Source organism: Hylaeus volcanicus, chromosome 3 (assembly GCF_026283585.1).
Source record: "Hylaeus volcanicus isolate JK05 chromosome 3, UHH_iyHylVolc1.0_haploid, whole genome shotgun sequence".
In the NCBI taxonomy this organism is placed as follows: domain Eukaryota; kingdom Metazoa; phylum Arthropoda; class Insecta; order Hymenoptera; family Colletidae; genus Hylaeus; species Hylaeus volcanicus.
Window position 1 is genome coordinate 16,425,988 of NC_071978.1, and position 144,179 is coordinate 16,570,166.

At 32.4% G+C, this 144,179-nt stretch overlaps 3 protein-coding genes across 4 annotated transcripts in view; 1 reads left to right on the plus strand and 2 right to left on the minus strand.

Moving 5' to 3' along the window:
• Positions 1 to 1,877, plus strand: part of LOC128873596 (uncharacterized) — a 9,037-nt gene extending 7,160 nt beyond the window's left edge. The window contains exon 7 of the mRNA XM_054117287.1: positions 1 to 1,877. This exon is cut by the window's left edge and continues 4 nt beyond it. Coding sequence (XP_053973262.1) covers positions 1 to 142 — 142 coding nt within the window. The 3' untranslated portion in view covers positions 143 to 1,877.
• The window catches only part of LOC128874456 (leucine-rich repeat protein soc-2 homolog), an 11,193-nt gene extending 3,245 nt beyond the window's left edge, over positions 1 to 7,948 (minus strand). The window contains exons 1-5 of the mRNA XM_054119258.1: positions 7,811 to 7,948; positions 6,042 to 7,396; positions 3,183 to 3,355; positions 2,350 to 2,423; positions 1,885 to 2,067 (exon numbers count right to left, since the gene is read on the minus strand). Of these exons, the coding sequence (XP_053975233.1) occupies positions 1,886 to 2,067; positions 2,350 to 2,423; positions 3,183 to 3,355; positions 6,042 to 7,394 (1,782 nt within the window). The 5' untranslated portion in view covers positions 7,395 to 7,396; positions 7,811 to 7,948 and the 3' untranslated portion in view covers position 1,885. The remainder of the gene's footprint in view (positions 1 to 1,884; positions 2,068 to 2,349; positions 2,424 to 3,182; positions 3,356 to 6,041; positions 7,397 to 7,810) is intronic.
• Positions 7,949 to 16,689: 8,741 nt separating this feature from the next.
• LOC128873266 (class A basic helix-loop-helix protein 15-like) lies at positions 16,690 to 77,503 on the minus strand. 2 transcript variants are annotated; one of them, XM_054116719.1, is made up of 6 exons: positions 77,184 to 77,503; positions 71,721 to 72,202; positions 41,091 to 41,249; positions 36,463 to 36,651; positions 32,339 to 32,475; positions 16,690 to 25,456 (listed from the first exon to the last, which is right to left on the minus strand). In XM_054116719.1, the coding sequence occupies exons 3-6, from the start codon at positions 41,217 to 41,219 to the stop codon at positions 25,300 to 25,302; spliced, it is 612 nt and encodes a 203-aa protein (XP_053972694.1). In that variant the 5' UTR covers positions 41,220 to 41,249; positions 71,721 to 72,202; positions 77,184 to 77,503; the 3' UTR covers positions 16,690 to 25,299. The 2 variants fall into 2 exon arrangements, with proteins under 2 accessions (XP_053972694.1, XP_053972695.1); XM_054116720.1 differs by lacking the exons at positions 71,721 to 72,202; positions 77,184 to 77,503 and adding an exon at positions 76,959 to 77,174.
• Between the last annotated feature and the right edge of the window lie 66,676 nt (positions 77,504 to 144,179).

Here is a 144,179-nt window from a genome sequence, read left to right on the forward strand (position 1 = left end):
GATGATTCGCGAAAGAAAAGAGAATGAAAAGAGAGGACTGTATAAATTGAAACCGAAAAGAAAGAAAGAAAAAAGACGAAAAGAAGATTTGCGGAGAGTAGAGAAATATGGAAACGTATGTTACAGGGATACATGTAAATGAATTACTACTTGGAAAGGAAGAGGCATGGAAATATAATAATATCCAATAAGAAATAAAAAATGCAATGTTTTTGTATTAATACAAGGCGTTTAATATAATCTTAGGTAATAAAGTATGCTAAAGATCTTCAAATAATATGTCAATTACACATTGAAATGAACGAATTGTATACGAAATAAATTCATAACTTCGATAAAATCATTGCCTAATATTATATTTTATTAAGATCACTATAGTTTCTCGAAATTTTTGTCCTCTAATCGAATTGATTGTATGTTTTTGTAAAACATTGATACACTTGAAAGCTGTCATTTTATAATCTTTGTCGAAATTATTGTTAATATAATATTAATGTGTAAATTGATACAAGGATTTTTCACCTCGTAGTACATTTATTTTTCAGTATTATAGTACCTATAGCTAATATCTTTTGTCGGCAGATGAAATATCACAAATTGTAACATTTATATAATATATAATCTTGTAACATATATATAATATATAATATTACATATAGTTTCCATTGATTCTTCTATTTTTATTTTACAAGATATACTTTATCTGTTCCTATTTTATCTTATCGTTCGTACACAGAAACGTTTTCTATTATAGAAAACCAGTCATAGCGAACGTTGTTTATAACATTTTTATAGGACAACTAAGAACACATTTCATTAATGGTAACGGATAATCGAGGAAGTTGTTAAGGTGACGTTGTAATGATAGTTGTAATTATGGCAATGAAAATATGAGTATCGGACTATGATGTTGCACTTATTGTAATACTCCCTATGTTGGTGGATACTACTATTAAATCCGTATTTCTTATCACAGTAGAAATCATATGTTGTGTATTTATATATTGATCAAATTAAATAGAAAATATGATATCTAAAACATGAATTAAATATCATATTCTGAAGAATAAACTACGAACATCAAAAAATAAAAAGATCATAAGATTTTAAGATTATAAGATTTTTAGTTCGAATACCGTGAACATATTCAAAAATATTGGTTACTTTATTTAGATTACCAATTTTTTAATTTTTATGAGTAATATGTTGCATTCATCATCGGAATCCATTTGATGAAAATCATTTTGTAATTTATATTAAGTGTAAAATTGTATATATTGCATTGTCATTTACTTTGAAATTCAAATCGAGTAAGATTATACCTTGGATAGGTATTTGATGTTTAGAAAGTTGTTCATTCTATATAAAGAAGACCCTCGATAACAATATTTCTTTATTAAATACACAATATTGCTTTGGTATTAGAAACATATTTGGTACTCAACCTTTTTTTTTTGAATCTTTAAAAGTTTCGAATTCTCAATTACTTCAAACATAGTATTTTATTCGTTTATGTTAGATCATATAAAATCGAATACTTTTTCGAGTATTTTGGATTAGGTCGAAATTTCGATATGTTGTAGTCTGTAGACAACTACCAAATAAAAATTACTTCGGTATAAACAACTTTTAAAGACGTAATTCTATAAATCTTATTTACCGATAATACGTCAAAGAACTCGATAATTTAAAACAATTCACACGAAAATAGTCCAATTAAACGATTGTTAACATTGAACGAATAATTTCTAAATTTGACACAACAAGAGAAACACACAATTTTTATGAATTTACACCAGTGTCTTGTCAGTTGACAAGTAGAAATGGTAAATTGGAATGGTAAAACTGATTATTTACTTACTAAATATGATATAGATTATTTACTTTAGGGATCTTCGAACTGTCCTTCTTCGTAGTCCGTCGACCAAACTAGGGTTCCATTTCGCAACATTGGAATAATCCGCGTTAGGATCCGTTTTTCATGATATTCCCCAGGACAGTAGACACGCTGGAAAGGCTTGTAAAACGTGAATGGCGAATAAACACGTTGCTTTGGTTCTCTGCATTCTGAAAACAGAGCATAGCGTTTCAAACGCATGATTTAACTTTTTTTTTATCATTCTTCTGACGTAATACGGACTTTTATCCACGCCGATAATGATACAGCATGAGTTTCTAATGACTTTCTTCCTCTTTTTTTATAATATATTGTTTCTACTAAACCATACAATATAATCTTTCAATGACTGGTATATTTACTACATGCTTATATAGATAAATGAAATATCGTCAACAGTTAAAATTTTATTGCGTTTAAAGTGTTAACTGCCAGCTTTAGTTGAATCTTACCATGAGGATCAAATTCATCAGCTGAATCTTCTGAGGTATCCCAACGCTCATCCGTTATTTCTATTCTGTCTGGTCTAAAACGAAAGTAACATTGTCCCTGTTGATTTTTATATGACTAATTATGACTATAAATTTCGTTACACTGAGGACATTAAGGCAACTTCGTTGTGGAAAAAAATATAAAGAATTTTTCATTTATAAAGAATGCAATAGTTTGTAATTTCTAAAAATAATACTGAATAGTCCTCATTGAAAAAGTCGTAATAATGGTAAAAGCATTTTTAAATATTACGGGTAAATATAAATGCTTCAAACGGTAGTAGCATTATAACAAGAATTCAAAAAGTTAGCAACTTCTTAGATAATATTGAAGTTAAATTCAGCTAACTGAATCTAAATAAAGAGTTCAAATTAAAAGTCACATTTTATAACTTACAATCCAAAAGACCAACGAAATGAGAAGTTTCACCATCGCAAGGCTCTATTACATCGTATAAAGAAAAACTATAGGCAAATCTATATAAAATATTGAATACTATGATAAACAACAATATTGTTACTTTCCTGAAACATTTCAATTTATTAAGCAAGATTTAACGATAACGATAAGTTAACTCGCTAATAACCGTTAGTAGTTGATGCAACTCTGAATTTACATTAAAAAAAAATATACATAACTTAACAAATCAATTTAAACAAACTCGTTCGAATAAAATTTACACGTTTTTTAAAGAATAATTCGCTAAATGGTTGCAACCTAAAAATAATTCGGATCGGTACGACTACAATGCTTGGAATAAATACTACCGCAAAGGGTTAAATGGTCATCTTACAGTTCGCATAAGTATGTTTCCTTCAGTGAGCTGTTCGTAGTAGAACTCGATAGCGATGAAAGTTCCCTCTCGTCGTCGGCTGTTTGTATTTTAATTCCACTAGGCAGTTTGAGATCGTGCCAGTGTTCCCTCAAAAGATCTCTCATACTTTCATAAGGAATACTCCTATTGAACTATTGATATTATTTATTAATACAGAAAATCAGTTGTATCGTTCCAAAAATAAGCGAGGTCAACCGTTGAATTACAGTGAGTAACTTAAACACTTGGACACTTCGCAATTATTACTTTGTCGATTTGTATATTTCTCAATAACGAAGGATCAAGTAATTAATATACGTATCAGATTAAAACATTCAATCTAACCAACCTCTCGAGTTGGCAACTATTTCGTGGATATGCGTAACTAAACTGTATATAATTCGACACGATGCATGGAGCGCCAATAATTCTATTTATTAATTATTTTTGTAGAATGATATACTTTGAAACACTATAAAATGTGTAATGCAAAAAAACATTGCTTACACTATACGAGGTTGTTTCTTTCTTTTTGTGGCTGTACTTCCGGAAGGCACCGGTCAACCGGAGTAATATCCCTTTTTGTTTATAATATAAACAACATTGATACCGGCTTTTACGTCAGTCATGCGAAAACGTTCCAAAATTCGTCTCGCGAACTCGTCTAACTAAAATAAAGTAAAATGTATTTCTTTTCTTTCCTACTTAGAGTCCAGGTCACGTGACTCGCGGTTTTTCTGATATACGTTGTCAAATACAGAAGTGCCAATAACTGTATCATTTAAAATTGATTGTATGTATTTGATGTGCGAATTAGAAGGACAATTATAACATCAAAGGTAATGCTGAAACGATTAAAAAGAAATAGAGTAATATTGGAACAGAAATTAAGGGGTTAGTCGCAGTCCTTTGTGATTTTTTTTTAGTTATTAAATAATAATTTGCATAAGTAACAATTAAGTATATTATAAAGCATGTTTTAAAGAACTAAAAAACATTTTTTGTTTTAAGAAACGTTTAATTTATATCGTCATAACAGCCGATGACGTAGACGATGATTTAAAAACATAGGTTTGCGGTGAGCAAGATTTCTCTACACTGGTTTACCTGAGAACAAAAACAAAGGTAGATTTCGAAAACAGATTAGTCTAGCGGGTCCCTGAAAGAAGGATTTTGGAAAAAATTAATTTAAAACAAGATTGCGTACATTTGAAGTTGATTTTCAATTTTTTCACTAAAATTAGGCGATTCAATACAGGATAAAAAAAAAAGTATACAAGAAAGTAAAAAATCTTTCGATCAGAGACCCGTTAGTCTAATGTATTTTCCAAATCTACCTTTAGTTTTGTTTTCAGGTGCACCAGTTTGAAGAAATCTTGCTCACCGCAAACCAAGTGACCACTCACGCCATCGCCTGTTATGACGAAATGAATTAACCTTTTTTTAAAACAAAAATTCTTTTATAGTTCTTTAAGACATACTTTGTAATATACTTACATTTCATTCAGAAAAAGTATTATTTAATACCTTAAAAAAAACACACAAGAAAACTGTCCGTTTCCATTTTCCTGACTGCGACTAACCCCTTAAAACAGTTAACTGGTTAATAAACAGAATTATTATACACCTATATAAAGTTTATAGCATATACTTTATACAGTAATTCGACGCTAGTTGTGGAGTGGTAAGAATTTTTCTTTACATATTTTAAAGACACAATAATTCTGTTTAAAGATTGGCGTTATATAGATGTATAATAATTCTGTTTATTAACCAGTTAACTGTTTTAATTTCTGTTCCAATATCACTATATTTCTTATTAATCGTTTCAGCATTACCTTTGATGTTATAATTGTCCTTCTAATTCGCACATCAAATACATACAATCAATTTTAAATGATACAGTTATTGGCACTTCTGTATTTGACAACGTATATCAGAAAAACCGCGAGTCACGTGACCTGGACTCTAAGTAGGAAAGAAAAGAAATACATTTTACTTTATTTTAGTTAGACGAGTTCGCGAGACGAATTTTGGAACGTTTTCGCATGACTGACGTAAAAGTCGGTATCAATTCCTATGGACGTCAATCAGGATATAAGTAGTTTTGAAGGACATGAGCCAGAATCTCTAGATGTACCAAATCGTGAAGCGATTGGTAGTTTAATGTTTTTGTCGAACTTAACAAGATCAGATCTTTTTTATGTAGTAGGAATAGTCAGTCAATATGCAAACGATTCAAAACAAGTACATCGAAAATAAAGCGAATATTTAGGTACATCAAAGGAACTCTGAATCATGGATTGGTGTTTAAGTCCGAAAATGATTGAAAGTTCATAAATGTGTATAGTGATTCGGCTATGTAGGTGATCTATCAGTAAGGAGATCCACAACTAGTTATTTGATTAAATTAGAAGATAGCCACATTATCCACAACAGAAGCGGAGTATGTTGCGTCATGTGAGGCGGTAAAAGAGATTGTATGGTTGAATCATTTATTGAGTGAAATATCGAGTGAAGTTGATTGTAAACGAATTTTGTACGGTAATAACCCCTGCGCTATAAAGATTGATACGAAATCCAGAATTTTACAGGATAACGAAACATATTGATGTTAAATTTCATTTTATTAGAGAATGTTTTTAAAAGAAACTGTTTAGTTTAAAATATGTAGAAACGGAAGGTCAATAATCGGTCGGTCGGGTAAGAATATCCGATTAAAAAGCTAACATAATCAATATTAAAGATACTCACTGTATGCAAAGGATTCGACAGAATGACTTTCACAAATTTTTGCTCGCTTTTAACTGTGAGACTGCAATTTATTTACGTGCTTACCAATAAATCGTCAGTCGGAAAATAGTTTTGTTCGAGGTCCACTCCTATCAAGTTTGGCAGCTTCATTATCTCTTCCGGCATCGTTTCGAATTTATTGTCATATAGATCAAAATATTGTAAGTTGGCCAAAGCTACGATACTATCAGGCAACTTGTGCAAATTATTATGAGATGCTTTTAACTCTTTCAACGATATTAGTTCACCGATGTTCTCAGGCAGAATTGCCAAATTGTTGCTATCTATGATTAAACTGCTCAAATTCCTTAATGAACAAATTTCTTCTGCTAACCAGTTGATATCATTGAAACTCAAGTCAATTCTAGACAAATTAGTAAAATTGCTGATAATTTTCGGTATCGCAGTTATTCCTGTTCTGCTCACGTCGAGTACTTTCAGATAAGATGGTTCTTTAAATGATTCGATTGGCATATACCAGAAACTATTGCTGGAGAAGGTTTTTGCATTTCCGATTATCAGTTCTTCGAGACTCGTCAATCGCGCGATTATCTTATCTACAATCGTCTCAGATAGATCGCACTGCTTCATGGATAACTTCTTAATGCACGATGTGGATGGTTCTTCTGGTAGATCGTATTTATGAAATGTTGTTTCATTAAACGACACTATTTCGAGATTTGCAAATTTCGGACTTAGTATCCATGTCGGGAACGATGGACAAATGTTCTTTTCGGCGTAGAAAGCGTTTAAATTAACACTATTTGGTGGAGTGTTTAACTTTGACTGCCCGTTTTGCGAGAAATTAAAGATTTGCAAACTGTGCATTCCAGTTGTAACACAATTTGGAATTTCGTTAAATCTATTGCCCATGAGATACAAGTTTTTTAAATGATTTAACTTCGCGCAAGAAATTGGTAAGTTCGTTAACTCGTTAAAACTCAGATCCAGATCTTCCAAATTTGATAAAGTCTCTAAATTATTTGTAACATCTTTTATACGATTGTGGCTAGCTTTCAATGTTTTTAAACTAGTTAATTCACAGATGATATCTGGAATACTAGTCAACTGATTGTAATCAAGATTTAAATACACCAATTTCTTTAATAGATGTAAGGAGTTTGGTAAATTGCTTAATCTATTTTCAGATAAATTAAGTTGAACTAAATCCAACGAACATTCGGTCACATTGATGCTTAAGCTAGAAAATTGATTGTTTAATAGGAGTTGGTTCTCTATGATTTGTTTCTGTTCTTTGTCACAGATACCTTTGTTGATATCTTCCGTCAGTATCACATTTGAATCACCATTGGGTATAACATTGCCACAGGAATCCTTCAATTCCAACCATAATGTCTTGCCATGGGCCAAATTTTCTGGATTGCATTCTTGAAACATATCTGATCAAAAATATAAAACAAAACTCTTATTATCGAACTGTAACCATATCTAAATGAATAATGCTAGTACATTTTATTTTAATGAAAACTATTACAGTATATGGAAAATACATGCTATGTAAAATATTTGAAATATAAATAAATAGAAATAGAAAAGACAGTTATTTTTAATGTTAAATATATAACCGTATATCTATGCTACAATTGAAACCATTAATAAGTTTAGTACGATCCTTTATGATAGGCTATTAAGTTTTTATTTGATAATAAATTTAAAAATTAACTTTAGTAATCAAAGATTTTCTCATTACATCTCGAATAAATTAAAGAAAATTGATTTTAAATTTATTGGTAACAAACACAATGTACATATACAAATATTTTCATTCGTTCACTTTATGCATAAATACGAACCTTCAAATCGTTGTTAATTTCGCGAAGAATATCACAACTATTTACAATAGATAGTTTTAAACCAAGAAATAAGGCAAAAAAGGAAAACTTGAAGGTTAGGAATTCCAGAAGATTCACAACATAAACATTCATAGAGCGCTCGAGTGGAGACTACTTGAGTCTATTGAAGACTATTGAGTTTGTTCCATCAGAAGATAAAGTAGATTTTATTAAAACGCGACTGCAGCAGAGTCCTTTAGAGTCCATCTTGATTGTTTCATAAAAAAGATGAGAGTATCAATTTAAAATTTTTAGACGTACAATCAGAGTTAAGATTAGAGTTGCTAACACCATGCTGTAATTTCCAATTTAGATGCTTATTCTTGACTAATATTATAAATTAAAAATACATACAACTAATTGTCCGGTAATTTATCAGCTGTAAGTTGTTAAATAAGAAAGAATATATATTTTAATGGTAAAATCGAATCACTAATGGTTATGAATAAATGTGTTTAAAGTTACGAACATCATAGGTTCTGACATGAGTATTACAAATAATTTTCATACCATAAATAAAATTGATAGGAAAATATTCATCTTTCACAATTAAAGAAAAAAAATAGGTTTTGTTTAGCCAATAGTACCAGAAATCAAAATTATAACATACATCTATAGTGTCTTCCTCTATGACTTCTTATAAAAGAAGTAAAAAATAACAGATTGATAACTTTTCTATTTCATTCAGATTAATAAAATCTTCATTTTTTATGATGACTATATCATCTATCAATTTTATTATAATAATTTCTTACATCAAATATAGACAGTGGAAAATTTATGATGGAATGATTTAATTTGAATTTGAATTTTAATATATCGAAATTGTTAACTTATCGTAGCTAGGTATATTTACGGTAATAATCTGTGAATACTGAACTTTGAGTCTAGCCTGAATCGATAACGTCGTAGTAACGCGGTTCTAATTTCTTCTATACCTACCGCTAGTAGCATTGTAACCATATTCCACTTTGAATTCATAAAATTATATTTGAAGCTGACATGGTAAAATGATTCTGACGTAGTGATTTCCAAACTGCGGGCACTACTTATAAGGAGGCATTTTAAAATTCAAGAGGGATGTGAAATGGTATCGTAAAAATGGATAATTTTAATTTTAATTATTAAGACATAGAAATGTTTGTTTTCTTGGAAATATGAAAATAAATTTTTAACAGCAGAATGGTGCATATGATCGTGCTTTTTTTTAATCAGAAATATTAAAAATTTCATATTTAATACAGATGTAATATTGTTGTTACAGAAACATATGATCATTCGTGTTCGTCAATAGACACCATTTTCATACACAAATTGAACCTAAAGAAGAATTCGTTTTACTGTGTAAATACTACTGTATTATACGAACATTACTTTCAATATTTTTTTATATTATTGCATATTGTATAAAAATTCGCAGTTTACTTATTTTGTCGAGCAATTGAATTTAGTGCATCACATGAATGAGAAAAATAGTTTCTCTTTAACAATGAAACATTTTTAGAGACAGAATAGACATATTTTTAAAGTATTGCTTGTAGAAAACTTTATTTTTCGAAAAGATGAACTTACCTTACATGACTTTCAAAATGAATGACTTAATTACTGGGACCGATGTGTCCCACCGGCTTCGAATATATGTTTTTCAATGGTTGATCGCATATTTCTTGTCTACCATTTGTATATTATATTTATTTGGAACTCAAATAAATTAATTAAATTTCTTTTGTTTTTCGATTTACGAGGTTTATGATACAAAAAGTCATGATCTCTGACCGGTCTTTTTATTCAAATCAGGAGATAGGTGAATAATTTAGTCAGAAGCCAAATGATTCCAATTATTTAACACGAAGTATTTACAGTGGGTGTAGAAAGTATTCGTACACCAATCAATTTCCTAAAAAACTGTGTAAAATTGTGATTTATTAACTTATTTTTTATAAAGAATGACATTTTACATATTCTCGAAAATTTCTAGAATAGATAGATTACAAAAAAAATAGCTATTTATGTAAGTTGCGAAATTAACAAGAAAAAAACAATTAATCGATAGAAATGTTGAAGCAATAAGTATTCGTACAACTGTTTAATTTTTAAAACTTCATTAAAAAAAAAGAAATTTACATTAATTTACAAGTACATAATACTTCCTGTGAGGGATTTCCTTTTGATTTTATGATTATTGTAACTCTTGTAAACATTGAATTAACTAAATTATTATGTAGTTATTCGAAGTGGGATCTTCTTCAATTCCTCTATTAGAGCCATTTTTAAAAGTACTTTACTGGAAATTTGATGTTTTCTAATTCGTACATTCGTACACGTATTCGGAGCAATAAACTAATGTGTTTACGTTACAAACTCTACTGTAAATGGTTCGTCATAAGAATCGTACAAATACTTATTCTTCTATACTTTTACCTACTTTTCGCATTTTTTTGTTAATTTCACAAATTATATTAACTAGTAAATGTTGTTTGGACTATATCGATTTTAGAGACTTCTGAGAATATGTAAAATATCATTGATTATAAAGAAAGCAGTTAAGAAACTACAATTTCACAGAAAAGTTTTTTGGGAAATTGATCGGTGTACGAATACATTCTACACCCACTGTATATAATTTCAATGTTTCGAAACAAAAGGTTCGGAAATAAGAAGACGTGTTTTTACGCAAAACAGGGCTTACAGAGGCCAGCTCATTTTATTCAGGAGGTTTATATTCATGTATCGTACACAAATATATATACGGTATGTGTGTACTTAAAGCGCTGTATACAATCGTCGTTAAAATTGTCCACATTCTCACTACGATTCCTTGTATCGTTACGCTCAGTTTATATTCGCACGGTAGCGCAAAATATCGATTCAGTCTCTTTTTGTAGTGTTTCCAAATTTTGTCGAATAACCTTCGATCCGACTTAAACAGAGACGTTTACAATACAGCGTTCGCAAGAAACTGTAAAAATGTTCACAAGAATACACACGATAGAAAATTGCACCCTGTTATTATCGAAAATTAAGTACCTTAGAAACATTAGCAAATGAGACTGATTCGTTCGAAAATCTATTATACTTTCATATCGTTCGTATTGTAACTTTCGTGTACTTTATGTGTTTCGAAATGTTAAGTGAAAAAGTGGTTACTCGATCGAGGGTCAATTTTTCATCTTAAAATCCATCCTTTCATTTTCGATAAAATATCCTTTGAGCAAGTGTGCGCGTTATCCTCTTGCGCAGTTTCATAAATATGCGTAATCAAACTGTATACATAAATTCGACGTGGTTCATGGAACATCAAGAATTCTCTTTGTAAATATTGCATTGATTTATAAATAACTTCCATTAACAAATAATCATGCTTTCGGGGAACTGGATGCAGGTAGCAATTTTTAATTGACCTGCTAAATGTGATCAAGTGATTGATTATATAATTGATTTAGAATTATTATGTAATAATATATTTGAAAATAAATTGTAAATTATGAAGTGGAAGTCATTTATGAATCAACACAATATTTTATGAACACAATAATTCTGATTATAGACGTTTATAACACAGACATGTATAACATCTATTTATAAACAGAGTATAATATATCGTGTCGAATTATATATACAATAACAATTCTGTTTATTAGTCAACAATAAATCCAACAATAAATTGTTTACACCACCACGTAATTTCTTTGTGTTTTCTTTTTATTTTCAGCACAAACTTTGTTTTTGAAGATAATTTTTCCTTTAATTTTTGGTTGGTACAATATTCCTTGGATAATACATACATGTATCGATTGCTCTCCATGTAGACAAAATGATGTAATATCCAGGAATAAAAACAAAACGGTTTACAACATTTGTTTTGGTGCATTCAGTCAAAACTACGAATAAGAGTATAAAAGCGAGAATAATATAGTTTTTGCTATATTCTTTTTCCAGAATAACCGATTATCGACGCGTACAGTATGTCAGTTTTAATTCTAGGAGAAAAGTTTCTCGACGTGCTTGGCACATGATACCAACGCAAGAGGCTAAACGGCACCCGATCGCGCATACTTTGCTCTTAACTATGTATATTTTCAAACATTTCTCCCGTTCGTGAACGTACATACGCTAGTAAAATTCTGTAACTCGTTGCTTAGATGTGGGCAAAATAGCATTCGGAATAGAAATAGGAGAAAACACCGATCTTCCTTTTACAACTTTAAACCAAGTACTCGATAAATGCTTTAAAAACAACTACTAAACGGATAAAAAAACGGTGCACCATTGTAAGTTGTGCACGTTACTTTCTATTGCAAATACTATTTCTCCTCAGTTTGCTTTATCGATAAGGATAAATAATAATATCATAAACAAAGTTCGCATGGTATGTCTACCGACTCGAAATGACAAGAATTGTACTAACGTGACATTAAACTATTGCAATAAAATATTAATAATAATAATAATATTAATAATAATAATAATAATAATAATAATAATAATAATAATACAAATCGTAATATAATAATAGCGATAACAATAACATAGTGCGCAATATAAACTAATATGTGGCATAGGAATATGTTTCTTTTGTAATATGCAAGTCTGAGTATGAAATGTAATGGATGGTAAACGCGTATCACGTGTTAGTTTCGTTCATAGGTACTTTGAACGAGTACGATCAATTTGAGAACCATAGAAAGTATGGCGTGGAACTTGTCACGTTTTCTCATTTTAAATGTATTAAATTCGGTTTGAAGGTTGCACGAATGTCTTTCTGAATTGTTCACGAGAGAATAGGATGAAGAGGTGACGATAATAATAACGACACGTACCCTGAAATGAAAATTGTGCCTCGAGCGCTATCAACAACGCAATAATTTAATTTCATTTGTTCCATACGGAAAGAGGTTCCCGTATTCGAGACTCGTAATTTTAAGGCAATGCATTCTCGTTTCTCGTTCATATGTATTGTTCGATCGCATACTTACATAGGTACGTGTGCATAAACGACTCATTGTGGACATACGTGTCTATTTATATAGTGTGCTCGGTGCCAATGTATGTACGTACATTTAATTATTTCATCGACTCCCGAGGGTATAAAGACGTTGTTTGCACAAATGTTGTTCGGTTTGATGACGGAGGTCTTGACAGTGGAATTTAATTATTTTTTCTGATTATTACTTTCCTTGAGAAACGCCTCGTCAATCTTTAATTATATTTTTATTCAGTTACCAATCCATTGGAATAATAAAATGAAATGTTACTGTCGCCATCAAATATGACCAGAATTTTATTAATAATAGATAACGAGTAAGACTTTCATATAAATGATTTTTTGTATCAAACGTTATTCGATCAACAGGAAACATAATTCAAATGTATAATTCAGATCGCTATTATATGAATAACGAATTCCAATTATTTAACGAATTGTTTACATGTTATTCGTTGTTGGACATATTTTATCTATATGAGACATTGCCCATTTGTGCTTTTCACAAGGGCGAGTTCGAGAAACCCTGAATAATATGTGCTTTGTACCAGCCATTAAAAAATTATGGTCACGAATATTGACGACTATTTTATCCCTTGCAGTACAGAACAATTAGTGTTTTACAGAGTTGGGTAAAATTTAGAGAAACATATTTCAAATATTATTTTAACTAATGGATGTTACTGTTTCAATGAAATAACATTTCGAGTAGAAAATGAAATTTTGGTAAATAAAATATTTTTATTTTGATTATTTAAAACATAGGACGAAATAAAGGGGGTACCAAAAGAAGCTTCAGGATTTTGTATTTTTAATAAATCACAAATGGTATGGAATATATTCGATTTTTATCATTTACAGTGGGTGTAGAAAGTATTTTACATATTCTCGGAAGTTTCTAAGATAGATATAGTCCAAACAACATTTACTAGTTAATATAATTTGTGAAATTAACAAAAAAAATGCGAAAAATAGGTAAAAGTATAGAAGCAATAAGTATTTGTACGATTCTTATGACGAACCATTTACAGTAGAGTTTGTAACGTAAACACATTAGTTTATCGCTCCGTGTGAATTAGAAAATATCAAATTTCTAGGAAAATACTTTTAAACAGTTGTGCGAATACTTATTGCTTAAATATTTTTATCGATTAATTGTTTTTTTCTTGTTAATTTCGCAACTTACATAAATAGCTATTTTTTTTGTACTCTATCTATTCTAGAGATTTCCAAGAATATGTAGAATGTCATTGTTTATCAAAAATAAGTTAATAAATTACAATTTTACACAGTTTTTTTTGGAATACTTTCTACACCCACTGTATATATCATATCGATATTAATATGTCAACTTCTCAATATACGTACTTTGGTGTTATAAAATAAAATTCTAATGTTTCGTTTGGAAAACCCTATATTTTATTGTTGTAGTTATTTTCGCAATTGTTGTTACCCAAGAAACTATAATATTAAGCAAAATGAACGAACTTTTACATTTTACAACGAACAGTTATCATTTTGAAGTATGGAATTAAACAACTTTTCTATAATTTACTATTGTAAAAATTGATTATTTGTAGTAGAATCTGTTGTCAAAAAAATAGCAATTAAGGTAGACGTGAAATTGTCACGTTTAATGATCGGATAGAAACGCAATTCCGTTATTGCTGTTTCTTTCCCAGATTAAACAACATATGTATAAATAACGTTCTTCTGTCTTTAGTAATTTATGAAACAATTGAGTACATTTTGACTATATTTATGCCGAGCATGCTGTATATATGTACTCTATTACGTTCTATATATGGGTATATCGTATCATATATTTTCTTTCTTTCGACGTCGTGTGTGAACACACTTGAACTGCTCACAAGCGCGTGTGCAGAATATGGTCACTTATAAAATTCTTTCATTTAGAAAATATATTTCTTTACGTATATATATATGTATTATAGATATTTCTGTGTATGTGTGTATCTATACATAATGTATATTACATTGAAATATAACGCAGGTACACAGAGCACACCGATAGAAACCGCCCATTTCTGAAATCTGAAGAAGTGTTCTTTTCTATGGAATCTCCATTATTTTATGACAGAATTTTATACACTCACTGTTCAAAGCAAAGAATTTTGAGAACAAAAACATTAAGATATAATCACTCTAATACTAATACTTTTCAAGATATTTATCTCTTAACCAAGAAAGATGAAATTGGAATATTAATATTTTAGCAGCTGGATGATTTGGAAATTGTTGGATTCAGAATAGGCGTATTTTAATAATTCTGTCTTCAAAATTTGTTACTGTAGCGAATCCTGACATAAAATACTAGATTAAAAGATAATAAACATACTTCTCAATAAACACTTCTTTTTTAACGAATATATTAAGGTGATCTGTTTCTATTTGAACACTCTGTATATATACACTCTTTTTTCTATAATTATTCATACATTTTATGGTTCTAACACGGGTACGTCTTGAGACCGACTTTCTTTGTTTTATTCAACTCTGCATAAATGTAATGGAGTGAAAGATTTCTTTACAGCAATCAAAGAATCCATTCAAAGAATTTTTTATTCTCTGAGGGCAAGACAGAATAATTAATATTTATACTTACGAGCCAGTGCAACGGACCTTGCAACGTTCGGATTAGTGGATCACCCGCGGCAAGCTTGACTGAGTACAACTAGTCATCTTCCTACTTTTTTCTACTTCCTTTCTTTCAACCTTTTTGATCTCAATTATCTTGCCGCTCGAAGTGTTTATGGGATCATAATAAAGTACTATGGTACGCGACGCGACACCATAAGTAAACTCAAATCATTCAAAACTCCATACATGTTTAACCAATTGAAACGATGAGAGTCTTTCAAATGTATTTCATCAAACTGGAACTCGAATTGATATTGGAGGCAGAAACGAGCAAAATTTTTTATGCATATGAGAATTTTGCTCATCTTTGCTGCTGGATAACATGCATGTAGGTTCACCGGGATTCTATCTTTAATGTATCGTTCCTTCTTCATAGTTCTGATCGACCTAGCTATGTTATTTTTGAAAAAATAACGTTTCACGGTTGGAAGTTTTGAATGCAAGATTTCGATCCGTGAATACTAGAACATTTTTATTTAATTTATAATCATTTTTTTCACGAAGAAACCCTGAATTTAGCGCAAGGAAAGTATCACAATTTTCAGATGTAAGTGTATATCATGGAACATCCGTGTTCTCACTACTTTGTTCACCTCTAATAACATTACTTTTACTTAGAAACATGTTCATTACATCCGCAACGTACAGGATTCAATATGGTCAATGGTCGTTTTACGCACAGCTAAGCAGTAATCGCACGCGACGTACGGTACCGCTCAAAAGTTTAGGTATGACTACAATTTTGTATACTTTGCACAGTTTGTACGTGAATTGTTTTTTACCATTTCTCAATCTCATGCTTGAACAGAGTAAACGAGTAAAAGAGGATATCTTAGAAGTCTCATGAATAAGTGTTTCTCATTTTTTTAACATTTAGAGGACAGCTTTGTACAGAAATATTTTCGCAAAGCTTTGCAGAGTAAAATTAATGGATTATTTCAAACCCATTTTTTAATCATATTTGTTTTAAAAAATTGTTTGAAATTCATTTTGTTTCGTATAATCTTTGTAATTTAAACTATGCATACGCTGGTGGACACGTATGGTTCTTCTTAAGATTTACATAATAATAAATTAATCCTTGTATCGGATAGTATTAAAAACTTTGTTTTACAATTGTCTCATTGCAATTGATAAAATTTGCTGTATTTTATTATTCTTAATATAGACAGAATGAAAAGTGACGAATATGTCATAAGTTATAAAACAATTTTATCAAATTATACAGACAAAATTTCAGCCATTTCTATCTTTCAAGTTCTTTAGTTTCCAGTGTCTGTTATGATATTTTTATTCTTTTTTAATTCAGTTTTTAATCAAAATAAAATACTAAGAAGGTTATTTATTAATGCATAATTGACGCATCACCGTAGTTCCTTACGACTTTGATGAATATTAAGAAAAAAAAGTACTGCAGGGACAATCTTTTTATACGACGTAGTGAGTTACTAGAATACATTGTTGGGAATAAGAACAATATTTTTAGGAACTGTTACAGAATAGATCGAAGAAAATAATAGTGAATAAATAAGCCACATGAATGTCAAGTGACGTGAAAATGAGAATGTCATGTGGAGAATGACAATTAATGCAATTTTATCTATTAATAAATCATTATTATGCGTATGTGTGTCGCCTATAATAATCTCTGTTATTTGTACTTTGCAGTTACAAAAGTTATGAATTTCTTCTTAATAACTCTGTCCTACGCCACGCATATGTACGTGTAAAAATGGAGAAGTTTGTCAGTACAAGCATGGTATTATTTACAGTAAACAATTGCACTTTAAGTTTAGGTCTTTGGAATAAATGAATACATATTTACAAAGAAAATTTATACAATGATTATTATCAATCAGGAGGAGGAATAGGTTATAGATGTGAAGATTTAAATAAATGATAGCTTGCATTAAAACGATGAAGTCGTAGGTTGAAACTTTGTATATATTATAGAAAGATTTAACGTAACTATGCAAACATAGGTTCATCCAGAGATGAATAATTCAAATTAGATGTATAGGAAAATTTCATGAATTCTTGCGAATTAAATAATGTAAATAAAATGTGAAGTTTAATATTAATGTGAATTGAATAATAATTATATTCATTTTTTATAATCATCGCCTTGTTTGGCGAACAACTAGTTATAAATATGAGTGCAATACTAATAAACGGAATAAATAGAGGAAAGCAATTCAATAAGTCGACAAGAAATACCTGAAAAATGAAGGAAGAAAGTAAAGAATAATAAAGTGGAAAAGGTTAGAGAAATTAAAGAAGGATATCAGAGAAGACAAACATTCTTTTATACAAAATATTTTTCTTATTTCGTCTTCCGTTATAAAGTTGTCACGATGGAATAACCATAAGCAAAAGCGTTGATTGCCACTACTTAAAGTATAAAAGTAAGTTGATGTTTCATTAATTTTTAATAAATGTACTCATTTATGTCAAAGTGGACCCAACGTTGAAACATTTACTTTAAACAATAATATTACTGTGCTGACTAAATTCTTATTTATTTTAGTTTTTCTAATCACAAACATTAACTTCAGTTTTCTATATAAAAATAAACGTACTTGGTTATAAAACGTAATTACGAAGAAAAAACTTCTTCATTTTCTTTAGGAAACTTTTATGAAATCGGGTTTGCAGTCATTGTGTTAATCTTATCGTGCTCGCGCCTACGTGCGATGAATATTACTTCTTTTTTTAACGCACAGTTGCCCTTGCATTATCGACCTTAAAGAACAGTTCTTAAAAGGAAAACATCTCGTGGACATTGCAATGACAATATAAATTGATTGAAACTGATGTCTATTGAGAAAGGTGCGGTGAATACGAGTAAGTTAATGCACATATCGAAACTTTTGAACAGTGCTGCATGTACGATCAGTAGTATCAGCACGCAAATACCAGACATGCGTGCGAACAAAATCGGAAGGGAGCGATTTTCGGGCTTGAACCCCGTACAAAATTCGCCGCGACAAAGCGTTCGACGAGCTCTCGACAAAGACAGGCAAAATTGTAATCGGATAATATATAAAAAATACAACTAACATAGAAACTTATTCGTGTCGTTTATTAGATTAACTAATGAAAATTTTACGTGGTTTCCCAAGGTTTCAACAAACAATTGTTAAACGTTTTTGGTTCCATGTTCGAAAATATCGACAATTGCTTGTTAAGATCTTAGAAAACTATATTAAGGATGGCCCAGGTAAGTGTAACAAGCTATAACGAACATATTTTTCATTACAGACAATTGTTTAAAGTATCTCGTAAACTAATCATTTGTTAACCACTTTATTCTAATACTTTTTTTATGTAAAATGATGAGAGGAATCGACCTATGTAAAAAAATATGCGTTTTTATTTTTAAAAAATAGTATAACTATCGACTGCACATGCATCATTGCATTTATAAAAGAAAACATGTCCTACAAATAAAGTACATTTTGAACCATTCGTCTTTTCCCTTTGACATTTTTCTGTAAATCTACTGATAACGAAGTTATATCCTGTTCCATTTACTTGGGCCATCCTGTATAGTGAATCCTGTCTAAGAGATGCCTGGTTATCCACACCAATTCTTCGTACTGCTTGCTTCGAAGGAAGAAAATCGAATCGAATCCTTCACCATGTGAGAGACACGTCCCGTACGTGCGCCTCTTACACAGGATTTACTGTATTCTAATTCGTATACAAGCACATCGCATCATATGAAATTAAATTTTTATTCGCTCATTAAGATATATTTCAATCTGAAATCTACATTCTAATTTCTGTTTGACGAATAACAAATAAGCAGTGGTTTATCGTTTATTCGTTATTCGAAATTTTCATCTAGTTGAATAATTTTGCCCATCATTGACTCGCGAGCTTTCGAAACAACCACGGGTCGTCGAAAGAAAGCGAATTAAGAATGAAGAAAACAGAGAAGCGTTTATAGAGCAACGTGATAAAAGTAGAAAAAAACACACAAGTAAAACGAAAATGATATTTGTACACGTCCAGCTTCGCGCATCGGCTGTGCAGTGTGCACCGTGGCCACGTTCTATTAACCCTTTGCGCTCGAGAGGCGACTCTTAGTCGCCGCTAGGTTTCACGTGGCAACTCGAGTGGCGACTGGGAGGCGACGATCTTTCTTTGCGTTAGATTTCGTTGAATCTGTAAACGTTGATAGCGACATCACTTCACGAATAGGTTCCCAAACTTCTTCATGTATTTTTTTTCTCGAAGTGAGCGAACATGAATTTGATTTGAAATTGTTACAAGTCGAAGTTATTTGTATAAAAAATCAGTATTAATATTAACACCGGCTTCGGAGCAATTTCCTGTCATTTCTTTCAATCGAAAAAGCTGTTATGACTCTTTCAACAGTCGAAATCTTTTGAAGAAATTTTGAGGGAAGGGCTAAATTATTTCTTTACATTATAATTTACACTTTTTAATGTGTAATTACCAGTGGTTCTCAGCTTTTTTATTAGATCATAAAAATTTGATATTCGTCTCGCAGTACTATACTATCAAAATAAGTATCGTTTCTTTGTACGGTATGCATGAAAACAATTTTCATGGTGGCACTACAATGTGGTTTTCGTTAATGACGCAGAAGGAGGCGAATTTCAATTTTTCCGCGAATGTTTCGTTCGACCTCGTCAAATACTCGCGAAACCGTCTGGAGTTGCTGGTTCGTCTTGGCAAAAATCTCGACGAGAGCAAAGGGTTAAATGCATCGTCTCCTCTGTTGCCGAAGAAGGGATGCGCAAGTTTTGCATATCAATTGCGCGAAGCTAGTCGATGCGTTGTACCCGCGCGTCTGCGGGATCTGGTAACTTGAGTCGATGTCTCTGGTCCCTGTTCTCGAGATGATACAGCAACAATTATATTATCACATTCATGATCAATATCCACTGTATTGATCATTAACATGTTAATATACGTATATATTAATATATAGATATATGTATACATGTATATGTCTAAGGTACGCGTTACTCTTCGAAGTCCGTATCTTCGTATGGGCTTAAGTGTCTTTCTACTCGATTTAAACGCTAAATTAAGATTTCCTTACGAATCTGCTGATCATGGAGCGATCATGGAGTACGTTTACACGACAAAATGAAGAAGAAATGATAACACCGATATTATAACTCTGAGATGTTTGACGAATAGGCTACGAGTTACGATATCGGTGTTAAAGGAACGTGTAAACGATGATAGGATTAATTGTTATGCGAGCAGACAATAGTCGTTAATAAATATTACAGTTTCATTAGCACTTCTACTGCCATCGATATTACGTGGTACATATCGCTTCTTCGCACTAATAGTGATACGGTTTAAAGAATTAACCTTTAATGGATAAGCATTTGAAAATTTGCATTTTTAAAGAACGATACTCTATTCTAATCGTAGGATGAATTTAACCCTTTGGGCTTCGAGAGCTTTATTTAATATGAACGACTAGCAACTCGAAGGCATCTTTGTGGCGTCGCTCTTTAAAATTGTGTGTGCTCTTTTCTTTCCAAGTATTTATATTTAATTAAAATTTGATTGATTTGATTTGATTGATGGCGTTAATTCAGTGTTATGACGGATAGCACATTATTAATGCCAAGTACCGATATTATCTCTCGTATTCTGATTAGAGTTTCCTTGTGTCTTTCTTTTTCGTGTTTCTGATATTTAATTCATCAACATTATATACAGCCGTCCTGAGCCAAAACGGGGTGTCTTGCTTTTTTCCAAGTTTTATAGTTTTCCAGTAGGACAACTAGTATTTTATTTTACACGTTTCCGTATCGAAATAAACTTGCACTAATCTTTAACGGACGTACGTCATTTCCTACGTGACATTGTCGTTTTTACCGTATCGAACGTGTCATAGTAACTTTTAGTGTACAGAATGTTGCGTTAATAGTTTATTTGTTGTAAAAAGAATGAGAAAGGTCATGTTCGTTCAAGAAAAAATATATAATATCCCTTCAAACTTCTTATAGCTACAACATTTTTTATGTACAGTCTAAAAATATTGGCATCCAGTAAGAGTTATTCGTTAAGTACATAGAAATGCTAAAGAAATTAATGGATCATTCCAATGTAATACATTCAAAAAATTGATTGAAAAAATTCTATTTCTCGAAATTTGATATATTTGAAAATATATTGTGAAATTTTGGTGAACAAATTTCAAGTATTTTAGCTTTTGTAGTTGTTAAGCTGTTTTTCGCCTATAGGTACAAGTAACTTTAAACCGGTTTTTCTCGAATCGACCTGATTTCTCAGCTGGTGCATCACTCAATTGAAATTTTAACATGTTCTTTTACATACCAATGACTTTGGTCGAGACCAAAATTACGTTTTTATATCGAGTTTATCATACAATTTTTAAGAATTGCTCAAAGAAACATATACAATTTCGATATTTACATTTCAACATGCACCATTTTGTAAAATTCTCAATATTAATAATTTCTCGTAATCCCTACAATAGCAATACACATACTAATTAAAAATCTTCTTTGTATTCTCGTTTCAGACCACTCTACGAACTCAAATCTTTAAATCACAGTATCCGTCCAAAAAAAAAAACAACAATACCAAATATTTATATTATAATTTTAGAACAATAATGTTATGTAATCTACAAATAAATTGATAAACCATACACAAGTTTTACACTGTTAAATATAGTATTCAATTAAAAAAAAAGAACCATAAGTAGTACTCAGTTTTCTGTTTATATGTATATCGAAAATGAAAAAGAAACTTGGCCGATTTAAGCGCAAAGTTTAAGGAAACATGCCGTCGAAATCCCCTTTTTAGCTTAGGACCGCAGTATCCTTGATTACAGAATTATAATTATTCAATAGCAGCGAAGGCATTCTACTGTTCTTAAATTCCAGCGGATCGTAAGGTCTCGAACCTTTGTTTAATGGTTAAATCGCGTCGAACAAACCGGGTTTTCATTCCGGCGATCATTTCTACGTCGTTTTTCCCCCCTCCCCTTATATTGGGCAGCTATCCTCGGTATCATTTCTATTCGATTGCCCGGCATCCTTACGGTATATCTCTTTACGGTCACTTTTGGCGATGAACGTCCCCATCGGTTCCTGTCCAACTTGCAGACTCGAAGATGATCACCACGAAGAAAGAAAAAAATAAGTATTTAGCACGATGTCACGCGGGGGACGATGTGCAACGAGGTTCTAATACGAAATTCTATCACAGTTTCTCACACTTTTGCGTCGCACTGATCGTTACCGTCGTCGATGCGATCCGATCTATCGGCGTCGACCTCGAGATCCTTCGAATCCAAGCCAACCGAACCACCGAACGTTCATAATTCGAAGCAACATCGACATATTTATATTATTATTAGCTCGGGATAATGGCAGACTCGTCGGGACATTTAACACTTTGCCAACTGTGCATTTTGTGAATTTTATGCAACAATACGGCTGTAAACTTAGATGACCACGCGGAGTCTATCGGGGACCCCGACATGGTTATCTCATAAAGGCCTCTCATTGTACTTGATAAATCAAGTACCAGTGTTTTCAGTTACTTTTTCACGAAGCAAGGGAGAATTTACACACGTTTGCTTCTATAAATATTGTTATTCCGAAGTTAGTTTAATAAATGACGTTGATTAATCCGTCATCCAATTAATAAATAGGTTTATATTATTTTTTGAAATAACCCTGGGATCTCTTATAGACCTTCTTGGTGTTTTTTTAATGTGAAATATAAGTAGCATGGCCATCTAAGTTAGCCGCTATTGACATGAATTTTTAAGTAACACTAATTAAATTTTTGTGGAATCATTCAAATATGAAGTTTTTTAAATTTTTACAATATAATTAGCTCCTGAAAGAGACTAAAAGAGTCCACATGAGACTAGCAACATAAGTGATCATAAATAGGGGAGAGTGCTGTACGGTATACGTAATAATAGGTTTAAACGATTCGAAACAACCAGAGCCGTTAATTCTAGTCAATAATAACGTACAATAAAGTTGTTATTCACAGACAACAAGCTTTAAGAACTTAAATCGTTGTAATTTTTAGCTGAATCATGTGTATATTTAATTTATTACATCTATTCCATTTCATAATCATACCTTTTGATTAACAAATGGTGTGGAACAACAATGGATTTCTTATAAAAAAATAAGAACAAAATATGAAATAATATTCTTTCATTTAAAGCTTAGTTTTCGAGAAAATCGAGTTTGAAAATCGTCTTCGATTTGAATTTAGTTTGAGTTTAATATGTACGTAATGAATTACAGAACTATTTTACCTCAACTGAAGACTTCGGATTGTTTACATTTTTTTAATATAAGTGCTATGGAATCCTGATCGATAGAAATATACACTATATGAATTGTTATATTGTCTTATAATAGAATTTACCAAATGTTCACTAGCGCAAATTGTAAAGAAATAACTAACAATAAAACAAAAATTAATGATGTTTTCAAATAAAATCAATGTAGAGGAATTGTTTTAAACACCAAAAACAGGAATTTAAACAATCTACAAATAAGTTAATATTGTGGTGTACCACGTGTAGATTATCAAGTGATACTTTACAAAAAAATCAAACCAACCGTTTAATATATTTCATTTCTATGGTTATATTATTGTATGTTGAATTGTTATTCTTTCGAATCGTTTGTTTTAATTGATAGTTTACCAATGCAGTGTGCACATATTTTTACCAATATGTGTACCATTCCATAACATTCTTTTCTAAAAAATGCATTATATACGGTTCGATACTTAAATAGTATAGCGTATATATTTATCGGTACTGATCCCATATCATTTTGTCTCAGAAATAAAATTTGAAGTCACTAGTAGAGGAAATACGAGTTCAGTAAAATTCCGATAGTCCGGTACGCAAAGCTCGAGCATAATGCCTCATATTGTGGGGGAAGGATAATACGTTTTATGTGCACTTTATGGGGCGATTATAAATAGACTAATCCTTGCCAAAAAAAAAAAATCTAAAAATCGTTCAGAGGTACAGCAATCTCCTCTGTGTTGAATTTAGGTTCCATACACCGAGGATAAGCGCATTTATTTACACTTATCCTGTATGTTCATAAATGCACAATTGCACATTATCGCGGTGACATGGTGAAAACTCCCACGGTCGGTTGACAATGTGTTAAGATGTTGATGTCTCTTATCTCCTCGAACGGCTTTGGCACACGACTAATACATCGTACACGAATTCAGGAAGATATAAATTTGCAATTAACGATCGTGGCGAATACAAGAAAAGTCGTTTCGCACTGTTATATAGCTTGCGAGCGAAAAAATCGAGACGTCTCAAGGTAACGGGCCCGGTGACACCCGAAAAAAAAAGATGGGAAAAAAGAAAGAGAATTCGCCGACTTGGCTGACCGTGAGGACCGTCTCTTTCTTTCCTTCCATCGTCAACCTCGCATCCCGTTGGCCTTCAAAGGATCTCCAGAGGTCGACCTTGGACGGATCATTTCGTAAAAGCCGAATTGCATCTTCTTCGATAAGTCTCGAACGGCTCCTCGACGACCGTTTCGCGACAGCCGATTTGACGATTCCCCATTGGCTATCTCGTTTTTCCACGGTGGTTCAACGAAGCCCTGCTCACTGCCATCCGTTCTTCTCTTCTTTTTCTTCCGAGATTCACTCCGTGTATTCTTCTTTCCGCGATCCGTTCAGGGAAGGCGACTTTTACGGGCTTGTCTCGTCGAACACGAGCATCGCCATGGAGAGCATCGGTCAACATTAGACGTAATTAAGCAAGCTACGGTATCCTGCGCTCTAAATCTTCGTGGAGCAAACTATTGTTGTTGGTCTCGTGCATCGATGCAGGGGACGCCTCTTCGGGTTGCTCGCCGCCGCTAAGCTCTAGCTGACCTGTGCTGTCGCCGCTGCTAGAGCCGCATTCGCCGTCGACGAAACTGAAAAGAAATTTCCTCGTGTCATGTTGTATGCCATGTCTTGGGAATCGAATTGTTTTCGCGAACAATGCCGCGCGTTCGTTCGCAATATAAGGGGGCAGACCACTCTAAAACCACTTTTAAAGTATATTGTGTAAATGTTTATAAAGAAACTATATAACAGAATTGTATTCGAACTTTTAGTACGTTTTATGGAGCACATAAGCAAACAAAAACCTGTCTCAAAATGTATTTAGCATTGTGTTAAGGTCGATTCAGACTATACGACAACGGACCGTCACGTTCCGGCACCGACACGACAAAACATTCAAACACGCGTTTTAATGGAATTATTCATACTTAACAGATACCGACCTGAACGTTCCGTGACCGGGAATAGTGTGAATAGTTCCATTAAAACGCGTGTTTGAATGTTTTGTCGTGTCGTTGCCGGAACGTGACGGTTCGTTGTTGTATAGTCTGAATCGACCTTTACTCGATTCTACGGTATGCGTAAACGAGCTCTGCAATAAAAATACAGGTGACCGGTTGACACGTTGGAGACTACTGGATAAATCTAAGATAAAAAAAGAACTAGACATTTTCTTAAACTAGATATCTATGGCTAGATTTTGAAAAGAAATTTCATAATTTTACAAAAAGGGCTATGTCCAGACCTAGCGACGAGTTTTCTGAAGATAATGTGACTTGAATCATATCGCTCGGACTCATACTTTTCTCTAAACCTACAAATAGGTTGAAAAGTATCGTTTAAAGGTAAAGGAATTTAAAGTATTGGTAGCTTTCGGTTGAGCGTTTAACACTATTCCACGTTCGAGGTTGTAACTCTAGCAATTATAGAAATTTATTTTTCAAATTTTGACATATAATTCTTGAAATATGTTTCTTTTACGAGATACAATAAGAAAATCGATTTCTAGAAAATGTTTCAGTGGTCTGCCCCCTTACTGTCATGCGCGCATCGAAAGTACGCATTCTTAAAAATTGGGACAAATAAATATTTACACTCAGTTATAGGTGAGAGTAAAATTATAAGGGAAGTCAATTAAAACATAGGTCAATAGAAGCCAGTAAAATAGGTTAAATATAAGTATGGATAGTGTCGCGGTCCACATATTTATGAGCAGACGTGTAGTTGCATTATGAACATTAAATTAATTTAAAAAACAAAAATATTCCAACTAATAGATAGAATTCAATAATATGCGTATATAATGTTTGTTACCATTGCTGTTTATTGTACAGATTTATGAACTTCATACTCATAGTACTGGTTAAATAGTAAATACCCACTTTAAGCATCGTATCTTATAGACATCGTAGACACAAGCTTCTAAGCGTAATGAATCATAACGCATTTAATTATCGTAGCCTTGGGAGGTTAAAAAAAAAGAGGTAAACATAGAAAAAAAAATATCAAGAGCTTATCTCGTGTTGCAACGTACCGTTCATAATATTTTCGCGAGCGAAGTGGGTTATTGCCTCCTGCTCAACAAGATAAATCGAGTTATCGCAATTTATCGCAGTTACCCAAAAGGTTTAAAAATTACTTGCACCAATTTTAGAGTAGATGTCGCGGCGCGTAAAAGACATTGCTCTCTTTATCAGAAGTGGTCAAATTCGATAATGTATCGTTGTTACGAGGATCGCGTCACTTTTAATTAAAGCGTTTGATTTATCGTTGATTCTTTTTTTCTTCTCAATCGATCGGTCATTAAATCTTCACGAAAGTTTGCAACTATCGTACGATACCGTACAATATTTACTGACATTGCATTTCAACTTCAACAACCGTGATGCAACTAAGTTGACACAATATCGGCTATCTCGTGTTATCTTGCCGTATTATCTCGTAATTTTCGACAAGCGATTGATAAACTGTTTAAATTCATTTTTTCACGCGGATAAATGTTCGATTCATATATAGATACGTTCGCGAAACCGATAAATTCTGCTGGAGCGAAGTTCACATGGAAGTAACAAGTTGAGCACAGTATTAATCAAAGTTTAGTTTATGCACTTCAGCAGAACGAAAGATAATACTAGCAGCGAAGTATTCCGGCCGTGGATAAAGCAAAGGTCGCCGATAAAATGTTGTCTTTACTTTTGAACATTGATGTGATATCGCCGAATGTTAACATTAACAAATAATAATGAATAATATTCTCTCTCATTACGAGTTAAATTACATTTAACTCTTCACGGTTACATTCGATGCAGGCATGGTAGTCATGCTGGTTGGTAATATTACTTAAAGAATGTATCAATTTTATTGACAGAAGTTTGATATATTGGAAGCAAATGATGAATCGGTGATAGAAATGAATATTTATTATAGATTGTTCTGATTATAATTTTTCACTTTTAATATGTTTAATGCTGAATATAAGAGAGATATAATAATGCAAGAGTATTATACAGAAGAACGCTTGGCTACCTATACGAACGTAGTTGCATGATGTCGTTACCGTCGATATGATCGATATCGCCGTCATTAGCATAGCCGCCAAAATATGAATCGTGTAAGAATGCTTAACTATAAGGTGTTAGTGAAGCATTACTTTAACATGATTAATCCTTGTCTTGAATTAACTTCATTTGTAATTGTATCAAATTAATTATAGACATTTTTTAGAACTCTCAATGTTACAATTTTGCGCCTAGTAACATGGAGTCTGATTCGTAATGAATAATGCCAACTACTATTTTCTTTTCATAATCGCAACTAAAAACGTTAAAATCATTTATTTAAAAATCAGAAGTTTCTTCTATTTTATATCTTGTGGGATTGAGCCTTTCTACTAATGACGCGATCATTTATTATCAATGTCAATGAACAGTTTTTATTCATATATTTCATATATCAGATTGTGATCAAATTTTTGTACACAGAATACATATAATGTCGTAATATCATTTATATAAAGTGTAATTTGTTTTATTATAAAAAATATTACTTTAAAATCTTTTAGACGCAACATTTTTCTCGTGTTTCTAATGATTCTTGATAGAATTCCAGAAATTAAATATATTGTAGTAAAAAATACTAATCAAATGCACGTCCATTACGATTAACATCAGGACTGAAAGAGTTGATAAAGAAGTTTGATGCGAACGTCATTTTATGTTCAACGAGAGCAATTGTCCTTTGTAATTCGAAATTCGTGGCAACGATTCGCAATGCGATTGGAATAGAAATGTTCACGTAACGAATTTAATTGGTATGCATACCTCTCTTTGGTATTAGCAACCGCTACTTGCCGTTAGTTTTTCAATCAGGATTATTGTTACGGTCTTAGATATTTACAATCCGTGAAAGAGTGCCGGTGCACGGTTCGTGATTGCACATTTGGCTTTAGCATTGTGAAATGTCTGCTTTCAGCCAGTATCTCGATAAGGTTTTGTTTCCTCTGATAACGATCGAACGGATTGATTAAATGGCACGTCGAAATTAGCGAACACGAACACCTATCCCAAGAATCCGAGACATAAATAAATCTGCTACTTGCTATAATGTAAAACGAAAAAAATAATTTTAAATATTCTACTTCGTTAATAAATGGTACTTTTTAAAAATTTTAATTAAATAAAACAAATTTATACAAATATGTTCTTAATATTTTAAAAATTGTTTGTTTCGTATCACATTGTGTGCAATCTAGAACGTAGTAAATATTAATTATTTATTCTAGACTATCTGTGAGAATTATGCTAACCTTTAATTAGCCAAGAAGATTTCTTTGAATAGTGTTTTATATTCAATTAGGTAAACATTCGATCAATTAGAGTCAATGAAAGCAATTAATTTTGGAACGAATTAGAGTAAATATTATAAAAATATTAGATCTACGTTTCTCGATTGGAGAAATTCTCTTTTCTTTTTAAGGGGACATATTCTGAAAAATGTCCGTAACCACTGGCTTATATGAAAGCTATGATATAAATCATCATTTTCAAAACATAAAGGAAATAGGACGAATGGCTATTTGATTTATCAGTTATTCAGATAGGCTGGTATTAATTAAGTAAGTAGCGAATAATAGCAGAGACAAAACAAACGGTTGTCTAGAACTTAAAATGTTTAAATAAACTAAAATTGTAAATTTAACAATATTTCTTAGAAATATATACACAAAATTAAACAATTAAATTTCCGTTTTAGTCGATATTAGATTAAGAGTATATTAATTGTATTGCACAAATTTAAAATTTTCTTTAAATATAACGTAATAGTCTTAATGTTTTAGTATGATAGTTTTAATTTATTTTAATAGTTATTACATCATATATAAATGTGTAAATAAAAAGTCACATTCATATCAGCTCAAGCCATTTAGACCTTTACAAATTTCTGTTCTGAATTATTCGTTTGTATTGTTATATAATTTTCAACATTATAACTACGAAAGCCATATTGCGTAAGACCTTGTAGTTCATTCGTTACTGGTTTAATGATATGGTTATAGATGCAAAAATGTAATTTCTATCGCACATAGAAATCTTTAATCCAGATTAGAAATTTGCTCAACTTTGTTTGGAATAATAGTGCGTTCTTCCATGAAGTGAATGAAATGACAAATGATAAGAAAAAATTAATTGAAGATAAGATTATACGTGGTTGCAACAGACGAGGAAGCACCGGCGCATTGGGAAAACGGAGAAAATGAGGAAAAAGCGTTGCATCTTTGATCGTTTAATGTCAATCGGACATTGTACTCTAACTCGGCTATGTCGACACGCGAGACGTTTCTATCGTCCGTCGTAAAAGTCGATTATCTCGTCGTGGAATGAAAGTATTTCGGGTCGAATTCGTGAATCAGAAACACGCTCGTTAGCCAATTAAGAAGTTTACATAATCACAACCACCTTTTCGTTACGCTTTAACGATTCGTGCAATGGTGTCGCAAATAATTTTCTGCTCGCGCATCACCTTGTATACCGAAACACGATACTCGATTAAATATTTTCGATCGATCGACCGAAAAATTCTTGAAAAGAGTATAATTACCACATAATATTCAACGGTTGGGCAATTCTTTCTTTTAACGTTATGCGAGTCGACATTCTCTCGCCATTGGCTGTAAACAGTGTTTGCAGTGTACAGTATACTGATAATTTAATTCTACTGACTCTTGGGTGACAATTTGTTGGCCCTTACCTTGCATATTTGTGCAAAAGATATGTACATATATTATTTATATGTAAAGCGAAAGTTGGGTAGGTAAGACGATGAATGTCTGTAAAGCTGATTTCTGTTTTAATTGGCAGAAATTTGACATGTACTGTTACTTATGCATTGTTAAACAAACCAACTATCTCTATAATTATACATATATTGTGTGGTATTTCTTTTATTAATATTGACATACACGGATCGGTGACTTTTACATAATCTTTTTGTTGTTTATTTAGTGATTTTTGTGTCAACCAAAGGTAAGACCACAATATAATGTAACATATCGTAAAGTATGCATCTATTCTTCTGCGTAAATTATTATAAGGATTTTCGTTTCTTTTTTATTGGTATCACGATTGTTTATTCAAGGTGGTTTCTGTAATCTCACGGGGTAAGATGTCACGGGGTAAAATGATTCACGAACTCGCCACCTTACTTCGTTGTCAAATGTTATAAAACTATTCTCTACTTCTTTGTTCTAGGATGCCAAGAATGTACGTAAGAAAAATAAAGAGACGTATATGGGATGAACATACTAATATCAATGTCATATCACAATTGCTCAAATTTTTTGCAAGACTTTTATAAAAGCAGCGATTCTGAAAAATGCAATTAATGTACAGAAAATGAGGTATTCAACCTTGTGATCCATTTATTTTTAAATAAAACAACTTTATAGCGATCAACACAACGAAGAGAGAATCACAAATGAAGAACCCACCATCTGAACATTGTACCTCAGACAGTGATACGTTAATTACATAATATTAATCAATTTAAAAAGAAGTGGGAAAATATTTTATGTTTATAATGTGAATTTATCGTAAAAATTAATTGCATAACTTCACACGGCTATTTACAATTGGTAGGTTCCAACTGGAACACAGATATTTAATTACATACACGAATTGTCCCCAAAGATAGTGATTATTAACAAAAGTTGCATTGACTTCGTTTGAATGATAACATGAACAATTATCATCTGTTAATCCTTTGCGGTTGTATGTCTACTCTCAGCCAAAAACTAATACTTGATCGTTCGAGTTCTCGTTTTGATGAAAACTCGAATTTTTATAAATAAAAAAACATGCCATTTTTCCTTGAAACTGCGTAAATAAACGATCAGAGGCCGCGATTTCATTAATTTTCGAAAAAAAGAATAAAGCTACTAGATTAATCATTAAACTAACGATTTTTTTTATTGGATTGATTTTAGATGGATCAGTAAAAAGTTACGATGGTTACCGCAAAGTACTACATGTGGAACAGGGTACAGCAAATATGGTATCAATAACTTTGTTAACATTAAATATTTTTTTCTGAAATTTCTATCAAATAAAGTTAAAACAAAGAGTAATAACTTAGTATTTTTGTTTTATAAAATATTATATTATTACTGTAAAACAAAATTATTCGAAATACCCAGTTTTTCACGGCGCTAAGTGGACCTAACCCCTTAAAGTACAGGATTTAAATGGCGCGCATACATTTTCTTTATCAAGAAATTATGTTTGTCGCTAAGTACCGGGAGTATGAGGTAAAAGTTACGCAACACTATCAAAGTCACCAACGTGTCGTTAAATCGTTATAGAAACTATCGTAGTTTCCTTGTCGGTACCAATTAAAAGAATTTTTTTTGATTATCAAAATGATTTTTAAACGATCCCGCGCGCGCGTACACGTGTATTAACTGATAAGCTACTTACGTGTATGGTTGCTCTTCGCCGCGCATTTCACATATGACGTTTGTCAGAGCCATTATATAATTCTTGGCCAACGTAAGCGTCTCTATTTTGCTGAGCTTCCTTTCCATTTTTACGTGCGGTATCACCTCGCGCAGTTGCTGAAAACGATAACAGTGTTGCTGATAATTGTCGACATTTCTATTGCATCGCTCGTCAATTATTGAACGTTCGTCTATCTCTCTACAATATTTATCGTTATATAACGCAGCGACGGCGTTTTTGTACATAGGAGTTATTTTTGTTAAATTGAATAAACTTTAAGAATGTTAAAAAGTAAATATGAAAGTTGAAAACTTTAATTCAACAATGGAATTTAAATATAATAAATTCTACGCGTTGATTTAAGTGTTGAGATATTCCTGATTTCTGATTTCAGATAGTCATATTCAAAAAATGTCAAATTCGTATGAATAATAATGTCATTTAGTCTGTCGTATTTCGTTATATTTGAATGTTTATCTTCGGTATGACTTCTAAACATACCAAAACCTGTTGCCAAGATGCAAAATGAAGTTCTGTGCCAATCAGTAAAAAAAATATCTCATTTGTAATAATTAGGTGTATGCATATATCTACTATATCAACTAAATGGAATCTACATTTTTCAATCAACTTAAAAACGAGTCAAGAAAAAGAACACTTAGTAGATAAATGCCGATGTGTCGTTCTCTAACACCCTCCAAACGTAGCCTACAGGACTTCTGCGTATAGCTAATAAAACATGAATGACATACACCCAATTCATTGTTTACACGAATTTGAAGTTGGACGACTTAAAAATGTCTTCCTTTCGAAGTCATTGTCTCAAAATTATGTATATACCAATATTTAAAAAAAAATTCACGTATATACCAGATTTTAAAAACTTGACAGCACTGCGCACTGTCACAACAGAGTAATTACTGGGGAATTCCCTTATTTGATAACTAAAATTGCATACATATGTACAGTCGCGGACAATTGATTGGTTCCAAAGAGAGAATATTATATTTATGAATACATTTCATACAGATTATCGTAGCAATAAAAAATGAAAATACTACTTTATAGGGTTTTTTAATCTGAACAAAACACAATAATTGGGTTTTGAAAAAGTCGTTTGTTTATTGACTAATAAATACAAAATTTAAGTAATCACCTGTCAGTCAATTAATTGGGCTTAAAAGTTAAACTGCTTATAAAAATAGTTATTGTTTTGAATTTGTTACGTTAAAACAATTGAATAATATGATGGGTTCATATCCCATGTCATGAGACATTATAAAAATGTCTTAGTTTGGCACCCTGTAAGGTTAAAGTCATTAGACAAGGGGGGGGGGGGGGGCCAGTAGAGTACCAATTGCAAAGCTAACGCTTCCACACCGTTGAAGAACTTTTTAATCTCGTTTATCATATTTGGAACTATCTACCTGGAAATTCAATTAAAAACTTACTCAAATTTTGGCCAAAACGATGTCAACCAGAGATTAAAGCAAAAGGGTATGCTACTAAATACTAAACAAAACTGTTGGTATTAATTAATTGCCTGAAGGAAATTTGTGATTATTTAAATTTTATATTTATTAGTCCACCGAATGAATGATTTTTTTGCGGGAATTAGTATTTGTGTTTCATCCAGTTTATAAAACTCTATAAGATATTATTTTCATTTTTTTAGTGTTACGATCAAATATTACTATAAAATTATTCATAAAAATATACTATTCTCTTTTGGAGCCAATCAATCCGCGACTATTCAGCGTTTCTTTACAAAATCTTCGAATTAAATATAGTTCTTTATTTCATCTTACTCGGACCGTACCCTCAATTTTACTATAGAAAATTCATCTTTTTTCTGCGAATTTCTGAGGAACACATCTACCGTGTAAAAAAAAGATTTGGGTGCAATTTGTTCAGTTGGATGGATCAATTAAAATATGATTCGAAATGAATGTCGATCAGCTAGTTTGAGTAGGCCTGTCATATTCTTATTTGTCTGTTCTCTTATCTCCGTATTTCTATTTCCCCTTGAGTGTGTTTCGTGGGGAGAATCGATAGCTGCACCGTAATGGATTATGACGAAGCAACGAGCTTCCACACGAACTTTATAACTTCGATTTCCCTTATTCCACCCTGTTTGCCTCCATCCTTTAACAAGATCTCAAGTGCTCATCGAATCGCCCACGCTCACAGCAGATGGCTCTTACGTCTACTATAGACGTTACGCTTCTATTGTTATTCTGACGAGGCTATTGCGCAAAATAAGACGGACCAAGTGTCTTTTACACTCGAGCAGATATATAGGTTCCTCATTCCATTCGGAGTAGGATCTTTGAACAAGTGTGGATACGTCGTGTTGCGCCTGAACACGTTTTTCCACGAGATTACATTTAACGATAGTCTTGTAGAGGCATGTTTACATACTTAATGTTTTCGACGATCTGGTTTGTCGTCACGTTAAAACGAACTGTTTATATAAAAACTTATATACACTCATTAAATTACTGTAATTTACACAGACCCGGGCACTTTTGACATGATATTATTCGAAATATTATTTATAATAACGCGTTATTTCATTTCATGATTATTTTCATAACTTATATACTATTTTATTTTATAATCGTTCGAAATAATTGTGAAATTGTTCTTTAAAATTGTATCAGGCGAAACCACAGGTATGATTTCGAATTTTAAAGCGTGGCGATAAAAAAGCAAACAAATCCATATTTGTTATCCAAATCAGATGAAATAAATATACTGATATTTTTGGAAGGTAGAAAGACCGATTTGTCTATGATGAATGGTTATTTAATTTTAAGAGACAATTTTCTAAAGTGTAACACATTCTGCGTTAATATTAGATTAGACAAAAATGTCTTAAATAATAATAAAATTATTTTGAGAAGTATGTCTTTTGTTAAATTTAAAATGAAAAAGTAACCAAATAATTTGTTAGTTGAAATAGTTATTATTGCAAATGAATCGGTATTATTTTTCTTTTCAACTGTATTGAAAATAACGGTTTGAAATAAATTAGTTCAAATAGATAGTTCTTATTTCCATTTTAATTAAAATTTACCCAGGTCTGAATGTACATAGCATGTACAGTCTAGTTACAAAATTATATTAGTGTATAATTTACTCATCAATTATATTAATGTATGTATTTTATATGTAATCAGTTTTTTTTTCTATAGGAGGCAAGAAATAATATTTACAATTGAAACGATAAATTTGATTAATTATATTAAATTAAAAAATTTGTATTAATTATATTAAATATTAAATTTTTAAAGATTATTTGGTCATGGCTCGATAAGGCTGTTGGCTTTTCAATTCATTAAGCACATACTCAATAGATTTTTTTTATCAAGTTAATACTAACGTAAATATTTTCTTAACTACGACAGATAACAGTTTGTTTTACATGTTAATGTTTAGTGCCTATCTATAGCTTAATATGAAGCGACATGTAAAGAATCTACATAAACAATTACTAAAATAAATCAATAATGGAACACATGAAATAATACCCTTAATAATGTAATATTTTCTTGCACGATTTAAACTCATCCTTCTAACCCTTAGCGCAACAAATACCCAATTATTTACAACGTGTATCGATGGTAATAAAACTGTAATCTGTTCTACTTATGTAAGAGTAAGTATTTGTAATTCAACGACCTCTTCAACACATTAAATATCACATGCTATATATTAGATATATGTTTAGAAGGTAAGAACAATTTATATCTGCTACAATTAATCAATGAGATTCTTTGATTCAAATTTTAAGCCTTCTGTATATTGTTATTACGATATATTAAATACAGGATTTTTAAACAAATAAATGAAATTAAATTCGAAGTTATGGTTTAAGAAATGAAATGAAATGAATCAATCTGTCTATTAATAATGTTACGATGTTAACTTTAAAATATATATGATTTAAGAAATCAAACTTGCCATTTTCAGATTCGCTCAACATGCAGGTACTTTAAATAGATGGCGGAAGCCTTGTCGCAAATTTCTCTGCAATATTGTAACTCGTCGGAAACGGTGTCGTGAGTTTTCGCAATTTTTGTAGGTCGACGAAATATTACCTCGAAAGCATCATTCAGGGAATGCATTCTCATTCTTTCTCTCTCGTTGCTCTCAAGCCTCCTCAGGTTCCTTTCCCGCGCGGAAATTCCACTTTTTCGTCTCCTTGTCGTCGGTGGTCCTCCACGATTTCTTCTTTTCGCTTGTTTCGGACTTCTCTCGCTGCCACTACTGTCGCTCTCCTCACCCACCTTTTGAATCGTTTCAGAAAGAAGTACTACATTAGATTTTTATCTGTCGTGGGAAATTGATGATAATAATTAAAAAGGAATTAAATTTGCTCTGTCAACACCTTGTCCTACCATTCATTTTGAGATTGTGCGTGTTTACTGTGCATTTACAATAGAATTCCAATAACCTGACATCCTGGGGTCTTTGGCAGTGCCGAGTTATCAAATATGCAGGATTAGTGAACTGTATTCGTTAGATGGTTATAATAAAAATGGCAATTTAAAAACAGAAACGGTGACAAATAATACAGTAATTTAATTTATTAACAAAAATAAAATAAAATAGAATTAAAAAATTACAAATAATATATAAATGATATTCATTTTCTGCGTCTATTTTATCGTCTGATTTTACCATCATCCATAATCACGTAACGATGATAGGCAACAAGCAATTATATTTTAAATCATCTGATCATTTAATTGAAACATTATTTAAAATTAACTTCAATTTTAATAAAAATTTGAAGACAGGTTTCAAATGAAAGGAACCTTTAATTCTTGATATTTTCGATATTTATTTTTGTGCATTGCCTTTATGAACAACGTATAAAGAATTTAGATTTAAAAAATATGATATTCTTTAAAATTAATTAAAATTATCACTATATTAAAAAGCAGGAACGAAAATATTTCATAATAATAATTTAATTCTACTTTATATGATCTACGAAAAATGTTTCTTTTTATATTCAGTGGGTTCATAAATAGGTAAATTGTAATCAAGATTTTATTCGAGTCTGAATTTAACCTATACAATATTTGTTAAATATTTAGACAACAATCATGCGATAAATGAGAAACTCGGACTTCTCAGAAATATAAATTTTCTTTGGAATAATCAATGACGTCTTTCAATAAATTGTTTCTGGTTATCGAAGAAGATTTATTTCTGCTGGATAAAAATACGAGTTTTTCAACACGCTGAACGTAAAATATTTTCATTGTACACTATAATCGCTGCTGCCGCAATCGATTGCATTCTAATGTCCGTTAGAAATATTAGGAGTTCTTGTAACGTAATAGATAAGATTACTTTGATAGATGTCCATGAATTGTGGATCGTGGTAAATTATTTGTTTACCTCCTAGTGTAAAATATATTAAACAAATACAATGAATTTGTCAAAACTAATTATGATAATAATAATAATAAAGATCAATGATTTACTAGAGACAGAAAACAATAATAGCTATCCTCACATTCATTGCAGTAATATAAAAACAACATTCAAAAAGATTTTACTGAAAAAGTTTAACGTTAAAATAAATTTTATATTCAATATAATAATAATTTATAGAAGTAGGTAAATGCATTAAAGACAAAAAGAAAACAAAAAATAGAAGATGTAAGTTTAAATTTAAAGGAATGGAATGAATGAAAGAATTAAAAAAAAGTTTGTCAATTTAAAGAAACCAGTCATTCAATGCAATAAATTAATAAATTAAACGCATAAATCACAGTTTTGATGTTAAGAATGTAAGAGTGATAGGAATCTAAAAGCAAAATTAACCAAAAAGATTATGTCGATGATAAGGTATATCCCAGTCATTTAGATTCCACGTATCACAATTTATTGAATGATTAAAGCAATTACTAGAAAAGTTTTTAAAAATGTCATCTTTTAGTATTACATATTTGTGAACCTTTTAACTTTCTGGCTTGGACTACAATCAAGGCTGAAATCTAACGAAAATCTACTTATACGTCAATACTACTTATGATTATTGGAAGTGCACTTGTCGAACCAATTAATTTTGATATGACACCTACAGTGAAATTAATTATAGATAAGATTAAATTTGTCATGATAGATATCCAATTCTGTTCATAGAATGGTCATTTATCGTTTCGTACTCGGATACATTCCTTCTACTACTGTTCATTGAAACTATTACGATCAGTTAATCCAATTTCTAATTAAAACATAATTTGTACGTGGGTTCTTATACATATATTCTCCTGTACTGATTACGATAAATAATCTGCTATTAGTTCCTGATAGCAGTACTGGTTAATTAGAGGTGAATTAAAGAATTTTAGCTTTACTTTGTTTTTATTACATATTTTGTGTATTACTTTTTAACAATATTATTTCAAATAACCATGAGAACCACATAAAATGTTAACAGCATCAACGTTCAATGTCATCTTCATGCGTTAATGAATCCCGTTATTATTATAAAAGTATTACTCATGCGCGTCTTACAATTGGACATGATCTTTCAATTCATTTGTCCTTATTCAATATTATACGCAACTATCACAAACAAAATAATGAAATAAAACAGGTCATGCTAATTTAATTGGTAACGTTGTGCGCAAAGTTTTCATTACTTTTAGGACTCGGTATATGTTCAATGACAAGAGCACTGAGCTGCTGATAAGCTCGATCAATGTATTAGAAGTCGTAATCTCGACCTCAGGGTGCTAGCGTGCGTAGAATCGATAGACATTGAACGATATATGCATGTATTTGTAAATAGTTTAAATATGTAGTGTTGAAATGCAACGTGGATAACACGTAGAGTATTAATTCAGTATCAGCAACATTAATGTTGGATAATTTCATTTTGAGATTTATACATATATGTATAAGTTATATTTTTGCTGTTTGAAGTATTCAATATGCATATATGCCTCTCATAATTATTCTCAGTTATTTCAGCCATTTATTTGATAACAATTATTGTTACTTTTACAACGCAAACAAAAATCAGACTAAAATGGCTTATACTTTCAATTTTCCTTTTAAAATCAGAAGCGTTCTGAGTGAATAAAGTATATAAGTATCTTATGATTCTCACTATGTCGTAGTCGTGATAAAATTGAGTTTCTGTTGACACTGTCCTGTTGTTCTTTAAACAAATTTCTATATGTTTTGGTCAATCGTGTCGGTGTTCATTTGTTCACATGTTCAATCATTTTCTAGTTAGTCTTATATTCAAATAGATCTGTACATATAATTAACTAAATATAATATTAATAAGTTTATAATAATTAAAATATACAAATAATCGATATAATGCGTATATAAAAAAAATATAATTTTTGTTAATTGAATATAAGTTCCATTATTTAGAATTTTCTTGATTTATACATTACCTAATTTATTATCCTTACACTTTTATTATTACAGTTTTATTACGTCGTATATATTTAGAAATGATCATCAGGAAATGGTTGAAGAGGTTTGTGTTAAAGTTATTAGATGTAGGAATGAATTCTCTGCCATTACATTTAATTATTTACAACACTAGTTTAAACGGAAATATTTACCCAGCATTTTATGACTTTAATGTACCAACCTTCATAGTAATGAAACACACTGATTACTGCGATATTTAGTTTTGCAACTATGTATGTACTCTTGGAATTCGTGACTGAGGGAAGATTAAAAGTTGTATGGTTTTTCTTTATAGGGTAAATGACCTCATTATCAAACGTACAAGAACTTAATTTGATAAAAATAGGTATTTCTAACTGCCATTTAAGAATATTTGCGTGAATTATGGATTGTTAAAATTATTGAAGTGTTTAGTTTCCCAATTGAATTAGTTTTACAGTGTTATTTGACTCGTTAGATGAAAATTTCCATAGAACAATTTCCGTCCTCTAATATTTATAGCAATATTAAAAAAATATTAACGTTTTTTTCGATTGTATTGTTGTTCACATCGTTCTATGATTAAGATATTTCACGTATTTACGTATTTGTATTATAAAATTTATAATTTTTGAAATCTCTATTTTATAAACTAACCAATCAACGATTTCGAAAATTTATGAATATATGTATATCAATTATATTTGACGGTGCTTGTACTGTAAAAAAGATTAACAAATTAAATAATGGATAAATATTTTTACTTGTAATATCTTAACCTATTGATCAATATATAGTTTCATATGTTAAAATAGAATTAATGAAATATACAACTGGTCAATAAGGTCATCAACCTTAAATAAATGATAAGTTTAACTTAAAAAGCCATAGAATTAATTTCGATCTCAAATGTCACGAAGTATACATGTAAATGAATAAAACACTGTTGGATTGACCAAAAAAAAAGAGCATTTTGTAAAAAAGAGAACTCTTTATAGACTTGATCTTGATATAGACATCGATATCAATAAAACTTTCTTACGTTGCTTGACGACCAAAAAACTAGTTAACATTAGCCTTGTTCCAAACCTTAATTAAATTCGAGTAAAATATACAATGGTCATACTATATGTCCAATGAATTTGAATACCGGTAATAAATCTTTCTCGAATGTCCTATAAATGTGACAGTGGTCAATGGTAGGTTAATTAGAGTAACGTTAAATTCATCTCTGATCCGAGAATTGCTATCGGCAGATTGAATTTTATTACTCTTCAAATAGAAAATAACTCACCTCCGCGCCAACCACATGGTGCCGACTTCGTTTTCCGGTAAGCGAGTCGACGGAAGCGTCGTCCAGGTCGATATACATCTCCTGATCGCAGTCTTGATCGCTACCTGATAACCTCTCCAGGCTTCTCATTATCCTGAGGAAAGTTATGGTGTGGACCCCCTGTAACAGAACCCGATGCACCATTAATTTTCTTCGAATGTCAGAATAATTGAATATTGGCAATTTTTCAACTCGAATCGTTAGCGATATTCAGTGGCTCGTCTAGTCCGAGTAAATCTAATAAAATGACTAGTGATTCTAGAATCCGATACGTCGTTAAACTTCATTGGAAAGGGATTTTCAAAAGGGTCTTTAGGACTTTGTTTTTTTAATAACAATGTAATCGTGGTGGATACTTCAAACCATCTTTCATGTTTGATTGTAATTATGTGCGTACTTTTATTTTAAATTAAAAAATCGGATATATTCCATACCACTTGTGTTTTACTAAGAAATAAAATTCCTAAACTTTCTTTTGGAAAATCCTTTATATTCTCTGATATTTCAACTACGAGTTTGAGTGACCTTTTACAAGAATTAATATTTCATAAAATGTTTCATAAAATACGTAAACTCGGATATATCATATACATATAATTATTTAATAATAGGAAGAGTAAACATACAAAAATGGTAAAGTAAAGTTTCGTTTTGTAAATTTTTTGTTTGCAAAAACTATCGCAAAAGAAATTGCTGTTACGGTTGTTGGTTAAGGTATTAGAGCCACTAAAAAAAAATAGGGCTTTTAAGATCTTATAACCAATAACAAATTTGTAGGTAACATATATTATTCAACAATTATTCAGTATATAGTACTGGAAATTTAAAAATGCGATTCAGAAACACGCACTGTATGTGAGACTGGCGTTGCTTCTTTAAAATAGAGAAATATTTATTCTTCAAAACCGGTTTTCTTAGATGAAACATACTAAGAATCGAATTAAGCATACAATATAATTTGCCGTCCTGACCGTATAATGAATCCTTTTCAAGGGACAATTTCCTATAATCCATAAAAATAAATTTATTATTAAGTGGAATACAATACTTTTTTAGGAAAATTCATATTAAAAAGTTTGTATTAATATAAATCGTTTAAACTCGATAAACAACGAAAAATATCAGTACTAGGGTGTCTCATAAGTTCCCGGACACTTGATGGCTGAATTTTTTATATTAAAATTCTTTATGACATTTGATCCAAATCGGAATTGAACAATTGGTAGAAAGGTGGATGAAATCTATCAGAAGCGATGGCATTTATTTTGAAGAATAATTATTGTTTGATTATAATGTTATTATAAAATGATTTATTGATAGCAAGTGTCCGGGAACTAATGGCACAACCCAGTAGATGTATAGTGCTATTCACTTTGAAGTATTATCCAGAGTCACACATTTTATTCTTTCTTTAGTGTCTTTAATACTCTTGTCAGCGATTGTGCATCGCTAATTGGCGTAACAAATTTGTCTTGTTATTCAGAAAACTCTGACGACTATTTATTTCGCGATACGTCGTAAATACCTATTGTAAGACTGATTGATGATTGTGTCTGGCGCATGAATGTTTTGGACTTGGAAAATGGACGCATTTATATTTATACCAAAACCATTAATTGATATCGTTAATTGTAGTCGTCACAATTTGAATTGAAATACTTTGCTTTATATTAGGTGTAGAAATTAATTCTGTGCCTTTCTAAGGTAAACTTAACATTTAGTTATAAAGAAAAATCATACAACTCTTAATTTTTCCTCAGTGAAATATTTCAAAAGAGCACGTAAAGCTATAGAACCAAATGTAGAAGCAATCTGTGTGTTTCGTTACTTTGGTAGTTGGTACTCTAACATAAGAAAATGGCCAGTAAATATTTTTACATGAACTATAATAGAATTATAAATTACTAAGTAATTGTAAAGACGCAGAATTAATTTCTACACTTAATAATCGCCAAGTACACTACTGAACTTTGAATATGTACGTAAATTATAATAACTATCAGGTTGAGACTTAGGTTATGTATATTGTAATCTATATAAGATCAGATTATGAAATTGAAAGGTTAATAGTTTAACGTAACAAAATGATAAGCAAATATTTTTACTTAAACTACAGTTATGAACGATTTAATGTAAAGGCATAGAATTAATTTCTACACCTAGTAATTTTAAAAGCATATGTTGACTATAAAATTATTTTTCAATTTGAGTTTCGTAGTCTCCACTTTGCTCAGAATCGATAAAGATCACCTGTTTCAACAATGCCAACTAAGTTTAGTAATGGAGTTAGACCTTGATGTCACGTCTAATCTACAGTCGCACCGAAGATATAATCGACATGGAACATCAGCACTAAACATGCCACAAGTAGCAACGAAATCTCATTAAGCAATATTTACTTATTGATTCGTTCATGAACGCAAAATAAATTCTAGATTTAGAAACATTTCCGAATATATTTTCGAATACAAGAAATAATTATTTTATTTAAAACAAATATTTAAAGCAATTATTGTTTATTTCAATACATTGTCAAATACAATAAATGAACTATTTCATAATTTTGATGGTAGGATATACATTGTGGTGGTAATATATACAAGCAGCATCTTTTTCTTTTATTTTTATCAACATAGTTTCATAAGTGCTTCTACATGAGAAAGTCACTTAGAAATTAACGCAGAATATTTTTTAATATGTTCTGAAATAAAATAGGCATATATTAGCATCGAAATATGTCAATTTGATAAAGTTTCTTCTTTCCAGTATAATCGTGAATTTAGTTATTCAAGGTCAGTTAAAGGTCAATATACTGTAAGGGATTGAATTTCTGTTTGTGTGAATTACATCATCGCGTTAATGAAGATACAGTGGGTGTAGATTATATTCGTACACTAATCAATTTCCCAAAAAACTTTTCTATGAAATTGTAGTTTCTTAACTTCTTTTTTTATAATCAATGATATTTTACATATTCTCGGAAATCTCTGAGATAGATATAGTCCAAACAACATTTACTAGTTAATATAATTTGTGAAATTAACAAAGAAATGTGAAAAGTGGGTAAAAGTATAGAAGCAATAAGTATTTGAACGATTCTTATGACGAACCATTTACAGCAGAGTTTGTAACGTAAACACGTTAGTTTATTGCTCCGTGCGAATTAGAAAACATCAAATTTCCAGGAAAGTACTTTTAAACAGTTGTGCGAATACTTATTGCTTCAATATTTCTATCGATTAATTGTTTTTTTCTTGTTAATTTCGCAACTTACATAAATAGCTATTTTCTTTGTACTCTATCTATTCTAGAGATTTCCTAGAACATGTAGAATGTCATTGTTTATAAAAAATAAGTTAATAAATTACAATTTTACACAGTTTTTTTGGAAATTGATTGGTGTACGAATACTTTCTACATCCACTGTATGTTATCTTATTTAAAAGAATATCGATGACCTTGAAATCTCGTCAAATGTAACTCCAAAAATGGATGTTTACTAATTAGAATATTTACTTCTACGAAATAAAAATTCTTCCTTGAAAGAAACAAAGATATTTTTAATTCTAGTGTTAAGAAAACTATTCAATATAATATGTTAGGTATCGAAAGGAAAAGGTGTGAACAACCTTGTAGAAGATATGTAACATTTAACTATGTTTCATAACAACAAGAAAATATATATTTATTTGTAAAGTATAATATAAAGAGCAGTAACGAGAACATATCGAAGAAATCATCATTTATAAATATATTTTGGCAAATGGAAATGTATTTCGTTAAACTTCTGTAAAAGTTTATAAAAAAGTCCTAGAAAACTGCCTATTGAATATAATTATCGAATATAATCATTGAATATATGCATACAATACAGCTGTAAAAATATTTGCCTCCGCGACGTTTGTAACAAGAATGATAACGTTTCCGGTTATTCGACTGATAAAAGTAAGCTGTTGTTATATGCAATACTGGTTGGGTAATCCCGGACGAAATACTGATAAAGAAGGAACTAGGGGATCTCCCAGCAAGTGGCCCAGACGTATAAACATCCTGGAATAATCAACTGTTCCTCGCGCGAAAGATGAGTACACGACTCGCATAATTGAAGTGGGATATCCCGTTTTTCCTGACTTCGCTTGATTCAATGCCAGGAATTCTTGGCACACAATTACGTCGTGCTGCGCTTTACGATCCACGATTAGGTAATTGCGAGTATTAACATAAATATATGGTCAATCATAGATCGAACATTGACAAGAATTGGTTATAATATACCGACTGGTAGCGTTTGATGTTAAAATTAAATAAAGGGTTATTAATAGAGTGCGGATGTTTATGCAATTATGGCAAATGAAGATACGATAAATTCTATAAGAATGTGCACAAATGCAAACATATATGAAATATCAACAATAACTTTCATTTAAATTTCAATTCTTTTCTTCGTATTTGTGAAAATATGAATTTGCATAAACATACGCACTTCAATTATTAAGAAGGGACTTTAAGATTTGATTTCTTTGTAAAATACCTATTTAGATAGGTATTTAAATAAGAATACACAGGGTTACAATAAAACGTAAAAGATAATGTCGTTTAAGCAGATAAGCAACCTTGGATGCGTGAAAAGTACATCTATATTCAATAATTTCTTTTTCGAAAACAAATAACTCAATAAAAGATCTGTTTGAGGTGATTTTGTTATCCATATATTGAGTAATGAAAGAAATAATTTTTATTTAGATACTTTAAATAAAATAGCGATGCTGAAGCCATTACACGACAACGATGACTTCTTAATTGGCATAGCGGAGTTAAATATAAATTCCATTAAACCAATTGTTTTTTGAAGAAAGAATTGTTGAATATAGCTATGATTTTCGCGCATCCAAGGTGGTTTCCTCCCTTAAGTGTTCACCACAAATATACTAACAGGCATGATTGTTAAAAAACGCAATTCTAAAATTCCTTTCATTTTTATGATGAAAAAAACATTTTTCTAAAGCCCCTTTAATTATGTCGATTATGTTTAAATTTCTTTAAAACTTCGTACAGATATGTAGTAGGATTCACCAATGCCTACGAATTGATCGACAATTCATTAATGTACATTTATAATTAATTGTAAATGGGTAACTGCCAACTATCGATGCTTTCTATTTTTACCGTTAAAAGCATCGTAAAAAATGTTATCGCTCGAAACAACTTTCAGTAAGAGAATTGCTTTTTGACCTTGGCAATAGTGTACAATGATCAATGATGTGTATCGAGGAGAGACTTGCAATAAATGTTTTTAAGTTCAATTAATTGCTCAATTAATTAATAAGAATGTGTTTAATAATATTAGTAATTGTAACTTTAATTTACTATCTTTTATTAATTGCAAAAATATTTCCCACGGACTACTTACTATACATATGGTTTAATTTGTTACAACTATTTTCTTGTTCACTTTGATTAAAAAATTCATTGTCCAGTCAATGACGAGATATCATGTTGATTATGTTTCATATTTTATTTTAAAAATCACAAGTGATCAAAGCATATCAATTAGCACTTGACTTCAAAATTGTCTCCATTAATACTACTGATCCAAATTGAATTGACACTTGAAATTATTTAAAGACGCGATAAAGAACATTATTGCATGTTCAGTAAGTATCGACTAATCTGTACTATTTTATTCAAAGGCTTAACCATGAATATCGTTCTTATCATAATAGTGTTTATCTTCTCTTTGAATGAATTCAGTGTTATAATGCTAGATAGAAACTAAGTAGTAAGTATTACGCGTCTATCTGACATAATTAGGAATATAAAGTCAGAATAGTTGAATGTGTTGGCCTCGTATTTAAAGCATTTGTTTAGTATTTTTTTTATCTCATAATCACTTGTTATAATAGATTACAGTACAATTTCGTAATCGTACTACACTGTCCTATGTTTATTTAATTTGTGGAAAAGAAATATTGTTTAGAAGATTTATTTATATTTTGCTAATTGTGTATGAATACATGAATAGCAATAAATCCATATACGTGGATTACATATATCACAGTAAAATTAATGTGTGATTAGTATGTACGGACAATAAACGAAAATTAAATAATTAGAGCTAGTTTAGTTATCAGTTTTACTTTAATCAATAAATTGATAGTTCAAATCATTACGTCCAGTTTAATCATTTCTTTCGATGTACTTATCATAAATATATATTTATTGCGGATTCTACGCATTATGGATTTTCATCGTAGACTAATATGGAAAACGGATATGAAACTATGTAGATCAATTATTTTGAGTTTTGCATTTGTTTTTCATACTTGCATACCTACGCTGTACAATAATAAAACACACATTCTAGTAATTGCTGAGGTATTGTAATACCCGATAGACATATTTCTTCGTATTCTACAGGAATAAAAGTAATTCAATCTAACAACAGATATTCCATAGGTATTTCCGTTATGCGACTCTGCTTAAAATTAAAATTTCAAGCAGTAAACAATTATCATTCCTATGTAAATCAATTAACATTAAATGTCTGTTACTGAACCAGAGACATGGACAAGCTTTCTTTACGTTCTAATATCACTTGCTCCTTCATGAGAAAAAGTAATGGGGAAAATACGGAGAGAAAGCTTGTTCGGCATCCGTTAACTGATGCTTTCTTCTGGTTTATCCAGTTCGATTTTCCCGCTACAGAAACCAACTGGTAATAATTCAACGTTTTTATCATGTTCGTCGAGCAAGGAAGCGCATTGAATTTCAACCGCATGATTTACAATTTTACGAAATATGTAGGTAATGTACAATGGTTGATTCCTTTTGGTTTTCACAATTTTTGAACATCAAACGATTTTATTAAGATTTTTTAACATCGAAAATTATTTAAGATTAATAACTACAGTAAGTATTTTCCTTTTTTTTTATATAAGTATGTTTTTATTATTTAATTCCCAAATTTCGTATTCGTATAATTGCAATATTATCATGTATCGAATAACAAATTAGGAAAACTAGGAGTAAGTTTTGCTTGACAGATTAATCCAATTAGTTGAAACGAAGAATAATTTATATCCTTTATTGTGATTTAAACGTTAAATGACATTTTAATAGAAAGTTCTTATTCTGTTTTATACAATCATTTTATAGAATGATCATAGAAGTTAATGATTACTATTGTTATATCTGTTTATTCTTTTACTTGTTACTACTTGTATCGTGGAATAAAACAAGTTCTCTTTTTAATCATGTAATAATGCAAGTATTATAACATTGAACGTAAATGTATCAGAGATATTGAGTACAAATCATACGTATTCTCTTCATTTTTAATAATCTTGTGGAAAAACCGAATATTTTACTAAAAGCAGAAGTCCATAATATTAAAATAACCTAGAAGACCTTATATTATGTATTTATAATTAAACGCAAACACAATTTCATTCTGCGTGATAAAATTAAATTAATCGATAACTGTGGATAGAAACATTACCAATATTGAGTATTGATTCCTCAAAGCAGTTAACAAAAATAAGCAAAATACTTCGAATAACATCATTGACTAATAATTTCGTAAAAAAAGTCGTTCAAATATTCAATGTATTAACAATACGAACCACTCGGGGTACAAATAAATACAAAACGAAGTATTCGAGAATAATATTCATGATTTCTCAGTGTGTTGTAGGGTGAGTTGTTTGCAATCATGTAAAACTAATTGCACATTTTAGCGTGTTATCTGTTGCCGTAATTGTTTGTAATGAAGTGGCTCGTGTGGCGCTCTGCAATGATAGGATGCAATAAAAATTAGCACAAGCCGCTTATTATTTCCATATAATCAGGTGCAGAGCATAATTGCCAAGTCTGCACACATTGGCAAGCGGATTTCCGTGAGGAGAAAATGGAATATTACGAATCCTTTTCCCGTTTGGGAAAGATAACAGAAAAGTAGCAGTTTGGAAAGCAAATTGTTCGTGGACCATTTTAAATTTTATTTCCAAACTATTTCACCATTCCACGTGCACCAATTTATAGAACTTTAGATTTCACTTATGTTAAATTAAAATTTCACTTTATGCATTCTATAAAAAGAAGTATGAAAATCAAATGAGGGCAATATTCGTTATATTTATTTTTTACATCCTTCTTTTTCTATTTTATATTCTTCACTTAAACTTAACAAAATATTATGTAAGTTATCGTAAATTTGCTTTAATATTAATGATTGAATGAAAGTTACTCAATAAACTAGTATGTACAATTCTTTTTTAACATTATTAACGTATTTTTTAAGAGTATAAACTGCACTACAATGAAAACAATTGAGTATTGAATTTTTTTTTTAAAAAGAAAGGAAGATAAAGAAGAAGTATTAATTTTCACAGTTTTTGTACAGCTGTTTGCAATAAGAAACATATTTTAAACAATGATATCATTTCATTATTTTATTTGATATTCAATAAATTTAAATAAAGTAAACGTATATAAAATTTGATAACGATTGGTTCATGAGTTCTTGAGTTATCATTCCACGAATTGGAAAATGTTATTTAATAAAAATTTCCGATAACTCAAAGATTTGTGCGTGAAATGAATATAAAAATGTACCAAATGTATTTTAAAATATATCAAAAATATTTTGAAAGTTATAAAAACATTACATAAATTCTTCTCTATAAGAAAAAGTATCCCAAGAAACACTTAATTGTTCTCGTTGAACATCGTCAGGATAATGAGGTCGATACGAAACAAATTCCTTGAATCCGTTCTATAGGGCAGCGAAAGCCAATCATTGAATATGTTGGGAGGAAAAGGATCCTTCGATGATTACTTCTTGCGTCGTCATCGACCTACAAGCACGGATTCCGTTAAAGACATTCACAACAAGCGTTCTTATTCACGATCGAGCGTACGCTCGGGTATAATGGCGCCTAATGCGGAATATATTCCGCGACTTTATTAATGACGAAGAAGGTGTGTAACCGGTGTCACGTGTGGCCGTTACACCGTGCTTGGCGCTGTAGTGTGTTGTATGTTACGTTACGAAGTTATCTAAGTCGCGTCGCACGTCAAGTCCTTCGAGTCGGACGTGTGTCTATTCATTAGCGATATAATGCGGTAGATTATGTTATTATGCGCACACGCGAAATCAACCGTCCGTGTACGTGTGGCCATTGTCAACGCGAAAGAAGGAAAAAGAATGGCTACCGGCGTACTGGTAGAAAATTTGACGTGGCAGTAGAATTCAGTGACAATTCGATACAAATTCCAATTATACGTTTTGGTAAAATTAATTGAACAATTTCATGCGATATTGAACACTTTGAGCCATCATCGTTACGAATTTTACTGCTATTTGAAAACGCATCAGGTCAAGCATTAGGTCTCTTTCAACTTATGACTGCTAATAACAATTTATTTATATATACGTTGTGAAAAATTGTACAAGGTTCTTAGCGATAGATATACACTACTGGTCATAAGTATTAGAACAACTACCGTTAGATTAATTGTGAAAAAGTCACAAATTTATTTAGAAACTGCAACTACATTTACTTTATTTAATATTATATATTATAAGGTATACATTTATTGTATAGAACAAGAAAATAAGGAATAATCGAATTCTTATTTTATATTTTATTTTTATCAATATCACTACCGTGATTCTTGATGGCTGCTTTCACACGTTTTGACATTCTGTAATTTTCATGCATTGTTTCATATTTTCACTTGGCATAAATGCATATTCGCGGTCCACTTATTAGACCACAGCGTAATGTAAACAAGGCATTCGTTTCATGTGTTCGTTTCGTGTTGTTTACAAATAAAATAATCTTACATGATACCGTTTCTTTCGTTTGATCGCGTATTGTTTCTCTTTTGAAGGATGTTTTAGGGTAATAGTATAGTATAGTATATAGTATACTTATTTTTAAGACTTACGACAATCTCTGATTTTTATTACTATTTTGGCTTTCAAGGTTGAAAGTGAATTCACAACAAGATAAAATACAAACAAATATGTATCGTTCTAGTAACAAAAAGTAGTGACACTGAAAAAAATCGAAACAAATGAGGTTAAAAACAAATTTTTCTTTCATGGCATTTCTCTTTTAAAATTATTGAAACCATACCACAATTATGTATAAAAATACTGGCATTGCACGATTATTTATTGTCTGAAACAAACAGTTTAAACAAAAATTTTTTTTCGCGTGTACGATAACAACCCCTTGAATTCACAATTATATCGCCGTGTCATATTATTGAGAAATATAACAGTGAATATTTCCTTAGGATTTTAGCGGTTATTTCCGTCTTATAATATTTAAAATGACTTGAATGCACTTACATATCACTATTCTTAAAAAAGTTGAATATATCGTAAAACGTTTCTAGCGGAAGCAACACGTGTTGGTGGTTCTTTTTTCGCGGAATGTGAGAGTTCATTAACATATTACCTGCTTCATTTATAAGGAAAGATTCAGAAGTGGAAACGTTCTACTTTTATGAGTCATGGTTCGAATCGTATTAGGTTGTTGCGAATGTAACAGCCGAATGCTTAATGAAACTTTCGACGGCTGTAATGGGTCTCCTTAGTATGACGGATCGAAAGAAATTGACATTTTTTTTACACTTTCAGACAGTTTAACATATTAGAAATGTAATTCCAATAGGATTTAGTTGAAATAAAAAAAGTAACAAAGTTATAGGCCTTGAAATTTTTTGGTTACGAGGGTGAACATTTGTTTAATGATATATTTACATCAGCGTACTGTCCTATAAAGAAACAAATTCAATTATATGTAATATATTAACCTTCAAATGATCTTGAATAATGAAAACTAAAAAGGATATGTTTAAAATTAAACCCCATTTCTTCTATGCAAAAGTGATATTCGTTATTCAAGGACATTTAAGCGTCAATATGCCACACGTGATTGAATTTGTATTTTACGTGCATCTACAAAAATGCATCATTCTCTATGAGCAAACAAAATTAAATGATATTAAAATCTCGTACAACATAATTCAAACAAAAATTAATCTTATTAGAACAGCCTCTTCGAAACAAACAACTATTTTGATTTGTTTCTTCCAGAGAGAGATATTTTAGATGTTTATGTTAATAGAAACGCGCCATATATGCCCCTCTAGAAATAAGCAGTCATTTATAGAAAATCTACATATACAGTCAGCCAGTCAGCATTTTTCATTATAAATATTTACATGTGTAAAGTTGATTTATGTACATATTTATTGATGAAACATGTATTTGGAAATATTAGACCCACAGTCAGTATAATAACTATTTGTGCAGGAACCAATTCAAAATAAAACTTCATATATTTATTGTATTAATAAATTTTAGGGGAAGAAATAATTAACCAAGATTCCTAGTATTCCTACATATTTTTAGAGTAGAATTTGCATAAATTAAAGTTTATTATTTTCAATCTCTTATTTTTTTTTCTTATTAATTTTATTTTAAATTGATTGCTGTACGAATACTTTTTACACTGACTGTATAATTTAATTTATACAAATTTCTTCGATAGGCATTGACTGTACGAATATTTATTCGACTGACTGTATGTACGTCCTTCGCATTGCTTTGTTTAGTACATGGTAAGAAACGAGAATCTAGGTACACACTACTGTAGGAAATGTGATGTTGGTTTATGTAGCGTACGGTGCTTAGAAATTTATCGTGCGAACATCGATGATTAAATGATCTTTTATATAAAGCTGGGCGTTTTGCAAGAGATAGGATGTTCCGCAACCCAGCGTAGAATAGTAACTGTCTTGTTTCGTATACCGTAAACCGTTTCAATTTTAAGCATTCACAGTTAAAAGGTTAACAAACATTCCTTTTCGCGGTCTACCTAACTAAACACTCGCCTTCGAGATAAGACTAAATGCTAGAATTGTTAATCCGTTAGACTAAGAATTCTTTTCATACAAGCCACTATTGACTTTAATACAATTTTATGGTGACTATTTTAAAAATTAAGAGTGCTCTTTTTTCCAACGGAATTGATGAATGCTTACAACTTAATTTTATTCATATATTTCCTTAATTCGGATTGCCTTACCATAAATAAATCGTTGTCCTTAGATTAAGTCCTTGTGTCGACAAAATATTCACGCTTATAGATCTCTATAAATTCTTTTTAAATGAATATTTATAGCCATAAAGGCGACTCTTCTTGGGCATTAGGTGATGGTCGATTCTCGAAACTGATTACCGGCACGGATTATATGGAGAATCACACTGTTGCTTATAAATATTTATTTCAGAAAAAAAATATTGCAAGACACTTTACCTCCCTTTATCGAGCTCTGTGAGGTAGTATTATTCTCTTCTCGAGGTTAGGACTTATATTAACACTGTTTTCATTAAAAAAATGAAGCAATTTTGCCTTTCACCTAATTAGTCTTAAAAACTAGTGACCAGAAACGACTAACAGGCCGACAAATGCTTATAGTTGAACGTTTTCTCTGATGATACGAAATGTTTAATATAATGAGGGGATGAAGCTAGCATAAAACTGTTTTTGCAAAAGTTATCTGGTACATAAAGGCAAATTATATAGTAGTGGGGGAGAATTTAACAAACAAATTAATTTTTGTATACTATAATAAATGACCACTTATGAGAGGTCGATGAATTTAACTAAACAAATGCTATATCTCAATAAAAAAAACTAATTTGTTTGTTAAATCTCCTCAACCACTTCAGTTACAATAAAATTATTTTCTCCATATAATTTGCCTGAATAACCAAACTGAAAAAACAACTTTTGTAAAAATATGTTTCGATAGCTTCATCCCTTTATGAAACGTTTATTCATTGCGTTTTAAACGAAACAACCTGTATATTAAATATAGCGTGGATTTCTTTGGTCGTAGTGGTCAAAATTAAATACAACAAAATATTTAGAAAGTAGATGAATGTCGCTGTCGTTGTACATACATATATATTTGTTAAAGAATTGGATTGTAAAGAATGATAAAGAACGATAAGCTTTTTCAGACGAAAATATAGATTCTACTAAAAAAAATCGATAATTCTTAATTTTTCTCAAAAAGTATTGAAAATAAATTTTATACGCATAACGACATTTATTTAATTTCTAAAAATTCTTCATTTGTTTAATTCTGACTAATGATAAAAGAAACTCACCCCATCGTGCGATCCAGAAATTCCAATAGCGTATCAGGGGGACGCTTATGTTTTCCATGCTGGTCAACACATTTTTATGAAACTTATCAGGAATAACGCACAAAGTATGTACCTTCGATCCATGTACATTTATACTAGACTCAAACTTAAGACTAGGCTTAAAAGTGGATACACCCTCTTGGACATCTTGTTACTTTATTCAAAACGTTTACATTGGATATTCAATGTGAATCAACTGAAAATAATATATATGCTACGATTTATTAAGGAGACGGGGTCTAAGTCTTAGAAGTTTCCTTATTAGATAAAATCGTCTTTCGAAATGTCTACGTGCGTTACATATTTTGTTCAGATCCCACCACAAGATAATAGCATTATGTTTAGATACGCCTAATTTACTTTACGACAAGCAACTGTGACAGCATTATATTTAGTTACCTTTGAATTACTTTACGGCAAAGCAACTGTGCTCTGGTTTGTTTTCCGTTATATCTACAGTTTACGTTTAACTAAACCAGTGCAATTATTATTCTTTCAGTATTGTTGCAATATATGTATAATAAGCATATTATCTCTGATTCATTATAATTGTTATCTCGTGTATCAGGGAATATTCCGTTCTTAATGAAATGGCAAACGACGGTACTGTAAATAATTGTATATTCGAGACATATGTACTAACAAAGACACGAGATATGTAAATTATGTAATTATTGCTTTACTAGTTTAAACATTAAGAATATCAAGGTTTGTAGTCCTTTTGCAAAGTCGTGTGATATTACAATTTCTACTATGACTACATTAACTTTTACTACTATACGTATCTTAATGCATGACTAAATTATGGCTTGAACAGAGTGTTTCATATGATGTATTACATGATTTTAAATGTTTACAATCACAGGTATTAAAATTAAAATTCATTATTAAAAGTATTAAAATTCATACTGAATAAAAAAAGAAAAAGCTGTGCGTGTGTGTGTATGAGAGAGAGAGAGGGGGGGGGGGGAGAACCTAATGCTTTATTACTTAAAATATGTTAATGAAAGTTGACATTAAAGTGAATTAGAATTTGTCATTCTAATATTGAATTACTCTTGAATCAGTTGTTAGTTTACTGGATTCCTTTCGTTAATAGCAAAAATACTTCCCAAGGATCATCCCCAATTTTAATTTGTCACTCTTCTTTTCTTGTTTACTTTGGCTAAAATATTTGTTTACAGTCAGGACAATGTATCGGGAAACAATGCCTGAACATGATGACGACAATTGGAATTTAGTGTCTTTGCAATTATGCAAATTGCAATTATGTCATTTGGAATTTGCATTTCTCAGGAAAGTATTCCGTTTTGGACCGATTAACATGTACCCTTGTTTTTCCCCTTATTTCGAAGAACACCTTTACTTATGTGCCGACCTTGTACTAATAATTTACGGATGTCGCGTTATTATCTTTACGTTGAAAAAGTCTTGTCTGCGATAAATAATGCTTTCGAATTTGTTGTTTTTTACTCGTCTCTTATAAGCGGAAATTTTTCTTCTTCTTCGTTTGTCACTTGCTTTTTCCATTGTTTGATTATGGAATCGTTTCTTATCTACCCGAGTGCATAACATGGTAACATATTCAATATTTACAAACAATTACAAGCATTTGGTGAGGCAAGTTAGGCTACTCAATGGGAAAATGACTTGTGGAATATTTCATCGTATCTTTGTTATGAAGGAATTTTATATCTGGGTGAGTGTAGCAAATCGTTTTATCAACAAACATATTTAATCCATAGTATTTTCTTTTAACTACCTTGCGGAGTATAACTATAACACTATCTATATTTCTAACGATTCGGCATTTTAGGCAAGAATAAAAAAAAACTTTAATTATACAAGCTGTAAGAATATGATAAATAATGAATTTTATGTTAATACTAAATTTACCACAGTCGCTTAAATTTTTAAACTTTCGTGTAATTCCTTCTACAAAATATATCAATTATATACAACTGCTTCATGTATTATTCAATTTAGTAATAAGTGAAATATTTTTATATTAAATTGAAAAGGATGTTTTTAGATGTTTCAAGACCAGTCATTAAACCGATTAAACTGTCATAAAATTTACCAATCCGGACTACTTTGCGTCGTTTCCATCACCACGACGTCATATATTTTAAAAATTTGCCACTCTCCGCCTTTGACGATCAATACTTTTTACATTTTGCTAATTGTAAACATACACATTTATAGTTTGGATAGTCATAAATCATGTAATGATTGAAATATTTGCTTGAATATAAAAATACATTCGATCTAAATGTAAGAACAAGTTATTAAACAAGTTTAATTTGTTTTTGTTTATAAAGACTACATTTGGGTCAAATAAGCATATCAATAAATCGTGATGTCAATTATGAATTTCTTCGAATAATCTATTTTCAAAATAAAAAAGGGATTCGTTTCATCGCTCAGCAAACCAAATCTCTGTTTTTAGGAAGACATTGGTTGTATTGTTGTTGTTAAGATCTTCAGTAATTCTCACCGAGCTGTTACCAATATTTCTACTAACATTTAAAGATGTATACAAAACTCATTTATGAACTCCAACGTCATCGAGTTCTTATGTACTATCGTAACATCTTCCGGGGACGCTTAACTCTTCTATTTTTGCATATTACTTTCACGATCGTTCGCGATATCATCAACATACATTTATGCGCAAGAATTCGTATAATTTTTAGCATTGTAAGCGGAATTTTAGAAAGCACTGTGTTCATAACGCGAAACTGCTCTGAAAACGACACGCCTGAAAACACAGCTATAGTCGATGCTCAAAGGGTTAGCTTGCGAGGTAATTACTCGAATATGCAATTTCTATGTAAAACAACAAAAATGTGGACAGGCAAGGAAGACCAGGAAACATTAATTTTCATTAGTAAGACTTTCTTCTCTGGGTATTCGTTAGTTCTTAACCTGAGAATAAACTGTGTAAATATGATACACAGATGGAGAAACTATTTCTTGCGATTGAAGAATATCTCTTTCCATCACTCATTTTATGAAGATTCTTATTGAAGATTCTTAATAGAAGTATTCATTGAAGAACTACATTGAATGTATATTTATAATGTAGAGAAAATGTACTTCGTTCGTTTTAAATTACCAAAATAAATATATTTTACACTGTAATTTAGTAAAATAAAAATATTTTATCTGCTGATAATAAATTAAATAAATAAAATATTCCGAACTATGCCACAAATATTTTCAGTGTTTCTTAAATAAAATATTACTTGAAATATTATCTTAAACATTTTTTATAACAAATAAAATATTTTATTTTTAAAAATACGTGCATGATCCGAAATAAAATATTTTATTTTTAAAAATACATGCATGATCCGAAATAAAATATTTATTTACTGTTTATTATTTAAAATACGTATTTTACACAGCTCTTTCTTAAGTTCAGTCACTTTAATCGTAATTATAAAAATGTTTTTCATGTACTATTATTCAATGGTTACAAATATTTCACAGTTATCGCTCTACAGAAAATGTTTGACAACCTTCAACAGGTTTAACGATCAGGTTTTCACGGATATCTCTAAAATTATTGAATTTACTGTAAAAATGGATATTATCGAAAAGAAAGATAAGGAAATTTCCTACAAAAAGATTAAATTTTCTTTTGCATATTCCATAGTTTACACGTGACATGATATGAAAACGTTGAGGGCAACGCTGACGGTTGAATATTAATCTTTACTCTACGTGACCATGGATTTGTACAAAAATATTTTCCAACGAATTTTGTAATTATTTCAGTTAATGCTTGAAATTTTTCAAGAACTATGTAGTAAATAGAAATGTATTAATATTTTAATAAAGTAAACTTTAATGTTTTCCCGTCTTGCTACGTGTAGTTTACTAGTATACTAGTATACTAGTTTACAAGTATACAAACACAGCGGATTAACCTTCTTTTCGTAGAAAATCTTACTGTCTTTAATTTTAGATAATGATTGTAAAAGTGTGTATTTGCTACACAATTATTTGATATATGAATATGCATTTTTACGCAGACTGTATGGAGAATATATGCAAACATACAAGGTATATGCAAAATGTGCATAGATCATCGTCATCGTTATGCTTAATCTTTGACGTCGTCTTCAATCGTGATTGATCTTTATCAATCGCCATCAAACATCATCGAGCATCATCAATCTCCATCCATTGTTCATTAATTGTTATCAACATTACGTGTTGTTACATCACGTATACCTATGTATATTATATATTGTACACTGTATATTTTTTATTATATATAATTATTAAATAAAACAAATTGCCCAATAAAAAATAGGTATTTAATTATACAAATTCATGATTGACCATATAATTAATTTGTACGGATTTATAAAATATCTGGATATTGTAAATATAATTCCATTAAGTTAACAGCATTTTAATCGTTGTTATTATATCTAATAAATATTAAAATCTACATACGTAATAAATTAAAAAATAGATATATATGGTCAATTTTAAATTTAACTAATCACTTACATATCCATTTTACTTAATTTTCGTGCATATGTATACACTTGTGTTTAAGTCCATATTATACTTGTACAAAAAGTACGCTTTTGCATATCTTGTGTGCATAAGCATCCACAGTATAGTAATAACTATGCGTGGTGTAAGGTTAACAGAGTTTAAAATATCGACGGAAAATTCTTTCTTTATTTTACACTTGCTGCAATTATCAACGATTTTACGTACAACGATAACCGTGGAATATTTTACACATAATATAATTTGTAACGGTTTGATAAAAGAATGTGCCCAAGAACAGTATAATGAAACTATTTAATTATGTCTTGGTATTTAGTCCAGAATGACTGAACTACGACACAAGACAGAAGTATTTTAAAGTCAGTCCAGTCCTTTATGCAATCAGCGCTGTTGCTAAAGCACGTCGGAGTTAATTGCCATTAATGAATAGCGCGCAGACACAGGACGACAAAATAGACCGCGGTTCGCGACAGTTGCTCCTCTTCTTTTGCTTTTCGTGTAAATTCGTGCTGATACGCTCACGCGTTATGGCGAAGAGCCGATAATGCGAGCGAAGACGCGTCGCACTTGTTGTCGAGTCACAAACGTTAGAATCAAGGGAAACGACGAGAGAAAGTCGACTCGTGCAACCATTAAACCGTATGAAGTTGTTAATATCATGAATGAGCTAACTCCATTAAGTTTGATTTATGGTTATTATGTCTGTGTTTCTGCTAGAGAAATGGGAAAGCACTTGTACATATTTCGGTAACTTAGTTAGTCAGCTTCTAAATTTATGCGAAAGTATCTTTACCTCTTCAGGTCTGCTGTACGTTGTTACATGCATTTTACTGTTATTTTTTAATACATAATAAATTTCATAACATACAATTGCATAATGTACCCGACTGGGAATGCAATACAAATAACTTTTTTAAAGTGTGTTAAAGTAGCTTTGCTGGCATTGGGCATAATGTTTATTAATAAGAACATTTAATAGCTCTGTCGACTTTAACTACTTACTATTTGGTTGAAATAGTCATTAATCAATGGAAGTATAACCATTTAAGAAATAGTATTTAATTTAAAAGATGGAATAAAATACATGCAATAAACGGTTACAATAATATACATATTTCACAAAATCAAACTTGATTTCTGTTTAATCTGTCAAAAATATTGTAAATAGTTTGACATTAATGTAGCATATTTTTGTTGTGAAACATGTTACGTTTAATATTTATTTCTTACTCGAAACTTGAAGTCACAATTTGAAATAAGATATTCTACGTTTAGATGACTGTTAACAATAAAAACAAATAAATAAATATTATTATACATTGTTGATAAGTATCATTGTAATTATTAAAATCCCGATATATACCGTTATTGTGTAAAGCAAATACTTTGTTTTACAAATGAAATAAATTGACGAACGAGGATGTTAGATACGTTAGTTTCCAACGAACATATCGTAAAATTTCTGTATCAAGATAGAGTTGTTACTTTTTACAGTCATTTCGTTGCAAACTAAGTTAAGTTAATAGAAAATTAATAGAAGATGGGATAAAACTTCAATAAGTCGATAGATCAATAATTTCTTGATAATTATGAAAGACGACTTTCATTTAATTAGAAAGAGAATATCTGTTTTATTAGAAAAGTTGATTATCTACTCTCCCACAGACCTTCAACACTTTACTTCGTACTTTAACATACAGTCTGTTCCATAAATATTAGTACTCTCTATATCTAACGAAAAAAGTTTAAATTTAATGATAAGTTTGATGATTTCAAATAAATTTTGTACAATACTTATATATGTACAAGCTTGTTCACGTACATATATAATTAAATATTTAGTTGGTGACATCAAATCTGTCATTTAATTTAAACAAATTTTGTCAACAGACATAGAAAGTACGAATACTTATGGGACTGACTGTATGTAATGTTGCAGGCTAGACAATTATCTTTTATCAAATATTTGGCAGCTTATGTCTCCTACAGGACACTAATCTTTAGTTATCTAACAAGCAGCAGTTTTGTTATCTTTGATATTAATTAAGATAAACATATTTTCTAACATATCTACCTATCTAGTATTATACATCTTACAGATCTGAAACTGGAGATACTCAAACGAAAAATTATCGTCATCAATTATATTATTAAAACTGTTTAACGTAATCTTACAGACTTGTAGTATTCTGTGAAATAATTGTTCATAAGTTAGACTGAGTGTATAGATTCTAATTTTATAATCTCAAACAAACTATTATTCATAATTTACATTTCAAATATTTGTTTTAAAGTCATCCTCAGAATATATAAATGTTACAGTTGAATTTTCTTAAAATGAATATATGTTGCAATAATATTAACGCATAAAACAAACAAAACAACAAATCGAAAGATAAATAACGAATAATAGTTAGTTTCAAATTACAAAATAAGCATCCCTTAATTCGTTAAAATAATTGTTCGTTGTGGTGTATGTGTGTGTAGAAGATAAAAGTACTTGGGCAAATAATAAATCAGACTATTAAATACCGCGGATTCGAATATTTAATTTTAAGCACGCGTCGTCTTAGTGAATATTTTGTATACAGCATATCGCTGTACCGGTTTCTGTAATTTAGGCCAAAAGTCGTTTCCCGTGTTCATTTTAATGGGTTACCCGTGTCCCTATATCGACAGTCCACACAAACCTCATCGTACTACACACCGAGAACCTGTTTGACTTACTATTCTCTTACGCACTACCTAGTTGCTTTCGATTGTACAAACAGCTGTGTTTTTGCGATAACGATAACAATTCCATGAAAAAAACGATAACGCCGTTCTAAACAAGAGGTGTTTCTTTTTCCTCCTACATACATTCGCGATGATAGCAACGCGAGGTAGGAAAAACACTATGCGGTGTTTTTTAAAGTACTGTGTATGAACGTGTCAATACATTTTACGAGTGAGAAATTTTATAATAACTGTAGAAACATGCGTGTAATAAAGCTGTAAATGGTAGGGTAAATATTTCTCGTGAAGCGTAATGTTTTAACTTAACTTAACTTAAATTTCATCATACGAAGAATTTCACAAGAATAATAACAATAGTCATATGTCTCTATTATCTCAAGATTGTATGTATTAAAAAATTCAAAACTGAGTGAAGAGAAATAGAATATTAATGTAAATAAGTAGAAATGAGAATTTGTCTGTTACAAAGATAAAATACAGTTACAGTGGGTGTAGAAAGCATTCGTACATCGATCAATTTCCAAAAAAACTGGGTAAAATTGTAATTTATTAACCTTATTTTTTCTAAACAATGACATTCTATATGTTCTAGGAAATCTCTAGAATAGATAGATTACAAACAAAAATAGCTATTTATGTAGGTTGCGAAATTAACAAGAAAAATACAATTAATCGATAGAAATATTGAAGCAATAAGTATTCGCACAACTGTTTAAAAGTACTTTCCTGGAAATTTGATGTTTTCTAATTCGCACAGAACAATAAATTAATGTGTTTACGTTACAAACTCTGCTGTAAATGGTTCGTCGTAAGAATCGTACAAATACTTATTGCTTCTATACTTTTATACACTTTTCGCAATTTTTTTGTTAATTTCACGAATTATATTAACTAGTAAATGTTGTTTGGACTATATCTATCTCAGAGATTTCCGAGAATATGTAAAATATCATTGATCATAAAAAAAGAAGTTAAGAAACTACAATTTCATAGAAAAGTTTTTTGGGAAATTGATCGGTGTTACAATACATTCTACACCCACTGTATATGCTGACATTAATAAGAATATATTGTATAACATATATATATATATTCCTATTTTTTTACTTTTGTATTTTATTCCTCTCTTTTTCGTATATCATGTGATTGTGGTTTCCTTTGTATTGGTTTTAAGACAAAGCTAATGATCCCATACAGCTGTATTTTATCTTTGTAATAGGCAAATTATTCCTTGTACTTATTTACATTAATGTTTATTTTTTCCTTCACTCCATGCTATAATATGTATACAGAGTGAAGTATTTAAAACAGGCCACCTGAATAATTCGCTTACTCTTAGCAATAGAGGAAAAAGTGTCGAAAAGAAGTGATGTTTGATTTCGAGGGGCACGTAACGTGGTGCCAGTAACTTTCTTATCGGTGGAAGCGTAGAGGAGATATGAAGGTCGACTCTGTTTCTTAAATGCAATGGTATAGTTTTTTACACACATTCTGATAGAGCGTCTCAAGACGAATACGATGACCTATAGTTGAAGGCCATTCAAGGTTGTACAGGCTAATAGAAAATAAATTGTTTCAAGGCACTCTACAAATATTTCATTAATTTTCTTATTTGCGTTCTTATTGCTACAACAAGTGTTTGAAATGATGACCTTGAACATGGATGCATTTTCAATATGATTGCATAATTTAATAAAAGTAAGAAAGTAACTTACACTTATAGCTAACACAAACAATAATTACTTTTTTCCATTGGTAGCCTTAGTTATATAAATATATTTAATAAATTGATAATATGTAAATGCTAAATAGTAGATCAAATTGTAATTCATATGGATGTTTTCAACAATTTGTGCCTAATCATATGCTCTTTATGTTGATAAACACTGTACTGTGAAGTATTCACTTCCGTACTTTCTATTTATTACTTTGAGAATGTTTTTCTGATAAAATTATAGAATTTATCGCAAAAGAGCACATGTAACAGGGTCGAGAATTAATAAACAATCGTACTTTATTGGAAAATATTTATTCAAATTGTTAATAATTAACGAGTGCACTAGAATATCATCATTTATCGAACTCAGTAAATTCAATATCCCACGAATTTGAATATACTGCATAGAGCCAAACGCTATCATGGGATCAAAATACGTAAATAAAGTAGGGGCAGGTAGAATTTGATTGAATACATAACGAAAATAAACAACGTATAACGATTTATTTGCTACGTTCGTTCGAGCGAAAATTATATTTACACTCGTTCACTGTGAAATATTGAATTTGACGATTTCAAACAGCACCGGATAATAAGTTGTTTATTTTTTAATCGTTATTCAACATTTTCATTCAGATAAGAAGTTTACCCGTTTTTTAATGTGATGGAGGAAGTCGATTTACATTTCGAAAATTGAAGAGAACTCGTTCAACAACACGACGTTTCGCTAAATAAGTCAGTTCCGCGTTAAAAAAAATTCAGACGTTATATAGCGAGGATTGTATATTCTTTTCTTGGCGTTTTAGCACCCGTTATAAATTCCTACGGTCGTCTAACCGAGTCGGAGAAAGTTGAGTGAGTTACGGGCCACGACGACGACGCAGCGCAAAAGATTTTTCGAAACTTCGAATACCGAAAAACGACGATGGTCGTTACTAATTATAAAACATAATTGAAAAAATAAGATGTATAAAGATTACTTTACCTAATTGTAAACTTTTTTGCATTTGAGCTGTTCTATTATCATAATCTATACCTCATTTCAGTTTAGTTAAGGAAAAACCCTTTATGTTTTGCTACAAGTAGCTTCTTTTCGCAATCGCTGTGTTTTCAACTGAAAAGAGACGCTACGGATCGAGGAAACAGCAGAAATATTTAAAATGTAAGCTCGTTTCTCCGCGGAAGGAAACATTTCTATATTTAAGCATCCACTTGGGGATTTGAAATACATCTCGGAAGGATAATATAATTCTGACTTAAATATTTTAGGAATGTTAATAATAAGCTAATTTTTGCGCTGTATTAATATTGTAGTACTTACAGAACAACTGACGTTTTCCCGATTTAATTATTTAATAAAGTTTATTCTGATTTAATGTACACTATCGAAGGATCTTAACATTGAGTTTAATTGTTGAACTATTTATAGTCGAAATATATTTGAATAGTGATATTTAAATACTGAAATATTCGTCAGTTATTCATAGTATTCGAATATTAATTAAATATTCCAATGGTAAATTTTTCGATAATCTTTAAGGGGTTACATTTTGGTCGTTTCAAACAATCGAATTCTTTTTTCTTGCTTGAAGTTTGTTTTAAGTGCTTACAGCTAAATATCTCGAAAAATATGAAATATGCAGAAAAATGTTTCAGACAAATGTTTTAGGATACCACGGGGCATACATAATGCAGAAATCTATTTGATCTTGAGGTGCCCTTTAGAAGCCCTGTGAAGATTACGGCGAAATTTTTTAATGGAATCCTTTTGGACTAAGGAAACTAATTAATTTTGTTTCGTTGTTTTAGCTTGAATCTGCTTTGAGTTATCGTGCCCACCGTAAAACCATTTATTTTTGTGACGCTCCATTAAAACGTCTGCCAAGTCGCCATTTTTATAAAAATTAAAAAAATTGAAAATAGTTCTCGAGTTGAATACTTATACGATACATTAATGTACTTGAATGTAAATAAAATCCTGTTATTACTTTAATAAAAATTCTTGAAAAAGCCTGAATATTCGAGTGGGCAAAGTGGTGTGACCCCTTAAGATATTTAACCGACTTCGAAAAGGAAGAGGTTTCTCAATTCGACATGTATATTTTTTTTTTTATGTATGTTACCCGATTACGCACAGCGACGGCTTGACCAATCGGGATGAAACCTGTTGTATCTTGTAGAGCATGTCTCCGGGGTGGTCCCATTACAAAAAAAATTTTGGGATTTCTCATTTTTTACCCGTTTTTTTTTTGCAAAAATCCGAAAAATTTTGTATTACTTCTTATTCCGAAACGAATTGACCAATCGGATTGAATCTTTTTGCATTTGGTAGGGCTTCGTCGCCTCTTAAAAGCTTAAAGAGACATTTGACCTACTTCCATTTTTTACCACTCTATTGCACTATTTAAACATACAATTATTCGGACCCCCATAACATATTCGAATATTCAATTATTCGAATACCTGTGAATATTTGAATATTGAATTATTCAAATATCTACAAAGTATTCGAATATTTTATTATTTGAATACCTGTAAAATATTCGGGTATTAAATATTTATAAAATATTTTATTGTAAAATTGAATTATTAGAATATAAGTAAACAATTCGAATGATTAAATTATTCAAATAGTTATAAAACATTCGGATATTAAATTATACGAATAGTCCCAGTTCAAGCAGTGAGTGTTCCCTAAGCACGGGCTAAACTAAAGTTCGCCACGCTTAATTTTAGAAAGAACCACGGCAGGCTGGTCCGTGCAACGGTTTACGAGACGGTTAATGAGTGATTGAACGGCTCCCGATAGTAATTACCAGCCGGATGATAACCTTCGACTGAACGACTTATCGCGAACCCGCGTAATCTACAGCACAGATACAGTAATCTTAGTTTTATATTTCATTATTACACCACGGCGAATACGGGAATCGCAAATAATTCTGACACTGTTCTGATCGCGAAAGTGAAACCGATCGACCAGCGAACAAACTATCGCGTCATCCCATAAATAATGTCGTTTCTTGCCTCGTTTCCATAGAATAGGATATATCATGTGTGTACAGCGTTTACGTACACGTATGCATGATGGCGTAAATGCCGCATTATAGCAGAGGTGAAACAGGCTCTATGTAAAACATTAAAAGACACTATATTTAGCAATATTACCGAAAAATGTATATAATTTATTAAATCATTTAATTTGTTTTCTTACTTAGTAGTGAACAATTTAAATATAAAGAATTTTCCCATAGTAGTTTTAGAGTTTTATTTTTTGATAAAACATAACTGGTATGTAAAATTTATAAATGGTATAAAAATATTAAATTAAAAATTTTGTTGTATTAAGTAAAAGTTTATATAACTACAATTATTGGCAAGACGTTGTTCAAGTGTTATCCGCAACTACGTTGATAATAGTATTTTCTTCTTAAAAGATAAAATTCTAAAGCCCCTTTTGGAAAATCCTTCATTATACAGAATTTCAAATCCTATATAATAGTGATAGAACAATTCTAATTATTTATCTTAGATCAATTGTCTTTGCATTTTATAAATATATAACATAAAAGTAAAATCTACAGCTTCTAAAATTCTTACGCGTTAATAAAATATAAATGTTTAGTTTGGATTTTGAATTTGAATTATAGTATAATTTTTAACGCTATAGCTAAATGAAAATTAATGGTCATTGTTACAGTCGCATAGTGAGGATCCGAGAAGTGTTATTGTTCAGAGCTCTATTGAAGATTAATCAACTATTGAGTAGAAAAATTTGTAACATACGAAACATCTATTAAAATGTTCTGCGTTCTTTACAAGCATTACACTGTTGGAAGGAGGAAAGATTAATCCTGAGTTAAAGGGAATGTGGTACTACGCGTAAGTAGAATGAGTCATTCTGGGTTAGGCTCAGACCTTACGAAGGCTGACCAAAACGTCTGACCCAATACGACTCGCATTTCTCCCTTAACTCTTTCCATAAAAGTTTAACGTCGCATCAACTGTACTTATGTGGTTAATAGTGATGACTGTTTACTGTTAAGTCGGCAAAAAACAATATAATCTAAATGCTGTTAAATTATCTTGTATCCTTCATGAATAATACTAAGTTTTGGATCTTCGGTTTATCGTTGAAATTTTCTTACAAAGTTGGTTCCAATACGTGTTTGTTTCAGAGTCCAGAAAGTTTGTTGTAGTTGAGGATAAAATTACGTCTTCTTTGCTACATACAAGAAAAAATAGAGTTAAATTTGTGAAAAATGTAAAGTCAACTTACGTATAAATCATAATGTCAAAGATAAAAATGTAAAAAAAAAAAAGAAAATACTCATATAGAAGAATATAATGTTGAAGATTCTATTACAATGCATTAAAATTCAATGTTTTAAACTCATTTAGAGGAAAAAATTGATGGGCACATTGTGTGAATACAATTATCATATGTTTATTTATGTTTACAAAAACTCTTGGTTGTGTTATATATCTGATTTATCTATCTGACTGTACCCGAAATTGGAAATGCGTAAAAATGAGGGAAACGGGTTTAGCAGAAATTCTCCGCGACTAACTGTATTCAGCAGATGAATATTTGCGTTGTAGGTCCACAGAACTATCATCAGCCTTTCGATCGTGTTACTGCCCGGAATTTGAAATTCAATTTTAAACGTAGAAGGAAGTAGGCACGACAATATTTCGTCCAGGAGTTTGCAATTCATTTTGAATTTTTAAAGTGGAAACGAATTATCCCAGTTGACATCAGACATGGGTAACATTTTATTCGATTAATAATTTCTTTGTGGAACACAGTACACTCCCGTACGACGCGGATTCCCACAACGCGAATTCCTGTAACGCACCCGAGATATCGCGACTATTGTTTTTGTATAACGCGCCAAACAATAAAGCACAGGAATTCATTTCTCGTGTTTGAAAGGTTGAATTTGTAAGTGAAACTGATGCAACGTGTGATAATAAATGCTCAATTCCGTCAAAATGAAAACGTTGAAATGTAATGGTGGACAACTTGGACTTACTACAGAAGTATTTTTCAATTTTTCCAATTAATTCCAAAACTATGTATAATAAATTTATGTAATCACTTATTTTTGTTTAAATTTAAACAGATTTTGTATGTACATTATTAATATGTTTTCTGTTTAATCAACAGCGTCAATATGCTACTTTCTTTTAAAAGTTGGATCGACGATCATTCCAAACACATTATTTTACATTGTGCGAAAGTATGTCTCGCATAGTAAAATTTCTTACAACGCGAATCCATGCAACGCTTAATAATTAACTGCGTTATAGGGAAGTCTATTGTATTTCATTTCGTAATTAAAGATTTAGTTTGAACTCAAGTGCTAACGGAGGCAAAAAGGTTTATCTTTTTAATCGTTATCCGAAATTTGTATCTAAATAAGAGTTTTTCCCACCTCTGGTTGACATCTACAGCTAACAACTTGATAAATGCAGCTGTACTGGACAAACGATTATCGAAAGTGATTGTAAAGGAGTTCTCTTTCGTTGCGATAACAACGCTCGACTACATAGAGACAAAACACACTGGGAAGAACGTAAGTAACACTATAACTGAGAACTACTTTCACGTTGGTCGTATTCTCTCAACCTCGCACCCACGAATCACCATTTGAGTCGTTTCATTTGAAAGTGGTGTAAGACCAAACTTTCTTGTTTCGAGGTATTTAAGAGTATGTGCTTCATTCGATTTAAATATTTGTAGATATATACTAATGCACACATTTCGAGTCCCTCTTGTCTTATTCACTACAGTAACTATAGTATAATATGATACATTATCATCATACGTTACTTTATAAAAGTAGTATTGAAATAAAGTAACGAAATAAAACACGGCTATCAAAATAAACGTATTTGTATTATGTTTTACAGCTCTAAACTACTATTACCTGATTTAAGAACATTTATCTATTAATTAAATAGATGAAATTATTTTATAAAAATTTATATAGTCTATACAAGTTACAGAAATATAAAATACAAAAATACATACAAAGAGGTGAACGGTGAATTGTTGAAAAATGAATACATCTTATCATTTTGTGGTCGTAACTATCTTAAACACAATTTTGTCAAAATTACTCTTAATTGGCTTATACTAAAATTGGAATAAACGTTGCTTTGCTTCGTTTGGTGTCATTGACGAAACTGTCGAAAACAAGAATAATTGTATAATAGAAGATGTTTTGATTGTATTCTCTACATATAATAGCATATACGTAAATGTACCTCTCATAAAATGTGAAAACGTAGGTTTTGGATGCGCTGAAAAGCTAACAGAATTATATATGCCTTTAAACAAATATACTGAGTCATTTGTTTCGACGCAAATTTTTTACGACCTGATATTTTGCTATCTCTCACATTCCACGTCGCATAACTAATGACTATGCTTGAGAATCCACTCTCAAGAAGTTTTCACATTTGTCAACAAATTCCTGTTTCCAAAGAAAACAATTTTCAAGTACTTCGGGATTCCTGAATTTCGACAAATATTTTTCACAATCTCGAGAATTTTAGAACACAGATCTACATATATAAATTAATGCATCAATACCTATTGAATAAAAATACACTAACACGAATACCTATAACAGACAATTATTGTTCAACTTTTCTTTAAAAGATAATTTTTAAAAACAGTAATAATTAGTTAAATAAAGCGATAATAGATTTAGAGACGTTGGAATGCTTTTCCCATTTACTCGTTAAAACTCATACAATATCCTAAATCGTTAAACATAACTGAAGAAAATATTAATAAAAGCGATCTGAAATGATACTCTATTTATATAATAAATGGAGCAAAGATATAATGGCACAATTGTTTAGTAATAAAAGTTTCGTTTACATTGCGGTATATAAAAATGAGTCATATTATTTGCAACCACTGATCATGAATTGAAAAGTGAGCTTATGTCAACAGTAAGATCAATTTATCAAAGCTTAACGTCAAATAAAAAATTCTCTCAGACCAGTGACTGACAGAGAGAGTAAATATTTATAAGACAACAGAGCAAATAATTTTAAATTGAGAAATGTTGGAAAGTGCAACATTTTGCACAAAACTAACACCATTACGATACTAAAGAAATTTGTTTATCTCTGAAATGTTGTGTGAATATATTTGAAGTATGTAATTTGTGTTCTTAAAACGTTTAAGAACCTGGAAAAAGTAATGATTTCTTTACTTTTAAAGCACCTTATTTTATTGACAACACGAAATAAAATACGTTTTTTGAATTTTAATTTTTTGATATAATATTTAATTTATTTGTATGTATTTGTTTAAATTTGTGCTTTCAATTTTAATTTCTACTCTGTTCTTTACGAAAACAGAATTGCTGATCTGATCCTTATATTGTTTGTCCTCTAATGTTTGAGTTACAAGACGATGATTGGTTTTCCCCTTATCTCTTTGGAACGTTCGTGTGATGAGAGTACTATTTTAACGATATCGATAAAGTTAAATATTAAATAATGATGTTCGTTCATATTTCTAATTTAAACAAGACAATCATTATCATTATTAATATTTGTAACAAAACAGCTAACTAGTTAATATTTAATATAGTAATATAAATTTTTATATGATGCATTGTTAGTCACCGGTGACTTATGACACATGATATAAATAGTACGTTTATATGATACACCGTACGTATAATCGAATAATAATATTCAAATACTCAAATATTCGGCATTTATTTGTAGTAGTCGAAAATCCATACAACATTCGAATACTAAATTTTTCGAAGATCCTTAAAATACTTGAATATACAATTATTCGAGTATCTATAAAGTATTCGAATATTCAATCGTGCACATAGCTATAAAATATTGGAACATTCAATTATTCGAAGACCTTTAAAATACTTAAATGCACATTTAATCGAGTATCTCTGTTTAAGCATCAAAATATTAAATGATTCGAGTATCTATAAACATTTGAATATGTGGTTATTCGAATGCCCGTAAAACATTTAAATATTAAATGATATGAGTAGTTTGAGGTGACTGATGATATATAACGTGTAAATGATAAAAATCACAATGGTATTGATTTAGTAATGCTGGATTCCTAAAATAACACATCGTGTGCTGTGCCTACGTCGTGATTCCGTGTGTCATTTACACGAAGAAACGGAAAATCCTGACGCATGCTCGCGGCGCTCGGTTTTTGCCGCGTGGCGGCGATGCAAAAATGCGCATTGCTGCGCGAACGTAGGTGAATGCACGCGTGCACGGTATTTCTGCTCGGTCAGGAACGCGTGGGCATCGAAGGTGGGACAGAGCGAAGAACAAAAACAGGTGTCGTGTTTACCTTAGAAGTTGGCGGTCCTGGGTGAGGTTACGTGTGATTATCTTCGACGCGCGTCCATCGAAGAAATCGGCGCATTACACGTACACACACTCGAGAGATCGACGATTCTTCGTCCGAAAATCAATTGATCCAGCTCGATCGAGAACCGTTTCCCACTCTTTATTGATCCTCGAAGCTCGTTGTACTCTCTTTTTAACGTAAATAACACTTTCCAATCCGCACTGTTCGTTTTATTTCACGAAAATCCTGCGTTACGGACTACTTTCAATGACAGTCCTCGCAAACACGACACTTTCCTTGTCGGTTCGATCGACACACAATGTTCCCTGGCGTCACTGCAATCTCCTCGAACAAGGTTTCTGTACGTTGCTCTCAGTCGGTGCCGATCGATAACTGGTGCTCCGGTGTTTCTCTTCCGAACTCCCTGCTGGATCTCAGGCATCCGATGAAATTACCTTCGACTCCCGGGGGGAGGGCACTATCTGTACAACACGTGGAAATTATTCGCGGTTGATGGGGAGAAAGTCGTGGACACCATCGTCGTCGGACGTCGCGATGAAAAGCTTCTGCGGAAGTACAGCGCGCGGACGAAACGACAGAAAAATCGGTTATTTCATTTTCTCGATCGAGACGTCAGAGATAGGCCGAAGTCTCTTCGAACAACAACGAACAAGAACGCTGTATCGATTAACAGTTACTCGTTTAGATAACCCTTTCGCGGGTGCTGAGACACACGTGTCCCAGTAATTGTTTCACACATTAATCTTTTGAAGGACATTGACATATGTGTACGTTTGTTTTTATATGAAAATTACTACTACTTACGACCGCAATACATTTTAGAGTTAAAAAAGGTACCATTTTAAAGTGAGACAGCATATTTGTACGTTAAAATCGATTTACATAGAAAAATTGCTTGGGTTTGTGTGCTTTCAATTAATTCAAACAAAAATTCATGAAAAATTGGTCCCTCAAGAGGTTAAATGGACTTCTGTATCGTATTGTCAATTAAGATATATGGTAATGTGGTTTTTATTATTAAGTTTTTGAAGCGCTTAGTTGCAAACTCTCTTGCGTAATTTTCAATTATTCAGTTCATGAACGTAGAAGTGTGTATCAAGTAGTGACATTTTTTGCGTGTAGGACTACTCTATCGTTTGCTTTTAGGTTTTCTTTCTTTATCGAATTTTTATTATTTAATTTTTTTAATTCAACGTCTTTAATCACTCAACAAAGAAACGAAAAGTTGAGGAGACTAGATTGTAATAGTAATAGAGATTTATGAATCAGATTGTAATTATCATCGACATATACAGGATAAACAGTTGTTTATCTTTTATTGTATTGTTCAACTTACATTTTTTTGTTTATAGAATATAAGTTTCTTCATGTTTAAGACGCTCTACGTTGTCTAACAAAACATTATCTTTCGACACAATACTGATTGATAACGTAATTGAGTCTCAATTTGATTTAACGTTTGAAAAATTCGTTATCTTTACATTTTCTTGGTGGAATAAATTCTTTTATTGATTTCTTTGTCTTTGCTTTATTAACATTTGTACCACTGGAATTTTATTACACTCGTATGTTATTTGTTGAAATTCCAATATATCCGTAATAAACAAATTTCGAGTGCTTGCTTGTGAAATCAACAAAAGATCATCTCCTCTAATATTTGTTATTCTGATTCAAATGGATTTATTTAAAGAAACCACTCTAAGTTTGTTTCATTACTTTTTACTTGAAATTTTTATCTGTTCAAACATGTTGCCCATCTCAGGGCGTTGGGTTGCCGGTTCTGCGCCGTTCCTTCTTTCGCGGACGTTCAGGAATGCGCGTCCGAAGCGAGCGAACGGGATCTATTTTTCTTTTGTTTGAAAGCTTTCGGCAGTAACGATCGCGGAAGATATTTTTGCGCAAACGGTGCCCCGGATAAAAATTTATGCGCGTTGAACTAGAGCTTAGTAAAACCCCTTCGTGCTCACAGTATTTATTATTTTCCATACACTTCAGTTTCAGACAAGTTGTGGTTTATGTTAAAGAAAAAGTAATACATTCTTTAGTCGGTTTAAGAAATCGATATTGTCCGTTATTAAAACGTTTTCGATTCTTGCATTTGATCAAATTAAAGAGACAGGTAGTCAGCATAAGAAAATATTAATGATGACTAATATACTATCTTAATTAATAATGTCTTTTCCGATTATCTCGATTTATTCTTACACGTATGATGTAGACTGTATCTACTTCTTAATTTATTTTAAGCTTCTATATCCCGAAGGGGCCCTGAAGATTTTCATTGCACAAAGGAATAAATTATACTCAATGTTTCCGCCTTGTATTTTTGATAGTATCTACACGTTTCTAATATTTGTTTAAGTCTTGATTTAGTCACCTAAGGATCCGTAAATTCAATTATACAATATATTTTACATTAGTATGCCATTATCTCATTTTTATCCTTTTTAATTATACGTATATATATGTAGACGACTATACTCGAGAAATGCCAAGACAATTTATTTTGTAATTGCAGTACCTATTATGTGTTTTCTTTATATGGTCTATACTTTAAGATTAGGGCATTAGTTACTAAGCTCATGTTCAAAACGACTTTTCCATAGAATAATACAAGCAGTAAAACCAATGTGCAATATATATCTTTCATTTCTCTCGGTTTTTATATTTCATTATATTTTCGTTAAACAGACGTTCACCAGAAGGAAGCACTACTGTTAATTTTATCTAGGCATGAGCACGAAGAAATTAGGATTGGTTTAAAATAGGACCAGAGAGCTTGTTTAGAAAATCGACGACATTTTGTATTCTTCCGCGATGCGACAAATACAAATGTTAAATATAATTAAATATGAATTGGATTCTAAACCTGGTAACCAATATACGTTACGTGTCAGTAAACACAGTGACCTATCCGCCTCGGTTAAAGTTTCTTATTATTCCAGCACCCAAGAAATAATCGTGCAACTGAAGATTCCAGTATTTTTAGTTATCGTTGCGTAACCATTTCGAATGCCCGGCAGGTCCGTAATGATAAAAATGTGATTTAAAACGTTTCCAGCGATCATCGAAGACGATTCAGCTGGTAATGTCTTGAATAACATCAAGACACCGATAATCCCACTCACGAGTCTACTAATCTCCGTTTACCATTTCGTTTAGAACAATTCAATTGCTAAACGAAATAAGAAAAACTTTGTGTTAATCTATGAACACAAATGATCTTATGTTTCCTAAATAACAACTTTACGTTCCGTGATTCACAACGTCAAGAAACCGTAACGACGTAATAGAATTATTGTCACGCACAACACCTGTACACCGCAATTGTTTCAAAAACCTTGATCACAATTTATCGCTGATTGACATGTAAACCTGTCACATCTCGAAGATAAGAAAGATGAACTTACGCTGCTTTCACAATGAACAGGTCATGTATAAAAATAGTGTACACAGTTAACGAGACAAAAGATTTAATTAGGAAGACAGCAAAAGAGAACTGGAATCAAAGTAACACCAACGAAATTACACCAACTCCAAAAATCAACCAATGATACTATTCCAGTCGATCCAAACAGAAAACTGTAAGCGACACTAACAAAATTAATAAATTGCCACACAAATCTAACACACTGCTTCACCGTAACAAAATCACAACTCTTGTAATAAACTTGTCACTTGGCACAAATCACCGAAGAATGTCATGAAATAGAGCAGGATCGAATAGAGTTGAAACTCAGATAGAATAAAGTTAGCTTTTAACAATGAAAACGAATTCTTGAAATTAGGAAATATATTAACACTTTGGCTTTGAATGACGCAGATGTGAGTCAATGGGATTTTCATGTGTACATATACAGTCAGTGTAATAAGTATTCGTACAGGAACCATTTATTTTAAATTGGTTGCTGTACGAATACTTTCTTACACTGGCTGTATGTTCGTTTAAAAATAAAATAATACGTTCTAAATCATTCATAAACGTCATAATTGATGTTCCTCTGACTTATTCATACCAATAATGATTTATTCATACTAATGTTTTCCAACATAACGCGAAACCGCTCGGAAACCAAAGTGTTAAGAAAATCTGACATACCGGATAAATTGCAATTGAATTGTAAACAAAAACGTGGTCGCTGATAACTTTGCAGTTGATGCGACTTCAGCGAAATAACTTAATAAAAAAGAAAAGAAAAAGAATAGGTAAGCTTTCTAAGGTCAAAGACGCGTTTCGATGTTCGGGAGTTCCTGTTTCCTGCGTGGAATGCAACAAGTTGAGTCAGCGAGGCGCTCGACGCCAGAAACGAAAGACGAGGAAACGAAGAATTCAGCACGCGACGGAAACGCACCGCGCGAAGCGGACCGTCTCGTTTCCATTTCCCATTTCCATCGTGATCGTCTCGAAGTCCTCGTCGAGTGTTACGAGGTCACATCCGCGTACGAGTGACTGTATTCGTTCGGGCGCGTTCTTGCGCTCAGCGAAGCGTTGCTTCTCTTGCGGCTTCCGATTCGAAAGTCAAAACAAATTGAAAACCAAACTCTCTGCTCCTGGAACGATACCGTCCATTCGTTCATTCATCGCACCCGTCAGAAACGGTCGCGCTCGAGTTCGAGTACTCTCCGTCGCGGATACAACTCCAATTGGATACAGTATCTCAACATTCTAGGCTTCTACTCCACGTCATTGTATCGTAACTCTTTCTGTGCTCTATATATATGTAATACCACTGCCTACGCGAGCAACTGTGAGGTGAATTTGTCCAATTTCCTTTGGTAGAATGAACAATCCTCTTAACCGTAACTTAGAACGATGGTCGAGAAGAAGGAATCGAGTCTCGAGGTTCCACCTTGTTTATTAAATATTAAAGTGAAACGGTATACAAAGGTTCGTACTCGATGCTCTATCATCGAAAGGTGCAGCTGAGAGGATTGTAAGTATTCCCAAACAGAATTGAACAAATTGTTTCTGTGTCAGCTTTGCACGATTACTTGTTCTTGAAGCAAACAACATAATCGTGTTCTTAGGACCCAATCTCGTTCTTAACTTTTCCTAGAACCATCGCATATGTTCTTTCTTCCTGTGTACACACTTCTTTCGTTACTGTATGCTATTCCTCACTGCATTAAAGAGCTACCGTTTGCGCGAATGAAAAACAATATCGCTAGGAACATTTGACGATTTCCAAGCGGAGGTACGAAAAGAAAGTTACACACCGATTCGTCGAGACGACTCTCGCGACCGTTACCTACGTGGAACCGAGCGAGACCGACACCAAGCTCCGATTCGACGAAGGCCGAAGCCGATGTATGCGCGCACGTATCCAATCAATCGTGCACAATGAACCCACGAATGCCGCTTGACGTCCACATTCCCGGCGCTGTCGTTTCATCCGGCGCGAACTTGCGTCTGCTTTCCACCAACGATGCGCGTGTATATACCGTTAATTGTGCTCGATTCGATTTCGTCAAGTTCCACGGGGTTTCGCGGCTCCGTGGCCCGTGCTCGTGCATCAAACTCGCGGCTCAACCGAGGGCGACACGGGAACACGGGGAACAGTGGTCGAGGACGAGGGATCGAGAGACAGGGTGCCGGAGAGGGATGAACTCTCGGGATGGAGTAGACACTTCACTCGAATATACTCGTGTAGATACGGGCCGCATGGAAAGACGACACGTTGCGTTAATACCGGCTCGACAAATCGGGATCGGATTTTGGGGGGACACTTGGCACAAGTAGTCTCGGCTGACCGAGCGCCCGATCCGGACTGACTATAACTGTAAACGATCACTTGTCGGTGCCAAGCTTGCCCCCACTGCGTGTCTGCGAAACGGAGCGTTCCCCACTACGTCGTGCCGCGCCGCGCCGAGCCGAGACGAGCCGCGCCGCGAGTCGACGCGACGCGACGCGACGCGACGCGACGCGCGAGCTCCCGCTCCAAACCAGTTCTCGATGCGCTCCGCCACTTCCACCTTCGTCGCCTCTCCGCCTCAGAAGCGTTTCCACCTGCTGCCGCGACGTCGCGTCGCGCCGTGCCGCACAGTGCGACCGGTATATTGGATTTCGTCGAGGAAAATCGAGTTTCGAGTTTTCGTTATTTATTCGTGCATTTTCCCTTACCGATTCACGGGAAAGAAATGCATTGGAATGGAAATAAAGGGGAGATATTGTTTTACAGAAAAACGTATGCCTTTAGACCTCTTAATCTAGTGGACTATTCAAAACAAACTCTTCTTATGTAGCGTTGGTACGTGAGAAGAATTAATCCGGCATGCAGTGTGACAAATAAATGGGGTTTTGTGTTAAAAAAAAATTATGGTTCAAGTTTTCGTTAATTACTCGTGCATTTCTAATTACCAATCTACCAAACAAAACGTATTTCTATTACTATTACGAGAAACACTTTCACAAAAGAACATATGTCTTGAGACATCTTGATAAAGTGGATTATTCAAAACAAACTTTTCTCTATGTAGCGTTGGTACGCGAAAAGAATAAATTCGGCACACAATGTGACAAATAAATGGGTTTTGTGATAGAAAATCAACTATTTAGTTTTCATTATTCATTCGCGTAGGTATTTTTACTTATCGATTTACCAAAACCAATACACTGTAACTGTACATTGAAAGTGATTGTGTAAAACAAATTCTTTTTTATATAACCTTCCTATACGAGAAAATCAAGTTTCGAGTTCTCGTAAATTCTAACCTATCAGAAAAAATATAATAGAGGAAAGATTTATTAAAATTTATTTTGCGATAAGACTTCTCTTATTAACCCTCGAATACGTTTTCACTACTTAAAACAAGTTTTTATGTATGCACCATCAGTACTCGAGAAGAACGAACCTTTTGCCTTATACGAAATCTTGTACAATACCAGCGTATAAGAAATGAACGTATTGTAATGAAAGCGGATTTTGTCAAATTTTTTTTGTAAATACATTTATCTAAATACGCTTCAACAATAGAGGTTATTACCGACTGCTTTAAATTATAAATTAAATATTACAAATTTTTATTCAGTCGTTATAGTATACGTTGTTGGGGGTGTAAAATTTGGTAAAATAAGTTGATGTCTTTAAGAAATTGAATAATTTTTTTGCAACCAGGTATTTAGTTTGGATTAATTTGTTTTGGAGAGAAACACATGTTTTAAGACTCTGATCGGATTGTGATCAGTTAAACTTATTGTAAATTATTTCTTCGATGTACGTGCGCACATGTTGGCCCACGAGAAGAATGAATTCAGTGCCGCCCCCGTGAATTGTGCCTCAGCGACTATGTTAAAAGCACCCGAGCGTCTGGTCGACCTTTATTAACGTCTGTGCATTTGCAAGACAAAACGGTGCGTCTAGCAATAAAGGCTACTATTTGTAGATCGTAGGCGTCAATAGTAACTCGATGAATACGATTGGAGGTTCATTTTTCTCACGTACTACCGGTATATATGTAGACGATTGCATCTAAACGTCTAAGTGGATTTCAGTGAATCTTTATATTTAAGTTTTGTGTCCTCATCTGAAGGTCTGATTCGATTTTGAGTAAAGTAGGTTCGTGAAGAATGATAGTTATATCTTGTTGTTTTTTGATTTTTCATACGCATGTTTGTTGTATTGTATATCCAAATTTTCAAAAGTGTCTTAATCAATTCTTAACAAAAATTAAAGTTTACGTAAAACAGATACATAAACTTTATTTTATTTTCTTAGTGAGTACACGATTTAATAACATCTTAATTTTGTTACCTTAGGTTAGTCTATGTATATCTATCATAAAACCTATTTTTTGTCGTTTTCTCTAATTTTGTTTATGCATAATTAATTTATATTTATCGTCAAACCTCGTTTCCTATACTCATTTTCATTTTTGTCATTTTAGTTGACTTCTTTTTATTTCTATCAAATATTACTCAACATGATGTACTGGTAAGTATCGCGCTCCAATCACCTTTGTTAATGTTTAATATTTAACATTTAATTAGATAGTTTTAACGTTTTACTCAATGGTTTTATCAAATTGAATAAAAGATATTGAAATTGAACTTGCGATTGTACACAGTCCAAAATTATATTAAAATAAATATAATTTCAAAAGTCTATCCCATTATAATTAATGAGTTATGACTATAATTGTTTATTTACAAAGAATTATAAGCACTTATAAGCACATCTATACATGTGCCCATATTGATAGTATGAATATATTTGAACACGCCATTCAGTATGTATTATTTTTCTGCTACATTCAGAGGTATTAGAATTAAATTAAATATTAGGATATCGTGTTTCTCCGTTAAAGAAATTTTGTCGAAATTTGTCTTGATTACATTATGTACAGTTGTGAAGTAATAAATCTGCAAACACAATTTTGTCATTCTTGATTTTCGTCATATTTTATTATGCATAATTAATTACTTTTTAAGGCTTCCGACATCTGTTGCTGAACATCTTGTGATTTAGAGTCGCTAAACTGACAAGTGTTAAGAGCTACATTTACGAACATAATTTCTAAATGAATATAATAATGAATATAAGCTGTAATGAATATTCAAACAGATCAAATTCGATACAGATAATCTGTTTAATAAAGAATTAATTTCATTACATTTTCTTCCTGTACAATAATACAGATATCAATTTATTTTTCTTTCATTGTAAATTGACGAAACATCAATGTTCTCAACTCATTAATATTAGGTTGGTGCAGATGAAATGTTGTGCGTACACAAATGAAACTTCAACTATGAAATAATTTCCATATAATTTTATATATCTTTTCCAGCAATTCTGGAAAATATGATGCATGTAATGTCGCCCATATGGGCCCGAGTACAATGGTCCATGGAGACTAAGTGCTTGGACTGGGTACCTATTTACATCCAATTGATGATACATTTAAAATATTAAAAATGTATTTAATTACATTCAATGTAATTAATATATTTTTAAACGTACTAAATTAATTTTGCCTCAAGAATTATTTGTGTGCCCTATTAAACATCATATTTGCTTATATCAAAGTTTATCGAGGAGTAAACAAATTATTACTTAAGATTAAATTATGGTTTTATAAGCTAGTCGATATTGAGTTCGGTCTTTGATGAGATTTCGGTACGTTAATCTAATCTACAATATAATCTACATACATTATATCTGAAAGGACTTTTAAAAATTTCCAAAATTATTTTGTCAAAGTATTTCTGAAAAAGAAATCTTTATTATGCATATCCTGTTGCATTATAGTTTGTTTGTAAATTTTTGTTACATCCACAATTATGTCGTTGATGTTTAGAGACATTTCAGTGATTTATTAAGGATTACTGAATTCTTCGTTGAAATAGCACTGAGTTGTATAAAGTGCTTTAAAACTGTTACGATAAGATAAGCAATCTATAGGTAGAGCATAGTGTTTACAAACACATTCAATCCCTGGTCATATCGAGTAAAATGCATTTTGAATCATGTTTTCACTATCTGATATTTTTATGTTGCGGGATACGGTACAGTTTTCGATTCGATACGAGCACTCGAGACTTTGGGTTCTCGCACATTCCTAATAGTATTGTTACAGCATGAATATTTAAATTAAATCTGTTGTTAGTTCTACTCCAATTCTTGAATTGAATAAACTTTATTTGAAGTCATATTTTGTCCTTTTTGAGAAACTCTTTATATTTTTATACTAATACCATTTGCATTTCAGAAAAGGAAAGGGCCTTCAAAATAATTAACTTTAGGTCTCGTAAGAATTAGTGAGTAGTCATGCTTCTCAAAATTTTGAGTAACAGCGTAAGTCGAACAACGAACTCCGTCAAAGTTGGAACCGATTTTTGATATCAATAACACGAGTGATTTGCCTTTTTCTATCTGTCGCGCGCTGTGTATAAATAAATGATTAATTGTATCACATTCTCATTACGATATCTGTGAAAGCTATGTGAATTTGGCACCCGACTTTCCAAAAATTAATTTTTTTTTATAGAAAACGATAGCATTTCGTTTGTACCTGATTGTACCTCCAATAGTTTCGTTTGTACCTCGACCAATTAATAATTAAAAATAAATTCAAAAAATGGTCACCACCCGACATCGAGATTTTTGAAATCGGTTTTTCCCGATTCTTTAGAATCGTTTGTACCCGTTTGTACCGGTTTTCCTTTCGTTTGTACCTCAATAGTTTAAATTTTATAGGAATTGTTGTTCCGTGTAAGAGTAAAGTTCGTTAATTTTCAAGATATTTAAAATCTGTTTTTTTCCGATTCTTTAGAATCGTTTGTACCCGCCGGAAACGTCTTTCTTTTCATTTGTACATAGTTGAAAATTAACGAACTTCACTCTTACGCGGATCAACAATTGTTATAAAATTTAAACTATTGAGGTACAAACGAAAAGAAAAACCGGTACAAACGGGTACAAACGATTCTAAGGAATCGGGAAAAACTGATTTCAAAACTCTCGATGTCGGGTGCTGACCATTTTTTGAATTTTTTTTAATTATTAATTGGTCGTGGTACAAACGAAACTATTGGAGGTGCAATCAGGTACAAACGAAATACTATCGTTTTCTATAAAAAAAAATCAGTTTTTGAAAAGTCGGGTGCCAAGTTCACATAGCTATCTGTGAAAGATGATCCAAGAGTTCTCCTTTTATATTCATGCACTCTTCGCACCTACATGTTAGAGAATTGCGAAATTTGTTTATAATATTATAAGGTTATGATACAATAAATATTATTAATTAGAACGTCAAGTAAATACAATTATTAATCACGCTCGTTTGTTTTGTATTTTAATATTAGTATTATTGGGAAAGAAGTAAATAAGTCTGGTGTTATCAAAATTGAAAATTGCTTCTAATTCTGACAAGGTTAACTTCTCGACCCTTGCCGGATAAGCATTTTTTTTTCTTTTTTATAAAATCCATATCTGACATTATTGTTCAGTTATATATTCAGTTATGACTATGTACAAATAATCAACTTTTATAGGGATTTCTATATTTTCACTATTTTCTTACTCACGTTCTTTTATTTGTTTTTTATTTATTTTTTGCATAAATTATTTTTTACTTATCTTCTAAACGGTATAATATTATTGTTAATATTTTGTACAGTTTTGTATTTGTCGACATTGTCATAGATTTTCCCACATTTTCATTTTCCATTAATGCATAAACAAAAAATAAGTTATTACAGAATTTGTCACTAATGACCACGATGTCGATGCGACGTAAAACCTTAAATAAAAAAGTAACATCTGCAATCTACATATTACGTACGATACTTTTTTATGTAAAATTTATTAGTTTTAATTAAAATCAGTGTGATAATATTTAATCAAACTGAAATAAAAATTGATTATCATTCGAATAATTATGAACGGTACTGTACTTATTTTCGAAACTGTTATCGAACGCTATCGTTGCTCGTCGCTTGATTACGAATAAATAATGTTTTGATTGGCGTTAAATGCGTATGGTGTTCGAGATTTTGTTACGTGGATGTAATGTTCTTTTTTCTTTCCATGAAAGATGTTTCTCATGTTGATGAGATTCAGTTTGAAGTACGAATGAGATCGTGAGAAGCTCGGTGAGAAAGGAAAGCGTTGGTGGGAGGAAGATTTGCGAGAAGTTAAATAAAGTCGTGTTAGCGTGCATTCTTCAGTTATAATTAGGTAAGATACACAAACCTGAAGTTTCCTTTGTTTCATATCGAGAGATTGTAAAGACGCTCATTAGTAAAAATATAGTTAGTCTGGACTGATTGTTCTTTTAGCATTCATTTATGAATTTTTTTTGTAATTCTATTGTACGACCAACGTGATAAATAACTTCTCTGCTGTTGTTTCGTTGCCTCGACGAACAATGAAGACTTGCATTTGTCTTAAATTCGTATTGCAATTATTCCCAAAGGACTATGAAAATTCTGAGATATTTGATCTTTGAGAACAGTGCGAAATGCGTATTTGGAATGAATGAAATTCGCCATAATAAGAATCCAAATTTCAGTTAACATAGCTTTTTCTAATGTGGTTCATTTTCCTCGCCAAAAAAATAAGGAACTGTGTTTGTCTAAAATTTGTATTAGAATTAGTAATAATGTTTAAACTTGTTAAATTGATATCATTTCTTCGTTGTGGTAGCAATGTTTAGTAAATAAATGTGTAAATCACAAGTTGAAATTTAATACTGCTAATTAAGAGTACGCAAGTTCATAACGTAGGATACTATTTGCGTACAAAGAGATAGTCGTATCGTCACGTTGTGCTCTGAATCATTTGTTAATATTCCTCGTAGGAACCTAAACAGCGAAATAATCTCCCGTTAATTAACTGGCTGGTAATTATTTGTACATTCGGGATAACTTTCACAATAAGTTTGTTTTTTTTTTGTTTACATTAATCAAAAAGTATGATGATTCACTTACTGATCTATATTAATTTGTACTTGCATGAAATGTGGCTGAAATTCGGAAAATGTTACAATAATAACAATAATGACTCGAGGCAATGTTCATGGACTTTCTTGATTCAACTTGTATACCATCGACCTAATTATTGGAGCTATATAGGTTTCAATACCCGTCCAAATGAGACCCTGGATCATTGTAGTTATTCTTGCCGTACGACCAAGTGATTCAGAATTTAATAATAGCAGTAACGGACAAAATTCCGAATATTTCGGGGCCCACGGTATATTTGCTCCTAACAGACTTCAAAGTAGAATTCTATTCACAGACCGTGGCAAAAGTTTCAGTATATAATCAATTAGAGAAGCTTGCTAGTGTGAACTTATTAGATAAACATCAACCAATTCAGTCTGTGTTGCAAACTATTTATTCAAGAACTTTTGATTATATACTTTGGATCATTTTCCAAATCTGTAGACATAAAAAGAAACGAATACAAATTATCAAACCAAAATAATACCGTAAATATCGATGAAATTTTATTTGAAGTAAAATCATGGAAATAAAAGGGATTCTGATTTATCATAAAAAAAAAACAGTGAAAGTTAGAAAGTAGGTCTTTTGTATTATGTGGAATTTGTATAACAAGTTAAAAAATTGGAAAAAGATATAAAATCAAACAAATTTTATATAGATCATACACATTTGTATCGTTGAAGTGAATTCACATAAATTCAAGGTTTAACAATATTATAAAATGTGACCAGCGCATCGCTGTCCTGCTGAAATCTGTAATAAGGTTGAAATCTCCTACTTGATATTACAAATTAAAATAATGTAAAATTAGAAAGAAAAAACAAATTCCTTGTACAACTTTCACAAGCATAAATTATCGTTTGAAGGCCGCAACGTTGTAATAAGAAGATTAGCGACTTCACTATTTTCAGATTTTTATCTATTATTTATTTTTGTCTGTGTAATTGCTATTAGTCCTGAATTGAAATGTAGAAGAGATTAAATCCATCTCAAACGAAATTAGTGGAGCAAAACTTTGCTTATAACAGATTGTAGTAATTAACCCAGGTCTACATACTCGATCAGATATCCAAATCAACTCGGCTCGCCGATCAAGTATTTGTAGTGCTCCATTACGTATTACTTATTCATGCGTTAATATTATTCGCTATTAAACTAATATTTATCGACGTGGGTTACCATATCTAAATTTGTATTAAAATAAATTCTTTTTATTATTGCTGTGTTTGTGTTATTCTTGTTCGAATTTATATTAAAAGAACGTTTAACTTTGCAATTAAATGATATAGGAATGTTAGAAAGTTGCTTTTTGAGAATATCATTATAAAAAAATAAAACCTATGCAAGCAAAGCTGGAGTTTCTTAATGCATGGCTAAATCACTTTGCTTTGACGCAAATTATTTAAAGACTCGATAAACCGTTCAGGGAAGTCATTTCGTGTAGGTCAAAGTTAAAATTCATATCCTCCAAGGAACGCTGGATTTCTTTCACTGCAACATAATCTCTAATACGCGCATACCGTTGTATTTTTTTTAAGGAAATGAAGGAATTCTTCATCACGACTTTATGTTTTATATTTCAAAGGATTAAATCGACTTTCTCGTTTTAAATCTACATGTTAATTGCAAAACTCTGAACACTGGGGTTTGTGTTCTACGTTTTAATCAAGAAGATTCTTTTTCTTAATTAAGGCCAAGAATTACACGCTGGCAAAGCCTCCTATACCACGTTGCAACGCGCAGCACAGATTAACAACAGACTCTGATTTCAAATGCGGTCTCAGTTAGTATGTATTAACTATATAGTGATTCTGAAAATTGAATTAAACATGCTCGTTCCTTAAGCATTCTAAACCTTAAATAGTGCCGTGTCTTTTCCTAATTGGTTTATTCATTTTCTAAGAATCTTTTGATGGAGATATACATATTTTCCATGGAATGCGAGATATTAACAATGAGTAAATTGAATAAAAAATAATTTTAGATTATTAATCTTTAAAGTTAGATTAAATTATGTGAGTTAGAGATGTAGACTTCCGTCTAATTTGATATTCACACTTGCATTTGCGAATTATAATAGTTCCATGCGTGGTTTTACGAAATTTTAACAATACAGCTTATTAATTCCCTTTTGTTTTAATTAAACATCAATAAAAAATAGGGAACACTTTATAAACCCTAAAAATTAAGCTATATTCTATAGCTGTAAGTCGGTGAAAAATCATCGTAAAAATAAAATTAAAAAAGCGTTTTAAAGCTTGAAGTTTCAACTTTAATGTGCTCTTATGCGATTTTTAAATTTCTATTGTTTTTTTGTTTTGTGTTTTAAAAAATAACACGTCATTTTGTTCCTTAAAATTACGTATTTTTAACGACTCAAAAGTCAATGAAAAAATTTTATTTCGAAAAGTTCAACTCAAATTGTGTAAACTACAATATGTTACCTATAAAATGCTTTTTTAGAAATTGTCCTATGATTTTTTCTGACCGATTTATACGGCTTTGAACAAAAATGCCCATTTCTTACAGAATGTATCGATACTAGGTGAAAAATCATCTTTAACGTAATATTGATGGTTTAAACAAATTTTGTTGTCTTCCTTGTTCTGTGCTGCAAAAAAGTAAACGTCACCTTTAGAGAAGAAAAGGGTTAACTTTCAAAATCGTGCAAATCAGTCAAAAAAAATCGTAGGACAATTTGTAAAAAAGCATTTTATAGGTAACATATTGTAGTTTACACCATTTGAGTTGAACTTTTCGAAATAAAATTTTTTCATTGACTTTTGAGTTGTTAAAAATACGTAATTTTAAAGAACAAAATGACGTGTTATTTTTTAAAACACAAAACAAAAAAAACAATAGAAATTTGAAAATCGCATAAGAGCACATTAAAGTTGAAACTTCAAGCTTTAAAACGCTTCTTTAATTTTATTTTTACGATGATTTTTCACCGACATACAGCTACTGGAATATAGCCTAATTTTTAGGGTTTATAAAGTGTTCCCTATTTTTTTTGTACGAGTGTATTATGTGTATAATTGTATAAACTGATAAATTACTGAATTATATATCTCCTACAATGTATCGATAACCTATAACAGCCATTTATGTTTGCACGTATAAATCTGATTCAATTTGTAGGTGCATTTGGGTCATTGTTCTTACATTCCTTAGACATATTTTGTCTATCCTCCAGACATGACATCCTTCAACCATTCTTAGAAATATAGGGATTTAGCAATATAGGATTATTTATAATATTATCGATTTCTGATTGAGTAAAATATTGAATCTGTCACTGGAATATTAACATCGACAGAATAAGTTGTATTCGTAAAGAAAGAAATTAAATAAAAAAATACAAAATAACAATTTTTTAAAAAACTGGAAGTGAACAAATGTCAAATCTTTAATATATTAGTGATTGCCGATTGCGGTGTACGTAGTTTAATTCAATTTTTAAATCTTAAAATATAATAATCTTGGTTGAAAATTTATTTGGTGTCCGTTGGGTTATGGTTAAAAAGAGAGTGACAATAATTTATTTACTACGATGAACTCCAGGGCGCAATGTTTTCAGCGAGTGTACGGTAGAAAATATACGACAAAAATTATTTTGATCGTAGCAGGCTGACATTCAAGGAACCCGTACTTGTTGATACCAGGCGATCTAATGTTAGCGTAGGTGTTCGCAGGTGAATGTGTGAAATTGGTAATTGATAAGTACTGTGTATGGACACGGTCGAAAACATAATTCATTTTTTAGCGTTACTTTTGCAAGATAGTACATTCCGTCCACGAATTATCTTTCACTACGACAGAAATGATCACTCTTCCATGACATGTTCTTGAAAACATTTATTATAGTATGTAGATAGTAGCCAAGTCAGGAAATCGTATTCCCAAGTCTATGACGCGTTTCTGTAAACAATTAGTAAATGCATCTGTTTACAATTCAACGTGAAATATAATGTCGTCTGTATGTTCACCACGGTTACGATGCCAGATGTATTTTATTAATGAAAACAATAAGAAAAATCATTTTTGCAAAGTGATCAACTCGAAAACAAGTCCGGCAGCAAAATGTAAAGGGTTTCATCGATTTCATCGAATTCAGGCCGAACATACGTGAAATAGTACAATTTTGCGATAAAAAGTGCAATAAAGTGGTAAAAAATGAAAGTAGGTCAAATGTCTTTTTAAGCTTTTAAGAGGCAACGAAGCCCTACCAGATGCAAGAGGATTCAATCCGATTGGTCAATTCGTTTCGGAATAAGAAGCAATACAAAATTTTTCGGTTCTTTTGCAAAAAAAAAGGATAAAAAATGAGAAATCCCAAAAGTTTTGATAATGGGACCACCCCGATGCAACAGGCTTCATTCCGATTGATCAAGTCATCTCGGCGTAATCGAGTAACACACATAAAAAAAAACCAAGTCTTAAAGCACCTACTGGAAAACCTTTTGTGATTCTTACTGTTACCAATACGTGGAATTGTGTAAAATAATAATTGATCCTCTACAGCATACTATAACGATGACAATTGATTGCGTACAGCAAACAAGTTCGCTTAACGAGCTTGCAACGCGAACCATAATCTCAGAATCATGGTACAGGATTTGAAAAGGATCATTACTGGAAAACTTTGGTTTGGAAGTAAACAACAATTACCGTAATGCAATCAGAACGATCGATCTATAAATATTGCGGAGCAATAACGGCGCGTAATAGCAGGCTCCCGAATTATTCGAATCATGGAGAACGTAATTACTCAATCGGTTAGCCCTAATCCCATTCAAATTCACTGAAGCGATACGACGAGCAGTAACTTTTCACTCTGGATGCGACACTGCGACGCCTCATATTTTACTATTACAAGACTGCGTGGGAGGCTGTGATTGTCTAGCGTTATGTCGCCGGTAGTCTGATACAGTAAGGAATAGGTCGAAAGCTCCTCGAGATATCGAACGTATGGAGAGATACGTAGGTATGATTGAATTCCAATCAAAGTTGAAACAACGACAATTTTGTACCTGTTGTCCGTTTGGCCACACTTCTAAGACCTTTTGAAACTCATGTTGGGAGATAATTAGTATAAGATTAATTTAAAATGTGGTTGTCGATATTATAAATACATGGTGACTAGTTGACAGTCTTAAACAAGTTTTGTTTATTTATCGATCAGAGTCATCCTTTCTTAATCATTTTCAGAATAGCCATAACTTGGAATCTTATTACTATAAAATTAAGATAGAGATTATAATTATAAATGTTGAATATATATTTAGTGTTTGGACAATGCAATTAATATTATTTGTAATAATTTTGCAAGAGACGAACAGTAGAGGTATTATATCTGGAATCTTTGACTGCGTACCTGACCTCTAGTCTTACCAACTCTATGAACTTTAGAATTGATTTCGACAAGAATATGTTGATGTAGGAGCAGACCATGTACTAGTAACCTTCTGATATAACGAAAAATTATACAAATTATTTACAATCAATGTTACAATCAATGTTTTCGTTTACCTTTGTCGTTTAACAATATTTTAATGTTATCTTAACGACGTGAAATTATTAGATTATGTTTGTACAAAGAAAATGTTAATAAGAGATATTCGAATAAACAGTAAAAAATTACACCGTTTAAGTAGTTTGCTTAAGCATACTCCTTATTTACTAATTTTGAAAGATATCTGGTTAACTGGCTACATTATGAAAATAATATTGATCTTGTGGAATATGCTTTGGGGAATATTGTAGAAGAATGTATAGATACAATTATTCTTTACAGAAAACTGTAATTAGTCTTTATAAACGACAAGTAATTAAAATATTAACAAAATTTATTATTCTTCATAAAAGTACAAATCTGTAACACATAGTAGTGTAAGTATTCTAAAATATCCTCTGAACTAATAAGTGCCTTGCGCTGGAGTCAATTGATAATTGTTGTAGATAATGAAGAACAGAATCAATGATTATATTAGAAGATATTGAAGATATGAAAATGATCTGTCAAATATTTATAGCAAATATTTAGGTTTTCCGTGAATAGTTTAGTTACTATTTCTGAATGAAATTCGTTTTAATGTTTCTCTAAAATTCTTCAGAGACCCTTCTCTCACTTTAGACGCGTTTACCTTGGATATTTATTTACGCCTACTATCGTACTTAGCATGTTTATCTAAATTACATATGCGCATAGTAAATCTGACAGCAAAATAGTAACTGATAATAAACACATATAAGAAAATAAGGTAGTATGAATGTTTCAGAGCATTATGTATATCTGTATCTTAATTTGCACTTTCAAAATCGGACAAGTAACTGTCCTGTAAGTTATGGACAGCGATGTATATGTATGGAAGGAAAGCTGGAGCAAATGTATTGAGATATATAGAATTCTATTCAAAGCCAAGAAGTCCAACTGCACTTTGCGACACTATTCAACCGAACGATGCAATATGCATGTATCGCTATAGATAATGGTAACATAGTACATAAGTTGAAGCATCGAATAACGTTCAATTTTACCTGCAATCTCTTGAACGATATTACCCATTTCAGTTTTCTGAGAGCTCTCGTACCAATGCCTATTCATTCACGCATTTAATTCAAAACATAATTATCGATTTTGAAGATCCCACAGTGTTTGGTACAAAGAAAAATACATATCGGAGTAACATGTAATACAAGTAATCATGAAAAGTTGTACGAAATCAATTGACTGTTAATTAAAAAATATAAAAGTAACGTTACTTTCGTTATTAAATAAAAGATGCAGTCATATGTACAATAAATATTAATTGATATATAAAATGAATTTCTTTATGTAGGATGAAATTTCAGAGCTTCTACACTAGAAGTCTTTAATGACACAAGTACTGACAAATCAAGCTAATTAGATACATTTTCACTTTCATTTGTTTTTCTTTTAAATAGGAAAAAGTGATTATTTTTTTCTTCCTTGATGGTTTCTAATCCATCTTGTGACTATTTTATATATAGTATTATACATGATTGTATTTTATTTATCATTAATTCCTCGCAAACGCTTATTTAATTAGTTCAATAAAATTGTAGTATCTGTAAATTCGGATGTTTCATCTGAAATAAAGAATTAAAATGTTTGCATGACATTGGAGGTTCATTATTATTTATTATTGTATTATTTATTACCTTTAGCGTACATGATATACAGAATGTCCTACGCAACTGGAACAGACTATACCTTCTAAACGGTTGGGAATAGAAAAAAATGTTATAAGTGAAAGTTAAATGGTTTCAAATGGTGTATGACATGCATCTAATTTTACGCACTTCTGTGCATCAGTGCATCAGAAAAATGCAACAGCACTTTTCTTTAATATGGAAATCTATATTTTTGACGACACAGATCGATGCAGTTTCTTGTACTCTACAAAAAAGTACTGACATACTTATGCCCTAAACTTGTTCATTCGGAAGTTATTGAATGTAAAAGTTATCCGAACTATTTCTGTCCCTCAGCAAGTACTTAAATTACAACAAGTGTTCGAACGGTTCTCCATTGCAGCCCAAGTACTTTTCCATCCTCTTCTTGACGTTGCGCAATACATTCCTTACGTCACTTTTCGTCATTTTGCATATTTCTTGCTGAATGCGTTGTTGGAGCTCCTCAAGATTAGTAAAGGGTTGCGAATACACTCTATTTTTTACAGATCCCCCATAAAAATAAGTCAATCGGTGTGAGATCCGGTGATCGCGATGGGTTCTGTAAAAGATATAGTTACGGAAAAATTACGTAATTTGTTGGTGTGGACCGTAATTAGTTTTATTCTGGATTTACGATAACTTTGGTTGCTGTACAATTATCGTCTTATTAGTGTTGTATTATATGTATGAGAGTATTTAACACATTCGCGACTGGCAGATATTTTATATTTCTAATACCGAGTACTGACATTTTTTGTATCGGTAGAGCGAAGATAAAAATGTAAAAATATGTTTTGAAATATCAATGTTGTAAATATATAGTGTCTAAAATAAAAAGATTTGATAATTTGTTCATAACCAGAAGTAGAATTTGAAGTGACGTGAATTCACGTCAGCGGTCAGCGAATGTATTAATCGATTCCGAATTTCGAAAGTCAAATATCTTTTTGGTAATGTCCAAGTTGCTGCCTCCATCTCAAAACTCTCAACACAGCGTTTAGAAAAGGGAGAGGGTGAGATATGGAGGGATGCGACTGACGACGTGGAAAGTTTGAACCCCCAGAGAGTGGTAGAAACTTCTTCCAGATAGGAACAAGACTGTGTGGCCCGCTTGCTAGTTAAATGACTTTTTCGGAAACTCTGCGTTTATGACACTTCAGCTATTGAGGTCAAAACTAAAACCAAGATTCTAAAGGGCATTGTTTGCAATAAGCGTCGAAATATTTCAATCCTTAAAAATAGCTTTTCCTCGTCAATATGCCATAAACGTACCACTGAACTTCCGCGATTTATACTCTTTAAGATAAACACCTACGGTGTCCTACGAAGTGCGTATTAGGGTGAGATCTGAGAACATGAACGACACAATTTCCAGTGATACGCATTCAGTTGTTTGCATACGCCTTAAGGTCGATTCAGACTATACGACACGTACCGGCACCGACATGACAAAACATTAAAACACGCGTTTTAATGGAACTATTCACACTTAATAGCCACCGACCTGAACGTTCCGTCAACGGGAATAGGGTAAATAGTTCCATTAAAACGCGTGTTTTAATGTTTTGTCGTGTCGTTGCCGGAACGTGATGGTCCGTGTCGTATAATCTGAATCGACTTTTAACCCCCTGTGTAGAATTACACTCGCTGCTATCATCGAATACATCCTTGATTATTTATGATAGGGGTCGACTGAAAATCCCTGTGATAATCGCCGTTCTTGCAATACTCCAGATAACCAAACCAATATATTGGACTTACAGTTGGCGTATCTCCTTCTCCTACCTATGTCTATGTATAGAATCTTGTTGCTTAGCGACAGTCCTCTTCATTTGCCAACAGTATCCTCTGAACGCGGTCCTCGTGCAATAATGAAGAGATGCAATAATCGTGGTTCTACCGTACCACGCACGCGTACAGATCGTTTCCAATTACAAGCATCGTGTCGTGTTGCTACCAATTCAACTCGTAGGTCCTCGTCAGAAATGGAGTGCGCGGGTTCGCCAAGCTTGGCTGGTCACGGGTACAATTATTCAATGGCGGGAAACGATAGCGTGGCGCTCGAATTGAACGGGTCAGTGCGATAAGTAATAACTTTTCGTTTCATTGTGCTGGACAAAAAGGCGACGGGCGTGCGTTATATGGGAACGATAAGGAAACTTTTGCGGTCGCGCGCTCCGCCTCGAAGGAATAAGTCCGTCGAAGGACGCGTGAAAGTCCTGGCTGTGGTCCCGGCGGTCTGTGTCGTTGTTATCGACTTCGCTATGCCACATTTCACTCGGTCTACCTCCGCCGGTATCGGCATTCAATGCTTTTTACCGAACGACGTGAACCAGATCTTTTTGCGGCGGCGCACCGTAAAGTTACTTTTAAACGCTGGCCAACGCCTCGACTTTCTGCTGTCTGTCCATTTGCGGCGCTTTGCTATGTCAATGCAAATGTTCTTTCTGACAATGTAACGATGCCGCGGCAACGAGGAAATGCCTCTCTCTGAGGAAACGTACTGGCTGGATTCGGCCTGGGAAAATTCTTCTCGCGACGCCGCGAGATTGAAATTCTCGCATGATAATACGGCGGACCGCGTAGCGTTCAGAAATCAGCATCGCTGATGTTGTCGATAGGTAAAGAACAGGTAGAGAATTTTTTTGTCAAAACGGGTTGGATTCAAACCGGTAGCTCGAAGAGGATATGGAATGGGATACAGTACCGCGTCTTAATTCCTAACTTAAAGGACGGAGACATTGGGTTCTTTAGAAAGTAATTGCAGTGGAATTACACATTCGAAGAGTTTGGACTTATGATACAGGGATATCTATCGTTTATAGAGTGCATTAATATTTTTATGTTTTCAGTATCATCTCAGGAGTGAATTTTTCAGATGGTACTCGACAAATTAAGATTGCCAATTATGTATTAATGTGCAAAATGTAGATACAGAATTTTTCGTTATATCTGGATAGACTCAAACTGGTAGCTTAAAAAGAGGATGGTGAATGGAATACGAAATTAAGCCTTAATCCCTCACTGATAGAAATAAGATATCGAGTTGGAGGCGTAAAATAATTGTGGCCCTTTATAAATTAGTTTCAGTGGTATTACATGTCTGGGCAACAAAATTACCACAACAAAAATTTGGTAATTATAGAGAACAGGTACATCCTCACCGATTTCGATGATTTTTTTAATATGTTGTAGAAATCAACATTTTGAACAACTTTTTCTTATACATATAACCGTCGCTCGGCTTTAGTTTCCGAGATATTTGCAAAATACCATTGCTACTACTACAAGTCCGCGTCCGTTTACGCTATTGTTTAGGTTCAGAAAAAAATCTAGTTTAACACTGACGTCGTTACTGAATTACTTTCAACGGATTAAAAATGAACTTGCGTGAATATTTGACTGTATGCGGCAGATATGATACACTAATTTATTTTTTAATTGAACAAAGAGTGATTCATGGGAAGATGTATTGTACTAAGTGCAAAAGTGAAAAACCAATGAAGTTTAATCGGAAAGAAGTAATATTTTATTGTAATGCAGTCTATTATTCGAAAAATTGCCATAAAAAAAGAGTGAAAATACAGTGCAGCTCACGAATTAGTGCATTGAGTAATACGTGGTTTAGCAATATACATGCTTCTATTCAAGACATTTGTACCTTTATCGGCTACCATTTAATGCTAAAACCACCACGGCAAGAATTTCAACAAAATGAACTGCGAATAACGGCGAAAACGGCAGCTGATTGGGCCAGTTATTGTCGTCAAATGTGTGTTCTATGGGCAGAGAAACATTCTGTTCCAATCGGAGGTGAGAATGAAATTGTTGAGATCGACGAAGCCAAAATTGGTAAACAAAAATTTAATAAAGGAAGGATGTTAACCGGCCAGTGGATATTCGGAGGAATAGAACGCTCCAGCAAACGTATATTTATTGTACCAGTTCCCAACAGGTCATCCGAAACGCTACTTGAAGTGATCCGAAATTGGATCAAATCTGGTACAATTATTATTAGCGATTGTTGGAAAGCGAACGATTGCCTCCACAAAGAAGGATTTCAGCACTTAAGAGTTAACCATAAACTCAATTTCGTTGACCCGGAGACAAATGCTCGCACGCAAAACATTGAAAGAGTATGGTGAGAAGTACGAGCGAATATTCCGAAGTATGGAACTCGCCGAGCACATTATGTAGGCTATTTAGCGGAGTACTTTTTTCGTCGACAATACGATTTTGATGATCGTATAATGAAATTTTTTGAAATAATGTCAGAAATGTTCCCAACTTCGGATAACATTAATAAAGAAAATTGAAACAAGAGATGACATTTTTTTAAACCTTACCCATTACATTAATTACGAAGTAGAACAATTAGATTTAAGTTACGTTTACACTTGGTTTTTAAATTTCGGAAGCCAGGCACGATTTTCATTCATACAGTAAAAAAATGGGGGTCCGGGGGCTAGCCCCCGCTCGGGGGTTTGGGGGCGAAACCCCCAACAACGAGTACTGCAGCGCACCACGCAGGCGTGTACACGGTTAGCCTGGGGGATGTTTATAGTTTACCGGGGGGTCGAGGGAGCGCAGCCCCCCGTTAGGCAGGGGGGCTGGGGGGCGCAGCCCCCCAGCATGCATATAGTTTTGAGATGTATGCTTTTTAAATTTTGTAAAAAGTTTTCAGCTTCAATTCAAAACTATGTGCATGCTGGGGGGCTGCGTCCCCCAGACCCCCTGCCAGGCGGGGGCTGCGGCCCCCCCCCCCCCCCCCGCTAAACTATAAACATCCCCCAGGCTAACCGTGTACACACCTGCGTGGTGTGCTGCGGTACTCGTTGTTGGGGCTTCGCCCCCAAACCTCCGACCGGAGGCTAGCCCCCGGAGCCCCATTTTTTTACTGTACGAATAAAGATCATGCGCTACTTCATATGTATGAATGAGTTCGAAACAGATTGGAACACGAGCCAACCGGCGAATGATAGCTAACGCATACAGACTCACAGACGCGGACGTGTATTCCGAGCCTAAACAATCGACGACTCAACGCTTAAAGCACACGCGGTCACGGACGCGTAGCTATACGTTGCAATGGTATTTTGCAAATATCTCGGAAACTAAGGCCGAGTGACGGTTATATGTATAAGAAAAAGTTGTTCAAAATGTTGATTTCTACAACATATTCAAAAATCATCGAAATCGGTAAGGATGTACCTGTTCTCTATAATTACCAAAAATGTTGCCAGGCGATGAAATGGGTGGGTAGTAACAGAATAAATATGTCCCGTTACCTAGCTTAATAAAGCAAATAAAGAAGAGACGCCACAGTGTAATATTTCAGCGATCTAGCGTTGACATATTACCCCGGACCCCCATTTTTTTACTGTATGAATGAAAATCGTGCCTGGCTTCCGAAATTTAAAAACCAAGTGTAAACGTAACTTAAATCTAATTGTTCTACTTCGTAATTAATGTAATGGGTAAGGTTTAAAAAAATGTCATCTCTTGTTTCAATTTTCTTTATTAATGTTATCCGAAGTTGGGAACATTTCTGACATTATTTCAAAAAATTTCATTATACGATCATTGTCTAGCGGGACAAAACTTATGGAGTCCAATATTTCGGAAACTCCTCACACTCACACAAGTCGTCCTCACATGAAGCTACTCAAAAGAAATGTAATTGGTTGGTGATTGAAATCACAAACTAGTTACTTATTGGTTAGTAATGATTTTGAACATTTTTTGAAAAAACATCTACCGCTGTCCGCGCGCTGTAATATTACAGAGAAGTCATATTTTCGGTCATTGCTTGAACAAATATTGTTAATAATTAATGTAACTATTGTCAGAAATTAATTTTTAATTATTCCAGCTAACAGATATAACGATATAGAAAAATTTCTCACGATTACTGTGTTCGATGAATACTTATTCCGAACCGTGATTCTTATTAATATTTAATCGAAGACTAAATGTTACTATATGCATTGGAAATATTCAATTAATTCGGAGATGTACATATTTAATACATTTTAAAGTTTATCAGATTTTAATACCAATGTTTTTCGAGAAAGCAATATTTCCGAACATGAAAAATTGAGAATAAAATTTAAACAAGTAATTGTGAGATATTTTTCTATATTTTAATATCTATTGATTGGAACAATTAAATTTAATATCTCCGATATAATTAAGCATTTGTGATACATACAGTATCATTCAGTGTTCGATTAAACATTAATAACAATTGTGATCAGAATAAGTATTCATTCGAGACATTAATCGTGAGAAATTTGTCAATATTTTAATATCTATTGAATGCACCAACTAAATATTTAATTCTGGCAATAGCTAAATTAATTATTAACAATACTTATTATTTAAACAATGATGGAGAATATGATTTTGCTTTGATATTAATGTTTCACGAATTATTTTCTCGATGGATCCAACGAGACTTCGAATTAAGCGTCACGCGGTTGTGTTCGCCCTTCCCCTTCTCTACGTCGAGACGCACAAGCGAGCCGCGACCCTCAACCGACACAGGTATACGAAGGGTTCGGTCGCATTCTTCAACGATCCTTCAGTCGCTATGGATCTCACGATCGCGCGTCCGCGTCTCGCGTCCCTCCTATTTTTGCGTAGTGTAGTTTCCCTTAGTTATCGTAGTTTGGTTTTGCTTGTGGGTACCTTAGTTTGGTTTGGTTAGTTTTAAGGCATGTACCTAAGTTAGTCTTAAGGCATGCGTGTACGAGTGTCTGTTCTCTACCAAATAATTATTAATCATTTGTTCAATTCTTTTGTTTGTTCGTAGGTCCATATTGGACTCGCAACTTCGTTCTCCACTTCGGTCACTATTCCTTGATGTTATAAATGAAGTGACCAACTGTGTAACTGGACAGAAAGGTCGGTTGCCGTCCTCCTGGTGGATCTGTATTCGAAAGGAAGACAATCGACTCTTCCGGATCGGCTCTCTACTTTCTGTATCTCATCTGGTGTAGTCCAGGCTCCCGGCGCAGTGCAGTAAGTCCAAAGCGCAGTGAGACGGGTGCATGTCGGGTCCGTCGTGGCTCCCAGATGGGTGCAGGGTGTGGAGGACTGGTTCGTAGGCGTCGGTCGTCTTCCTCTCGAGTCCAGATCCATCAAGAGGAAACGGGACTGACTCAGTAAGTCCAGTTACATGGTCGCGTCGCGTCGCGTCGCGATCTCAATTTAACTTCATCCTCTTAGTTCAAATAATTGTTTGGCAGGGTCGGACTTAGACTTTGGAAATCGAAGGGAATTTTGTTTTTCTTTGATTTTTATCGTTTCATACTTAGTATTAAGCTCGTCGACTCTATGGAGAGTACCCATCTATGTATGTATACTGTATGTAGAGGGAGATGGAAGGAACTTTGATTCCTTCTATCTCCGGGTCTCCAGTCGCAGCAACCTCCACGTGGTGAGACCTGGTAATCGGTATTATTCGTGACGAATCCTTCGTCGCGAGTAATACCGAGCTAATGGCTGCGTACTTGTAATAAGATGTTTAGATATAAAAAGTGTAAAGCGTAAAGTGCAAACGTGTAAAGTGTAAAGTGTAAAGTGTAAAGTGTAAAGTTCAAAAGTGCAAAAGTGCAAAAGTGCAAAAGTGCAAAAGTGCAAAGTGTAAAGTGTAAAGTGTAAAGTGAAATTAGATTTAGATTAGCAGGGACAACATCAAGGAGCCGTAGCTGGTATTAGTGGTCCGTAGTGGGGATGGTTTCTGTGCATTTATCGTATAAAAATTTGTGCATATAAGGTGATTTTACTCTAGTAACAAAAAATGTTCCGTTACAATTGGGTCCTAGTGCGTCACAAAGCAACGAAGGGGTTTCTGAGAAAAAAGAAGTCCTTTCGCGGAAAATCATTAAATATGGTACAATAGCTTGCAGTTCGCGATCAGTAAATTGTAACATTCATAACTCCGTCAAAAAAAATCGTAGAGACTTCACTTTTTTTCAAACTTGTGTAGAGAAGTTTATACTCGCGGCAATTTCTGTAAAGTTTGCGAGAAGAATTAATTGCACTCTGTGGAGCGTCTCAAAGTACGCAAACTTTTTAAGAAAAAACATCACCTCATTTTAAAGGAGATGGCGGGAAGGGGGAAGGAGGAAATCAATATATGACAAATTTTGTTCAAAGTAGAGACTTCAAGTTTTGAAATGAAAAAGAAAATGACCTCATACGGTCATTTTTCGCAAAGTTATGATTATTTAAAATTAATTGAAATTTTAATAAAAAATTTTTGTTGCGCTAGTTTTGTTGCTCAGTGTAGAATAAAGAACTTTGGTTTCATTTTATCATCGTTCATAATCACGTAGCAGTGTAAGTAACAAGTAACTACATTTTTAATCATCTGATGAGATAAAGGGAACGTTATTTGACTTCAACGAGTTAACTTCGATTTTAATTGTTGAAGACAGGTGTCAACTGAAATGAACATTTAATTCTATTTAAAATCAATTTTCAATTGGAATTAAATTCCATTGTCATACAAAAGTGAGGATCAATTGTCACTTGAATTAAATAATACCCAACAATGCCGTGTATGAAACAATGCCACGAGAACGAATGGCTCTTGTGAAGATTACAACTCGTAATAATTACCATATATCGTTTAAAAAGCATGATTATAGTCGAGCTTTGGGTGCTGGATTATCGGAATTTTGCTGTACCTGGTAACAGTGTGCACACGTTACGAGACATTGTGTTAAAACAGTGTACACGGAATTTTGTTACAAACGTTTGAAGCAAACGGTATCCAGCAGAAGCGAGTGCTTGATGAAATGGAAAATCATTCTCGTCGTCTAGTTTTCTTCACTCTTTTTTTTCGATGAATTACGAGCAGCTCGTGAAACAGTAACGATTGTTGTGTAACTGCACAATTATCGCGTGCTGTGTTTGTCGACATTGTTCGACTTCTACGTCTCGTACCTTGTTGACGTTGTTGGAATTGAACGGAAATCAGGCTATTTTTCGTGGTCTCGTGCAATAGATACTATTTACATGCGTTGGTCCATGTCGAAATAATGATGTAAAAGGAATGAATGTCTGTTGTTTTATCTGAATTGTTTAATCACTTAACGCACAGTTTTATTGAAGTTGATGATTAAAAAGTCCTTTAAGTTACAATAAAAATGTAATACTGTAATACTAAAATGTAATAGTTTTTAGTTTGTATCTAGTAATTTTTATATCAATGACTGACTGTAGATATTTCTGTACTTATGGCAAGTAGAAATAAGGGAAAATGTATGAGGATGTGCGGATATTTATGCATTTATGAAAAATGTAAATATACAAAAATATACAAGAATGTGAACAAATACAAAATATAAGATATACATTGCAAAATTTAGAAGCCAAAACATTCTTCAATTTAAGTTTCTGTAATTCATTCATGCATATAAAGATATGAATTTGCATAAATTTCCTCAGACTAATAATAACTTTTTAAGTTTATGTCATGAAGAAATGGTCTCTCTACGTCACCCTGTATACGTGTACCTTATATTTCCCATACGAAAGTTAAGGAAAGGTAAAAGAAATATTGTCACGTTTCGTTGCGTTCCGTTCATTTTTTTGCACTCTACACAGTGATCGACGCAATTTCAATACGCGTGTACAGGGCGACAGGAAGTATTTACGCAATGAAGTTATCGTCGCATATTTCATAACAGCTCTTACTAATATCGGCAACGGGGATCGTACCCATGGTGTCCTTTTATTATACGTCCCATTCCTATGCGTAGACAACGACGACAAACGTATAATTCACACTGTGTGGGGCACGATTAGAAAGTGTGCGATAATAATTTTTTTCAATCTTTCTATTTTGTTTTATTCGCAGCGCGAAAAAAATATTCGCGTTTAGAATCACGGTTCAGCATTACCAGCGTTACGTGAAATGAGCGCATAAAATTATCATATTCGACAGAAACGGGCCTAACGAAGCCAAGAAAGTCGCATTCCCTCGTGTTCGCTTGAATAAATTAAAGAGGCGTGGTTGTATCGAAGCGTTCGTTTCGTATCAGTGACTCACGATAATATCGAATAATTTCTCTTACCTTTTTATAATAGTCGAATCGGTATCCGTCGAGCGCTGGACTATCTGTTAATTCTTTGACTGCGAAAGGCGTACATATACCCCCTCGAAAAATGGGATTAACTTAAAAAAAAAATATCAGCTTACAGAAGACGATGACACGAAACTTTTTTATATTTTCAGTTTATTTATAGGATGCTTAGTTTCGAAAATAAAAATTGAAAAGTAAGAAGTGCGTTGCAAAAATTGAATTTCGGAAAACAGGTCTACTAAGTTTTCAATTTTTATCTGTGAAACTAAACGTCATATGAATAAATTTAGCTTTATCTCAATATTATATGTATGTATGTATGTATTATAATAATATAACGATGAACATTCAATATTTAGTATACATGACATATAAAAATATATACAAATACGTATATACATAATATACTTAAACTAATTAAAATGTATACGACATAACAGTTGCTGAAAACAATATTTTTTCAAAGCCACATATATTTGAAGTTCAAATTGTGTGTTTTAGAAAAAAGAATTTATGTTTTGAATTTCAAGCAAATGTAATTTTTATATTTCAGAATACGTGTGGCTAATTTATTTTGCTACCGATCGTTTTCTCTTTTCTTTACACAGCTGTTGCTATTGCCTTCACGCGAATAGCGAATCTCCCTTTCCCTCTTCTTTTCCTTCACTACATTGTTCGGGTATCTTCGACTTTTTATCTAAAATAATTAGTGCGTGAACGCTTCTACATTCCAGGATCAGCTCGTGGATGAAGAAAGTTGCTTGTAAGTGATGGATGTGTGTGTTACACAAGACGAACAAAAAATTTCAATAAAACTTAATTTTGTTTAACAATTGAAATTTAATGTTACTTCAACATTGCAACTACAAAGGACAATGCACACTTGTTGAATATACTACTATATTTTTGAAATTAGAAAGTGGAGGGGAAAATCAATTTAAAAGTAGGATGACTCCTCTATTTCAATAAATAGTGACAACAAATTTAGATAAAATCATGTTAACACTACGTTTATGTTTACCACTTAACAATGAATATGTTTGGACATAGTTATCATAATAATACAACAGATTTAGTTCTTTAGCTATACCGATTAAAAAATAATATTTTGTTTATACCATAACTTAAATTTTGTATTTTCTTACATTGACAAAGATTGAAATCAAACATTTAATGAAGGCAACACTAAGTATGCTTGTATTTGCTGCAATCTTTATATTGTTTATACATATATAAGGGCAATTTCAAATGCATTTAAAGCTTTCATATCTTCTCTCATGGGGCTTCTTTGCAAAACATACGCTGCCACTTATAAAATAAATCCAATAAATTACTCTACTTTTTTATATTCCATATATCTATTATATTTTCCTGACGTTTAGTGGATTGCAACGAAGATGTTTACGTTTACAAATCACCGTGAAAAAGAAAGGGAAAGTTGTATCCTTGTTCTAATTTATATGCGGCAGAAAGTCATTGTCACTTATCGGAGAAATAAAGAGAAACTTCCTATTTTCAACGATCGTCTGTTCTGCATGAATCAGCTTTAAATTTCTCTTGTCTTTTCCACAACCACATTATACAAATATTTTGTACAAAATAAAATTTTTCATTTAAAAAATCGCTATCTCGTGACAGAACTTATGCATACACCTGATATGTCGACGCGATCGGACTAATTACACTACTATACTTAACCTTACTTAAATAAGATAAACAGTCTGTAACATTGAGAAGCACTTTCGTCGCGGTTCTAATCACCGTTTATCGTTATAGGTTCGAAAGCCAGCTAGTATGCACCTACCGAGGTTAATTGGGATCGAAGCCACGCATGGCGTCGAAACAAAATCTTTCGGTTGCATTCGGCGGATTGTCCAATCGACTGTCGATGAAAGAGGAGAAGGAAGAAGACAGGTAAGCAGTTGAAACCACGACACGCGTGGGAATGAGTTTCCTCCTCTGCCAAGACCGCTCTACGTGATTATCGGCATGGGTCGCGTGAACGATACGTTCCTTGTGTTTATAGGTGTTTTCCTGGCAATGGCTTCGAACCGCTCTTGCAACGCGAGAAAATACTCAAGTGTCCAGTATGAGGACAGTGTTGGGAAAAATGTAATTTTGTTAGAATTTCGTCTGTAATTCTGGTTGATAAATATGTGTTGCATACTTTTACTTCTGACATTTTTTAAAGGATACAAACAATCGGATTATCACTCGTCAAATTAATATTGAGTGATTGATTCACATGGATCGAATTTACGGAGTGCGTGCGTTTCGTCTCGGAATTGTCAGTAGACTCATCGGTAGGGCTGCATCTGACAATTTTTGCTCTAGACGCGTCGTCTCTCGTTGTATTAATTTTCGATACCGTGGTGATTGGTTGAATCTCGATATTACGACTCTTTTTCGACCAACGCACGTCGAGAACGATAAATGTTTGGTTGAGTTCCGTGTTGAACTCTATTCAACTAATAACTCGTAATTCGATATATCAATTGACTGAATCCAAAGATTATTCAGCATCATTCGACTGATTGATTATGGAAAACGAAGATGGTTGACGATGTCTCGATGATCGACCTCAGTCAATCAATCTTACGTTGATTGCTGTACAATCAGAATGAACGGAATATCAAGGATTCTAATGACCAATTGATACGTGATTTTAATTCATAACCGTGTCTGATATCGCGTCCGTTTATCTTAACACGAAAACTTTTTGATCAGAACCGTGTCTGATAAGCTCGATCGTTTTCGGTCAAAAGTCTTTGGAAAACTGAACTGCAGCTCGATTCGATTATTTCGTTGACCCCTCTTGGGGAAAGAGGAGGAAATCGAGTGAATTGCATTCAAGTATGCGGGCAACCCTGTCAATGGGTCAAGAAAAATGAATAAAAAACTTCAAAAAAGTAAAAAAATTACGCCAAGTACATGAAACAGTGGAGGACTCAAGGAGTTACCATTGAAAAATAAAAGATCCCCATAAAAAAGTACAAGAAAGTAGAAAAAGATGTGAAATCGAAATGAGCTGGCAGATGATTTGCCTAGATTTCCGCGGCCTGGAAGTCAAATGCTTGGCGTGGCCAGGCAAGGCATTATAGATCATCAATACCCATACTTTCTCTCTCACAGACTTTCAAATAATTTGTCAATTTAAAACTCTGACAATATTATAAGTATACCTTCATTGTATTGCGCTTTAAAATATTTCTAAGGTCATTCATCGACGCCAATACCTTTAATCTTGCAAGCTTTCAGATAATTTGTCAGTTTAAAACTCTGACAATATGAGTACACTTTCATTATTTTGCGTTGTAAAATAATTCTTATTCATCGACACCTTGACCTTGCCTGGCCACGCCAAGCATTTGACTTCCAGGCCACGGAAATCTAGGTAAATCATCTGGCAGCTCATTTCGAAAAAATCATCTTTTTCTATTTTCTTGTAGTTTTTTATGGGGATCTTCTATTTTTCAATGGTAACTCCTTGAGTCCTCCACTGTTTGATGTACTTGGCGTAATTTTTTTACTTTTTTGAAGTTTTTTATCGGATCTCACTTCTTTTTACAAATAATTTATTATATAGAAACTATTTTAAATTTATAAAAATAAAATTGATATTTCTGTAAACTCTACATAAGAAGTCTAAATTATTATTTGTTTCTTTAATTGAATAGAGTAAAATAAAGGGAGAGGAGATAACAAAAGCGAATATATATATATATATATATATATATATATATATATATATATATTAATAAATTATATGAAATATATATATATATATATTTCATATAATTTATTAATTATAAACACTTATTCGTTTAATTTATAAATAATTATATATACCTGCAATTTTTCTTCCTGCAAGAAATTTTAATGTTAATGATGAAATGAGAAAATGACTCCATTTCTATAAGCTCTACATAAAAAGTCTAACAAAAATTTAACATTTACAGAAATTACGGACCTTGGAGTAGTGGACAATACGATGGAAACTAGTGCTTTCCATGTTACTAACGTTAGGCCTCCGTTTAAAATTATGGTTTGTTACAGAGTTCCAGGTTTCGTTTTTTTCCAGACCCAATGGGAGCAAATAATCAATAAAGTTGATAATAACGAAAACTGGATAGTTATGGGCAATTTTAACTCCCATCATAGGGTTTGGAACTGCCCGAACACCGATGTTAATGGAGAAAGTCTATTATAATGCATCGACGATCACGATCTAATTATACATAATCCAGATACATTTACTCACATAGATTTCTATAGAAATAAAAAATCAAATATAGATCTTGTTCTATCTACAATTAACATTGCGGACAAGATACACGCAGAAACTCACGACGAAACCTTGGGCTCTGACCACTTCCTCATGTTTATAATTATCAATACAGAGAAAAGACATTACCATAAGAAATCGTTTAAATTAAACTCCTGTCGCACTGATTGGAGCAAAGTTCATACATATTGGGAGAATTCGTACGACCAATTCTTCTATTCAGGACATGAGTCACTTCCGGCGATTGAAAAATATAATATCTTTATAAATATAATAGCGAACTCAATTAAAATCAGATACCTGAAAAAAGAAATATAAGCCGATTCGAACATAAAAATCCGGTTCCGTGGTGGGATTATGAATGCGAAAAAATGAAAAGGCTAAGGAAGGCATCATATAAAAAATGGGAACACACAAAGGATATGTTAGATTTAAAAAGTTATAAAAAGGTGGCAGCTCAGACCAGAAAACTATTCAAATACAAAAAGAGGGAAAGTTTTAAAGATTTTGCCAAAAGTTTTAACTTCCAAACTAATATGAAATTCACATGGAATAGAGCTAAAATATTAAAAAACAAATGGGTGAACACTATGCCTCACATATCAGAGATTCCTTGCATCGATAACCAAATAGTCACAGCCTTTGACAAGATTAGTCCTCCATGGGTGCCAACTAATCCTAACTTCTTGCCCGAAGCCAATCCTAACGCATTCTTTGACACGTGTTTTAACTTGACTGAGTTCAACTTAACGCTAAATTCCCGAAACTCAAGATCAGCCCCAGGTATGGATGGGATCAATTATGATATTATCTGTAGACTACCCATTAAGTATAAATTAATATTGTTAGATATTTATAATCAGATGTACAGAACAAACAACTACCCGATACAATGGAAACAATCCTACATGCTCTTTGTTAGGAAGCCAGACGGTAAAAGTGTTCGCTCTATCAGTCTCTCTTCTTGTTTTTGTAAATTATTTGAAACCTTAATTAAGAGTAGGTTGCAGTGGTGGCTCAAATATAATAACCTTTTACCGATAAGCCAAACTGATTTTCGTAAGGGGCAGTCGTGTCTATCCAATCTTGCTAATCTAAATTTGTATGTGGAAGACGGAATAATTAATGAAAAGGATACTCTTGCAGTGTTTTTGGATGTACAGGGAGCGTTTGATAACGTAATTCATGATATCTTATTAACAAAATTGGCATCTATTGGTTGTTCTGCTCAACTAATCACATTTGTTAAATTCCTCCCTATGAAAGGGAGGTATTTACAGATATTACGGATAATCAATACAGATTAGTTCATAAAGGCGTTCCTCAAGGTGGGGTTTTGAGTCCGCTTCTATATTTGATATATGTTAAAGACATAACTGATAATCTTCCTAAAAATGTAATTATCTCGCAATTCGCAGATGATATAGCATTGTATTCTAAGATCTCACCACTTCGAAAATGCAGAAATCTTATTGAAAAAGCCATAATAACTCTTCAAAAAAATCTCCTGCTCCTGGGGCTTGAACTGTGCCCTCCAAAGACAACGTTTCTTCATTTTAATAAGAGGAACATCCTTCCAGATGAAACAGAAATTAAGATTAATGGTTTATGTATTAAATCATGTGAGTCCACTCGATTTCTGGGAATTATATATGATTACAAATTCTCCTTCATACAACATTTGAATCATGTACACCAAAAAAGAGCTCTCTATAAGAGTTATAAGTATTATTCGGTCTCATATCGACTATGGTGGTTTCATATACTACCCCACGCAAAAACGACTTATAGAAAAATTGGAAAAGATACAGTATTCAGCTATTAGAACAGCTCTAGGGTTTCGTAAAACTACACCAACAAATATTTTATTAGCAGAATTTAAACTTCCACTCATCGGGGACAGGGTAGCATTTCTGTGTAAGGGCTTCCTAATCAAGATTCTTTCAAATACTAGTTTACAACTCAATAAAACAATAAAATACTTTTACACTAAAAACAAGAAGAATAAGTGCAAAAAGAATAGGCTCATAAAACAATGCATTGATGAAATTATGGTCTCTAGCAAAACGCTGCACATGTGCAATCAGTATAACATATACCGTTGCGACTACCATTGTTTCTTCTATACCTATAAACATCGAACTTGGAAGGTCTTTTACAGACAACAATGATCCTAATGCTATGCTAAACAAAATAATGTCTAATAACGAATCGTGTGAAATATATACCGATGGAAGCAAATCCGTAGGATTAGCTTCCGTTGGTTCATCCTGTACTTGCAAGGAACTCAATGTCGCGATTAGTAGAGGCATTCCGAATATTTCTTCTGTTTTTACGGCAGAATGCTTAGCTCTGTCCGATGCGCTCGATATTGCCCTTCAGAACACTAACCGGAACTTTAAAATATTCACCGATTCTCTCAGCGCCCTTTTATGCCTCCATAATCCAAAAATAGATGTAAGAACTAACCACCTAATTCTAGAAATAAAAAGAAAATATAACGAATTCAACCAGAAATGCGAAAATAATCAGAAAATAGAATTTTTTTTGGATTCCTTCACACGTTGGGATTGAAGGAAATGAACAAGCCGATCACTAGGCGAAAGAAGCGTGCGCACTACAACCAGACGGCAATTTTTTGATTCAGTTTTTTACCGATTTCCGTGAGTCCTTCAAACATACGTGTAATTCACACACGAAGGAAGTTATAGTAGCAGAGGGACAAAGAAAAGGAAACGAATATTTTCTCTATTACTACAAAGACTATAACAAACCGTGGTACGTTGAAAAGGGTCTTTCACGAGAAAGCATTGCAACTATCAACAGGTGTAGAGCAAACCATTACCACTTGGCTGCTTCTTTGTCCCATGTTGGCATCGTTAGCGATGGAAGATGTACGTGTAGTTATGAGAAACAAGATCTAAATCACATAGTCTGGCAATGCCCATTTTATAATTCTCAAAGATTAGACTTGCTGAAGAGCTTACAAAAATATAAGCTGTTTTTTCCTTTAGATATCAAATTGCTTCTACATGGCCCAAATATAGCGGCGTGCTATCATATGCTCAGTTTTATTAAAAAATGTAATATTCGATTGTAATTGCGAGACTAATTATTCTGATATGTAAATCTCTATTTACCTTTCTTTTGTATAGCTAAATAAACTTGAAATAAAGCTTAAAATGCTTAAATAGAAAAAAAAAACTGTTGCAAGTAAACAAAATGTATAATTTTGTCAATTTTATTTACCTATTTGTCACATACTAATAGAATGTATGATTTTTTTGAATTTTGAAACATTTTCACAATGTTATAACTTAATAGAGTTTATAAATTTTGAAATATTTACTAATGTTTCATACATTTATTAAAAATTAGCTATATTTATTACCGTTTAAATTAACACAACTTAAGAGAACTAAGATTCTCTTTATTTGAACGTTTTATCTCTTTCTATGGAGCTTTTTACACAAAATTTGAATTATTAATTGTTTTCTCATATTTAATTACGAAATTCTTCGTGGGCAGAAGTGGAAACCAAGACTTTTTCACTATGTTTCTCAAACACATTTCGATATTTTGATTAGAAGTTATTTTTCTATATAACAAATTTAGATAAAAGATTAAGTAAAAATAAAATGAGTTACATTCGAATTGGGTAGAATTCTAAAGGTTGAAACTATTACTACATAGGACGCAGTTTAAATTCCAAGTTGCCGTCTTACTTGAGCCGCCACTTTAATCGCATTCAAGACGCGTCTCCAAGCTTTTAACTAAATTCTTAACGACTAGCGGCTGAGACCGCGTTTCAAGCTAAATGGCGTCAAAATTACCCGGTAAATGTTAAATGTCAAACAAATCTCTTGTCTCCGTCGTACCTCTTATCCGATTATGCGTGAAGTTATCCAGCGGAAAAAATACATTTTCGAACAGTTATCGCAATATATATATGGATCACTATCGGTCGATGTGACATTTACGACGACGACGAAGCTCGGGAAAGGATGCAGCCATAACGATCGTTTCAGTAGATGTACCCAAAGGCAGAGATGGGAAGAATTTTATTCCAATAATAAATAATAAATAATAAATAAGTGACGAATAAAAGCTGTTTACAGTGATTTATTCGAATCAATCGCTCGATAATGTGAGATAACTCTTTATTCATTCGAAGCAAAATATCTCATTGTATGCAGAAATTGTAATTATTTAACGGTTTATCATATATTTTGTTATTGATTCTTCATACATTTTCGTATTTATGCATATCCTCATTTATTTTTCCATAATTTTATGTACCATAAATGTATAAACATTCACAAACAGCTAATCATTCTACAGTCCTCAAAGAACTATAATTTACTTACATTTCGACTCTCGGGTTTAATCATACTTAGAACTTGCAATTTTACAAGTGAATTTGGTATATAAACCTATAAACAGAATTGATTAAAATTCATATAAATTAAAGAATGATAGTTTTGGCCGCTCAAATAAGAAATTATTCATTTTATAGTCATCTTTAGAACCAACAACAACAATTTTACAACTGGATTTAGTAAATTAATACATACAAAGTGTTTAATTATATCGATTTGATAAAGAGAAAATAAAGAGATGTAATTATTTCTTTCAAGCAAACAACTATGATCGAAGATGAAAAGGACACAAATTTTGGATACATTGAAGAATTGAGGATAGTCGAGCAGAAAACCAGAAATCTGTAACCACATCGCAATGATCGAATAAGGAAACAATTAAGGAACGAGAAAGTATGAGCTTAAAGCGAGTTGACGAAACACGCCAAGAAGAATTTAAAAGAAATAAACGATGGAAAAACGGAACGGCGCAAGGCAGCAGCTTATACAATACTTATCCTTACGACTTTAAAGTAATCCAATGGAATCTATCGGGGTTCCCTGATCCCTTCTTTAAAACCGGTTCTCATCTATCAGAAATTAGGGAACTCAGAGCGTTTGGGACAGCTATTTATATTTACGTTTTTTTCTCTCTACCATGGATGTGATGGTCAGATTTTTTAAAATCTTAATATCTCTCATTTCTACGCTATTAAATGGAAAATACTTCTTTTTTTATGACTATGTTGTTATCCAATGCTTTCTTCGTAAAGAGTTCTTCTTCATTCAACTGGCAACAGTATAAAAACGAATTGGACACGAAATGCTTTATGCAATCAAAATTTTAGTTTTTTTTTTGCTCAAATACGTTATTGTTTATTCAGTTGACGAAATGTAAAATTTATCTGGATGTTAAGGGGGTATTCTGAATTAGGAGGTCTAAGAAAAGCTGTTTTTCGTGAATTTTTTTAGGATGCAAAAAAATAATTAATTCTATCGAACTTTTTATCCTATTTTCATACATATTTGAGTAGTCTGTATAAATTTTGTCAACAAGAAATATTCAAATTGAGTCGAGTATAACGCACATTTGTAGAGCACCCCACAATTAAAACCTCCTATCGGCGGGAAAGATGCAGCTCGTAATTTTGGTTTGACGCAAGAAAACCAAAAGAAATTTTCAATTTCATACATTTTTCTTCTATGTGAACTAAGAAAATTCATACAAAAAAAATTGTAAACAACTTTTTTATCAAGTTGAAGTGACTTTTTTCACCCAAAGAACTCATTCTTTTGTTCAAACTTGCAGTAATTTCACATTTCACCATTTTTGCGGGTTTTTCTTAGTTACTTACTTATTTCCATCCTAAAAAAATTCACGAAAAGCCGCTTTTCTTAGACCTCCTAATTCAGGATATCCCCTTAAGTCAATTGCGAAAGAAAACTATCTTATCAGTATATTGTGGATGATCATATACATAAGGCACAAAAAGTACTCAAGTAAGTAATATGCATAATATACGTAAAATAATAATAATAATAATACATATGTATATATTATGTATTATTTTAATAATTTATGATTTAGTACATACGAGTTTTATTTAAAAAAGTTTCTTTACAAATTGGAACCAATTGAATAGTAGTCAACTTTTGTTTCAAACATTTTTCATTAAAATAATCAAACATCCCTGAAAACTCGTGCGGACCGTTACGGTGAACCCTGTATGTAATGACAAAGAAGAATAAATAATAATACGAATTTACTCAGCATAATTGCAACTTGAAAAGATTTTTAAAAGCTACGAAATGAAAATGTTTGAAATATTCCAAGTCATGAAACAAATTAGGTTAACTTGATATTTTGAACAAAGCATTTTATAGAAGATCTGTATCTGATACGTGTCTCTTATAATATGCAACGAAGCATTTTTTCTTGATCAAATAGAAATATCCAAGAATTGCAGAAACCACGGCTAAAAGCAGCCGAAAGCTTAGGAAATACTGAGAGATTGTACGAATGATTATTGGGATTAAAAATGCAAAGGAAGAGATCTTGCAACGTTGGTCAATAAAAACTAACACGACGTGAATTTATGTTTCTTGTGTCTACCTGGAAACTGAATTGGGCTGAGCAATTGCATCTGGCTTTAAAGGATTCTGCGAGAAGGAGATCAGCGGATCGTTTTGGCCAAGGCGCGATAAATCAGAAAGCGACACAAAGGGAAAGTGGAGATCTATGATACAAAATATGTTACGTGTCCGCTGTAAACAGATGATTACTTACTCGGAGCGGAGAATTACAACACCATTGTGATGAAGACACTATTGGCTGCAGCGTACCAGTTGAGAGAGAAATTTTCGATACGCAGTTAGACTGACGGGAAAGTGAAGTCCTTGATCACATGTTCGCGTGTTTCGTTAACGAAGACAAAGTTATACACGGTGCATTCTCGCTGCGAGAAGAAGATTACCTTCCAATGGAATTGAACAGTTGTAAAATTTCTCCAGAGGAGGGAAATAGTAAAAAGATACGTGCCATGTAAACGAATGGTAGACGCGGGGAATTCTTATTAAAAGCAAATACAATTATCGTAAACAAGAAACCAAAAATGTCTATTGATGGATTGGCTAAATTGAAACTTGAATAAAAATTACGTGTGTATAGAGTCTTAGTGTAATCCGTAAATGTTTCTCTTAAATCTTGATGGTAATTAGTTTTTCAACAATATCTTAATAGTTTCTAAGCTTTCAGCTAGATTAGCTGCGATTCCTGTAATACTATTAACTATTTTTGAACGAAAAAAGAAGAACTCAAATATATAGTACGCATATATTATATAATTATTTTTTATTAAATATTTGTTAAAAACATTTGAAGTTATACTAATTTACTGGATTACTTGTTATTCTGTTTCAAGCTCTTCCATTTCATAACATTTGTTAATTATACGTTGTAATAATAATTCAGTAAATTTATAGCTTTGCTTAGTAACATTGAAACTTTGTAGAAATGCTAATATACGAACACAAAAATACAGATGGAATTATTAATCATACTCTAGTAAAATGTATGAAGAACGTATGTGATGTATAGGTGTCAATGTGATTTTCAGATTGAATCAGGACATTATTATATTTTTTATTAGGTTTTTTCTTCGCCCATCCACAAGATGTAAATCCAAAATATGATGTCATATTTCACTCTTCACTCTTCACTGTCATACTTCACGGCGAGATTAATTTTAATTATATAACATTCACTATTCTGTGAAATGAATTATTTTATTAGAAAATAATATTACTTAAATATGAACAAGTGGTATTACGTAAAAATAAACCCACTTGATAACTAAACGTTAGCAATTATCGAAATTATTATTAGACGGTTGCGGAATGGAGAATTACGTTATGACACGATTTTATAGTAAATAATGACTGCTGTCCGAGGGATACTTAATTTGCAACATGTTCGCTGAACCAGTGTAAGGCTCGTACCCTTTTTCCTCCTTTCCTAATGTTGATTATCTCTTATTTACGTTTCACTTTTTACAATCCCAAGACAATTTCCGCAATTTCCACCGTTCGCAATTAATCGCTCTGACAATAAGTGATGGCTGTTAAATGTACCGCTGATCGCGGCATTTTTTTTTTATTGAGGTTAGATGCAAAACCATAAATTGTATCGTTCGCGAGTTCTGGAGAAACGAAGGATGCAGGATTTGATTAGTGGTGCGCGGTTATCGTATATCACGTATTCCGTAATGTAAAAACCACCGCACGTAAGGTGCGCAAATTGTAATTCAATCGTTCGGTCTCCAACTCGTGGCCTATTGCCAAGATAAGATCGTGTTTGTCCAAGTTCTGTTACAATGTTGTCAAATACTTCCTCCAGAGAAACGGTGTTCAATTTCAACTTTTATTTCGTCATATTTTACCTTCTTAACGTTACTGCAACGTTTTGATACTGTCACACCTTGTAGCTACATTTTCCATTAACAATAAGATGCAGTCTTATTTTTATCTACTTGTTGGTTGCTCTGTTGCTTCCTATACCATTGTGATACTAAATTATTTCGTTGATTTTGATGATATGGAAAAATGTCACGAGACAAAAATGTTGTGTGTGGAGGGAGACATTATAATAAGCAAATAAATTATTCCACAGTCACAGTTTCTGTGATTTCAATGTCACTGTCGTTTTGTTAAGTGGACATAGGTTTTACTGTAATATTAAAACTGATAAAATGATAATTTTAAACATGTATAATACGTTATGTTTCAGAATTCAGATGACTTTAAAAACTTTACACGTCATATTAAAATACTATAACAAAATTTAGATATAAAAAACATTGCATTCTATACTATACAAAATGTAACGTCGAGATTTAGGGAATACGCATTAACAGAAACTTTATATTCATTTATATGATTTCACAAATTATGAAATTTACAAAAAACACGTACATATCGTTGTATTGTTGCAATAGTTTAAAACCTCTGTTATCTACTTCATATCTACTTAACGTTATTACTCCAGGGAATATTGGTCGAGGATTATTTTGCTTTGACCATTCTACTTTCACCATTTCTTTTTCTACCAGTGGTTTAGGATTAATTTGGCAAGTTCACGATGTACAACTCTGGGTAATTGTTCGAATTACAATGCTCAACTTACCAGGAACCTGATCTCCTTTCTAGGATTCTAGGCCTGCGCTGCGTTCGAGGGAAACACAATCACGCTAATGCGATTAAGGTCCCCCTTGCGAGTGTATTTCGGTATTAAAAGTTTAAATCTTTGTTCCGTATAATTTTCTAATTTTCCCTTTCGGCACTGTGGGAGGTGTTCTACTTTCAACAAAATTGCATCATAAATTTTTCTTGGCCATTGAGGACGTTTGCGAAGTAAACTATTCAACCTTCTCTAACTCTGTGTAGATTATAATATAAATACAATACATGAACTTTATTATTCTTTACAATAAAATAATTAGTTACCTAGAATAGTGAACGTATATGTATATGTCTAATACTACAACTGATCTCGATTTGAGTGAAACTCACTTTTAATACAAAATAATACATTTTTAAAATTATTGAATGTCATATGTTGACTGCGGACGTTTATGCAAATGAATACTCTTAAAGATACAGAAAAAGAATTGAAATTAAAATGAAAGTATGTATTATTTTCTAAGCGGTATAAATTGTGTATTATTGTTGATATTTTACATATTTTTGCACATTATCATACATTTCCCCATATTTTCATTTGCCACAAATGCATAAGCATCCGTAGTCTTGTCATATGTCAACAATAGATCTGTATCTAAGTGTTCTCTGTAACAATTAATAACATCCATTAAAAGTAACTATTGTATTCTAAATAATGTAATATTTTTTAATATTAAAAAATAGTTTACCATTAAAATAAAATACTGGACTGTAAGAGAAAAATTGCACCTAAGAACGTCTAAAATAAGATTTTTATTGTAAAACGTGTCATGTTTAATTAAAAGGAAGTCACATTAATTTTTTACACGGAAGTTTCATTCATAATCCGAAATATGCTAGATTACGTTTAGATAAACTTTCACATTAGAGTCAATAGATGCCACTAATTATTGTAAGTCGCATAAATATTGCAATTTTTATATTATAACTATATTTATCGAATCTCGAATAATTTGAGACACGCGAAGAGTATTCTTTTTGTCCGATAAAAAAAATACAGGTTCGTTGGAGTTAACCTAACATTTTAGTCCAAGCGTAAACTCTTTTCAGAGGAGAAACAAGTCACGTACGCACGATGAAGGTAATTTGTATGTTCAAATTAAATACTACTGCTGTCAGAGTACTTAAAGTTGACAGGACATTTGACAATATAATATAGCAAAGAGTAATACAAATTTACATGAATCGTTTTCTTAAGATATATCGGCTATGACAGCCTAACATTAAGTAGATTATTTTAAGAGAGTAATTTTACGAAGCGAGTATCGGATCAAGTTATCTTGTGCAATACATTATAAATATCATTTCCCATCTGACATGCGTTCCTTTTAACAGACACAATATGTAAAGGTTTCCTTTGCGATGTAATGTAAAATTCTTTTGTGGGATTACGTGTTCGATTTTTCTTTTTATATTAATTTGTGACAAAAATTATCGAAATTGAAGATACAAAATGAGCATCTGCAGCAAAAATGTGAATTCGAATTTTGATAAACCTTACGTTTAAGGGAGACAGCTCCGATGACATTGACAGTGGTATATGTTGTCAAGGTCACCCCTCTGAATGACCCTACATGCAACTTTAATCAATATTTTAACTCAATGACCCATGTTCCATTTCTCTCAGCAGTGCTTTCAAATACTACTTTCGGTAATATTTACCATTGTAGCGTCTAAATATTTGAAAGATAATATTTTAACATAATATTCAGTCTGAACAAATGAACCAATGCAATGAACAAATGTTTGGCAGGGTTGAATTCTAAGAAGAAAAGGGAAATACAGAAAAAGGCTCCACTGCCTGGCACGAGAGACGCAAACGCTGCACCGGATCACGCCGCAATCATTGACATAAATCTACTTGGCATTGCCCGTTTCTAATCATATTTTAATGATTAAACCAACGCGAGAAATATAACTGGGTCACTATCAGCTTTCAAGGCTCGCGTCTGTCAGGTCATCGCATTCCAAACGCTTCACTAACGCTTCTCTAGACCAATGATGGCGAATTAAAAATTTTCTGCAGAACCTACAATCCATTAAGGGAATACAAATTATACAGGGTGCTTTGTTTAAATCGGACTGATTAATAGGGAACAATAATATATGGTGTAAATAATTTTGTCGTAAGTAAAGTAGATTTGAGAAACAAATTAATTTTGTTGAATGGAATCTTATGTATTTTTATCTATATATAATATAATAGTATTTGTTAAGATAAATTTATCGATTACATGGTTACATGGTTATTATTTATTGGGATATAAAGCCTTAAATTCAATGAAAGAAAGAAGATGCTCTATCCTTTTGATATAATTTGTCCATTTGAACCAATAACTTTTGTAAAACATTATATTGATAGCTTCATACCCTCATGAGATATTTAACCATTCCAATTTAGATGAAATACACTGTATATTAATTCCAAGCGAAGACATTATAAAGTTTGTACGAAAGTTCTTTATAAATGAAAAATGATTTTGCCATGAAAACAAGTCTCATAAACAATCAGATAATCATAACAGATAAAATCAAACAACATTATTGTGTCAAATTCGAATTCATAACTTGAGTTGTTTAGAATTTTAATAGCCTTGTAATGTATATGTAATTTATGATTACTGATTACTCAGTATGTAAAAATGTTGAATGATTGAATTTATATTATTCATTTACACTTTTATTAGAATTAGAGATATTAATGAAATTTCAATAAAAATTCAAATTATTAAATAATTAATTAAGATTAAACATAATATCGATGAAGCAATGTTGCAAAAATACTGACCTAGTAATTACTGTCCAACTCTGCTACAGTGAAATGAAATCTAATTGCAACCACCAGGTGTGCAAATGTCCCAACATGCGAGGCAAGTGCACATCACTGAATTTACTAGACAAGCAATTTCACCCGAAAATCCATATTTATTCGAGTTACATGGAAGAATAGTTTTGTATAAAGTCAAGCCACAGAATCATATCTTAAATGATAAAAGAATTCTCTTGTTGTCTCCATAGCTGTACAAATGAACTTCAGAGTTACACTCATGAAAAACAAAGATACACTTACCTCAACAACACACCTAAATTATTTCTGAATATAACATTTCTTTCAGTCTTCATATATTATGGAAACTAATTACACTAATATTACAGCGGACACTTTATTCTGGTCTCGATATCAACCTCAAAAATTACATGAAATTCAAATAAGTTTTAGTAACAGTACAAGCTGTTCTCTTGAATGCTTTATAAATCAGAGGCACTTAAATGGGTTAAGACAGAGAACTTATCACCAATGGAACGCACACATTTTCTCATTATTTTCAAAGAAATCTAGCATCCTCTAAGGCTAAGGCTTAGAGTCTAAGCTATTGAAACAAACACGAAAATATTATCTTTTTTTTTTAAAATATTTCCCGTGGCAGTTTCAAAGGACACGATATTCGGATTTCGTTTTTCACGTTAACCAAGAACCAGGAAGTGATGGTTCGTTGCGTAATTTAATAGCTTCCGCGAAACGACGAAACAGTCGAGACGGTGAGACCGTAGCAGAGACCGTAGCGGTTATCGTTATTACAAACAAATTATTGAGCATGCAAGTGTATTGTTCTAAAGCCACGGAGGAGAAAAGAGGATAATTCAGGTATCTGCGCCAGCTTGTTGTTCCTTTTTGTTCGGCCGCACGATCTCATAGAAGCGGTGTGAAAAACGACTGCATCGAAATCATGACAGAACTTCGCTACGATTAAAACCACTTTCTCCTGTACGTATTTGTCAAGATCGCGTCAAATAAATTGATGGTCCATTGTTACATTCATGGTACCGAATTTCTATTTCGAAGTGTTTCGGAAATGTTAAACACTGACGTGATTGTAATTTTTTATCTATACCTTTGCTCATAAGTATGTGAACAATTCCTCAAGCGGAATAAGTATCTAAAAAAAGCTTACAAATTTATTAATGTCACTTACGTTTTTGTATTTAGTTTTTGTTGGATTAGAGAATATATTTTATCAATAGTTTATTTAACGTATCACCAGTAATAATAAAAGAAAATTTCATTTACTTTTCATTGATGTATCTGTCGTGTGCTCTTAAAACTTCTTGTATCAATCTTAGCAATCTAGTTATTATTTTATTCGTTGTATTAAAAGTTATGTTACTGTATTTATTTTCTAATATATCGCCATTAATGTTTTTCAGATGTTGCACATTTCTTCAGAACTATTTTTATCTAAGTATACCATAGTTTCTCTATAATATTTAATGTACCCGACACAACTTTAACATTATACTATTTAATATTATTAAATGATACTAAATAGAAATTCGAAATAGAATTTAGGAACAGAAAATTTTGTAATAATAATTTACTGTGTTTATTAATTATTCGTTAAAAGTGGTAAGTTTCTATACATTTATGGGCGGGGGTGGGTACAGCGATGAATAAAATTCTAACTCGGAGATAAATTACTCTTTTGACAAAACTAAGACTTTGAATTATCGAATGAAATATTGTACAATGGGCAACTAAAAATTTATTTTTTACTTTTTCACAGTGGAAAACGAACGAAATACATTATACAAGACAAATATATTGTTCTACAGAGTTTAGTACAAGATCAATATTTATGTAATTATACAAATTAAGGATTGGCCATACGTATTAATTTATAAATGCATCAGATATGTAAATATTAAATCAGTGTGATCAGTGAAATTATTAAATATTATTAATTTATAATATGATAAAATATTTATTAATACATTTATATAAAATTAAAGACTGGAGAATTAATTAATTTAGTAAAATAAAAATCCTTATAAATAGGAATAACGTAATAATATGTAATAATTAACTTTACTAAAATTATACAAAATCATTTGTTTATTCGAATAATCGTCACGAATAAATTACTATAAATTATTACCTATTTATTATATATTATCACAATCAAATTTTGCCTATTTATGTTTATGACAACCTCATTTATTCTATCAGCATAAATATAATAAACGAAAGTCTAAAATTGATGTTAGGATTCATTAAAATATACCATTGGCTATGTACAATTGTACCATCAAGTACACGTTATGTGAATCTTCATGTTAGACAATTTTATAATAGCAATTAAGCGTATTTTTTTCTTAATCACCATCATTGATATTATATGGGAGTGTATTTTTAGCTATTTGTTTTACAATGTGTCACATTTGTACTACTACCTGGTTTACCTATTCGAGAAATCGGGTAATCAACTAATTGCAGTGACCAATTGTTTCTGCATTGAGTCATGTTTAAAATAAGAATTAATTTCGTACTTCCTATTGCTTTTGTGTTTATTTTCCTTCCTGTTAAATTCTTCAAACAGAATGGCAGGAATTGTTTAACATTTCATCGAAATGGATAAAATACAATTGTAATCTAATAATTGTCTATTATTATCTCTTAAAGATATTTGCTACTTAACTTACATTGACTTTTTCAGTTTGAGCGTGGGCTCAAATGAGTCCAAGAGAAAATTTCACTAGAATTAATCGTGGGGTTAATTAGAATGAATAATGATTACAACATACCAAAAAGTGTAATTACTAAATCTAAAATACAAATTACGAACCTTCACGGATGTAGAGAAAACATAATTAAATTAACCCACGCTCTTTCTTTCTATTTTTGATCTGCAACAAGAGAAATATCTTTATTTCTCGTACAGTTTGCATGTAAAAACGTTGAATTTTTGTTCCGCTCTGTTTTCCTGCTCTTTTTCACGCTGCAGGTGAGCAACTATCCAAGGAACTTCTTGCGACACCTACGAAGTCATTCGAAGAAAATTAAATCATTTTCTGTGCGTGTATACAATAGATCCACGCATATATATGCGTAATAATTGTTAATTAAATCTGCACGTTTTTTTAATGATTTATTAAAAGTTGATAAGAAAAGGATAAACAATTTTCGTGTAAGGCTTCTGTCAATGAAAGTTATATATATAAAAATACAGGGAATTCTCGATCAATAAATTTCTGAATCGATGGTTCTGGTCATTTAATTGTAACTTCTTAAAGAGTTTTTTAAAAGGTATCTCATGCCTTTGTTTTTCATTAAAATCATAAGTGGTATGGAATACATCCGATTTTTAAATCGATTTTTAGACAGTTATATGTGGAACATGATATATTTTATGTGTCTATCATGATTACGCTAATAGGCATATACTGTTATTAAAAATCAAAACACATAAATCCTCTTTTGAGAACCTTGTACGTATCTACATTAGTCAAAATTGTATTCCAGAAATTCTTTTATATTATTTAATACCATTTGACATTTAATTATAAAAAAATAACACTAATTGCTTCTGCCTCTCCCAGATCATCATCTTTGGTTATATTTTTGATATAGAAAATTGTGGTGAATATAAATAACATACACTCATTCTCTGACAAATTAAGTCTTTTCAGCGCGGGCGAGGAGCCTGATATGATCTATTATAATAAAATAGCATAAATTTGAACTATATTTACATAAAATTATTAGGTTACTATATTACCTTGATGATACAAATGCCCAAGGTTAAAGAGTATTCTCTTCATATGAAACATTTACTTTTTTATATATAGTAACCTTACTTGAGATGTCTGATAACTGTAAATTCGATATAGTCGAAGAAGACGAAAGTGATTCAACATAAAATTACATTCACGTTCAATATTATTAAACAACTGCAACGCACAAGCACTTTTAACATCGTCTGCAGTTATGATTGTAATCTGGGCTATAAATACAATATTCGTAGATAAATATTATATACTGTCAGTTCTTTAAATTTATTGCACTACAAATTATTTCAAAACTTGTCCTTAGGGTCGAAAATATTAATTTTGATCATTATTTTATGAAAGAGAAAATGTTACTGTTAAGGGGGCATTTCACTGTGAACGTACAAAAAAAAGCATATTTTCAATAATTTTTTTCACAGGAACTATTGGATAAAATTGAATGAATGTTTTTTCCCCTTAAAGGTATGATTAAGGAAAGTAAATAAAAAATTTTTGTTTTGGTAAAAAATATTTCGTCATTTATTTACAAAATAATATGCATGCGTGCAAAAAAAAAAGTTATCCGCTGGCGCAGGTGATTTTGGCTCTCCTGGTAATCTGAAACAGAAAATCGAAAAAGTTTATTAAACTATGTCGTCACACCTATCGTCGGAACCTCCACTTATTTACTTCATCGAAAATAAACAAAATGGCAGCGTTTCTTGTGAAAGAGAGAAAAAAAACACTTTTTTTGTACCGTAAATTAGGTGAAATTGTAAGTAAAAATCAAAATATCAACTACTTGGAGGTTCCGACGATAGGTGTGACGACATAGTTTAATAAACTTTTCCGATTTTCTGTTTCAGATTACCAGGAGTGCCGAAATCACCTGCGCCAGCGGATAACTTTTTTTTTGCACGAATGCATATTATTTTGTAAATAAATGACGAAATATTTTTTACCAAAACAAAAATTTTTTATTTACTTTCCTTAATCATACCTTTAAGGGGAAAAAACATTCATTCAATTTTACCCAATAGTTCCTGTGAAAAAAATTATTGAAAATATGCTTTTTTTTGTACGTTCACAGTGAAATGCCCCCTTAAAGGAGGATATTAATAAATAGCCAATTTTGAGGTAGCTAAGATTTGATATCACTTCGTGATTCACGCTGTTCCATAACGTCATTTCGTTCTTATTCTGCATTTCTTAGGTACCTGAAGATTTATGGATTGGGATGTGGGTAGTTTTGTTGCTCGAATCGACGTGGTCGTTGGTTTATTGATCAGTCGTCACGCGGGATTGGTCGTTTTATCAACGTAGCAGCAAGATCATGATATAACGGTAACGGATAGGCATTCCTGGCTGAATGAATCAGTCCTGTTGTCCGATTGTTGTCCATAGCCGATGGTCACGCATCGGTTCGGTCAAGGCCCTTCCTTCCCCTTTTTTCTCTCCTTCATGCTTTCCCTCTCCTGATTCCCGTTTCCATCACTCCGCTCAGTCTCCTTCACCTTCCGTTATTTAGTTCTTTAATTATGCATTGTCTAACGTAACCGGCTGGGATCTCGTTGATCTTGTCACTCGTTCTAGTCGTGATTTCGCGGTTTAATTAACGATCGAAGACTGGATCGAATCGATGGAAATGAATGTTCGATGGTTCCAATTTCAGTTTATCGATCTCGTGTTTGCATCGCCGTATAATTGGAATCTGTGCTAAATTGAGAATACTAGGTGGGACGTAGGATGCTTTAACGCAGAAAAGGAGTTGGTGTTTTGCGAAAATAGTAACCCAAGGTTTGAAAGGCGGTATTTTTTGTATGATGTTTCATTTTCGAGAAAAGCAAGGTGTTTCTTTTATTTGTGTTTGCTGATATCTACGGTTATATAATTTAATTTCAGTGGATGGTAGGTTCATACATATGTGAAGTCTAAAAATTGAAAAAAGATACTGTATAGTTTTTTTTTTTTTTTAATTTAAATATTGCGGTCTAAGTAAATTTGCTAGTTTTTAGTTAAGCTTCAAGTTGAAGGTTGAATTATTTTTATATTACTACTTGATGGTCTGTGAATAAGTTAAGTCGAAATATTGAAAACTATAATATTGTATTATTTAGAATTTAGATGCTCTGGCCAGAATAAATTTTGTAGAATTCAATCAAGCTCAAATTTGATTGTTAAACTATTTTAATGTAACAATTTAAAGTACAGTTAAAAAGCAACATAGCACTACATTATTTTTCAGATATCAAATCCCGTGATTCAAATGATTAACAATCTTGATTCATATTAATTATTTAATCAGTTAGAGTATATTAATAGTCTGGACCGAATTTTGTATAAAAATCTAGGTCAACTTGTAATAGAGTATTAATTTGTTGAAATGTTACAATGCGAAAGTTTACACAAGAAGTAATACTTTGAAATGTAGAAGCTCAATTCGAAGATTAGAATTATTGAGTTGTCTGCATTGGCGTCGGACTTGTATAAGAATAACTGGTTAAGAATAATGACATCCTGAAAGGGGCCACATTGATATTCTTTTTCTACTCGTATTATATCACGGTATAAAACGTTATGAGGCTTGCTAACAATTCCTTGTGGTCCCCGACGTTAGTTAAGCACCAAAACGTTTACGGAAACCAACTTCCTCCTAGTGGCTTCGAATATTAACCAGGCACTGCATATTGGGTCAGAATTTATTTGTAATACCAGGAAAATTGCTTGATTTTTTTTTTAGAATTGCACGTAGAAATTATTAATAGGGCATTAGAATCTAATTAATTACTATTGCTAGAATTAGACTCTCTATTTTCATGACTGGTAGTATAATACAGGGTGTATAATACAGGTAGTATTAGGAGGACCAGGAAGTAATCTCGTTTCTGCGAATGTTAATATTTGTTTATTATTTATCAGCTCACTGTGAACCAGCTCACTGTGAATTGATTTTTATCGATCAGATATTGAGAATTCGTATACTAGATGAACAGATGGTTGTTGATAACGAAGACGATTACATAATTAATTAAAAATAAAAGCATATTGTTGCGGGCACCCTTTGGATGGATCCAAAACCAGCTGGTGCTCGCGACCGAAACAACAAGACAGCGAGAAGAAGGCGATCGGATCGATCGCCTGTCAAGCTGTCAGTTTCGAAAACGCCATTGAGAACAGACGTTCCGAATTCTACAAACAAATTTAATTGTTATTTATTAAAGTTCTTGTTAACTCGTTATGCCGAAACTCAACAATATTATAAATTTATTTGTCTGAATTTAATATAAATGAAACGACATTACTTTCTGGTCCCCCTAATATAATACAAGTATAATAACGCTTCAAAGTTTGCTAATTTTCAAGGAAAAATCTCGGTTCGGTCCCATTGATGCAGTAAGCACCATGCGGTTCTTAAAGTTAATACGGAGGGTCTCGCTTGGGATTCTAGGCCCAGAATATTGGGATTCTTCCCATGTTCTTTCCTTCGGCCTAGAATCCCAAGCGAGACCCTCCGTATCGATTTCAAGAACCGCATGGTGCTTAATGCATCAATCGTACCGCCTGGGGCCGAACCGAGATTTTTCCTTGAAAATTAGCAAACTTTGAAGCGTTATAGCTTGAAAACTAATAAAAATCGGGTAAATACATTCGAGCTTAATGAATTCGTTTTGAAAAATACTATCGCATGGTATAAAAACAAATATATAGTTCCATTTGAAAAACGAAACTTGACCATCATATCACGTTAAATAACAAAGTCAGCAAAAATTCCTTCTCGCTGAAACATGAGGCCCATTTTACCATCCAATTTCCATATTTGAAATTTTGCATTTGGATGATAGTTTTGGAGTTAGAGCTCCGAATCACTTAGGCTGGGACACTCTGCATGTCTCTCAGATACCAACCCCCCCGCGTGCCAGCCCATTCTTATTTCTTTTCCTTAGTTTTGCCCGAGTATATAGCCCCGACCACCGGTGTAATATGATCCCCACCGATTGATACGCTTCTGTTGAGTGTTTTTTTTTCTCGGACCTCTTTCTCTTTCACTATCTATCCTTTTCTACGTTCGACGCTCGACTCGTGTCAAGCGTAAACACATAAAAACCTCGAGTGCAATGTTTTGGGTCTCCGATTTTGCATGGCTCCTTCAGTCGTTACACTCGTTACTGTATCTTCTAATGTTTTGCCAACAAACTTCGAGTGTAGAGAAGGACAGCGAATGAAGAAGAGGACGGAGCGACATGCGAAAATGGCGACCAACACCGGGATTATTTCGGTGAGACAATATGTAGTAAATATGTTGTGAATTACGTTGTGTTTGGTCTCATTTTAATCAAAAAAATGTCAGGAATATGATGGGCAACAGTTTTACAACAGAAACGGTAATAATAAAAAAAAGTTTGATCGTTGCATTAGCATTGTCTCATCGAGATATCCGATCCCGGATCATGTTACTGTCCATTTATCGTAGAGAAACTTGTGCATTTAAGGATACTGTTGAATTGTATACATATATGACAACGACATGTAATGTTGTTGGTTGGATAGCAAATGCAATTTTATTTACTATAAATAATCTCTAACGTTTCGATTACTGTATTCACTCTTTTTCAGGAGCAACCCTAGTTGAAGAAAAGGGCGACAATCCTAACCGTTGGCCAAACGATATCACATCAATGGCCCATCAAAATGCCAACAATAATTGCTACTAGGGAAAGTGTTACGAATGCGTATTATACATTTTATAAGAAAACGGGAACATTGAACGCTAGAAATGTTAAAATCCTTATTTAAAATAAACACAAAAAGATAGAATCCCATAGGTAAAATATTCTTTTAAGGCTACTCTACTTTTAGTAGCTGCTCTACCCTCCTTTTCTTAGGTTAAATGTTCTAAGTAACATTATTGAATACTTGAAAAGAATGAGATTTTATCATCTTTTTTGATCATTTTTTAGAAATGGGTGTGTGTAGTAGAAAACAAATTAAACTGTATTCCATTCACTTCTTTACGTATTAAAAAACGACTAAAACATAATACTAACCATTGTGATTGTTATTATTAGAAAGGGGATTATCTAGCATGATAAGTTTCAATTTTTTAATTAAATTCCCTTTTTTCTGCTGAAATTCCATTACATTAAACTTAGACTTTTGATTTCGTAATTTATTCTTACATGATTTTGCAATGAGAAAATTTTGATTCTCTAAATGCATTAGCAGATCTATTTTAATACTTTACAATTTTGCGTTTTTCTGTGAAATAAACAAAATAAATACCATGGAGCCATGGTTCACGAAAAATATTTTAATATATATGTTGAGACGCTTTTCGAAGTCTTTCAAATTATGTGTCAGCTTAAGACTTGAGTTGTTGATGCTACAAGGCATATCATAAATCAATAAAACCACCTGTTGAGCAGGTGAACAAATACATTGTAAGTGAAGTTTCTAGAGTTCTACAAATCCACAGAACGTTATAACTTGTCTCTATATATAATAAAATGTGTGGAATTAAAAGTATCAAAATATCACGAAAAGTAAAAATCGATAGATATGGCACTTTAGCTAATAGGGGCAATCAAACAGGGATTCGAGTACAAGCGAACAAGTTAGAAAATTACTGAAAATACAAGGGTGAGAATTGCCATTTCGAAGAAGTTGGATTCGCCTCCTCTCCGTTTATATTTAAGGACGTATCCGATCTGTACATTAGAGAGGAATTGTGCGCCGAGAGTCGGTCAAGGCTTCTTGTCCCTTTTCCTTCTTTCCCATGCTTCTCTTCTTCCTCTTTCTGACTGTTCAGTGAACTTCCTTCACCTTTCATGGTCTGTGTCGTCTAATTACGTATTGTCTAACGACCGAGTCCCCGTGTCGTGTCTTTCTTTCAGCCTCGCATTATCCTTCTCCAACGGGCAATCGACGAACAACGAGGTGTCATTACGGTAATACCTGACGTAATATTACGTCAGCAGTCAACGCCGTAAACGGTGTCCGTGTTTTAATAGCTACCGATCGGTATTTGCTGTCGCGATAGCGGAAGTCGACCAACTTTCTTTCCTCGAAGGGAGTCGACCTTTTGTCTTCGCAATACACATTTACACTTTGGAGTAATTGGTTTTTACAGTCGTGTTTTTGCAAATGAAATTTCCATTTCGATTACAGTGGGCAGAGAAAGTTGACTTGATTTACTTTAAATATTTTCATGTTTAAAAGTAGGTTGTATATCAATAGAAAATATATATGTCTGGTGGACCATGATATTCAAAGGTAGAATGTATTTTCTGTGAACTCGAAATAATGTTGTTGAGAGGAATGGAAAAATAACAGAAACTTTTTATTTAAAAAGTATTGGTGTATTCATTTTAATTTAAATATCATTATGTATCAAAATAGTATGTTAATAGAAAATATATATTCCAATGTTCCATGACATATACAGGTAGTGTACTCTTCGTAAACTCGAAATAATGTTATTGAGCAGAAAAAAGAGATAAAACCGAAATTTTTTATTCAAAAAGTATTGGCGCTCTTGTCATTCTAATATAGGGTCAGTAAGAAATTTCTGTTTTCCTTTTTTTATTCTTTTCAATATTATTTTAACTTCAAAATAAATATGCTACTTCTGTGTGTGAAGAAAAGTCCCAAATAACAAATTTTCAAGAATATATGGTTGTCAAAGCATGTGATTTTCATATGTATATGTAGTAAAATACAAATAGTGGGTCGTTGGGAACAGTATAAAAAGTAACGAAGCATTGCTCAATCTGTTATATATAAATCGATAAGGAATTTCTGAAGCATAATTTCATTACACTTTCCAGAACGTGTGAAATAATTATAAATATTCAAATACTGCCACACTACGACCTTAGATTTCTCTTTAAAAAGTTTTACTCTTAATACTGATAAGACTGCCATATTTATAACTTTTCATAAATAAAAATATTTTTAATTGTACATGACTGTATAATATAATCATAAATAACAAAAAAATCCTTATTTAGTATGTGTTTCAACATAAACGTTTTCTTTTATCGATACCATAATACTTATTCCTTATAAGAAAAACACTTCCACTAAATTTATGAATTTTGAAAAAGTTATATGCTCTCAATCGAAGAAAAGGATAATGTAGCCTTTATATTCGCTACCGATATAAACATTTTTTATTATGCTCTTTGTAATTTCTCGATGGTATCTAATTATATAATTTTATTGACCATGCAAGTATGTAAATGGGATAATAAAGTAATGATGCAACGATGGAAAGAATGGGGAAGACAACTCCATTTGTTTCCTTATGCAGGTTATGTCCTACACAAGAGTCGAAGTGATTATCGGACTCATCTGTCTGACTCGATCGATAGTTGAGATTGAAGGGGAATTGAAGCAAATTTCCTGATTTCGTAGAGACTGTGAACAACTGCGACACGCAATCAGCGCTGGCCTTACTTCGACATTGGCTCTTTCCAGGAATGGAATTCGTTAAGGGGATCAGGCGATCGAAAAATCGATATTTTTTTCAATTGCATTTTTCGAAAGTAATTTTCATTCTGAATATGAATCAATTTGATATATAAGAAAATTCGCAACGTTGTTAATTTGAGAGACAAAATGGTCGAGCGGTGCACGGGACGCAATTTTGACGGGTCGTAGACCACTTATTATTTTTATCCAAAAAGACCAGACAATTGGTGCTCTTCATAATAAAGGACAATTGAATAGAAATAGTATATTTCTTATCGAAAATGTGTGTGAACTAAAGGTGTGAAGGTTTGAACTCAGTAGCAGAAAAAATGAACACTGAATAGGGGTCATCGTATGCACTAAAATATAGTACATGACATATAAGATAAAAATCAAGGGATAGGAAGACAATTATAAAAGAAATTAAGTTAAAATGAATGACACTAAAAGATACTAATAAACTTTCCAGGCTAAATGAGACGACATTATTTTAAGTACAATCCGAATGTTAGGTAACAAAAATTGGTGATTATATAGGACATTTGAATGGAAATGGTCCATTATGGGTATTCTTTTATGTCAATCATATGGATTAAAGAAAGAAAGATTAACACACAGTAGAAGACGAAAAAATGAATATTGAAAAGGAGACACATAACATATAGTATGAGAATCGAAAAATAAAAAGACAGTTGAAAAAGAGATGAAGTTAATAGAGATAACAATTAAAGAAACTAACAAATTGACTGGATATGTTTACGCAAATTCATATTTATATACATAGATAACTTATATTCAATATAACTTGTATTCCATTTCACTGATTATTATATATATTTTCATATTTGTGCAGATCCACATACATTTTATGACACATTCTATTATTTCTATTTGCATTAGTGTGTGCAGATGCGCTGTCTACCAAAACTAAGCTAGAACAAATGATAAATTAAAAGAAGTTTTAGTGGTAGTGGTCCACGATCAGGTGCAGACGGATTACCGCCTAGTAAAGCGAGACTTGAAAGAGAAATCTCAAGGAACAAGGAGTCCAGAAGCAATAAAACTGGAAGTAGCGCTGTGTCCAGAGGAAAAAGGGAGAAAGAACAGTGAAAGTGCTCAGAGACAAAAGAAGAAAACTAAATAAGCGTTTAGAAAGGCGGGCGTAAAGCGCGACTAAAAAGGTGGAATAGAAACGGCACGGGGATCGTCTTGGGGCGGTAATACCGGAGAAAGAGAACGAAGCAGAAGGTGAGAGTCTGCGCAAGGTGAGGTTAGGTTGGGTCAGGTTAGTTTAGCTATGCACGAGACTGGACGTTCGCCAAGGTCTCATAGAAAGGGGGCAGTCTTGACCTCACAGCCTCTGCGCGGAATCGCCGGCACACTCATTTCCGATATATTTAGATTACTCATGCTCCGTTCGTGAAATTGTGTCACAGAATGCACACTTCATTAGCTCGTTTAGCAGTAGAGAAAAGTGATTTTTGCCTAGAACATTGTCAGCCTTGAATAAATATGTAGTTGCTCCGTACTTAGATAAGGACACTATAATCCTTTATTCTTGGAGCCCCCTTATTGCAGAATATGCAAATAGGAATCGCGTTATATTAAATAGTATAACTTTGGAACTATGCATTTTCTTGTAATTATTAGACTGCAAATATTTATGCATTTATGACTAGTGTAAATAATTTGTAATATTTTATCAAGTATATAAGGATGCAAATATGCAAGGATGGATACAAATGCATAGGTACATAAAATATAAATAATAAAATTAATATTAAAATATTTAGAAGACATAACAGAGATTAATATTCTGTTCTTTATCAGTCTTTATAAAAATATGAATTTGCATAAATATCTGCAGTTTAGTAATTATATTCGGTTCACATGAATCTTTAAAAAATTGTTTGCCTTATACTTTTCTATAGTGATAACGTGTAAAACAGTTGCTGATAATGCATTAAAAGTATCTATCGAAAAATAGCATCTACTATATTATTTTTTAGACATTAAATGCTCTGGTTAAATCGTATATTGTAAAAAAATCCAGGCAGACTCGAAGATGATTATCCAATTATTTTAATGTTACAATTTAAAAATTCATAAATGAGTACACTTTAGAAACTAAAGAAGCACTATATTATGTTTTAGTAATCAAATTCTCTGGTTCAAATAAATTGCAGCATTGAAGTGTGATAATTATTTAGTCAGTGGAAGTATATTAATAGTTTGGTCTAAATTTTGTCAACAAACTTCAATAAAACTCACGATGGAGTGTTAAATCATGGAAATGTTACCTTTAAATGTTACATCTACTATTTTCAATTGTAGAAGCCCGACCAAGTGATGCGTAAGGCAACACGAGTTTCCTGAGTGACTTATACGAAAATATTCAAATATCATTTTGCAAAATTATTATTTCATCCTCGTAGTTTCTGGCGTACGTGCATCTTGAAGGAAGTTAGTATTTTAAACGGCATGTTTCATAACGACAAATGTATACGTTGAAATCCAGATATACGCCAGTAACAGGAAAATAGCAAAAAAATACGTACATGAGTAACCATGGAGGGAATATTTTTTAAATTGAATAGAATTATAATTCGCTCGTAACCGAGGTTGATTTAATCTCCATCAATTTGGAAAAACGGATGAAACATGTAGGTACTCCATAGTATTTTTTGATTCCACGAATGCATAATATCTCAGAAGCAGACTAAAGTTTAAGAGATTTTTGGATATTAGACCTACTTTATTTACCTTCTACTTTTTTCCCTATGTACTGAATAATATTCTCCACACTCTAGTTGGTATGCTACTGATCTTGAAGTATATTTTAATCTTTTAACGTCTATAAACGTTACTTATTCATTGCAATCAATTATTAGGAAACATTTGGATACTTATACAAAAGTTATAAACATATATACTATACAATATATTATAGTATATATAAATATATAATATTCTATGCACATTATATTAACGTGTTTCATTGATTTTATACTCTGAATCGATAACTATAGTCCTCATTTGTTAGAATATAACACTGTGCTAATTATTTTGAGTAGACTAAGTATATTCAAAGTTTTCGAAATATGCATTATTTATATTATTGTTTATTTTGAAAATCATGAATGGATGTAACGAAAACAACAAAACTGATCAATCAACTCAATCACTAACTTCCAGAAGGATTAAGGTTTATGTTTTTCTAGAAGTAAAAGATATTTTAGGAATTCTATTCATATTACATATCTACTCTGTTATTGAAGCGACTTTAAATAACCGTACTTAAAAGACAAAAGAAACAACACCATCTCACCTAATCTACTTATTGTGAGATATTCTAAGAAATAACAACAAAATTTCAGTTTTACCTACGCAAACTAATATCTATGCTTCATCTCCTGTTCCTGGATTCCTTCTTTCAAGACGCTGTCATTTTCTTCACGATACAATCATACTGTTCTCGTTCGGGCGCAGTTACTGCAATTATATTTCGCTTCTCTCTCTCTCTCTCTCTCTCAAATCCCGTGATTTATCAATTCTTTCAAGACAACAGCGCGTACAGATATATCCAACAAATCCAGTGATTTATCGATCAACATGTTTTCCGCTGGACATACACTTCGACGGATTTGTTTCACTTGAATCTATAAATGTCTGCAACCGGTGTTCGTCGGTTCAGCATATTCATAAAGTGGCCCATGAAATCTTACAGCGTCAGCATCCGCCTGGAAATTTAGACGTAAACGATCCCGCAAATCGAGGAACGATAACAGTAACGTAAAATCGCTGGAAATGCGCGTTCCCACTCGGAACTATCGTTCGCGTGTCCTATAAAATTTCTGCGAAAGCAATCATTCGGCACACTTCTCGAACGTCTCTCCCCTTCTTGGTCACGGTATGTTGAGCCGTAAATCATGAACAGCGAGGCGACGGTAAAGAGCGAACGCGAAATTCCACGGTGTGTCAGGCTTGGGCTGGCTCGTAATCGGTCAACGATATCCAGAGAAGTCGCTGTGTGGGAGGTCGATCTTGTGGGCGCAGTCGACCGTCGCGTCGGTGCTACCGCGCTCCCAGTGATCTATGCACTTATCCGTCCCGTTGTCGCGATAGCGATCTATACGATCTGATCTAGGGTGTGGACTTAAGGGTGAGCGCGAAACTACCTGGCGCAGAGACGCGAGGCGGGACGAGGTCGGAGACAAAAACCTCTCAAACGTTTAATAAGCGTGTACCACTGTGGTTCTCGAGTATTAAGCAGGCTTCACATGTTCGAATCGTTGGATAATAATATGAGAATGGACAATGCTTGGTATTTGCTAGGCTTCCAGTATACGAGGGCTACGTGTGTTAAGGGGGTATCCTGAATTAGGAGGTCTAAAAAAAACGGCTTTTCGTGAATTCTTTTAGGATGGAAAAAAATAATTCTATCGAACTTTTTATCCTATTTTCATACATATTTGAGTAGTCTGTGCAAAATTTTTCAAGAAGAAATATTCAAATTGAGTCGACTGCGAAGCACATTTGTAGAGCACCTCACAATTAAAACCTCCTATCGGCGGGAAAGATGCAGGTCGTGACTTTGGTTTGACACAAAAAAACCAAAAGATTTTCATTTTCATACATTTTTCTTCTATGTGAACTAAGAAAATTCCTACAAAAAATATTTTAAACAACTTTTTTATCAAGTTAAAGTGATTTTTTTCACCCAAAGAACTCATTCTTTTGTTCAAACTTGCAGTAATTTCACATTTCACCATTTTTGCGGGTTTTTCTTAGTTCTCATAGAAGAAAAATGTATGAAAATGAAAATTTCTTTTGGTTCTTTTGTGTCAAACCTAAATTACGACCTGCATCTTTCCCGCCGATAGGAGGTTTTAATTGTGAGGTGCTCTACAAATGTGCTTCGCAGTCGACTCAATTTGAATATTTCTTCTTGAAAAATTTTGTACAGAGTACTCAAATATGTATGAAAATAGAATAATAAGATCGATGGAAATAATTTTTTTTCCATCCTGAAAAAATTCACGAAAACCCTTTTTTTTTATACCTCCTAATTCAGGATACCCCCTTAATTACTCAATATTTGTATTTGAAGAATCTGACAGTTCAACCCACGTGAATGTATTTTTTGACATTTGCGTTCGACTGACAGTCCAACCACGTGAATGTATTTTATATCGAAATGTCTTCTCAAAATAATCGACCTAAGGATGTTTTTCTAGGAATAAATACTGTTCAGCCGCGAACGTCATTATTCGTCGCGACTGAGTAAGATACGAATTCATCATCGTTCGCTCGATCCCCAAACATACCACAATGTTTCGAGAAGACATTACACTCCTCGTAGCTAACACGCCTATCAGACATTATACACAGCCTGCACATCATAAACCTGGGCGAGCTGAGATCAGTTTCGTCGGCCAAGGTTGCTCCATTAATGGAGCCAAAAAAAAGATTCATACTTCGGTGGTCGGAATCAGGAGTCCAGAACTCCACGGCAGGCCGTGCTCACATATGTATCATATACATTCAAACCTGCGTCCAATCAATATATCGATTTTTCGAAGCAGCTGATCCGTCGCTGTTTGCTGGAGACGGATTCTCGACAGCTCAAGACAGCTGAGCGGATCGAGCGGGCGATGAATTCACAGACGACTCCAAACAGACTCACGAACGAGGAATGGCGTCTAGCAACGCGAAAACAGGGGCAACGATCTCTTCGCAAATTACCATATACGGCAATGGCCACATTGAAATTAAACATTAGAATCGAGCTTCTAGAAGATTCTAGAAGCTTCTATCGACAAGAGTGGGGAAATCGTTGCCTTCCGGACGAATTTCAATTCTAACGACTTGTTCGAGATCACTCGAAGCGTTAAGATGTAAAAATTATAAATCGTTCACATTTTCCATATTTTAACATTTCTTGTGAAATATTTGTATCATTCTAGGTTTTTTTTTATGCCGCACGGCTTTTTCCCCATCTAGCCAATAAACATTTAACATACCTCGGTTCAATCAGTCGTTATTATATTTTCCTTCCTTATTTTGAAAAACGGGACTTCTCCGTGTAGGAGAGGTTTCGATAGAATAAATACCGTTTCTCAAGTCACCGTGGTATCGCCAGAATCCAGTCTATGGAAAACAATGCCTTTTAAGTTGATATTGTGAAACGTATCGTGGGTGGTGAGCGTAAATTGAAAGCCTGTTGCAAGTGAGTAATATCGATCGGCTCTGGACCCGGTTATCAGGTGTACCGTTAACCATAAAGAATTTTCAAATTCAGTGAAAGGCCGACCGTCGGTGATCCAACAAGTTGCTTGGTCGTCTGATAAAGGCTGTCTTATTACCATTTAACTCGCGACCGAATGGTTACGAGTTACAAATTATTGCGCGCGCTCGCACGCATACACACGCACGCACACGGCCACCGGGATAAATTAATGACCCGCGTCATTTCGGAGCTCGCTTAAGTCGGTATGGTAATCGCGACCGCTATACTTAATGCTTCATGCATATTCATGCGTGTGCACTGTACACTACGAAAAAATTCATTATTCATTACAAAAGACTTCAAACCGTGGTCCCTTGGGAATCTCATTGACATGGCCTATATCTTTGTTGATGTGCTTGACATGCGATCAACAAAATTCTAAAACGCCATTCAAGGGTGTGGTTACGAAACTCGTGAAATAAACTCGATTGCGAGTGGTAATAAAACTACAGCCTCTGGATTATCGAATCAGGATCAGTTTTTAAGATTTTTAAAGTATTCAATCAATTTGGAGGGAGCTAGCGAACTCTAACGGTGAAATTCAAAAATTACTAATGTATTAAATACCTACGTGTTAATGATTTAGGATTCTCATCCATAACACTGGGACTATTAACTCTTTGACTGCGGAACGATTTTTGCTGGAAATTCTAAGTCGTGTAGAGGTCTGGATTTAAAAAAAATATCAGCGTATAGGGAATGATAAGACGTAACTTTTTTATAATTACAGTTTATTCATAGGATATTTAGTTTCCAAAATAAAAATTAAAAACTTAGAAGACCTTTTTTCTCGGAATTCGAGTACATTTAAAATGGTGAAAATGAAAGCATCGTTAGTTGACAATTACTTATTTGTCGAAATATTAAAAAATATGTGGGCTATAAAGAACTGAAACAACTGGGAACAGTGAAAACTGAACGGATCGTGTAAAAGGACCTAGTTTTTCGAACTGAAATGAAACGAGAATAGAAACTGAAACTGAACTGAGAACAGAAAGGACCTTTACTGTACATTGAAGCTACTTTTAAGTTAGTGATCATAACAATTATCAATTTATTTATAAATTTATTTATTAGACAGCAATAGCTATCATAAAACAACAATAAAAGTTTATTTTCTACGATGGACTATACATTAATTATTATTTAGTAATATTGAGAGGCACATAAATTTATAAAAATTTGGTTGTCCCTTATTTGTTAATTTCTGAGAAAAAGTATTATTAATTATGTTAATTTCTATGCAGTAATTCTGTTTGTTTAGCATATTCTGAGTGCAGATAGTCCAACACTACTGCGTTTTCTACGAGTTTATGGCTCGGCTAAAGGCGTAATGAAACCAGGTATAAGTCCAGGTACAAGTTAAATATATGGAATTATAATAATCATATTGAATATTATTAAAAAATACTGATAAATACGAAAGTTATACTAGAATTCATAGTTCATCTTTTTTTGAAAACATGTGCAACACAACCAACCGTCAACGGAAATTCTTTTGCTTCACTGTCGACCAGAAGTATTGATCTGAAATCAATGAACGCAACTATTTGAATTTAATACATGTAGTATCCGTGTCCACTATGTCCAAAGAATAAGGAGCCAAACAAGAACACGAATCGTAGGATATGGTGGTGGTCGTGTAGGAAAAGCGATCGACTGTGGATCCGAGGATCGTGGGTTTGAATCTCTGTGCTCTATTTTTCGTTTAGATTCCTACATAAATATAAGAAAAAAGTCTAGGAAAAGACAGATAATTATGTCTGAAGCGAAGGTCGACAAAATTGACAAACACATATATGGGTCCATAGTTCGCACCGATAGTTCTCTCTGAACCCTTACATGCACCCGTGACACTCAAAGGGTTAATCCATCATCGGTCCTGACGTGCAGATCACGCGAACAAGACCGACGCAGATGCATTTCCTCGCGGTAGAAACAATGCGCTTGTTGCATCAGAACGAACAAATGCCGATTACACCTGTAATGATCTCCGACGAATAGCGATGTCGAAAGGATCCTTGCGCACCGTGACGTGTCCGAAGTGATTTCTTCCTAACCGCACAGCAGCCCACCGTGCAAGCCGAGACAATTCGCAACAAAATTCGTGCAAACTACGTTCTCGCAGATATTTTGCTTTGCGCAAAATGTCGACACTTTCGTTACCTACATTTTTTGTGTGAGTACAATTACTCATATCTTAAGACAAAAATCCGAAATTTTCTTATCGAAAATCACAATTTTTGTACGTTTAGATTTTTTAAATCATTGTAGCACCGACGATATGTACAATAACACGATTTAAGTACAAATGTAATAAATTGCTAAAATAATGATTGAATGAAAAATATAATTGATATATTCTAAAATACAATTAAATAGTATTATTAATATTTTATGAATGTCATTTTAATTTTCCGTTACAAGTGATCTTGATGTTGCTATCATCAACATCAGTCTGAGAGGCTATCACTCGGTGTGCTCTATAATTAATACTCTTTTGTTTCGTTCAATTGCAATTACAGATATTTATAGATTATGATGTCCAAAACATATGGTGCCATATAAAAATGTCAAGATGACCTTTACTTTTCACGTAAACTGCATTTTTTCAGATTTCGAACATGGTTACTTATACTCATATTTTATAAATAATCATTTATTTTTACAATTGAAAAAATCATATAGTACTAATTCAGGTATCCAAGTTTTTTTTTAACCATACATCGTTATATTTTACGTGAATACTTCTAAAAAAAACTCTTTGTCTTCATCGTCAACTCCTTCTTATTGCAAATAAATACTTCTTTTGGTAATATTGCAACATTCTTTTCAACACATTCATCATCGTTAGGCTACGAATTTTTATGCATTTTAAAGAAATACTACAAAATGCACACAGGATACAATAATATAAAAAATATTAACACTAAAGTTCATATTATAATATGTTTAGAGTAAAATATATTCCTATTTAGGTTCAATTTTTGTAAGTAGGTTTGCAAAGATGTTATTTTACATAATGTTCCGCAGTCTATTCATAATATTATAGTAATGAACAACTATTAAACAGTAAATATCAAGAAAGTTCGTAAATCACGATGGTCGAAACGTTTCTTAAATTAAAATGCTTGGCAAAACATCACCTCTCAATCACTTTTACACGAAATTTTACTTTGTAACATCGAAACTCATCTATTCAGCTGAAATTACCTACCTCCTCAAATTCCATTTCGTTAATAGACTTTTTTTTCCGTATTATCTGAAAGGATCGACCACAACGGATCGATCCCTCGGTAAAAGCGAGAATGCCTAAAATTTCTCAGCTATCGGTGAGGCGATGCACTGTTGAATCATTAGACGACGAGCCTCCCGGAGAATCTGATAAAAAATGGAAATTGAGAAGGCGAGAGAAAAACAGCGCCACGAGTCTACGATTACGAAAGCAGGAAATTATTACCCGCGTCATCGCTGTAAAATGCCATCGGGCGTTGAACATTAGAGCCATTTCCATCGCGTAGCCTAGCGACTTGGGATTCGAACGTTGGAAAAATCGCTTGGGAATATCATCGGTGTTTCTTCTTGTTTCGAAATTACAAATCAATTAACGAATGATTAACGACTGTCGAAGTAGATGTTCCCAGACAGACGACATTGGATTCGCAATTATTCGGTGCGCACGATGTTTAACGATCTCGCGTGATCGATTATTGTTCAAAAACCGACAATTTGTATTCAATTTCGCGCAGACGATGTTATCGTTAACGAGCCTCGTCGATCACCGTAAACGATACGAGGTCTTTTCGATGAAAGTTTCCATTGGGGTTCCACGCGATCTGGTTTTCCATCTAATTGTAAAGCCTGCCACACAGGAGCTCGATAATTTGAAAAAAAAGACAAGTAAAGGGTTCTTCAAGAGGATCTTTAGGATTTTGTTTAAGGGCTCTCAATAGTCGTTTCCGCTAGATAAATGTTCAAACTTGTGCGCAGCTCCTATAGGTAGTCTACTTTTGCTTTTTTCTGTCATAATTATCAATATTCAGCAGCGTATGTTTCGGCAGCGTTAGTTCAGACAACGCCGCAGCACTGTCGCACCACCATATTGCTTCTTTTGGTCGCGAAATACTGCTGAGTATTATTAATTATGAGACAAAAAAGCAAAAGTAGACTACCTATAGGAGCTTGCGCACAAGTTTGAACATTTACCTAGCGGAAACGACTATTGGGAGGTCTCGAATTTGCATTGTCGAGACAAAAATAGGACAATACGCAAGCCCTTGCAGTTCCGTGTACTTATACAGTGATGTGGAGCTATGTGAGTGCGTACGAGCGCATACAAGGCACGGGAGTCCCCTCCCTTATTTGCAGTTTTTGGTATCATTTATAAAATTGCAATTGTGTAAGGTTTGAATATGGCGCCGGAAGGCGAGTATGGTGTGAGTGTGTCGTCCTGTAAAGGTTTTCGGAACCCGAACATGGAAAGGGGGGATAGCGGAAATCGGCGAACGAGAGCGAAACGAGGTGAAGGAACAGAAAGGATTAAGATAATAAGCGGTGAGCGTGTCGCGAAATAAGAAAGTGTTATTGTATTTCTCTATAAAACATTTAATAAAAACGGTGTGCATACCACAAGTATTACTTTGGTAAATAAATTGCTTACAATTGTTGGACCCTTCAGAGCGACCGAAAATTAAAATTGTCGTATATAGTGAAATAAAGTTTTTAAATCATAACATTAATAATAAAATTAATTGTTTTAACTATAATCTTGATAGCAAAATACAATTTTATTTTTAAAAGGTAATAAAAATAGCTGAATCTATTAGGTATTTGCAATAAGGCAATTGTATCTGAAAATTGTATCTGAAACTGAACAAGAAATTATTGAATCATTTAATACTATGAATTATTTATACCATCCAGAAAAGAAAAATAAATGTATTATTAATAAATACTATTTAAAAGTTCCAAAAGTATCCATAATTGGAGACTCGTATCTTTTCATACTTATTTTAGTACATTCCGTTAAGAAACAACGTATAAGAAGTTTAAATTACAAAAACTGTTAATTTAAATTGAATTAAAATTGTTGAACAGTAAATACATTTTTTAAGACTAAAGTTTATAAAAAATAAGGAGATAGTAATTAAATTCTACTCTAAGAGGTCAGTTAAAAGTTTTCCTTGGCTAAGTATACCTATAGGTTCATGGGATAATGAAGTTTGAGAAATATTGATCTAGATAACTGGAACTCGTAGTGAAGAGAGCTCCGTGCTGTACCGTTCGTGTTCCAACAATGAGTTTTCATCTTTTTTCACTCTCAAATGCTGACAGCATCGTAACGAAAGCTGCTGCGTCATGTTTCAGAGGTCCATGAAAGTCGTAATTCTTTCATTAACATTTCATTCATGTTCTTACGCAACGCTTTGCTACCTTTCTTTCATATTGTTTTTAAAATACTAGGAATACAATTAAAGCCTAGACGAAACTCCAATTTATTTTTGTAAAATTTTATAGTGAAATTTCAAATGGAGAACGGCTATTGTGTACTTTATTGGAAGCATAGTTGTGATCTTAAATTTCTGTTATGTCATTATACAAGTACAGTCGTGATCGCAGTATGAATTAACAGTACTGTTACATACTCATTCGTGCAAAGAGCAATGGTTCCTGATGTTACAGTATTTCTAGCGAATAATGAATCAACTAATTAACCTTACTTTTGATAACTCATATTTAAATATTTCACTCCTTTTTTTAAAATGTAACATATTACTAATATATTTTAATTTTGGTTATAATACATTTTTATTACTTTTCCAATAGAGTATATTGCCTTTATAATTCAACTCGTATTATAGTATACATTTTTATACTTTTTAACCGAATATGTAGTATATACAATTTGAATACCTAAATGTATTTCATTCCTTTTTCATAATGGAATATCGATACTGTTTTCTTTCCTTGGTGTTAATCTTCATTACGGCTTTTGATACAATTTTGTGTAATATTTCTTTCATTTGTTTATTTGATTCGATTGAATCATTATTTCTGTGAAATCCAAAGAACAATCATTGTTTGACAATATAAAAATAACTTCCTTCTCCATGTTCCGAAGAGATAGAATTAAAAATTTAATTGTTTCGATCTTTCTTCTGCATGCAACGAACGTACCGTAATATTTTTTGATGATTCTTTTATAAATCGCAGTGTATTGAACACAATCGTTCATACTTCTGTAGCGCGATAGCGTTGCTTCCAGTAGTCTGCTGCAAAGATAGTTTAGAAAGCGAATTTTTCTCCTTCAGACTTTTTGTCCGCCCGCCGCTGAGTGGACAAAAAGTCTGTTTCCTAATAAAACAGTATAATCTTTCGTTACATTCGATTCGATGGCAAAGCGATTAATCGGTGAAACTATTTTCAACGAAGTGCATGGCTGCGCACCAGAGATTTTATGCTGCAATTTGCGGGTCGCGGGTAAATCGATCAACGCAACAGTTTTATCTATCGTCGAACCATTCTGGATATTTACGATTCGTGGAAACTATTGAGAAATTAAAGTTACATTTAATATCGTTTTTGTGTAATTATCGGTGTAACGTTAGAATGGCTCAATAAATGCATCAATCTTCGCGAAGTTCTAACTATGGTGTTAAGAAAGCTAGCAACTTTATCGGACGATTTTTCTGGAATTATTTCCGAACAAATCATTTTTTTTTTTTTCATTTCTAATAGTCGATTATTTTATCGACACATTTTTAAAGTACACACTTTAGAATATTATATATCCTATATCAATATCCTCCATCTCTTATTATATTTCATTACAAAATTTCATGATTTTACGATAAACAACTCTTAAGATAGAGCAAAGCAAAAGCAGAATCAATGAAGCAAAACTAAAGTCAACATACATCAATTTATGTATACATGTTAATATGTACATCATTTTTCCGAAATTAATTAAGATCAATGTCGTATACTTAGGAATCACAGAAGAATTCAGTTTCAATTTCCTGCTTGGTAGCTATTCGTTATAGCTTGATGGGTATTCGTTTGTACTATATAACAATATGTATTCATCTTCTATGAGTACATATTGTTATATTTAGATTAGATATGTGATTAGGAATAATTGAAGATAGAGTTATACAATTTACCTGGGTGCTAGATCAACTATATATTTACATTTATATATGATATATAAATTTATCTAGTACTTAGGTACATTTCGTAACGTTATGATAAGTTATTCACTAATAATATAAAGCCGGCGACTGACTCGCAACAGAACATTGTAATGTAACGCGAGCATTTGCTTAGTTTGGCGGACTAGCGAGCGACGAACCGAGCCGTTCTTGCGCTCGGTTCGCGCTCGACCGTGCTCCACTGGTCTGTCGGTTTTTTGACGAACCTCTTTGATCGTCTACTTTTCACTGAACTGAGTAGGAAGCATTGAGAGAGAATTCAGCCGAGAGTCGGAAGCGAGCATTCGTGATTCCAAAAAGGACGTTGTAATGTAACACTGGTGCCGAACCGTACAATTCGTGCCGAGCAGTTACATTACAGCGTTCTGTTGCAAGTCAGTCGCCGGCTTTAGATTGTGTTATCAGGTATATCGTATAGGTACATACAGTACTGTCTTGAAATAAGCAACTTGATCGGGACCGGCGAGTTTATAGAGATAAATCGATACTGAAGTTATGATGGAACTGCATCCATAATACGATTAAAATAAAGATGGGAATTTAAAAAAACGATCATAGTCAATATAGGAATTAAATTTATTAACGAAAATAAAATACATAAATATATAAAATACAATGCATAGAATATAGAATGTATAAATAATATACAAATAATATTGATTTTCGAAATATAACTGACAGTGATTGGCAAATGTGAGATGTTTTTGTTTAAAGAACATTATGGCCGAACTATGCATGCCGGATGATCATAATTCTACTGCATATAACAAAATAAACATAGCCATTTTGGAAGAGGATGCATTTGTTGCGCCTAAGGATCTCACGGAGTTGTTAACCGCATCCGAGGAGGTCGTCGAAGGCGAAGATAATGGACTTGGTGCCTGGAGCGTTCCTTTGACTCGGCAAGAATTTAACTCAAAACGTTAACTCGTCGGTACACACCTCTTCTGCATTCTAGCGTGCCACGCGATCGTCCTCGTGCATCTGCATACGCGTCCTAATGCACCGCCATATCGAAGCACGCGCATGTCTGCACGATTCCGTGCATTTCTTCCAGCGATCTCGAAAATCGCACGATAAAGTCGCGATTTATATGCTTTCACCTCAAGCACATCGCGTTTCACCATCTCTTATCATATTCATTCTTTTAGAATGTTTCCACGAATTCACTCCGAGAACCGGCTACTTTCCGGGTACAATCGATAAGTGGGCAACTTATGAATCACACGTGTCAGAAGCAAACCTGGATACTTCCGAAATTATGTTATTTGAATTATTGTGTCATATAACATACCATCTCATCCCAAAATTATTTGAAATAATTGTTTGAAATAATTATGAAATTATTCTTTAAAATTGTATCAGATGAAATCACTACACAACGATTTCGAATTTGAAAACAATAAGCATGAAATGACAAACGATTTTACGTTTGTAACAATGTTACATAGATCAGACAAAGCAAATTGGTGTATAGATTTCTTAAAATAAATACTTTTTGTCGCATATTATTTCACAGATTATTTTTTTCGTTGAAGTAAGAAAGTAATAAAATTATTTTTATTTTAAAATAACTCTATCGAAAATAACAGTTCAAAATAAATTATTTCAAATAGATATTTCTTATTTCCATTTCAATTAAAATTTTCCCAGGTCTGGTTAGTAGTATACACCACGTACTTTCCGTATGTTACTATCAATTAACTTATTATGTTTTTATAGATAATATTGTATACATCATAAACATAAAATATGGAGACTACGGTTTAACTTCCAGGAATTTAGTTACTCTTATCTCCT

Coding starts and splice junctions, on each gene's coding strand:
- LOC128873266 (XM_054116719.1), bottom strand. CDS start 41,219: ATGAGAAGCCTGGAGAGGTTATCAGGTAGCGATCAAGACTGCGATCAG. Junction 36,652..41,090: donor ACCATGTGGTTGGCGCGGAG/GTGAGTTATTTT, acceptor ACGATTCAAAAG/GTGGGTGAGGAGAGCGACAG. Junction 32,476..36,462: donor CCCTGAATGATGCTTTCGAG/GTAATATTTCGT, acceptor TATCGTTTTCAG/CAACTGCGCGAGGTGATACC.